This window comes from Centropristis striata, chromosome 15, assembly GCF_030273125.1.
Source record: "Centropristis striata isolate RG_2023a ecotype Rhode Island chromosome 15, C.striata_1.0, whole genome shotgun sequence".
Lineage (NCBI taxonomy): Eukaryota > Metazoa > Chordata > Actinopteri > Perciformes > Serranidae > Centropristis > Centropristis striata.
This window is the reverse complement of record NC_081531.1, coordinates 3,036,473-3,163,499: the sequence shown is the minus strand read 5'-3', so window position 1 is coordinate 3,163,499 and position 127,027 is coordinate 3,036,473. Positions and strand designations below refer to the sequence as shown.

Genomic DNA, 127,027 nt, shown 5'->3' with positions numbered 1-127,027 from the left:
GTGTTCGTCAGGGAGCGAATATATATATTATATATATATTTATATATATATATATGTATTAACAGGAATGTGGCATTGAACCGAATGAAGAGACACACAATGTACTGGAAAGTATAGTTACAGGGACGTAATGGAAACAAGCAGAAACAGAAAGTAGAGAGAAATTCAAGGACTCTCTACTGGACTAGAAGAATAAACAAAACATGCATATAAGGATAAAAACCCTCACTGCGGGGTTCAAAATGTACTCTGTGCTTATAAATGCGTCATATTATCTTTAAAATATACTGCTTGTATCAGTGAAATGAATGTCTTGCAGTCTTGGGTTTACAGTCATGGAAAAAATGATTATTAGAGCATTGTTTTCTCAAATGTATTGTTCATTTTAATGCCTGGTACAACTAAAGGATCATTAATGTAAAATTTAAAAAAGGGGGCCCAGCACAGAACCTTGGAGAACACCCATTGTTAGTGCTTCATACAGTCATGGAAAAATGATTGGATCACCATTGTTTTCTTCAATTTCTTGTTTATTTTAAAGCCTGGTATAACTAAAGGATCATTAATGTAAAAATTTAAAAAAGGGGGGGCCCAGCATAGAACCTTGAGGAACACCCATTGTTAGTGTTTCATACAGTCATGGAAAAAATGATTGGACCACCATTGTTTTCTCTAATTTCTTGTTCATTTTAATGCCTGGTACAACTAAAGGTACATTTGTTTTTCATTTAAATTTTAGACTTTAATTTAAGAGATGGTATCTAGACATTTAACATGGTTTTATTGATGATGATTTTGGTTATTCACAATAAAACCATGGAAAATGTAAAGATTTTTTTTTCTGTCAATTGAGCCAACACAAAGTTTAAAATTACAGATATTATCCTTTAAATACACTGCTTGTAATGAATGCCTTGCAGTCTTGGGTTTATATTAAATCCTAAGATTTTCTTTTCTTTCATGTTTCTGTAGACACGGTTCTGTTTTCACGCTTCTGAATTTTTTCAATTATTAGAAACATGAATTATTAGATATTAGACCACCCTTTTTTTCTTCACATAGCCATGTCCCATTGTTTTCTAGATAATGATGTTGGTTATTATCAATAAAACCCATGGAAAATGTCTAGATATCAGCTCTTAAATTAAACTCTTATCAGCTATTTTTGTTGTTATCATTATATTTGTCCAAACAAATGTACCTTTAGTTGTACCAGGCATTAAAATGAACAAGAAAATGAAGAAAACAATGGTCTAATAATTTTTTTCCACGACTGTATTCATGTGCTTATAAATGTAAAGATATTTTAGACGTCCTCGTCTGTCAGTTGAGCCAACAGAGATATTATCTTTAAAATATTCTGCTTGTGATGAATGGCTTGCAGTCTTGGGTTTATGTTAAATCCAAAGATTTTGTTTTCTTTCATGTTTCTGCAGACACAGTTCTGAATGTTTGCAATTATTAGAAACATTAATAAGTAAGGAACCCAAATCAAAAAAAGATTGTCACAAACTGAGAGCCAATGTTGGAATGTATGAAATACATTTTTTATCTTGTCTTACTTCTACAATTCTACAATGTAATTTAGCAGATGCTTTTATCCAAAGCAACGTACAAATGAGAGTAATACAACACAAGCAAGGATGAAGTTACTTAATCTTATTCTTACTTAATGACCCAACACAACCAGCCTCTTCATGGTTGTTAAGGTGATTTTTAGGAAAATCCTTCCGTATAAATCCTACAACAGCTCCAAAGCTACGATGTGTTATTTGTCTCCTTTGGTCAGGTGTGATAATAAAATAATAATAAACATTGTATTTTCAATGCACATATACCCTCACTGTGTTTTTTTCCCCTATGAATTGGTGGAAGATGTATTTAGATCCTTAATGTAATAATTCACTTAAAAAAAACAACAACACATTGTAAAAAAAACATTTATAGTGATAAAGTATAATTAACAAATGTGCTTTAAGTATCAAAAGTAAGCTAACCTCCTCATAGTGAGTTATATAACGCATTACTGGATTATTATTAACAATGCATTCAAATGTAAATAATGTTTCATCCCAACAGGCATCTGAAATTATTATATCAGTTCCTCTCAGGGTTGTGTGGCCATTTTCATTTAATTTACAATTCTCTCTCTGCACTGTTAAGTTTTGTTTTGCAACAAGATCGGACTTCATTCATTCTTACGAGCGGTGTGGATTTTGGTGACATCACATTACTCCGATCTTAACTTTTATGCAACTCCAATTCGAGCAGGTACAAGATGAGGTAATGAATTATTTTAAAGAACGTATAATATCAGCAACAAGTTCTGCATTCAACCCAAAATTCCAGCAGGGGGCGCTGATGACAGCTGCAGAAGCATTTATGTCCATTCATTTCAGTACAAAATGAGAAAACTTCTCACTTGATTTATTACCCCAGAAATGTTTTTCAGGACAACACTATGGTCTCAATCACGAGTAAAAAATCTTCAAGACAATCTGATGTTAATAGTGTAAATAATGGCCCCATTAAGAAGAAAATAGAAGATAAAGAATCGTATGATTTGGGGCGGGGCTACCTTTGATTGACAGGTCACTAACAAGGCGAGCCGTCATCAGGAGAGAAGCAGGACAATGCGTATCCAGCATTGACATAATAAAGATGATTATATGTATTATGTCTATGGTATCAAACATTTTCCATGGTTTTCTTGATAATGATTTTTGTTATTATCAAGAAAACCATGTTAAATGTCTAGATATCAGCTCTTAAATTAAACTCTTATGAGCTATTTTTGTTGTTATCATTATATTTGTCCAAACAAATGTACCTTTAGTTGTACCAGGCATTAAAATGAACAAGAAAAGGAATGGTCTAATACTTTTTTCCATGACTGTATAGTCGAGTGATGAATATCTCAATGTGTCAAGACTAATAAATGACAATACAGAGACAATAAATGACATCAGAGTGTGTTTGTTGATGATCTAGCTCAGACAGCAGGTGAACTAGTCCATGTGCAGATGGATCGGTGACTTTTCCACATCAATGCCAGCTACGCACTGTTTGTAATTGCTTCACGTTACCTTCCCCAAGTACTGCATGAGCTCCTTACCAACTGATGATACCACATAAATGTAGACTTTCCATAACAAAATTAATCTCTCAAAAGCTGGATGGATTCAAGAAAACATGGATTTGCTCTTCTGTCACAGAGGCATATTGTCCACTTTGATGGTGCATGGGAGGATATCAAATGCCTTCCCGGCTGCCACACTCCAGATGGAAGAAAATAGCCTGTGGTCTATAAAAATGAAGTTAGATGTAAGTACAGCACTCAAATCTCGGGGAGAAAAAAATGCTTTTTCTGAGGCATTTTGTTGTTGTCAATTGGTCTGAGCAACTTGCTGTAATGCAGGTAATGGAGCTACTCTTCTCCTTTCATCTTTGGGGTTTGTGTGTGTGTGTTTGTGTGTGTCAAAGCAAGAGGAAGGCCAGGCTTATGGGAGAAAAGGTGCAACAGCAGGAAAAAGACAGCCGGATAGATGATGGTGGGAAGGAAACATCAAGTCAGAGCACAGAGCAGGGATCGCTACTGGTGTGAGCTGATGGATGGTATTGATTCCAAATCACTAAAAACTATCAGAGTCCTCCTATACACCTGACAACAAAGGGTTTTTTCAACACATTCTGCCTATGTTTACATGTGGCTACACTTAACTCCTTGGCCTTCCACATTTCAGCTGATTTATTTTCCCTTCGGAGGCTGGAGTTGACTCAATTTTAACATGGGAAAAGGCCGAAATATGTCCACCTTTTACACATTTTATGCTAGTTTTAGACAAAAACCTCACATGCAGTAAAATGTCTTATTGTATTTGAATGTTTCTGTATACTGGAGTCCCTAAACAGTCTCTGAATTTCATAAATTGGATATAAATTACACAAGAGGTTGTGTGGCAACCTCCGGCAACCTCCGGGTCTGAGCCGGGAGGCAAACCAGGATTTTTGGTGACATCACATAAATCCGATCTTAACTTTAACGCAACTCCAATTCGAGCAGGTATAAGAAGAGGTAATGAATTATTTTAAAGAACGTATAATATTAGGAACAAGTTCTCCAACATAAATGACAGAAGAGGTCATGTGCCAAGCGGCAACCTCCGGGTCTGAGCCTCAATTCTACCTGAAATTCCAGCAGGGGGCGCTGACGAAGGTTGCAGAAGCATTTGGGTCCATTAATTTCAATCCAAAATGACAAAACTTCTCACTTGATTTATTACCTCAGAAAAATCAATCAATCGCTAGTAAAAAAAAATCTTCTTCAAGACAATTAAGATTAAAGAAGAAGAAAATAGAAGATAAAGAATCGTATGATTTGGGGCGGGGCTACCTTTGATTGACAGGTCACTAACAACGTGAGCCGTCATCAGGAGAGAAGCAGAACAATTCGTATCCACGGCAACGTGTCAATAAAGTTATATATAACGTTATATACATATAAAAAAGGATGTTTACCAGTTTGATTGAAATTGTTAATGTGAGAGGTAAAATTGTGAACGTGAGAGGTATTTTTTGTGAAAAAACTGTATGTGAGAAGTATTTTTGTTAAAGTGAGAGGTAAAATTACGAATTTTAGAGGTAAAATTGTGAATGAGAGAGGTAAAATTATGTATGTGAGAGGTGAAATTGTTAATAAGAGAGGTAAAATTGTGAATTTGAGGTAAAATTGTTAATGTGAGAGGTAAAACTGTTAATGTGAGAAGTGTTTTTTGTGAATTTAATAGTTACAATGGTATAGGAATAGTGTATTTGGTGATAGTCCTTAATATTTACTGCAAATGCTGGTAAAAATAGATTGTTACAAACTTACAAATATCTTTATTTCCTCATCCTCATCAAGTTAAAACAATTTACCTTTATAGGCATAATGAGACTTAATGAGACTTTCTAAACGGTGTGTCAAAGTTTGCTTTTATAAATGAGAAGGAGAGCAGCGAGAGGAGCCGCCTCGTCCTGCACTAACGCCAGTTCAGCCCTCTACTTTCAATCAAAACCATGAAGTCATCACTATTACTTCAGCTTGCCAAGCGTTGGCCATTTCTGTTTTTTCAGCAGATTCCCAAACCACAAAACTGGTGCGTGCTGATTGGCTGGTGGCGGCCTGGCCTGTTGTCTCAGCGCACTCTTTGTTGTAGCGCCGGTTTCTCCCTATTCACCCGTCAAACGCTAGAGCTGTCAGCCTGCTGGAGACCCGCCTGTCTTGGCAAATCATAGGATCTTGTTGTATTTTGTCAGGTAATCCTGTCTTCATAAACATCTTCATAAAAGGGGTTGATTGAGGTAAGATCATATTGAATTTTATCCAGTTAGTGTTATTCTATTCTATTTCTTTTTATTATTAATTTTAGTTTTTGACTTTTTTTTTTCCCCCCATGTGGAGACACAGCTGCCTCTCTGACAGCTCAATGGGGAAACTGTGATCTTATTAAATCTGTTGTGAATATTAATCTTAATGTACACACCAGTTTTTGTCTGCTTTTTATGTTTACTCTATGGTTTATTTATTGCGCAGTTATGATAACATAAAATGACAAAGATAACAAATAATGTAAAGTGCAGAGAGAGGCAGAAAACCCACATGGGCCAATTTAAAGCCTCCACTTAAAAATGTCATAATGTTCATAGTTAAAAGAAAGTAATAACAAACTGATAATAGAAAAAAAAACATATGTATAACATCAACACGTTTTAATGACAATAACAAAAAATAACAATATACAAACTAAAATATGAACATGATATACACTACAGGCCATAAGTTTGGATGCAAGTTTCATTGCTATACTTTGCAATAAAAGTAAATGTGATTATTATGTAAAGAGTCACTTATTAGAACACATTTTGACTATATTTATCAGCTATTTGTTTTTTTATTGCTTAGACTTTGTGTTTCCTTCTTTCCTTAATGTATAAATCTGAACACTTGTTTCTTTACTCTTCATTTTTAGTCATTTCTGTGTTAGTTTGTCAGAGATATGAACACAGTTGAGATATATTGGGATTTTTGTCTCCAAACTCTAAAAAGCCAAAGAGCTAAAGTGAAAAATGCAAACTGTGATTTGTTTTTTGTTTTTTTTTTACTTTTGCACTGAAATTGTGACCTTTCCAAATCTCCTCAAGCCTAAAACTAAGCCCTTCTTTTCTTTTGGTAACATTTATTCACCAATGGTCTGATAACATCAATTTTTACATCAAGGTCAATGAAGGAAAATGGTTCAATTCCATAAAGGTAAAGTCTGATCATGTAGTAAACACATCCAGAAATACACACAATACACACTGGTTTTTAAGAAAGACATTGACAACAGAACATTTAAGTTGCTTCCAAACTTTTGGCCTGTAGTGTAAAAGTGTATTAGTGTGTGAATTAGTATTTTAAAACAGCAGTTAAATGGACTTTTAGACATCTTTTGAAATAATGTATTTATTTATCACATTTTTACCATTTTACCAAATTTTGTTGACCCCCCCATTGTCCATTGCTTCTATGAAGCCGAACTCAATATGACTTTCATGGTTCCCTCTCTTTTTCTTTTGGAGATATTCAGCATTTTCGTCTCCCTGACGCTTCGCCATTTTTCCATTAGCTCTGTGTTTCTGTTGTTAGGTGAGGTTACCGCTAGGTGAGGTTACCGCTAGGTGAGGTTACCACTAGGTGAGGTTACCGCTAGGTGAGGTTACCGCTAGGTGAGGTTACCTCTAGGTGAGGTTACCGCTAGGTGAGGTTACCGCTAGATGAGGTTACCTCTAGGTGAGGTTACCGCTAGGTGAGGTTACCTCTAGGTGAGGTTACCGCTAGGTGAGGTTACCTCTAGGTGAGGTTACCGCTAGGTGAGGTTACCGCTAGATGAGGTTACCTCTAGGTGAGGTTACCGCTAGGTGAGGTTACCTCTAGGTGAGGTTACCGCTAGGTGAGGTTACCTCTAGGTGAGGTTACCTCTAGGTGAGGTTACCGCTAGGTGAGGTTACCTCTGTGTATACTGCAGGAGGGATGTTACTAGGGCTGCAACTAACGATTATTTTAATTATGGATTAATCTGTCGATTATTGAAACAATTAATCGATTAGTTGTTTGATCAATAAAATGTATAAAAATATCAATGAGTGTTTCCCAAACCACAAGATAACGTCATCAAATCTCTTGTTTTGTCCACAAACCAAAGAGATATTCAGTTTATTGTCATAAAGGAACAAAGAAACCAGAATTGTTCATATTGAAGAAGCTGAAAACAGAGAATTTGGACTTATTGTCTTTCGTCAATTATTCAATTATCAAAACCGTTGACGATTAATTTAATAATCGATTATTGTTCGATTAATCGAATAATTGTTGCAGCTCTAGATGTTACACATGTCCTTATTCTCGCGATTTAGCCTATTTTTAATATTTTCTATAGTGTTTTTTCTATTTAAATGAATGAATAAACGTTTAATGTAGCCCTTATTTAGTTGTTTTTGTACCACTAATGAATTAAATGCTGACTCATCTATATTTAACGCATTAGATTTATTACATCCTTTAAAATCAAGAGGGCTTCGCGACCCCCCGTGGATCTTTGGCGCCCCTCTAGGAGGGTCGGGAATCACTGCCATAGAGGGTTAATGGAAATTTTTCATAATCTGAATATACCGTTATAAAGAAAAACACATATTTGAGAGATATTGACGTCATGAACAGTAAGTATCTGAAGGTACAGTTGAGGCATGTGACTCTTAAGGTTCCATGGAAACGAGTGTCTTCAATAAGATACAATGTACATATAAAGAATGACGTATGTGTTTGTGTAACTGTAGAAAAAAAAAAAAGAAACTTTAAAACCAATTCCCCTCTAGAGGCTTAAAATAATGACATATTGAGATGGAGAAATGGATTCTGTTTATCTTGGTGGGTCAATTTTCTCCGATGTTTTAAAAGGAAAATAAGAGATCTGAAGAATTTCTGAGGGAAAAGGTTGAGAGATGTGATTGCATGATTTAGAGGAAACATTCAGCCTCGAGGTCACATCCAAGGCCTCGCTCCACGGCAACACAACATCAACTCGGTTGCTTTTTATCCTGGCTCGGAAGAAAGAGGACTCCTTAGAAATTATCACATTAAACAGGCTGACTGATTATTACATAAAATGATTTATATACCCCACATAATATTGACATTTTGAGTTGTGTTGAATTTAATTGAAAAAAATACCTCTCACATTCACACTTTTACATCGCGCATTCACAATTTCACCTCTCACATTAACAATTTTACCTCTCACATTCACAATTTCACCTCTCACATTAACATTTTTACCTCTCACATTCACAAATTTACCTCTCACATTAACATTTTTACCTCTCACATTCACAAATTCACCTCTCACATTCACAATTTCACCTCTCACATTAACACTTTTACCTCTCACATTCACAATTTTACCTCTCACATTAACATTTTTACCTCTCACATTAACATTTTTACCTCTCACATTCACAAATTTACCTCTCACATTCACAATTTCACCTCTCACATTCACAATTTTACCTCTCACATTCACACTTTTACCTCTCACATTCACAATTTTACATCAAATCGAAATCAAGTCTCAGCTTTCCAGTTATGAGATTCAGACACTGTTTTGTAAATGTGAGAGGTAAAAATGTGAATGTGAGAGGTAAAATTGTTAATGTGAGAGGTAAAAGTGTGAATGTGAGATGTAAAAGTGTGAATGTGAGAGGTGTTTTTTGTGTATGTGAGAGGTAAAAAGTGTGAATGTGAGAGGTAAAATTGTGAATGTGAGAGATAAAAAGTGTGAATGTGAGAGGTAAAATTGTAAATATGAGAAGTAAAATTGTTAATGTGAGAGGTAAAATTGAAAAAATCAACTCGTTTTTTATTATCCTGGCTCGGGACAGAAAATTAGTCCTTAATAAATTATGACATTTAACTGATTAACTGACTGATTATTAGATAAAACGATTAATAAACCCTTCATAATATTGACATTATGAGTTTTGCTCAATCGTGTCATGTGGCGGGCATCGATTGGATATTTTTTTTATAAAAAGTGCTCTGGTTTGGATTAAGGCAGCTGCTGGAAGTTGCCGGAGAGTGAAATGTGATCCTGTTGGAAATAAACAGAGCTCTTCAGTGAATTCACAGAGCTCTTCAGCCACATCCCGTTCAGGCTGCAGACATAACAAGATCCGTCTCTCTATCAGCCTCTAAAAGAAATCCATGACAACTCTCCAATGTGGAAGAGAGGACGGCAGCAGGATGCCGCATTCAGGTGGAACAATGAGCAATAGATGTATCAAGTATCAAAGCATCGCTGGACCCGATAGAGGCTGCATGTGTGTGTGTGTGTGTGTGTGTGTGTGTGTGTGTGTGTGTAAAGCCCATCTTCAGGGATTGATCTCCCAGAGAACAAAGTGGAGCGTACACACACAGGCGACCCTGCAGCTCAATCCACTGGAAATAATATGTTCATTACAACGCAATTACTGACACTTAGACCCTCTTTCCCTGAAGTGTGTGTGTGTGTGTGTGTGTGTGTGTGAGAGAGGAGGGGGCCTCACACTGACCGTTGATGCTAAGTGACCTTATGTTCCTTTGTGTGTGTGTGTGTGTGTGTGTGTGTGTGCAGGATGTACAGCTTTATGGGTGGAGGTTTGTTCTGTGCAGGCGTGGGGAACATCCTCCTGATCGTTTCCACAGCAACCGATTACTGGATGCAGTATCGGCAGTCCAGTAACTACATGCACCAGGGCCTGTGGCGCTACTGTATGCCGGGGAAATGTTTCCCTCACAACGACAGCATCGGTGAGTGACGCCGCCAGGGCGCGTTCATGTTTCCAAAAAGATGGAAATGAGGCTGAGATAAACTTTGGATGTACTGCTAGTTGGACTGAAACTGAAGAAGTCTGAGGAGAAGCAGTGGTGCAAGAAGTACTGAGAGCAGGGGTCTCAAACTCAGATTACCTGACCAAAAAAAGACACAAAATTACTAAAAAAGACACAAAATTATTAAAGAAAGACAAAATTATTTAAAAAATACACCAAATGTCAGAAAAAAAACAAACTTACCTAAAACAGACACAAAATTGTTACAAAAAGACACAAAATTACCAAAAAAAGACACAAAATTATTACAAAATTACCAAAAAAGACATAAAATTATTTAAAAAGACACAAAATTATTAAGAAAAAGACACAAAATTACTAAAACAAAGACACAAAATTACCAAAAAAAGTAATTAAAGGGACCTTCCACACACAACACGGTAAAGTGCCATTCATATTAAACTTTCATATCAAGGTGGGGGCCACAAAATATCGTCACGAGGGCCCTTTAATACTTTTTTTGTGGTAATTTTGTGTGGGGGGGGTTATATTTCTGTCTTTTTTTGGTCATTTTGTGTCTTTTTTTGGTCATTTTGATTCTGCCTCCAGCAGGTAATTTGAGTTTGAGACCCCTGGTGAACAATGTAAAACCCAACTTCTTGTTTCAACTTAAATATTTGAGTGTCGATGCTGTGAAATAATTTTATGTCAAGACAACAAAGACAATGAAGTTAACTCAAATGAATCTTGCTATTTGACTCAATATTTTAACTTAAAATTACTTTTTGCAAAAATCTTTGTTCTAAAAAGGAAAAATTTGTTATAAAAACAAACGAGCAGCATTGGGTTTTACAGTGTACTCTTGTTTAATAACAACAACAACACATGTCTAATAATTCAGCTTCATGGACTTGCTCTGACCTCCATCGTTGACTGTTTATTGACCTTTGACCTCCCTCAGCCCACCTGGACGCCACCCGCGCCCTGATGATCCTCTCCCTGCTGGCCTGCTTCATCGGCATCATCATCGGCATCATGGCCTTCATCCACTACTCCTCCTTCGACAGATTCGACAAAACCTTTGCTGCAGGCATTTTATTTTTCATCTCATGTAAGTTGAACTCAGCATGAATAGTTTAGTATTGAGCTGCAATTAGCACATTAAATGATCAATGAAATGAAATACAGTCATGGAAAAAATGGATAAAACCATTGTTTGCTTCAGTTTCTTGTTCATTTTAATGCCTGGTACAACTAAAGGTACATTAATATAAAAAAAAAATTAAAAAAGGGGGCCCAGCACAGAACCTTGAGGAACACCCATTGTTAGTGCTTCATACAGTCATGGAAAAAATATTAGACCACCTTGTTTTCTTCAGTTTATTGTTCATTTTAATGCCTGGTTCAACTAAAGGTTCACTTGTTTGGACAAATATAATGATAACAACAAAAATAGCTGGAACAATGGAGGAACAAAGGAAACGAAGAAACTGAAGAAGGAGAGGAAGGAAGGAAGGAAGGAAGGAAAGGAAAGAAGGACAAGAAGGAAGGAAAGAAGGAACAAAGGAAACATAGAAACTGAAGAAGGAAAGGAAGGAAGGAAGGAAACGAAGAAACTGAAGAAGGAAGGAAGGAAAGGAAAGAAGGACAAGAAGGAAGGAAGGAAACAAAGAAACTAAAGGAAAGGAAGGAAGGAAGGAAGGAAAGGAAAGAAGGACAAGAAGGAAGGAAAGAAGGAACAAAGGAAACATAGAAACTGAAGAAGGAAAGGAAGGAAGGAAGGAAACGAAGAAACTGAAGAACGAAGGAAGGAAACAAAGAAACTAAAGGAAAGGAAGGAAGGAAGGAAGGAAGGAAGGAAGGAAAGGAAAGAAGGAAGGAACAAAGGAAACTAAAGAAAGAAAGAAACTGAAGAAGGAGAGGAAGGAAGGAAGGAAGGAAGGAAGGAAAGGAAGGAACAAAGGAAACTAAGAAACTAAAGAAGGAAGGAAGGAAGGAAACTAAGAAAATAAAGAAGGAGAGGAAGGAAGGAAGGAAGGAATGTAGGAACGGAAAGAAGGAAAGAAAGAAACTGAAGAAGGAGAGGATTCTCATTTATTGATAATGATTTTGGTTATTATGAATAAAACCATGTTAAATGTCTAGATATCAGCTCTTAAATTAAACTCTTATCAGCTATTTGTGTTGTTATCATTATATTTGTACCTTTAGTTGATCCAGGCATTAAAATAAACAATAAACTGAAGAAAACAAGGTGTTCCAATCATGTTTTTATGACTTTATGTACATAAAAAGAGAAAGTTGTGTGATTTCTCCAGCTGAACTGTGTTTTCGCTCTCAGGCTTCTTAGTGTTCCTAGCGATGGCGGTTTACACCGGCGTGACCATTAACTACTACGGGAAACGCTACGGGAACTGGAGGTTCTCCTGGTCCTACATCATCGGCTGGGTGTCCGTGGTGCTCACCTTTTTTTCAGGTAAACGTGTAAACAAACAAACAAACATTAGGTTTCCTTCATTCAGCAGCTTCCACTCGTCTCTCATTGTTTTCTGCTAAATGTGAAACTTCTTTTAAAGCTCTAACCTTGAGGAAGTTCTTGGGTAAAAATAAAAAACACAGCACTCAGTGAAATGTAGATGAAATCACAAGCTGCAGAAACACATTTTAGGACGTCATGGCGAACAAAATAATACTTTTAGACTCATGATTCCTTTCACATGATCTCATGGAGCCTTTTTCAAAATTCACTGCACATAAAAGTGATCTGTGAGTCCTGCAGCATGCTGCTGCTGCTGCTGCTGCACACGTTTTACTCTTTAAAAAGGGTTTAAACAGCATTCAGATGCTAAAAAACAGGAATGTGCAACTGTTTTGCAAAATTACAAAATAGTAGAATATGATAACTAATATGTAAGTGATGTAAATCAACAAAATAATGATATGCATTGAGTTTTTTGGAGTATTTATTTCATTTGCATGCAATTTAAATGACACAAAATGATCAAAATAGACACAAATTGACCAAAAATACAGGAAAAAATGATTCGACCACCTTGTTTTCTTCAGTTTCTTGTTGATTTATCATCATTTTTCATCATTCAAATGCTAAAAAAAACAGGAATGTGCAAATGTTTACAATATAGTAGAATATGATGACTAATATCTAAGTGATGTAAATCAACAAAATAATGATATGCATTGAGTTTTTTTGGAGTATTTGTTTAATTTGCATGCATTAATTGGATGCCAAATAAACGGCAAACAATCACTGAAAACATTATTGGACCATTGTTTTCTTCAATTTGTTGTTCATTTTAACAAAAAAAGCTCATAAAAGTTTAATTTTAATGACTCAAATTGACAAAAAAATAGAAGTAAAAAAGACCAAAAAAGACAAAAATTGACCAAAATAGATGTAAAAATAACAGAAATTGACCAAAAATAGATGTAAAAATGACCAAAAATGACACAAAAGGACCAAAAATAGATGTAAACATGACACAAATTGACCAAATACGGATGCAAAAATGATCAAAAAAGACTCAAATTGACCAAAATAGATGTAAAAATGACCAAAAATGACATAAAATGACCAAAAATAGATGTAAAAATGACCAAAAATGACATAAAATGACCAAAAATAGATGTAAAAATGAGAATAGCTTTTGTATGTTTCTGGACATAAATTTGTGTCCTAATCGATTTAATTGATGATATGAAAACAAAGCTGCTCCATAGACTTCCATTCAAAAATAAAAATAACTCAATTCAATGCATTTTTTCTTACAATGACACTGAGCATGAAAAGTCAAAAAAATATCCAACTAGACATGACACAAATCACAGATAGTTGTGCATATTGTGCTAAAACAGCTGATTTTGCAGATCCTGCCTGATGACTCAGACCTGTTGTCTTCCTATATTGTTTGCAGGTATATTCTATTTGTGTGCCTACCGGATGCATGAATGCCCTCGGAGCCCAAACTCCCACTAGAACCTCCTCCATCGTCAGAATGAAGCCATGTGTTGAGATCATTAACAGCTGCCTGCAGGTTCTCACCATCCAACAACTACCAGTGATTTCAATAAAAGATTGGGGAGAAGACGAGTCTTATTTTCATTCATAAAGACGCTGTGCAGATGTTAAAAGTCTGTTGATGAACTTATCTGCTACTGGGGTTTTTTTATTGACATACAGTCAGAGAAAGGCTGATTTCTGCTGTTAAATGTGGATAAACAGGATGATTTCTTATGCACAATGAGGGAAAATGTGTCAATCAACAATAACTTGTTTTCCAATTCCACATTTTTGATATTTCTATTTAATTATCTTCTGATATGCCACAAAAAAGTCACAGTGTTTGGTTAAAATATCAAGCAAAAATACTGATATATGCATTTTGGCTAAACCCCTAAAAGTCTCCATGCAACCAATAAATACAGTCATGGAAAAAAATAGTAGACCACCTTTGTTTTAATTGATTGAACTTTGTTTTCACCTTGATTAAAAATCACATTTTATGTTGGAAAAAGGCACAAAATGACCAAAAAGACACAAAATGACTAAAAAAAAGACACAAAATGATCAAAAAAGACACAAAATGACCAAAAAAGACACAAAATGATCAAAAAAGACACAAAATAACTAAAAAAGACACAAAATGACTAAAAAAAGACACAAAATGATCAAAAAAGACACAAAATGACCAAAAAAGACACAAAATGATCAAAAAAGACACAAAATGACTAAAAAAAAGACACAAAATGATCAAAAAAAGACACAAAATGACCAAAAAAGACACAAAATGATCAAAAAAGACACAAAATGACTAAAAAAGACACAAAATGATCAAAAAAGACACAAAATAACTAAAACAAAAGACACAAAATGATCAAAAAAGACACCAAATAACTAAAAAAGACACAACAAAAGAGTTGATGACAGGATCACACACAATCACAAGATCACATTTATATTGGTTTTTCTTTGTTTCTTTTTGGTTCTAAATGTTTTAATAAAGTAAGTCAGTAAGTCAGAATAAAAAATCTGTTATTATTATTATTATCAGGTCATATAGGTGAAAAAAATATACCAACATGGTATTTAAACATGTTTTAAGTGGTGAATACAGGCAGGATGGAAAGGAGTCAGACATGGAGGAAATAGCCCAAAAAGACTCCATAGAGTTAAAAAAATAAAAATAAAAAGTGTGCACGGTGAAAGTGCAAACTCTCAGACATCTGTCACTGCGTTGCGGACTTTTGTTGCTCTTTTTGTTTGGGGCTCGGAGTGTTTTATATGTTGCAGGAGCTGAGCTGTTCAGACTTTTATCTGCAGAAGGAACATTTCAGGTGTTTGCAGCTGCAGGTGAAGCTCCGCTCACTCACAACACCATGCAACATGTGCAACCATCAGCTCCATCTGCGGCTCTTCTCTGTTTCTACTGTTGAGAGTTTGCACACGTTTAGCACGAAAACAAACCAAAACACTCACTGTGAGTGTTTGTGCTGCAAGCTGCACAAAGTCTGGGAGCAGGGAGCATCATCTGCTGCTTATATATATATATATATATATATATATATATATATATATATATATATAGGCCTATTTATTATATATATGAAAATAAAGTTGAATTGGCGCATAATTACGCCAATCTGCAGAGTGCGTTAAAAACGTGGCGTGGCTACATTTCAGAGAAATATTGAAAAAGATGCTATAAAATACCATAAACTGCGATTTGGTTGCACCAAAAAAAGTAATTTTTCAAGTCTATAAACAAAACTAAACGCAGTATTTATATTGAAAACTAATTATATATTAAATAAGCACGATGTTAATCCTGAAACAACACAACACAAAATTATCAAAATTGATGTAAAAATGGCCAAAAATGACGCAAAACGGCCAACATTAGATGTAAAAATGACGCAAAATGACCAAAAATAGATGTAGAACTGACTAAAAAAGAACACAAAATTATCTAAATAGACACAAATTGACCAAAATAGATGTGAAAATGACCAAAAATGACACAAATTGACTAAAATGGATGTAAAAATGACAAAAAAAAAAACCCACAAAATTACCGAAATCGACACAAATTGACTAAAATAGATGTAAAAAAAAAAAAAAAAAATAGACACAAATTGACCAAAAATACAGGAAAAAATGATTAGACCACCTTGTTTTCTTCAGTTTCTTGTTCATTTTAATGCCTGGTTCAACTAAAGATACATTTGTTTGGACAAATATAATGATAACAACAAAAAACAAAACTAACCGCAGTATTTATATCAAAAAAACAATTTCTATATTTAAAAACAGCACAATATCAATCCTGAAAATGTGTCAGACATACTATATGTAGCATGCATTGACATTATTATTAATGATGTAGGGATATTAACTTCCTCTCCTCCATTTATTCCTCTTCTCCGTCTTTAAAACATATTATAAGACGCGCTGCTGCACCAAACGCGCCACTTACCGCAGTGACGCACGGCCTGGCCGGCTCACATCTTTTACTTAATGAAATGGCCTCAGAAAGCCGCTTAGCGCGCCTCGGGAACGGATCCTTAAGGCGATTTCATCACCATTTGTTTCATTTACTTTCTAATTTTCCCCTAAAAGCAACTTGTTATCCTGGCGCGCTGCAGAAAGGAGTGACGCAGCCAGACGCTGCAGGCCTCCACCATCTGCTGCTGCTGCACCTTCACTCTATAACCATAATAATAATAATAATAATAATAAGCATTTATTATGCTTCCAGGATTAACTGTCCGACTGAAACTTCATGGGAACACATTCAGTCATGGAAAAAATGATTATTAGACCATTGTTTTCTTCATTTTCTTGTTCATTTTAATGCCTGGTTCAACTAAAGGTTCATTTGTTTGGACAAATATAATGATAACAACAAAAACAGCTGATAAGAGTTTAATTTAAGAGCTGATATCTAGACATTTAATATGGTTTTATTGATAATGATTTTGGTTATTATCAAGAATGTTTCCATGATTGTAGATGTAAAAATGACCAAAAAATTACTGAAAATGATCAAAATAGACACAAATTGAGCAAAATCGATATAAAAATGCCCCAAAATGACCAAAAAAGACACAAATTGACCAAAATAGATGTCATAATGACACAAACTGACTAAAAATAGATGTAAAAATGATCATAAAAGACACAAAATGACCAAAAATAGATGTGAAAATGACACAAAATGATCAAAAATAGATGTGAAAATGACACAAAATGACCAAAAAAGACACAAATTGACCAAAATAGATGTATAAATGACACAAATTGACTAAAAATAGATGTAAAAATTACCAAAAAAGACACAAAATGACCAAAATAGATGTAAAAAATTACCCGAAATGACATGAAATGACCAAAAATAGATGTACAAATGACCAAAAAGGCACAAATTGACCAGAGTAGATGTAAAGATGACCAAAAATGGCACAAAATGACCAAAAATCAATGTAAAAATGACACAAATTCACCAAAATAGATGTAAAAATAACAAAAAACAGACACAAACTGACAAAAAATAAATGTCAAAATGACACAAAATGACCAAAAAGACACATATTTATAAAAAACTAAATTCAATCAATTTTTCTCACAATGTCACAAGTCAAAATGATCATTAATTATAAATATAAATGACAAAGACCACAGACAGTTTTGCATATTGTGTCAATAAAAAAACACTGAATTAGATCTAAATGACAAAGAAACAGCGAGGAAGGATTGAAAGATGTTTTTAGAAGATCTGGAAGTTATGATTGAACTAATAAACCCTCCAACTATCTGCTCATTAACATTTAGAGGCCGTTTACAACACAAACCTATGCAAACTAAAGCAGCGTCTCTTCCAGCAGCAGCAGCTGATTCCAGCTAATTAATTTGTTCTGCCTCCATCTGATAAATGGATATCCTGTCCTCCAGCCCAAGGATTACAACTTCCGCTCTAACATCTCCCTTAATTGCCTAATAGCATTGCAGCGTGAATTCTGCCTACATTAAGACACTTTCACATTAGCCGAGCTGATTGGAAATGTGATGACAACACCATATCAACAAATTACAGCGCACCGCTTTCTTTCGCAAATGGGCACAGGAGCGGCACTTGTACTCTCCCAGATTTTAATACCGACAATTACAGCCAATTTGGGGGGAATTACTAGACAGACCTGCAGCAGAACAATCCTCCCGTGACACAGGCTTCATTCAAAAACTACTAACACGGAGGGAGAGTGCACCGCGAATCTCCCCACAATTAACTAGACATATATGTGGTTTCATGTTCAAGTTTCAGCTGCAGGAAATCTAAAGTTTGGGGACAAAGTGCTTCATCAGAATGGGGAATTATGTTCTATAGGACGATAGGAAGTTATTCTACAAATACGGATTATCCAGATATTTATATGATAATATCAGCTCCATGGTTATTATAGAAAACATCACAGTGATGTTGTTATTGGAGACTCTGTGAAAAACAACAAAAATAGTTCCAAAAAAAAGTCTCAGTTTAACGTTATAATAGTGAATAGTTTCACGTTATTATGGATGGATGGATGGATGGATGGATGGATGGAAGAAAGATGGATGGATGGATGAAAGATGAATGGATGGATGGATGGATGGATGGATGGATGGATGGAAGAAAGATGGATGGATGGATGATGATGGATGGATGATGGATGGATGGATGGATGCTGGATGGATGGATGGATGGATGGATGGATGGATGGATGGACGGATGGATGGATGGATGGATGGATGGATGCTGGACGGATGGATGGATGGATGGATGGATGGACGGATGGATGGATGGATGGATGGATGGATGCTGGACGGATGGATGGATGGATGGATGGATGGATGGATGAATGGATGGATGGATGCTGGATGGATGGACGGATGGATGGATGGATGGATGGATGGATGGATGGAAAAACATGAAACTATCCCGTTATGACGTCATACTGAGCCTTTTATTTTGTCAGTGTGGCAGCATTATGTTTCCTATGTAGCTTACACGTCTTCAAAAATGTTTGTTTTGACAATGATGACGTATGAAAATCATTCATTTCCAATCCGAAATATATCAATTAAAAGCTACTTTTTTTCTAAAGGATTAAAGTCACTTTGAACTCACCACTAAATCTGCTAAAGAAGAACAATAAAGCATCTTAATGTAGGAACATCTAGGGAGATTATATAAACATATAGTGGCTTGAAATGAATGAGGAGAACAGCAGCACTTTTCAGCACCATGGTGAGCTCCAGAGGGCAACACTACACTGTAAAAAATGTTTTTGTAGCAATGAGGCCAGAAATTCCAGTCTGTCTACCTCTGGCTGCTGTCACTGTTCCGGGACATTCTACAGCGGCAGTTAATTCTGTTGATTGCTCTGCTCTGATTGGTGGACCCCAAAGCCTTTGATCCTTTCATCCATCTCTCACAGAAAGAGAGAACACACACATACACACACATTTTGAGGTTAAAGGTCATAGGTTGCTGCATAAATAAATACTTGTAAAGGAATGCTTGCTGTAGTTGTGCTCCTTGTATATAATATAGTATTATAACATTACTAGTATTAATTGTTTGAAATCTCTGAAGAATCTCATCAAAGTGTACACACACCGGCAGTAGCCCCCGTGGCCCTTTCAGAATTTCCCCAGAGGAAATTTTCTAGTTTTTGTTACTATTCTTTTATTTATCGTAATTAAAAGCGTCTAGTACGGTGCTATTCAATGTTTTATTTTACGCCCTATTTCTGATGCAATTTGAGAGTGTTTTACTGTAATTTCCACAAACATTTTTTACAGTGTAGCTGCAGGCATTTTAAAACGCATCTCCTTTGTATTCATTATGTATAAATCTGAATATTTATAAGTCTTTCACAAGGTCATATATATACAGGCTACAACGCTTTAAACTGTAAAATTCATGTAAATTTCATGTAATATTACAGGAGAAATACCGTCATGTCATAAGGACACAATAAACCCAAAAATAAAGACACTATTCAGTCAAAATTACAGTTTTCCAAAACATATTTACATTTGAATTTACAGTAGAAAACCTACTTATTGTTTTGTTTTTTCTGGCAGTGAAGTTCTGGCAACCACAGCTGCCAGAATTTTATCGTAAATTAAACCTTTTCTTTTTTTACAGTGCACCGTAAAAAAAAACCCCACTCATTGTATTTTTTACGGTGACGTTCTGGCAACCGCAGCTGCCGGGATTTTACCGTAAATTAAACACATTTTTTATTTACAGTGGATTACCTAAAATGACAAATAAAACGCACCTCCTTTGTTTTCATAATGTATAAATCTGAATGGAAATAATTCCTTCATAAGGTCATATATTTATACACCCTCGAACCTGGTTGCTAGGCGACCACGCAAGCATCCCGGTTGGACTTTTTCGTCGCTTTTTTTCCCGCCTGAGCTGATCTTCTAACGCGCCTCAGCCAATCAGAGCGCAGAGCGGGCCCCCTCACCTCGCCCCGCCCCCTCCCAACCCATCCAGCGCGTAAATCAAATTCTGCCGGGTTTTTACCGTAAATTAAACATTTTTTTACAGTGTAATATTCTGTGAGATTACTTAACATGACAAATAAAACGCACCTCTTTTATATTCATAATGTATAAATCTGAATAGAAATAGGCTACAACACTTTTAAACTGTAAAACAAACAACAAAAAACAACAAAAAACCCCACTCATTGTATTTTTTACGGTGAAGTTCTGGCAACCACCGTTAATTAAACAAATTAGTGGATTACCTAAAATGACAAATAAAACGCACCTCCTTTGTTGTCATTATTTATAAATCTAAATATATAACTAAATAACTCTTCCATAAGGTCATATATATTTTGCTACATTTAAACTACAGTAGAAATCCCAACACAAGGCAACATTTTACCGTAAATTAAACAATTATTTTATTTACAGTAATAAAGTAATAAAACGCACCTCTTTGTTTTCATAATGTATGAATCTGAATAAAAATAATTCTTCCATAAGGTCATATATCTCCACACACCCGCGAACCTGGTTGCTAGGCGACCACTCAAGCATCCCGGTTGGACTTTTTCGTCGCCTCAGCCAATCAGAGCGCAGAGCGGGCCCGGTTTTTACCGTAAATTAAACAGATTTTTTTTACAGTGTAATATTCTGTGAGATTACTTAACATGACAAATAAAACGCACCTCTTTTATATTCATAATGTATGAATCTGAATAGAAATACGCTACAACACTTGTTAACTGTAAAACAAACAAAAAAAACAACAAAAAACCCCACTCATTGCATTTTTACAGGCAAGTTCTGGCAACCACAGCTGCCGGGCTTTTACCTTAAATTAAACTTTTTTTTTAATTTACAGTGGATTACCTAAAATGAAAAATAAAACGCACCTCTTTGTTTTCATAATGTATAAATCTGAATAAAAATAATTCTTCCATTAGGTCATATAGGCTATACACCTGTGAACCTGGTTGCTAGGCGACCACTCAAGCGTCGCTTTTTTTGCTACATTTAAACTACAGTAGAAATCCCACCACAAGCCAAAATTTTACCGTATATTAAACAATTATTTTATTTACAGTAATAAAGTAATAAAACGCACTTCTTTGTTTTCATAATGTATAAATCTGAATAAAAATAATCTCCATACACCCGCGAACCTGGTTGCTAGGCGACCACGCAAGCATCCCGGTTGGACTTTTTCGTCGCTTTTTTTCCCGCCTGAGCTGATCTTCTAACGCGCCTCAGCCAATCAGAGCGCAGAGCGGGCCCCCTCACCTCGCCCCGCCCCCTCCCAACCCATCCAGCGCTCTAATTGGCTGCTGCGTAAATCAATTTCCCCCCAATCCGCTGTCTGTCTGAATAAATGTTTGTTGGAGATGCGTCTCTGCCTGACAGATATCTGAGAGATGCTGCAGGCTGGAGGAGAGTCACAGCGGCGGAGCTAAAGCCCGGGAGAGACCTGGAGAGACCTGGAGAGACCTGGAGAGACCTGGAGAGACCTGCAGAGACCTGGAGAGACCTGGAGAGACCTGGAGAGACCTGGAGACTCGGAGAGAGAGAGAGAGAGAGAGAGAGAGAGAGAGAGAGAGAGAGAGCAGCTTTAATAGATGCTGGTGCAGAAAAACCAGCACCACAACAACCTAAACTAGCACCATGAGTATGAACTACGCGTCTGCGGCGCCCACGCAGAGGTCCACGTCGTTCTTCATCGAGGACATTTTATTGCACAAACCCAAGCCGCTGCGGGAGGTGATCCCGTCCCCCTTCTGCAGCTCCCTGGCCTCCAGGATGCCCATCCTGGAGTACGGATACCCGCTGATGCCCACCCCGATCCTGGCGCCGCATCCGCACCACCCTCTGCACAAACCAGAGCACCACCAGTACTTCTTCACCTCCGGTAAGAGCCCCGGCCGGCTGGAGGCCTGGACCCGGAGGACAAGCAGAATTATCTAGAAAGTCTCACCCGGGGATGGGAGAGCTGCAGATTTGCGCATTTAAATTGCAAAAAAGTTGCTTGTGCATGCAGGGAAATATCACAAAATAGGCTATAAAATCCTCTCAGCATCTCAGAGAATAGAGCAAAATTTCAAGGCAGGTTTATTTGTGCAGCAGCTTTCAACAACAGGGTGATTCAAAGTGCTTTACACACATTAAAAGCATTTAAAAGAGATATTTAGGTTTATAAAATGACATTCAGATATGAATATTTCAGACAAAACGAGCAGATAGAATACAGTAGAGTATTTAGTTCGGGGTTTTTTTCTTCTTCAGGATTGAAAATTCAACTTTCCTGCAATAAAAATGTACAATTTATTCTTATTTTTTATCTTAGTGTTTGTCCAAACATTTGTTTAAATGCGATTATTATTGCTTTGACTATTCCATACACACAGTCATTGGAAAAATGATTATTTTCTTCAGCTTCTTGTTCATTTTTACAACTAAAGGTTCATTTGTTTGGACAAATATAATGATAACAACAAAAATAGCTGATAAGAGTTTAATTTCAGAGCTGATATCTAGACATTTAACATGGTTTTATTATTTATGATTTTGGTTATTATCTAGAAAAACATGGAAAATGTCTAGATATCAGCTCTTAAATTAATTATTTGTCCAATCAAATGTACCTTTAGTTGCAGCAGGCATTAAAATGAACGATGAAATGAAGGAAAAAATGGTCTAGTAATTTTTTCCCTGACTGTATTTAGCCTGTTTTTACATTTATCAGACACATTAAGCGTTTCTATTATTAATAATAGTAATATTTTTTTACATGCACGGGGGAAAAGGAAGCATGCATGATCAGTGTTGTTGTGATGCGGTATTTGTATTTAATTGTTTATGATAACTGTGTTTAAAAGTAATTTGTCTCTTTTTATGCTGCTTTCTTGTCCACGTCTCTCTCGGAAAGAGATGTTGTTTCATCTCTATGAGACTTTTACCTGGTTAAATAAAGCATGCATATATATATTCATATATATATATATATATATATATATATATATATATATGAATATATATGAAGCTTTAACGTTTATTTTTGAGAAGTTTTTCTCTCAGTTTTCCTCTGCCAAAGGGACTAAAGATGGAAATTATCCATCGTTATTCATCATCATTATTGGTTATACTTTGCATATTTACATGTATATGTTCATTAATATGTATTGTCCCTGTTTTAACCCTTTATCGGGCGAAGAACTATATTAAGGCCAGGTATGAATAAAAATAAATATGCAGATTTAAGAGATTTAAAGTGACAAATCTGCTCGAAAAAAGTCGCAGATTTACGAGACAAAAGTGGGAAAAAACAATTTTTTTCTCGCAGATTCAACACTTTAAATCTCATAAATCTGCACATTTTTTTCTCCTAGATTTGCCACTTTAATCACTTTTTTTCTAAAAAAAATATTACCCCTCTCCCGGGTCCGTATGTTGTTTTTTTTACACATCCTGACTGTTTGTAATATCCTCCAATATTCTCCAGGGTTGAAATTTTGAATTTGCAAGTATTTCACTGAGTGTTAAATGAATAAAGTGAAACTCTCTAATGACGCTGCTTGTTGTTGTTGTTGTTGTTGTTGTTGTTGTTGTTGTTGTGGTGGTGGTGGTGGTGGAGCAGGGATGCAGATGCCGGCTCTGTTCCAGCACCACGCCGACCTGCCGGGGAAACACTGCCGCCGCCGCAAGGCCCGGACCGTCTTCTCCGACTCGCAGCTCTCCGGCCTGGAGAAGAGGTTCGAGATCCAGCGGTACCTGTCCACCCCGGAGAGGGTGGAGCTGGCCACGGCGCTCAGCCTGTCCGAGACACAGGTACACACACACACACACACACACACACACACACACACACACACTGAAGCTGGAGACGTGATCCAATAAACGCGCACACGACAAAAATGACGTGGTGCCTCGATAAATGTAGTTATTTAGTTTATTGTCATGAAGGAAATATTCACAGTGAAGAAGCTGAAATCAGAGAATGTGGAATTATTGTCTTTAAAAATCCAATTATTCAATTATCAAAATAGGCTAGTTGACGGTTAATTTAATAATCGATTATTGTTCGATTAATCGAATAATTGTTGCAGCTGTAATATATATATTTAAACATATACAATAGAGCATATTCATAGCCTTTATACTGTTTATTATAAGAGAATTGCATTTTTCCCTATAGCCTCAATTGATAATTCTGATAAACGTGTAATAATTACGTTTTATATATAATATTTCAACCGATAAATGTCACTTTGCAGCCGATTAAATATAGCCTGAATTTAATGCGATATATATATATATAAATAATGGGGTAAATGATCAGACCACTCGTGTTTTCTTCAATGTCTTGTTCATTTTAATGCCCACAGGTTCATTTGTTTGGACAAATATAACATTTTCCAACATACAAAATCTGTTCTGTAGCAATTTATACATAAAGTCATGAAAAAATGATTAGACCACGCTTGTTTTCTTCGATTTCTTGTTGATTTTAAAGCCATTTTCCATGGTTTTCTTGATGATTTTGGTTATTATCAATAAAACCATGGAAAATGTCTAGATATCTTTTTTTTTTTTAAATGTCCCGATACTCTCAAAATGTTATTTTTATAGTCTGTTGATCCATGTAGTATTACATTTTTTTCCCGAAATGACATTTCAGAGCTGATATCTAGACATTTTCGATGGTTTCCTTGATAATAATTTTGGTTATTATCAATAAAACCATGTTAAATGTCTAGATATCAGCTCTTAAATTAAACTCTTATCAGCTATTTTTGTTGTTTTCGTTTTATTTGTCCAAACAAATGAACCTTTAGTTGAACCAGGCATTAAAATGAACAAGAAACTGAAGAAAACAATGCTATAATATTTTTTTCCATGACTGTATTTGTGTATTTTTTTACGTATGTGTCCTCATAAGCAATATGCAAGTAATCTTCAATTGACTGTATGCTGTTTATTTGGCATCCAATGAATGCATGTAAATGAAACAAATACTCCAAAAATATCATTGCATATCATTATTTTGTCTATTTAAATCACTTACACATTAGTCATCATATTCTACTATTTTGTAATTTTGCAAAAACAGTTGCACATTGCTGGTTTTTTTAGCATTTGAATGATGAAAAATGATGATAAATGAACAAGAAACTGAAGAAAACAAGGTGGTCGAATCATTTGTTCCTGTATTTTTGGTCAATTTGTGTCTATTTTGATCATTTTGTGTCCTTTTACATCTATTTTTAGTCAATTTGTGTCTTTTTGGGTCATTTTTACATCTATTTTTGGCATTTGAATGCTGTTTATTTCGCTATATTTTGCATCGCTTTGGGGCTATAATGGCCACATTAATGCGTAAATCTATAATATTTGGTTCCCTTTTTGCGCCGCGCCACATTAATGCGTAAATGCGTAAAAATAACTGGTTCCTTTTCGCGCCGCTGCAGGTGAAAACGTGGTTCCAGAACCGGCGGATGAAGCACAAGAAGCAGCTGCGGAAGGCGCAGGACGAGCGGAAGACCCCCGGGGAGCTGGAGCGCTCCGGGGGGAACTCCAGCGAGAGCGAGCTGACGGAGAAGAGCGCGGAGGAGGTGAAACATGGAGGAGGCGGCCTGGAGCCGGACTCCTTCCTGCTGGACGACAACGACGACGACGTGGACATCGAGGAGGACATTTGTTCCCCGGACCATCTACTATAGTAGGCAGCGGCCTGTCTGTCTGTCCGTGTCTCCCTGGAGACACATGTCTCTGTTTATAATACCATATTCATATTATTCATATTATTCATATTATTCATATTTATTCTATCATGACGCGCAGAGAGGCGCGATGGTTTTAACACGCGCCTCTTTCCTCCATGTAGGCTCTCTGTAGGAGAATGTCCGTGTTGTTATGTGTGACGGAACAGAGTTATTATCACCATATTATTATTATTATTATTATTATTATTATTATTATTATTATTATTATTATTATGATATTATCCCTAAAAAGTATTTTCTTTTGACAAAATACAGAATTATCACGCTAATATTATTGTTATTATTATTATTATTATTATTATTATTATAATGAGTCTATTATTATGAGTCTATAATCAATAGCCTATTATAATTCCTAGAAAGTATTTTCTTTTGACAAAACACATAATTATCACGCTATTAATATTATTATTATTATTATTATTCATTATTGTGAATTTTATTATTATTATTATTATTATGTATTAATTATTATTGTTGTTATTATTATTATTATTATTATTATTATTATTATTAATATTACTACACTATTATGAGTCTATTATTATTCCTAAAATGTCTTTTCTTTTGACAAAATACAGAATTATAACGCTATTGTTGTTATTATTATTATTATTATTATTATTATTTTCAATTATTTTTATTTTTATTATTAATATTATTATTATTACACTATTGTGAGTCTATACAGTATTATCACGCTATTATTTTTATTATTATTATTATTATTATTATTATTATTATTATTATTATTATTATTATTATTATGAGTCTATTATTATAAGCCTAATATTATCTTTTATTTTTTAATTTGAAACACATGTCTCTTTATCTTCAGATAGAAAATGCAAATGATAATAATAATAATTTTTATTATTATTAAAAATAATAATAATAATAATAATAATAATAATAATAATGCCCCATCCTTTAGCACTTTTATCCCTATAACTAAAATCCCCATACATTCAGCTTTTTAACCGTTATGTCTTCTTCTTTTTTTAATTGGTCTACTTTTTATATTTCCACATTGTTAAAAGTTTTTGTAAATATTTTTTTGTTTATGTTTTTATTGTCAGAGACTCTTGAGTGGCTGACTTTATATTCATGTCTGTAAATATATTTACTGTATATAGAATATAAATAATGAATGAATCGGTTCTTGGCTTGGTTTATTGTTATAGCCCCTTTTATTAAAGGCCCACTTGATTTCTGCTGTTAACATTTATACATACATAAATAATTTAAACATAAATAAATAAATAAACAGACTTCTGTTGTTATTTATGCTGCACGTGATCGAGTTATTATGGTCAGACGGTTTTCACACACGGAGAAAAAAGAGACCAAACTATTAAAAAATGTTTTTTTTTAATTGCATTTTGCAAACTAAAAACACTCAAAGGTGCAATAATACATCAGTTTCTAACTGAGGTAGAAGCGAAAATCAATAATTCGATGGAAATATCTCAGAACATATCAGGACCTTCAAAATAAAAGTTCCATTTTTCAGAATAAAACGACTATAAAGGATTATCGTGGCACAGATACGATGAGTTCATCTGTAAGCTTTATGATTTATTTTCTGTAATTTATTTTATTGGGTTCAATGTTGCCACTGTTAATAAATTAATATGAATATCTTATATCAATTTTGGCAAAAAAAAAATATATATATAATATTATATAATATACCGAATATAGAAGAAAACATTATATTGAATATAAAATATTTTGAAAATGTATTTTTTTTTTAGAAGCTAATCCAGGCACACAGTCACATAATGTATTTCTTGTGAAAACAATTGTTAATTTTGAACTTATTTTTTATTTTTTCTTTCCTTTTCGATCCTTTCAGTGGTCGCTAAAGTCAGATTGTCATATTTCTACACATTCACATTTGTTTTACTGCTGAGAGAGAATTATCTGTTACAGGGAAAGAATGGATCAAAACCAACAAAATAAAATATTCTATTACAATTTACTGTCAGTGAACGTTCAATATAATTTATATAGTCATGGAGAACAAATATTACACCATTGTTTTCTTCAGTTTATTGTTCATTTTAATACCTGGTGTAGCTAAAGGTACAAATATAATGATAACAACAAAAATAGCTGATAAGAGTTTAATCTAAGAGCTGATATCTAGACATTTAACATGGTTTTATTGATAAAAACCAAAATCATTATCAAGAAAACAATGGACAATTGCTAATTATCAGCTCTTAAATTAAACTCTTATCAGCTATTTTGACTTTGAAGTGTCTCATTCTGCATAATAAACACTTTTACTTTGCGACTTTTTCGTCTATTTCAATGCCGAAAATGTTGAACTTTTACTAAAGTAACATTTTGAATGAGAACTTTTACTTGTAACTAAGTATTTTACATGTTTTAGCTAATTTCAAAACATCTGGATACTTCTTGCACCACTGCTTCTACTCATACTTCTTCAGTTTCAGTCGAATATTATAATAATGATAATAATAATATCGATATCTAGACATTTATATGGGTTTCTTGTTAATGATTTTGGTTTTTATCAATAAAACCATGAAAAATGTCTAGATATCAGCTCTTAATTTAACTCTTATCAGCTATTTTAGCTTTTATTATTATGTTTTAGTTGTACCAGGCATCAAAATGAAAAAGAAATTGAAGAAAACAAGGGTCTAATATTTTTTTCCATGACTGTATTTGTGTAATTTTGCACATATGTATATCCTAATAAGTAATATAGCGGATGCAACAACAAAAAAAACCTTTATGTTGCATCATTTCACAATCAAATAATCCTCAATTAATCTTGTTCAGCAGATGTCCAACAGGATTAAATCCACGTTTCCCCACTTGAGTGTTTCACAGACTGAGACCGCTAATAGAGAGGCACACTGTAAAAAATGTCTGTAGATTTTACGGTGAAAAACGGCGAAACCTTGACAGTAAAAGACGTAAAATGATAAATGAGTTAATTCAGTGAAACACCATAAATTTAAATATCAGCCGAAACAGTATTTTTACTTTTCTTTTTAAAAAACTGTAAAATACTCTGGCACCGTGTTTGTAACAAAAATATACCGTAATATATATACAAGCATCACTGTAATTTTTGCATTTATTTTTTCTAAAAATACTTTTTCTCACTGTTAAATGTACTAAACACCATATCTCTAACAGAAATATACTATACTAATATATTTAATGGTAAAATCTTTAATTTCTGCAGCATTTATTATAAGTATTTTCTTGTCAATTATATGGTGAAACAGTGTTTCTTTTGAGGGAAAAACGTTTTATTTTTTACCATAAAATATGGAATTAAATGGCAATTTAAACGTGAAATGTGAAATCAACATTGCGAATATCTTTTTACCGTAATATTTAAGTCGCACGGCGATTATTACGGTAAAGTTCTGGCAACCAGCTGCCGGTTTTTACCGTAAAAAACAGTTTTTTTACAGTGTGCACTGTAAAAAATGTTTGTAGAAATTACAGTGAAACTCTTTCAAATTGCATCAGAAATAGGGCTAAAAATTAAAAATTGCATATCACCATGATAGACACTTTTACCGTAAATCAGGGAATAAAACAAACTTTTAAACTCTAGAAAACACAGTTTTACTGTAAAAATATATAAAATTTCATGTAAAATTAATGGAGAAATACCATATTGTCAAAAGGACACAATAACCCTAAAAATAAAGAGATTTTTTTATGTCTAAATTACAGTTTTTGCTGATATTTACATTTAAATTTAGAAAAAGGTTGCACCATATTTATTACGGTAAAGTTCTGGCAACAACAGCTGCCGTTTTTTTACCGTAAAAGCAACAGTTTTTTACAGTGTGCACTGAAAAACAGTGTGCACTGTAAAAAATGTTTGTAGAAATTACAGTAAAACACTGTCAAATTGCATGAGAAATAGGGCAAAAAAATTTAAATTGCATATCACCGTAATAGACACTTTTAATGACCGTAAATCGGGGAATAAAACAACTTTTAAATGGTAGAAAACACAGTTTTACTATAAGAAATATAAAATTTTCATGTATAATTAATGGAGAAATACCATATTAGATTAGATTAGATTGCACACAAAATGATTTCCCTTTTAGATGAAGATAAAAAATAAACAATCTAATATAAAAAAGACATTTAACAATATACAATATCCTATATACAACAAAAATAAAGGGACTTTTTGTTAGTCTAAATTACAGTTTTTGCTGATATTTACATTTAAATTTAGAAAAAGTTGCACCATTATTATTACGGTAAAGTTCTGGCAACCACAGCTGCCGTTTTTACCGTAACAACAACTGTTTTTTTTACAATGTGCACTGTAAAAAATGTTTATAGAAATTACAGTAAAACACTGTCAAATTACATGAGAAATAGGGCTAAAAAAATTAAATTGCATATCACCATAATAGACACTTTTAATTACCAGGGAAAATCTATTTTTTTCTGTTTAATTACAGTTTTTGCTGATATTTCCATTTAAATTTACAATAGAAAACCCACTCGCTGTCATTTTACAGTGATGTACTGTAAATTTAATAGATTTTTTACAGTGTGCCCTGTAAAAAATGTTTATAGAAATTACAGTAAAAAACTGTCAAATTGCATGAGAAATAGGGCGTAAAAAATTTAAAATTGCATATCACCATAATAGACAATTTTAAAGGGAACATTTTTTTTCTGTTTAATTACAGTTTTTGCTGATATTTACATTTAAATTTAGAAAAAGTTGCACCATATTTATTACGGTAAAGTTCTGGCAACCACAGCTGTCGGTTTTTTTTACCATAACAACAACTGTTTTTTTTACAATGTGCACTGTAAAAAATGTTTTTAGAAATTACAGTAAAAAACTGTCAAATTACATGAGAAATAGGGCTAAAAAAATTAAATTGCATATCACCATAATAGACAATTTTAATTACAGGGAATTTTTTTTTTCTGTTTAATTACAGTTTTTGCTGATATTTACATTTAAATTTACAATAGAAAACCCACTCACTGTCATTTTACGGTGAAGTTCTTTAAATTAAACAGATTTTTATTTATTTTTTACAGTGTGTGCTCCACAGACTGAGACCAATAAAAGCGTGTTACAACAGCCATCTGATAGATAAATAAACAAATAAATAAACAAATAAAGAGGCATTGTAAGATGAGTCTCTCCTCCTGTCCTGCCTGTTGAGAAGCAATTGCTGTCATCTTGAAAATGTGATTGTGATTGACAGGCAGCGAGGTGGAAACACCCCTCCCCCCACACACACACACACACCCCTCCCCCCCGCGGTGAACAGGCCATGCAGAAGGTGATCAATTAAAAGATTAAGCGGTTTGCAACACATGGACGCATCTGCATTTGGAGCTAATAGCGCGGCCATCAGCTCATTTTCAGGAGGCCTGCCGCCTACTGAAAGCCTCCTTCTCACATCAAAGCCTGCAGGAGCCCAGTGGAAGCAGAAAGGGATGCTAATTCAGCCCCTTCATGTATAGCGGCAAAAGACTTCTTCAATTAACTGGATTTCAATGGCGGAAAATGGGTAGGTGGGACCTAAAAAAGATGCAAAGAGACTCGGGCAGGCAGCATTTCTCATTAAATTAAAAAGGGGCTCTGTGGTTTGTTTGCAGCCACGCATCTGAGGACTTAACACTAAAAACACAGAGCTTCAAAGAGAGCATGATGGGTTAAATAGAGACTATAATCTAATTAAAATATTGCACAGAGGTAAATAGTGCTTTGATAATGATCTGAGGGTTCAATTAGTAAAATGAGCTGCTCAAGAGTGTTTTGTGTTTTGGGGGAGGAGTTACTGTTTACAATATGGCTACAGAACGCAGCAGCACCGGGAGCACATCAGGCCAGCTTCAAAGTGTCAGATTTTTTTATTTCAGCAATGTTTTCTAGAAGAAAATCAGAGACGCAACACAGAGTGTGTGGCTGTAATCTACAGGTGGATCTCGGTGAATTAGAATATTATATGAAAGTTTATTTATGTCAGTAATGTTTGTTTTTAACCAGCAAGAAGCCAGGCTGACAGGAAATTATGGATTTACTTACTTTTTCCAGAAAAAAACCCTATAAAATAGTTGTAAATTGACAAAGAAATCAGGACGAGACTGTCCTTTTTTTTCCAAAATAAAAGCCCCACAGAGTACAGGTGCATCTCAATAAATTAGAATATCATAGATCATAGAAAAGTTTATTTATGTTAGTAATTTACCTGATATTGTCCGTTTAAACCAGCAAGAAGCCAACAAGAAAAGACAAAGACTGGCCTCTTTTCAAAATAAAAGCCCCAAAGAGTACAGGTGCATCTCAATACATTAGAATATCATAGAAAAGTTTATTTATGCCAGTAATTCACCGGATATTGTCTGTTTTTAGGCAACAAGAAGGCAGCAAGAAAAGACAGACTGTCCTTTTTTCAAAATAAAAGCCCCACAGAGTACAAGTGCATCTCAATAAATTAGAATATTATAGAAAAATGTATTTATGTCAGTAATCCAGCAACAAGCCAGGCTGACAGGAAATTATGGATTTATTTACTTTTTCTAGATAAAAACCCTATAAAACAGCTGCATCGTCAAGGAAATCAGGACGAGCCTGTCCTTTTTTCAAAATAAAAGCACCACAGAGTACAGGTACATTTCAATGAATTAGAATATCATAGAAACGTTCATTTATGTCAGTGATTCACCTGATATTGTCTGTTTTTAACCAACAAGAAGCCAGCAAGAAAAGACAAAGACTGTCTTTTTTTCAAAATAAAAGCCCCACAGAGTACAGGTACATCTCAATGAATTAGAATATTATAGAAAAGTTTATTTATGTCAGTAATGTTTGTTTTTAACCAGCAAGAAGCCAGGCTGACAGGAAATTATGGATTTACTTACTTTTTCCAGATAAAAACCCTATAAAACAGCTGTATCGTCAAGGAAATCAGGACGAGACTGTCCTTTTTTCAAAATAAAAGCCCCACAGAGTACTGGTGCAGCTCAATAAATTAGAATATCATAGAAAAGTTTATTTATGTCAGTATTCCATGTGATAGTGTCTGTTAAAACCAGCAACAAGCCAGGCTGACAGGAAATTATGGATTTACTTACTTTTTTTTTTTAGAAAAAAAGCTCGATAAAATAGCTGTATCTTCACAAGGAAATCAGGACTAGACTGTCCTTTTTTTCAAAATAAAAGCCCCACAGAGTACAGGTACATCTCAATAAATTAGAATATCATAGAAACGTTTATTCATGTTAGTAATTCGCCTGATATTGTCTGTTTTTAGGCAACAAGAAGCCAGCAAGGAAAGACAAAGACTGTCCTTTTTTCAAAATAAAAGCCCCACAGAGTACAAGTGCATCTCAATAAATTAGAATATCATAGAAAAGTTTATTTATGTCAGTATTTCATGTGATAATGTCTGTTAAAACCAGCAAGAAGCCAGGCTGACAGGAAATTATGGATTTGCTTATTTTTTCAGAAAAACAACCTATAAAACAGCTGTATCTTCATGACGAGACTGTCCTTATTTCAAAATAAAAGCACCACAGAGTACAAGTGCATCTCAATAAATTAGAATATCATAGAAAAGTATATTTATGTCAGTAATTCTATTAAGAAAGGTGGAAATAACACATTATATAGATCCATTACACACAGAATGAAACATTTAATGTCTTAATTTATTTAATTTCTTCTAATTATAATAGAGAGAAGCAAGGCTTGGGGTGATGCGATATTTTCTGTTAAAACCAGCAAAAAGCTGGGCTGATCGGGCCACAGGAAATTATGGATTTACTTACGTTTTCCAGGGGGGAAAAAGCCCTATAAAATAGCTTTATCTTCACAAGGAAATCAGGAAAAGTCTGTCCCTTTTTCAAAATAAAAGCCCCACAGAGTACAGGTACATCTGAATTAATTAGAATATCATAGAAAAGTTTATTTATGCCAGTAATTCACTTGATATATAAGATATATAATAAGAACATTTTGAGAGTATTGGGACATTTAAAAATTGTACGACTTTTTCACAAAAAATACACAATATTAACAGTAACGAAGAAGCTAGCTAAGGCTACCAACATCTCAGAGAGTATCTCTTTCTATCTTTTTGTTATTATTTGGGAACATGTGGCAGAACGTATGAGGTAATGAATGTGGCGAGTTCAGTGAGACAGCACGTCCGGTTTCCTCCCACAGTCCAGAAACATGCAGCTGAGGTTACAATGGGTTTCCCGTAGGAGTGAATGAGAGCATGTATGGTTGATCGTCTCTATGTGTCAGCCCTGTGATAGACTGGTGACTATCTGAGTTTTGATAATCAGTTAAAGATGATGAGATAATGATGAATTAATGTTGTTTTCTACATCTTGGAATATAAATCTTTATTGGAAGGGTTCCATGGACTTTTTTTTAATATAAATTACACCTTGCCTCAGACAGCACGTACTTTTCTAAGCAGTGCCACGGCATGTTTTTCTTCTTCATGACGTTTTCTGAGTATTTCCAGCGAGGACAGTTCGGAGACGTCTGAACCCCCCGAGTAAGAAGCAGGTTCAGAGAGGCCTTCCGACTGGTGTCTCTGTCTCTGTACAGCAGGTTTGGCTATGGTCTTGGCGTATTCCAAGGCCTAAGATTGAAACAGAGAGAGAAATCCACGTGTTAATGTATAATTACTGCATACAAGCTGCAGGAGAAAACAGCAGTGGTCCTCCAAAAATATCAGTAAACATTCTTCCAGGCTGACTGTCAGTTCATACACTCTCAGAAATAAGGTACAGTACGAGTCCTTTTTGGTCCCCCGAGGTACAATCTACACTAATGTACCCCCTAGAGCCAATTATTGGACCTTAAGGTAACTATATCTACCTTTTTGAGGGCCCAAAAGGTACATATATGTACCCAAGTGGTAAAAGGTACATATATGTACCCAAGTGGTAAAAGGTACATATATGTACCCAAGTGGCAAAAGGTACATATGTGTACCCAAGTGGCAAAAGGTACATATGTGTACCCAAGTGGCAAAAGGTACATATGTGTAACCAAGTGGCAAAAGGTACACATATGTACCCAAGTGGTAAAAGGTACACATATGTACCCAAGTGGTAAAAGGTACAGATATGTACCCAAGTGGTAAAAGGGACATATATGTACCCAAGTGGTAAAAGGTACATATATGTACCCAAGTGGTAAAAGGGCCATATGTGTACCCAAGTGGCAAAAGGTACATATGTGTAACCAAGTGGCAAAAGGTACACATATGTACCCAAGCGGTAAAAGGTACAGATATGTACCCAAGTGGTAAAAGGTACAGATATGTACCCAAGTGGTAAAAGGGACATATATGTACCCAAGTGGTAAAAGGTACATATATGTACCCAAGTTGTAAAAGGGACATATGTGTACCCAAGTGGCAAAAGGTACATATGTACCTATATTTGTAGCCAAGTGGCAAAAGGTACATATGTGTACCCAAGTGGCAAAAGGTACATATGAGTACCCAAGTGGTAAAAGGTACAAATATGTACCCAAGTGGTAAAAGGTACAAATATGTACCCAAGTGGCAAAAGGTACATATATGTACCCAAGTGGTAAAAGGGACATATGTGTACCCAAGTGGCAAAAGGTACATATGTACCTATATTTGTAGCCGAGTGGCAAAAGGTACATATGTGTACCCAAATGGCAAAAGGTACATATGTGTAGCCAAGTGGTAAATGGTACATATATGTACCAAAGTAGCAAAAGGTACACATATGTACCCAAGTGGCAAAAGGTACATATGAGTACCCAAATGGCAAAAGGTACATATGTGTAGCCAAGTGGTAAAAGGTACATATATGTACCAAAGTAGCAAAAGGTACACATATGTACCCAAGTGGCAAATGGTACATATATGTACCAAAGTGGTAAAAGGTACATATATGTACCCAAGTGGTAAAAGGTACATATATGTACCCTTTCTTCTACATACTGGGGTACAATAGACACTCTATGTTAGGCTCTACAAATGGCAGTAGCCTAAATAATAATATGTTTAAATTATTATACTTTCTTCAGTTGTTGCTATACTTTTTAAATGTGAAGGTTTCACTGTTTCCTTAAGTATTCAGTTTAACTTCTAAACCATTTTTTGAGAAGCCTTGAAATAAGATATTTTTTTGTGAGCGGATTTGCAGGTATGAAAAATTACTAATCATCTAGTCAATATTTCCTGTTAAGATATTCACACACGGCCAATAGTGTGAAGTTGCGTTTCAAAAAATGAAGCGTTGTTTTAACATAAACCTTATCCTATACCGTCCTACTAATCAATCACTCCTACAGGATCCTGACTTAAAGTAAACACTGCATTATTAAAGATACTAATAAAGAGCACCATGCTCAATGTTTGTTTTTTGGTTTTAATTTATAGTTTTACACATGATAAATACTTGTCACATTACCAGTTGGTGGCTATATAACATATAAATAATGAACGTAAAACATTTTTTATGAGGTAATAAATCAAGTGAGAAGTTTTCTCATTTTGTATTGAAATGGATGGACCCAAATGCTTCTGCAGCCACCATCAGCACCCCCTGCTGGATTTCATGGAATAATGCAGTTTAAGGCACTTCCTGGTTTGCCTCCTGCTCAGACCAGGAGGTTGCCACTTAAACAAAAGGGCTGTAACTTAAACAGGACTCCTAATAAGTAGCTTATAGAAGGTTGACCACCAAGATTAGCTGATTGGTGGAATTATTTCATTTTATTCCTGATAGGGACCACACACACACACACACACACCTTCATCCTGGGAACTTTCTTGTCGTTGCCGTCCGGCTCCTTGGTCAGTAGAAAAGGAATCCTACTTGTGTTTAATTTCTGCTTGTGGATGACATTTGAACACAGCTTCTGTTTCATTTTCTCCACCTGAAGATGGTGAAAGAGTGACAATGAGAGAGAGAGAGAGAGAGAGAGAGAGAGAGAGAGATAGAAGCATGTTATAAAGGGGATCTAATTAACTGAGCCATTTCTCCCTTAAGGCCCTTCTCATTGTGCCACCTCCCAGCAGAGACTCTCCATGTAGCTTCAAAAAACAAACAGCCATCCATTGAGTTTGTTATCAACATTCACACTTAAGCCGTGTTTCCTTTAGGGTTAGGGTTAAGGTTAGGGTTAGTGGCCTCCGGGAAAGTCTCAGGCCACGCCTTCTCATGTATCCGCTCACTCAGTGTGTCTCCACTACGAAAAAACCAACCCAAAAATACAATTTAAAGTCTGAGAAATCACCAACTGCAGTCCAAAATCCAACATAGTACCAACCTCCAAAAACCAAGAGCCGTATAACCTAATTATATTAATCAAAACCACAAAATCTGAACAGTTTCCGTACAATTCCTGCTAATATAACACTGACTACTTACTGTGTTTTCAGTGGCGGTGTGGTCGGGACCGAAACCTTCAAGATCTAGATTCGTCTTCAACTTCTTGTAGTCTCTCAAACTGGATTCCTGAAAGAAAACGACAGAGAGAAACTTTTGATGACTTCATTGGCCTTTATTGAACTCAAATCCATTTTCTACGGCTGTCAAAATTGCACCATGGCCCAAACAATACATTCTTGACTGCAATTTAGATCAATTTTGTTACGTCTCATTGGGTTTAAATGGTGCATTAAGGGAAAACAAAAGTGTGTCTGTAACTAACATTAAATCCTGTGCATGTACTGAATATGGAGACAAAGATAAAAATAACAAAACTGACAAGATGCCATTCCTTGGTACTGACTAAATCTGGACAAATGGAGCAAAGTGACCTTATGTGCATCTATTTTAAGGGTTCTTGACATCACATGATTCATGTGAGGGGTAACTTCCTGTTTTTATATTTCATTTTTATAAAGGACCACAGGAAATTATGGATTTACTTATTTTTTTCAGAAATAAAGCCCTGTAAAATAGCTGAATCTTCACAAGGAAATCAGCACGAGACTGTCTTTTTTTTTTTCAAAATAAAAGCCCTACAGAGGACCTGTATCCTAATATGAGGCTCAGGAAGAGGCCTGTTTATTTTCAAAATAAAATCCCCCAATGGTCACTGTATTGAAACTAGAGATTGACATATTTTTTCAAAGTAAACCATAACTGTATCTTAATATTAAGCATGGGATAAAGCTTGTTTTTCAAACTAAAAGCCCCTAACTGTCACTGTATGTTAACAGAGACTTAGGGACTGAACTCATATTTTCAGAATAAAAGCCCCAGAAAGGCCCTGCGTCTTCACAGAAAGCTTTGGGTGTATAAATGTTTCCTCACAGGAAGCTCAGGGTTTTTAAACTTTTTTTAAAAAGCTTTTTTTTTTCAAGTCTTCCCATTTATTCTTTCAGCAGATATCCCCCACATGTTCCCCAACGATTTCTACGATTTCACCTTCTTTGTACACATGTACATGTACATGTAAGCCAGCATTGTGTAGAAAACTTTTAGGCTTTTAACAAACCTTAAAATATTCAACTTTTTAAAACGTTATTCAACTTTTAGAGCCAGCTCTGCAGTCTAACACCAGCGTCTCAGCATCCAGCTGTCACAGCACCGTTTCTACACAAGTTTCCTGCTCTAGTTGTAGTTGTAAAGTGCTATTATTGTTTTGTTTTGCATCTCAGTCTCTCTCTCCCTCTCAACTCTCTTCTCTCTCATATCCAACGTATTGTAATTTTATTATGTTGGTTTCCCTGGACGAACAAATGTGATATACAGTCATGGAAAAAATGATTAGACCACCCTTAAAATGTCTAGCTGATATCTAGACATTTTCCAGGGTTTTCTTGATTATGCATATATCACATCTGTAGGTCCCCAGTTGCGCTCCCTGAGGTTCTCCCACTGCCACACCTCTCGCCCTCTGAGGCAAGTTTGTGATTTTGGGTGCTATATAAATCAAATTGGTATGATACTGAAGTACATTTACAACAGGGGTCTCAAACTCAAATTACCTGGGGGCCGCTGGAGGCGATATCAAAATGACCAAAAAAAGACACAACATTTTTTTTTTTTTTAAAAAGACACAAAATACTAAATTACTTAAAAGACACAAAAATGACCAAAAAAGACACAAAATGACCAAAAAAGACACAAAATGACAGAAAGAAAACTAAATTACTTAAAAAAGAAACAAAATGACCAAAAAAAAGACACCAAATTATTTTAAAAAGACACAAAATGACCCATAAAAGACACAAAATGACCAAAATAATAAACAAAATTGCTAAAAGACAAAAAAAATTTTTTTAATTACCAAAACAAGACACAAAATTATAAAAAAAATACACAAATTTACAAAAAAGACACAAAATTATTAAAAAATACAAAAAATTATTAAAAAAGACACAAAATTACTAAAAAAAGACACAAAATTACCAAAAAGACACAAATTTATTAAAAAAGACCAAAAATTATTTAAAAAGACAAAAAATTACAAAAAAAACCTAAATTACCTAAAAGACACAACATTATTTAAAAAAGACACAAAATGACCCAAAATAATACATAAAATTACTAATAAAAAGACACAATTATATAAAAAATACACAAAAGTACAAAAAAAAAAAGGACACAGAATTACCAAAAAAGACACCAAATTATTAAACAAGACAAAAAATTATTAAAAAAGACACAAAATTATTTTAAAAAGACACAAAATTACCCAAAAAAGTAATTAAAGGGACCTTCCACACACAACACGGTAAAGAGCCATTCATATAAAACTCACATTAAACTTTCATATCAAGGTGGGGGCCACAAAATATCATCAAGAGGGCCACAATTGGCCCGCAGGCCGCCAGTTTGAGACCCATGGTTTATGTGTATGTACTGCAAAAAAGGCGTCTCTAAAAACCAGATAAAACAGTAAATCTGAGGGAAATGATCTTGCTGCATGGACAGATCATTTACCTTGACAATATTTCTTAAATTAAGATTATTAAAGCTAGAAATAAACATGTTGAACTCTTAAAGTGTGTGTGTGTGTGTGTGTGTCCCAGAGAAAGGGGAGCTAATCTTTCCAGATTTCTTACTGGCTGCTCTTCAGAAGGAGGATTTCAGTGTGTTTCAGCCGTTGGGCCTGGACTCAACAGGAGCCTTTTATTCAGCTCCTCTCCCTCCCTCTACAACCACTAAGTCACACTCATCTGCTTCATGCCGGCCACTAGGCAGCTACACTGCTTTACAAATTGAGCCTGTAATCTGGTCAGGCATGAGAGCTGACATGGTGGGAAAGATGGGGCGTCAAGGGGCGAGCCGTGTTGGACACCGCGGGATGAATATGTGAAGGCTCCAGTATGATACAAGTCTAAGCACTTAATCAGACTTCACAGCCTCTCTGGCCTCCACTTCACCCAACTGTTGGTTGATGTAACAAAAGATATGATTCACACAGAAAATAAACATGCAACACCCAATCTGTCCAGGTTTATGTCCCTGTTTCTGCCTGTTGTTGGGGACATTTCTTGTTTTGTAGTCAGTTTAGTTAGTTTCACCATATACAGTCATGGGGGAAATTATAAGACCACCTTGTTTTCTTCAGTTTGTTGTTCATTTTAATGCCTGGTACAAATAAAGGTATATTTGTTTGGACAAATATAATGATAACAACAAAAATAGCTGATAAGAGTTTAATTTAAGAGCTGATATCTAGACATTTAACATGGTTTTATTGATGATGATTTTGGTCAATGAAACCATGGAAAATGTCTAGATATCAGCTCTTAAATTAATTATTTGTCCAAACACTGGTCCATTTGTGTCTATTTTACATCTATTTTGGTCAATTTGTGTCTATTTAGATAATTATAGTCTTTTTTTGGTAATTTTTACATCTATTTTGGTCCATTTGTGTCATTTTTACATCTATTTTTGGTCAATTTGTGCCATCTTTACATCTATTTTGGTCAATTTGTGTCTATTTCGATAATTCTGTGTTGTTTTTTGATCATTTTTGCATCTATTTTTGGTCCTTCTGGTTCATTTTTGGCCATTTGTACATCTGTCTTTGGTCAATTTGTGTAATTTTACATCTAATTTGGTCAATTTTTTAATATATATAAATATAATTATCATTATATTTGTCCAAACAAATGTACCTTTAGTTGTACCAGGCATTAAAATAAACCATAAATTGAAGAAAACAAGGATGCACTAATATTTCTTCCATGACTGTAGACTTAATGAGTACAGCTAGAGGTGTTTTTGAGGCCGTCACCTGTATTTAAATATACCATGCACTTGTCTAATCTATCTCAGCTTGGCAAACCAACAAACAGGACGAAAAACGTCCAAATCATTAAATGCAAATAGGCATCTGAAGTGACCTGCACCTCACAGACTCTCTCCCTCTAATCACCTTATCCCCTAACACATGTTTAAATGGCTTTTCAGAGCCTGCAGCTCTGTGTTTTTTATAGTCATCATCTTATAGCAATTAAGTGTAGCTTAGCGGAGCTAGACAATTAACCTGATGTTTTGTGCCCTGAGTCACCAGAACACTCCTGCTGGATTAGCTGTCCCTGCATGGAGACAGCTGAGGGGATTATGGGGACTTCAAAGGGGCATTTATTTGTGTAACCTCTCGTGTTGGTGGGGGATTAAAGGGGAATGCCACTCAATTGAAGAATTCATGTGTCACTTTTGTTAGGTGCTACTGCGTAATGAGTTTCTTATTTTTCTTACTGGAAAGCAATTATTCAGTGTGTTGAGTTTCGTGGCCCTTAAACTCTGTTTAACACAGTTTAAGAATGAATGCGTTTCAAACAACTGATAGCTTGGAGTTGTTTTTTGTGTTGTTTTCTATTTTTGTGACATCCAGGATTAGATAGCATGAGTACTGATGCTGATGAAAGACACAAAATGATAGAAAAAATACTAAATTATTTAAAAAAGACACAAAATGACCAAAAAAGACACAAAATGACCCAAAAAAGACACAAAATGACCAAAATAAGACACAAAATTACAAAAAAAGACGCAATTATTTAAAAAAGAAACAAAATTACAAAAAAAAGACACAAAAATACTTTAAAAAAGACACAAGATTGACCAAAAAAAGACACAGAATTATTAAAAAAAGACACAAAATTATAAAAAAGACGCACAATTACCAAAAAAAAGACACAAAATTACCTAACATCCCGGATTGGATACCATGTGTACCGATGCTGATGAAATACAAATGTAGCTGTTCTTAAAACCTGTATCAACACTAAGTTCATATCTACGGTGGCCCTGAGAGCTCACAGCACTGCACTTTAAGAAAATACATGCAAATACACAAAACACAAGCAAACTGAGAAAACAACTTTATCAATTTGACAACACAAGCGCAGCATTTAGAAAAAGCGCTGCAAATAGACCACAACACAACAGAAGTGTTTTCAGAGGACACTTAAAAGTGATGCACACGTCTGGACACGCTTGTGATATTATCACGTTATTTCAAGATAATAATAATTTCATGTTATAACGTTATCGGCTGATCATAGCATGCTAACATTGACGGCCGATCAATAGCGTGTTAGCATTAGCGGCCGATCGATAGCGTGTTAGCGTTAGCGGGCGATCGATAGACTGCTAGCGTTAGCGGCCGATCGATAGCGTGTTAGCGTTAGCGGCCGATCGATAGCGTGTTAGCGTTAGCGTGCTAGCAAGACCAAGACCAACTCGGTGCCGTTGAGAGAGACCAACTAAAACGTGTATCATTCATTTATTTGATTTGTTTAACTGCAATGTGATTGATACGGGCTAGCGGGCTAACGCTATATATCACGTTATAACATTAAATTATCATTATCTTGAAATAACGTGATAATATCAAGCGTGTCCAGACGTGTGCATCACTTTTAAGTGTCCTCTGGAAACACTTCTGTTGTGTTGTGGTCTTTGCAGCGTTTTCTAAATGCTGCTCTTGTGTTGTCAAATTGATTAAAAGTTTTCTCAGTTTGCTTGTGTTTTGTGTATTTGCATGTGTTTTGTTAAGCTGCAGCTCTGTGAGCTCTCAGGGCCACCGTAGATTTCCCTCCTTTTAGGATACGTATGAGACACCAACCTTGTACGTGACTCTCTCCTTCAGCTGCTTCTGTCTCTCCATGTGGACCAGGTATCCGTCAGAGCTGCTTCTGTGGACGGGGCAGCTTGTGTTCACACCAGAGATCAGCTCAGGCTGTTTTCCTGTTGGTGACTGCTTTATAGGGGGCAGAACTGTGGAGGAGCCCGAGCCCAGTGGCAAAGTGGTTGTGGGTGTCCTGGGTAGGTTTTGTGACAAGGTCTGGTCCTCCCTTTCACAGGGTAACGGCCACTTTATAGCCCTGGAAAACAGAAAAGGTCAGGCTTCTAAGACGATCTGGAAAACAGCGTAATTACAACCTCAGCGTCCATCATGTGACGCCATTGGGCCCAAAGCAGGAACTAACATTGGGAAAGAGACGTCTTATATCGTTTTATACTGTATATTGCATATGTCTATGTACTTGTTGATCCTCTTATGGTGTATCAGAGTAATCTTTTTGCCCCTGTGCTAGTATTTTATATATACCACATGTGTGTTGTTATTTTCATTATTTAAGAGCTGATATCTAGCCATTTAACATGGTTTTCTTGATAATAACCAAAATCATTATCAAGACCACAGAATTATCGAAAAACACTCAAATTGACCAAAGTAGATGTAAAAATGACCAAAAACTGACACAAAATTATCGAGCTAGGAAAAAATTATTAGACCACCTTGTTTTCTTCAGTTTCTTGTTCATTTTAATTTAAGAGCTGATATCTAGACATTTAACATGGTTTTCTTGATAATGATTTTGGTAAATATTAATAAAACCATGGAAAATGTTTAGATATCACCTCTAAATTAAACTCTTATCAGCTATTTTTGTTGTTATCATTATATTTGTCCAAACAAATGTCCCTTTAGTTGTACCAGGCATTAAAATGAGAAAGAAATTAGAGAAAACAATGGTGGTCTAATCATTTTTTCACGATGAAGCACTAACAAAGGGTGTTCCTCAAGGTTCTGTGCTGGGCCCCCTTTTTTTCCTTCCATTTTACATTAATGATCCTTTTGTTGTACTGTTTTGTTGCATTAAAATGAACAAGAAATTGAAGAAAACAATGGTCTAATTTTTTTTTTGCTTTCTAAAATGTCCCCAACAACAGGCAAAAAGGCAAACATATTTTATGTGTGTATCATATCTTTTGTTTTGTTTTGTTGTTGTTTTGGTCTAATAATTTCTTCCATGACTGTATGTTGGTTATCTCACCTTTGTCTGTGGCTTCTCTCCAGGTTTCGCTGGTGAAGACGTTTTGCCCCTTCCAGAAACATCTTGGAGGACTTTTTTATATTTGTTGGTTGACATTCAGGGGACAAAACCAGATCAACTTGTGATTCAGGGCTCCAACGAGGACAACCATGAAGGGACGATAAACTGAAGATGCTGTCTGGGCTCTTCTGTCCAAACAAGGGGAGGAGGTGGGCTAAAGGGTGGAGGTTGATGTTGAGGTGGATGGAGGAGAGTGGAGGTTTCTTCTGATAATCTGTCTGAGGAACAGCAGCTGGTAGAGAGATCACACTGTCTCCACTCTCTCTTGTTTCTGTCTCTTTCTTCTGGGCTTTCCTCCCTCCGCTGATCTGGCTGACCTGACGGGGTTAGAGGAGAGTTAGTAGTTTGAGAGGAGCATTTTTTCATCAGATGACCAAAATGACCCAAAAAAGACACAAAATGACCAAACAAAGACACAAATTACCTAAAAAGACACACAATTATTACAAAAAGACACAAAATGACCCAAAACATACACAAAATGACAAAAAAAATACTCAAAATGACAGAAAAAAAACCTAAATTACTTAAGAAGACACAAAATTATTACAAAAGACACACAATTACAAAAAATAGACAAAATGACAGAAAAAAACCTAAATTACTTTAAAAAGACACAAAATTACCTAAAAAGACACAAAATTATTACAAAAAGACACAAAATGAACAAAAAAAGACACAAAATAACTAAAATAAAGACACAAAATGACAGAAAAAAAAATAACTTACTTAAAAAGACACAAAATTATTACAAAAACAAAAAAATATTGCAAAAAGACACACAATTACCAAAAAAGGCACAAAATTATTAAAGAAAGACACAAAATGACAAAAAAATACACAAAAAGACTTAATTACTTAAAAAAGACACAGAATTACAAAAAAAAGACACAAAATTATTTTTTAGAAGACACAAAATTACTAAAAAAAAGACACTAAATTATTAAAAAAGACAATTTTTTTTTTTTAAAAGATACGAAATTAACCAATAAATAATTTAAAAAAATAACCAAATTGACCAAAATAGGCGTAAAAATGACCAAAAATGACACAAAATTATCGAAATAGACACAAATTGACCAAAACTACAGGAAAAAATGATTACACCACCGTTGTTTTCCTCAATTTCTTGTTCCTGGTACAACTAAGGGTACATTTGTTTGGAAAAATATAATGATAACAACTAAAAATAGCTGATAAGAGTCATCAGAGTTATTCTGTCTTGATGATATTTAGAGACTTCTGTGACTTTTTTCTGCGTTTCTGTGACATATGCAAACATGCAGCGTCTACCTTCACCAGCACAAAGCATCAAGTCCAAATCTACCAATTCACACATAAAAAAGACAACAAGAGACAAACACGGCTTGTAAATAAGAGGAACAATCCTCTCCCAAGTGTAAAAGGGGCCGGAGCTCTTCTTTGCATGATCTCACCAAATTATATAGCAGGAGCTCCATAAGCGAGAGTCTCCTGCATCTAATGCTGCTGATTTAGCAAACATCAGCTTTGCCCATTCCACTGGGAAAATATTTATTCTCATTTGCTTGGCAGCATCAAGGTGGCTTCTCAAGTGCTCAAAATAATAATGCTTCCCCCCAATCCGCTCTTATTTCTCTCTCCGGCTCCACTCTTTTTATTTTTTCAGATCATCTCTGGCAGCAGCAGCAGCACTGCTTGTCTCCACATTCCCTAAAGTCAATTAGAAGCCAAGATGCTAGTGTCCCCACGGTGCAGCTGCGTGGTGGGCCCAAACTGGATTTCACTAGATGTTACAAAATACAGTTTGGGCTGGTATGTCAACCAATGAGAAGAACACCAGTGTCCAACCATGAACTCTAGTCTCTTCAGCTCTGAGTCTGAACCGTCCTCCTGACTTCCATCGCTGGATATTTTGTGTCTTTTTGTGTCTTTTTTTTTTTAGTAATTTTGCGTCTGTTTTAGTCACTTTGTGTCTTCTTCTGTGTTTTTTTGGTCATTTTGTCTTCTCATTTTGTGTCTTTTTTTGGTCGTTTTGTGTCTTTTTGTGTCTTTTTTAGTCATTTTGTGTCTTTTTTGGTCATTTTGAGTATATTTGTGTCTTTTTTAGTTATTTTGTGTCTTTTTTTATCATTTTGTGTCTTTTTTTGTCATTTTGTGTCTTTTTGTTTCTTTTTCTGGTCATTATGTGTCTTTTTTTGGTCGTTTTGTGTCTTTTTTAGTCATTTTGTGTCTTTTTTGGTCATTTTGTGTCTTTTTTTGTCATTTTGTCCTTTTTTGTGTCATTTTGTGTCTTATTTTTGTTATTTTGTGTCTTTTTTTAGTCATTTTGTGTCTTTTTTTGTCACTTTGTCTTTTTTGTGTCATTTTGTGTCTTATTTTAGTTCTTTTGTTTCTTTTTTTTAGTTATTTTGTGTCTTTTTTAGTCATTTTGTCTTTTTTTTGGTCATTTTGTGTCTTTTTTAGTCCTTTAGTCCAACATAAAATGTGATTTAGAATCTTTTTTTTTAACTTTCAAAACACTATCATGCTCAATAAAGAATTTTAAATGTGTCAAATGTGACCAAAGGTGTCAAATCTAACATATAAGAGGGTTCCATCCAGTTCTATCATTTGATACTAAATCTATTTGAGCTTGTCTCCAGTTTTACTTGGTATATCATCATCAAACTGAAACTGGCCTCATGGAGTTTACAGCCAGAACTTTAGAGGTAAATGTACAGTAGGGCTCCACGCTGCTTTGTTTTCTAGTCTGATGGAGTCAACAAGTCTGGATTATTTGGAGCTCCAGGACACTCCACAGGGTTAAAACTATATTTTTTCTGTCAGTGTAAACTGGGAACTGAAGCGTTTACTGAAGCCATTAAAACCCTTCACAATAAAAGCCCCTCATAGTATCAATACTGCATCCATCACTATCAATGCTAGTCCTAATGGACCACATCATATTAAATCAATTTACTGCTTCAGTTTTTTTTCCTAATGTAGCCGTTTGTGACATGGGAATATGTTGAGTTAATGCTGTAATGAAAATCATTGAGTTGGGTCCAGGACTCCCCTCGGTGACAGAGGAGCGTCTGTGGTGGTCGATGGCATCGACGGGCTGAAGACTTTTTCACTCAATGCCTCCGATTCTGTCACTTTGAATAGGTGAAGGTCACCAGGAGTGAGTGGATCCACTAGTAACAGAGCCATCAATACGTGTGTTTGTGATTAGGGCTGAGATGTTGATAATATGCTGAGAAGAATTCAGGGCACTGCTGGAGAAACCACCTAAACATTATGGAATATGGAAGCTATGATCCTTTATAGCTCTATTGCAGGGCTCTTAAACTCTAATTACCTGGGGGCCGCTGGGGGCAGTATCAAAATGACCAAATTATTTTTTTAAAAGACACAAAATTACTGAAAAAACACTAAATTGCTTAAAAAAGACACAAAATGACCACAAAATACACAGAATTACCAAAAAAGACACAAAATTATTTTTTTAAAAGACACAAAATTACCAAAAGAGACACAAAGTGACAGAAAAAAAACAAAATTACTTAAAAAAGAAACAAAATGAGCAACAAAAGACACAAAATTATTTTAAAAAGACACAAAATGACCCAAAAAAGACACAAGATTACTAAAAAAAGACACAAAATTATTTAAAAAAGACACAAAATTATTCAGATCATAAACATTGTGATCGTGAATTAACCAGCATCACTAACTGTGTACAGAGTGTCTGGTGCTTGTTGTAAACAAACAGACATCGCTAAGTGAACACCTCCTGCAGCAGCAGCACATACACACTGTACTGCTACAGAGCTAACTGTTAGCCTGTTAGCACATACACACTGTACTGCTACAGAGCTAACTGTTAGCCTGTTAGCACATACACACTGTACTGCTACAGAGCTAACTGTTAGCCTGTTAGCACATACACACTGTACTGCTACAGAGCTAACTATTAGCCTGTTAGCACATACATACTGTACTGCTACAGAGCTAACTGTTAGCCTGTTAGCAATTTGCAGACTGGACGCTAAGGGGTTAACATCCCCTCTGGCTCTGCAGCTGGGAGAGACTGCTGCAGGAGGACTGTGCCGCTTCGACTCCTTCCTCCTTCTTAACGAAGAAGAAGAGTAAGAAGGAGTCTCCAAAAGTCTCCAATAACAACAGAAAAAGTCGTTGGATTTGTCAAAGTCGCTAAATATAGCAACGAAGTAGCTAAGTTGGCAACACTGCTTCGCCGGCTTTTACAAATGGCGTTTGTTGTTGTTTATTGTTTTATTTGGATCCCGAGCTATTCTTCCTGGGGTCCGACATATAATATACAGTACATACAACTTAAATTAAAACAAACTTAAATAATTACCAATGGGAATAGTGAAGAAAAAAGAAACAAAACAAAAGAAAAAAAGAAAAGAAAAGAAAAGAAAAGAACATCATAAATAAAACCAAGAATATAAAAGATAGCAAATCTTCGTTGTGGCGTTGTTTGGAGTGGCTAATCCAGATGGTGTGAAAAGTAGTTATGAAGCTAAGGCTCTCTCCCTTTCAACATTATTAGCCAGAAAGCTAATTTTACAGTCTTGGAAATCTGAAAGGGCTCCTACATTTGAAATGTGGTTGAGAGAGCTGGGAAATATATTACACTTGGAGAAAATCAGGTATATCATATCTGCTAAAGAGGATGTCTTTTTTTAAAATCTGGCAACCTTTTCTTGATTTAATGTCTAATAACTAAATTAGTGCTATTCTATTGCTGTGCCATTTATGTTATACCCTTGTTTTGTTTGTCTCATGTCAAAAACTCTGTCAAAAAAAAAAAAAAAAACATGTATTGTTCTGTGTAGCTCCACCAACTATCTCTAATTTGTATATATTTTTCTGTTATGAAAACAATAAAAATAAATACACAAAAAAATCTTCGTTGTGGCGTATAGTGCTACGTCACATCCTGCTTAGCGTTCTATCCAATCAGCAACCAGGCTTTTTCAGGGGAGAAAAACGGCCATGCTCTTCTACAGAGACTAAAAAAGTCCTGACAAAAGTCCGCTCCGGATGGCTCATATTCAAATTAGGGGCGTTTCGGCGAGTGAGACCCGCCTCATTCTGGGTATATTGGGCGGTAGTGGAAACAGCCCTACTGTGGTCTTGGTGTTGAGGGTTTAGGTGGTCTTGACTCCAACAGTGCAGCCGTTTCCAGCCCAGCAGCCTGTGTGGGTGACTGCTATATGTCCAGTGTACACACAGACACTATTCTGCCTGCCGCTGCCTTTGTCACCCATTATAAACATCCCAATCAGTTGGGGCAAATGATCCAGCCCGTATTGCGTTTTGAGCATGGTAAGCTGTGTAATATCTTTTTTACTAAATTGGGAAGGCTCGTAATTGCTTCTCTGCGAGACGGTGTCACAACAAAGTCTGACAATTGGAGCAAGCTGTATTAGCTGCTATACCCGGGAAACATCTGCTTTTCTCAATGAAGACTTCAAAGGGGGCTGTGGATCTTGAATTGCATTTAGCCGCTATTGTGGCCGGCCCAGGTAATCTTGATTAGGTGTTTAGACTGAGGCAGGGTATACAGTGGCAGAGAGCTCCCCAGAGCTTTGGTCTAAAGCTATTAAAAGATTGTACATTATGTTGCCCTGGCTTTGAAGTAAGGGCCTGAAAGAGGAGTAGGGACTCTAAGGGGTGAGTGCAATAGCAGAAGATTGATCTGCTACTTCTGTCTTTATCAAAGGAGGCCCGAGCCCCGTGAAACCAATCATCGCTGCCGCCACTCTGCCACTTGGCCGAGCTAAACATTTGCTGCATTAGGAGATTGTGTGCATTTAATAACATGTCTAATTATCACAAGTTGCCTTCAGATGGCTGCACTCTGCAAATGACTAAATGGGCTGTTTTAAAGGGCCGGTAACAACTGACTTGTCTGGACTCGTATTGATTTTGTGGAACTGATGCGATTTGTTTATGGAGCGTTGTGATGTTTTGGCTCGGGACGAGGAAGGAAAGGAAAGGAAAGGAGGAACCGTCTGGGATTCCTCATTATTAAAAGTTCTGACGTTGATACAAAAATGTCTCAGTGAAGGTAAATTATATATTTATATATTTACACTATTGTTTTAATGCATACAATGGCACTAAGTTGATGGTGCAGTGAATGAATGACACTATGTCATGGACAAGATATGGACATACTTTTCAGAGGCCAACATTTCCATATTACATATTAAACTTTTTAAAATTGGTCTTTTGTAATTTTTAGTCATTTTGTGTGTTTTTGTGTGTTTTTTAGTTATTTTGTGTCTTTTTTAGTCATTTTGTGTCTTTTTTTAGTCATTTTGTGTTTTTTTTTAGTTATTTTGTGTCTTTTTTTTTTGGTCTTTTTGTGTCTTCTTCTGTGTTTTTTTTGGTCATTTTGAGTCTAAGATACAGCCTGAATATACTAAGTGCTGAGATGATGAGAATGTATCTTGTTATTTACTATTTATTATGCTTTTTTTTATGAGTCCAGTACGTGAGTGCATTGAATTTCGTTGTATTTCTGTGCAATGACAAATAAATCTAATCTAAATATAACACAATTAACACCATGTAGAGTGATTTTATGTTGATTTTATGTTGGGTTTTTTTGTTTTTATTTGTATACATGCATATTTTATTTTGTGCCGGCAGTACATTTTACATTTTATTTTATTTATTGTTATCCTATTTTTTATTTATTTTATCTTATTGCATTTTACTGTTCTATTGTTTACTACATCTCTTTGTATTGTGTTATTTGTTTATTTATTGTTTGTGCAGCACTTTGGAAACCTTGTGTTTGCTATAATTGTTCTATATAAATAAAGTGGATTGGATTGGATTATCATGTTACTTCTTTGATCCTTAATGTTTCATTTAGTATGTGCCAAGGTCATAATAGTTTTGGATTTTTCATTAGTCTTAGTTTTAATTTCATTGTGATTTTTTGTTTTCAAATTCGGTTACTTTTAATTAGTTTTACAGCAGGGGTCTTAAACTCAAATTACCTGGAGGCCGCTGGAGGCAGTATCAAAATGACCAAAAAAAGACACAAAATGACTAAAAAAAGACACAAAATTACAAAAAAAAAAAGACATAAAATGGCAGGAAAAAAACTAAATTACTTATTTAAAAAAGACACAAAATGACCAAAAAGACACAAAATTAAATTTATTTTTTTTTTTTTAAAAGACACAAAATGACAATAAAAAAAATAAATTACTTTAAAAAAAGATACAAAATGACCAAAAAAAGACACAAAATTATTAGAAAAAGACAAAATGTCTTTTTTTGGTCATTTTGTGTCTTTTTTTTTGGTCATTTTGTGTCTTTTTTTAGTCATTTTGTGTCTTTGTAAGTTATTTTGTGTCTTTTTTTTGTCATTTTGTGTCTAAGATACAGCCTCAACCAAGTATTGAGTCATATAGATGGTCATACTTTTCAGAGGCCAACATTTACATATTACATATTAAACTTTTTAAAATTGGTCTTTTGTAATTCTCTCAAACCTGTAATTGTCTTTTGAGATATTCATTAAATGTGATACAAATTGCATGTTTATTGAGTCTCGGCGTGCTTTTTCTCAGCCACCATGTTAATCTCAACATCTATCATGTTTTGAGTCTATTCCTGAAATGACTTACGACTGGCTCCTTTAAGTGGATGCATTATACAGTTGTGGTAACATATCTAAGACATTGTGTGTCTTTTTTAGTCATTTTGGGCCTTTTTTAGTCATTTTGTGTCTTTTTTTTTGGTCATTTTGTGTATTTTTTTAGTCATTTTGTGTCTTTGTAAGTTATTTTGTGTCTTTTTTTAGTAATTTTGTGTCTTTTTAAGTTATTTTGTGTCTTTTTTTAGTAATTTTGTGTCTTTTTTTAGTAATTTTGTGTCTTTTTAAGTTATTTTGTGTCTTTTTTTAGTAATTTTGTGTCTTTTTTTAGTAATTTTGTGTCTTTTTTTAGTCATTTTGTGTCTTTTTTTAGTCATTGTGTGTCTTCTTTTAGTAATTTTGTGTCTTTTTTTAGTCATTTTGTGTCTTTTTTTTGTCATTGTGTGTCTTCTTTTAGTAATTTTGTGTCTTTTTTTGTCATTTTGGGTCTTTATAAGTCATTTTGTGTCTTTTATTTTGGTCATTTTGTGTCTTTATAAGTCATTTTGTGTCTTTTTTTTGGTCATTTTGTGTCTTTTTGTGTCTTTTTTAGTTATTTTGTGTCCTTTTTTTTTGATCATTGTTTGTCTTCTTCTGTGTTTTTTTGGTCATTTTGTCTTCTGAGCCTCATATTAAGATACAGCTCCAACCAAGTATTGAGTCAATTAATTAATTCTCTCAAACCTGTAATTGTCTTTTGAGACACTGAATGTTAGATATTCATTAAATGTGATACAAATTGCATGTTTATTGAGTCTCGGCGTGCTTTTTCTCAGTCACCATGTTAATCTCAACATCTATCATGTTTTGAGTCTATTCCTAAAATGACTTACGACTGGCTCCTTTAAGTGGATGCATTATACAGTTGTGGTAACATATCTAATCCTACGATAAAACAGGAAATAGACGACATGCAAATGAGTGCCCTTTCTTTTGTGCCCTATGTCCCCCATTAAGTAAGACAAGTCTTCGGGGAGACAGGCCAATGGAAAACTAATAAGCGAATTCAGAGGGAAATGACAAAACCCAAGGGTTCCAGAGAGGGAAAGGCTCTGGCTCTGTTTACCGTAGCACAAAGCTAACGGCTCTTGACTATGTAAATGGTGATGATATGAGACATTGTAGAGGGCCGGGGCTCAGATGGTTGGGGGTATTATAGTCAGCAAACAGTCTTGTGGCCCAGCAAATGGGGAATACGGGCCATCCCGACCAATTAGGCCAATGTGCCAGGTGCAGCGATGTCTAAGAGCCTATTGGTAACCATGCGTCTCTGATGTTGTTGTTGTTGTACAGATCAATTCATAATAAGCACTGCATAGCCAGACATGGCCCTTTTCACATAGTGGAGAAGAAGGCAGATGAAAACAGCGATGCCCCTCTAGCAAATTAATTTTCCAGACTGGGTCAGGGGGAAAAACATCATAGGATATTCTCTTAGTTGTCTGAGATAACAATAAAAGCATATACATACCAATGATTCTACTTGGTTCGTACAGAAGGGAATAAAAAACAAAGATGCAAACAATACTGCCCAATAATAACGTCTTAAGCAGGGGTCTCAAACTCTAATTACCTGGAGGCAGTATCAAAATGACCAAAAAAAGACAAAAATTACTAAAAAAAAAACGACACAAAATGACAGAAAAAACTAAATTACTTAAAAAAGACACAAAATGACCAAAAAAAGACACAAACTACTAAATAACGACACAAAATGATATAAAAAACCTAAATTACTTAAAAAAGACACAAAATGACCAAAAAAGACACAAATTACTAAATAACGACACAGAATGATAGAAAAAACCTAAATTACTTAAAAAAGACACAAAATGACAAAAAAGACACAAATTACAAAAAAACGACACAAAATGACAGAAAAAAAATAAATTACTTAAAAAAGACATAAAATGACCAAAAAAGACACAGATTTACCAAAAAAGACTCAAAATTATTTTAAAAAGGACACAAAATTACCAAAAAAAGACACAGAATTACCAAAAAAAGACAAAATTACCAAAAAAAGACGCAGAATTACCAAAAAAGACACAAAATTATTAAAAACAGACACAAAATGACACAAAAAAAGACAAAATCACCAAAAAAGACAAAAAATTACTAAAAAAACACCCAAAATTGTTTAAAAAAGACACAAAATTACGAAAACAAGCAACAAGTTTACCAAAAAAAGCCTTCCACCTTCCACACACAACACGGTAAAGTGCCATTCATATAAAACTCACATTAAACTTTCATATCAAGGTGGGGGCCACAAAATATCGTCACGAGGGCCACAATTGGCCCGTGGGCCGCCAGTTTGAGACCCCTGGTCTCAAGGATCTGAATCATCTTTTCCACAGTGAATCTCCTGCACTAAGCCACTTTTCTGAAACTTAATACAGATTTCTGGCAGAATAGCACAAACAGGCCCCATGACCTGTTTATAACATCTCAGTACTGTTAGTGAATGTATCCAGGGTTCAATAGATTCACTCACTGTAAGACATACTACCATACTACCATCACTACTGCTTTGCTACTATTACAAAAGCTATATTTACCGTCTAAAATACACAACAAATACCAAATACCTCAGTCATAACTACAGCCAGAAGCTGCCTTGTTCCTTTCCAAATCTAACAACCTGTATTGTAAAAGAAATTGTTTTAAATTTGGGTATTTCCTGCAGTCTGACCCCAGTTAAACATAATCTCAACCCTGTGGAGTGTCCTGGAGCTCCAAATAATCCAGACTTGTTGCCTCCATCAGACTAGAAAACAAAGCAGCGTGGAGCCCTACTGTAAATTTACCTCTAAAGTTCTGGCTGTAAACTCCATGAGGCCAGTTTCAGTTTGATGATGATATACCAAGTAAAACTGGAGACAAGCTCAAATAGATTTAGTATCAAATGATAGAACTGGATGGAACCCTCTTATATGTTAGATTTGACACCTTTGGTCACATTTGGAACATTTACAATTCTTTATTGAGCATGATAGTGTTTTGAAAGTAAAAAAAGATTCAAAATCACATTTTATGTTGGACTAAATGACTAAAAAGACAGAAAAAGACCAAAAAGACACACAAAATGACCAAAAAGACCATAAAAGACATAAAATGAGGAGACAGAATGACCAAAATAAACACAGAGGACACAAAATAACTAAAAAAGACACAACAACGGACACAAAATGACCAAAAAAGACACAAAATGGCAAAAAAAAGACACGAAATGACCAAAAAGACACAAAATGACCAAATAAAGACACAAAATGACCAAAAAAAGACACAACATAACTAAAAAAGACACAACAACAGACACAAAATGACCAAAAAAGACAAAAAATGACGAAAAGACATGAAAAGGATTGAAAAGGATAGCCCTATAAGACTCCATAGAGTTAAACCTAATCTTAAGACCTGCAGGCGTAACAATGGCTGAGCAGCCCAGGAGTCATTACCAATGTTAGTGCAGCTCCTGCTGTCTGCTTCTGTAACTGCAACCTGTTCCACCAGAGGTCCTGTCTAACTAACAGAGGCCATTACAGACAGCGCTCTGTGTCTGAGAGTCTGATATCACATTGCAAATATCCAAAAGACGTACTCACCTGATGGACACTAGGAGGCGTGTCCTGCTTCCCAGCATGCACCCTGACGTAGGAGCCGCCTTTGGTTGCGTTGCGGCCCAGCGTTATTTTGTTGCGTTCTACTATGTCCTCATTCGGTCTGTCTAGCTTTTTGTTCAATAAAACCTTGGGACATGTGGATGTGCTCATTTGCTGTACTTGCTGAACTTGCTGTATTTGCTGTGCTTGCTGTACTTGCTGCACTTTCTGCACGTGCTGTATTTGCTGTACTTGCTGTGCTTGCTTTACTTGCTGTATTTGCTGTGCTTGCTGTACTTGCTGTATTTGCTGTGCTTGCTGTATTTGCTGTACTTGCTGTTCCTGCAGGTAGTAGCTCTGGAAGTCTTTAATGTACATAGTGTGTAAATCCTCGGTCAGCTCATGGAACCGAGCGTTGTCGGAGATATTTTTAGTCTTCTTTCCGAATCCTTTCCGCAAACTTTTGTTAAAGTTTTTATTGACAGTGCAGGACGGCTGTGATTGGCCGGTCTCTGGTGGTCTAGATGCTGGTGAGCTGGTCTGACCGTCCTGTGGGTGGAGGCAGTACGGCTGGTGGGACTCACTGGCGGCCATACGAGGACTCGTCATGGCAGCTGGACTCGTGTCAACGATGTATCTGTATCCTCCTCTTAGAACCAGTCTTTGTCCGTCACCATGACACTGACTTGGTTTCTTGTTGGGGTCTTGGTAGAACTCGCCAACAGAAGAGCGTGGACTCTGGTTGAAGTAGGCGGCGCCCCGTAGGGTGGTCCTCCAGTTGGGGTCATAGCGGAGACCAGAGTAGGCGTCATCAGGGAGCAGCTGGCTGCAGGTTAAAGAAACACAATGGTGATTGTTAGAAATAATCTGTGGTTCTGTTTCTGGAGTCCATGAAAGCGCCGGAGCACGACACCTCATGACGTTGAAACGTAGAAACGTTCAGCAGCATGGAGCTGCTGTCAGCTGAACTCTAAAGTTTTGGCTTTTCCATCTCACATTAACCCTCTAGAGTCATTTTGTTTCTTTTTAAAGTAATTTAGGGTCATATTGTGTCTTTATTAAAATAATTTTGTCTTTTTTAGTAATTCTTTGTATTTTTTGGTCATTTTGTGTCTTTTTTTAGTAATCTTGTGTCTTTTTTTGGTCATTTTGTGTATTTTTTGGTCATTTTGTGTCTTTTTTAAAGTAATTTAGTTCTTTTCTGTCATTTTGTGTCCTTTTTGTAATTTTGTGTCTTTTTAAAGTAATTTAGTGTTTTTTTCAGTCATTTTCTGGTAATTTTGTGTCGTTTTTGGTCATTTTGTGTCTTTTTTTACAGTAATTTTGTGTCTTTTTTGTCATTTTGTGTCTTTTTTAAGTAATTTAGGTTTATTTTCTGTCATTTTGTGTCTTGTTTTTAGTAATTTTGTGTCTTTTTTGGTCATTTTGATACTCCCTCCAGCGGCCCCCAGGTAATTTGAGTTTGAGACCCCTGCATTACAGTAATGAAATTGTGAATCAAAAATATGTTTAAAAACATAGAAAACACAAAACAATGAATTATGCCTCATTATGACTATATTGTCCATTCATATAAAAGTGAAATATAGTTTAATAAAGTATGTCCTTATAATCCTCTCAGACAGAACTTAGTCTGGCTCCATGAGGATCTGTGGGTCCGTTTCCAGACGACATTGTTTCAGAGGGAAATGACTGTGACACGTTGTAACAAAAGGCTTCATTTTATTGTGGCGAGGCAGCGAAACACACTCATCATCTCCTCATCTATTTTTAAGATGATCTAAAAATCTATTTATTCATTTTTTGGTCATTATGTGTCTTTTTTTTAGTAATTTTGTGTCTTTTTTTGGTCATTTTGTGTCTTTTTTTAAAGTAATTTTGTGTCTTTTTTGTAATTTTGTGTCTTTTTTAAGTAAATTTAAATTTAGTTTTTTTCTGTCATTTTGTGTCTTTTTTTGTAATTTTGTGTCTTTTTTTGGTCATTTTGTGTCTTTTTAAAGTAATTTAGTGTTTTTTCAGTCATTTTCTGGTAATTTTGTGTCGTTTTTGGTCATTTTGTGTCTTTTTTTACAATAATTTTGTGTCTTTTTTTGTCATTTTGTGTCTTTTTTAAGTAATTTAGGGTTTTTTCCTGTCATTTTGTGTCTTGTTTTTAGTAATTTTGTGTCTTTTTTTGGTCATTTTGATACTGCCTCCAGCGGCCCCCAGGTAATTTGAGTTTGAGACCCCTGCATTACAGTAAATCAAAAATATGTTTAAAAACATAGAAAATATTATTTTAACACAAAACATTATGCCTTATATGTACCTCATTATGAAATATAGTTTAATAAAGTATGTCCTTATAATCCTCCCAGACAGAACTTAGTCTGGCTCCATGAGGATCTGTGGGTCCGTTCCCAGACGACATTGTTTCAGAGTAAAATGACTGTGACACGTTGTAACAAAAGGCTTCATTTTATTGTGGCGAGGCAGCGAAACACACTCATCATCTCCTCATACGAGCCTTTTCACACGCTGCTGCATAGTTTACAAACCCAACGGGCGTTTCTCATTCAGCCAAAAGATTCCTATTCAAACAACTCCATTCTTCCCTCTTATCTGTATTTTACACCAACCTGACGTGAAATATTGTAAAAAGGATATTCAACTATAGGCTTTTTTCTCTTTTTTTTTTCCAATCTCCCATTCAGTGTTTGGATAATATTTGACGGGCTTTTGTATTCCAGGTGTGTGTATGTGGTGTGGCAGATATGAGGCTGTGGTGTTTCTGCTGTCTGTAATGCATTCTCCAACTTGTTTGAGTCCGAGTCATTAGAGAGACATCCCTTAGCCTTTTGGCCTCATCCAAGTGAAGGGCCCTACACCTAGCAACCCAACATAACAGCAGCAGAATTATGCTCCCTCGTCCTCCCGGTAAGCACAACAAAGAGGCCCTCTGCTATTTATTTTAATGAGATCTTTTCATCACCATCAGAAAGAGTATTCTAGCCCTGCAATTTTAGAGCCATTTCATAAGCTGAAAATTGCCGTTTGTGAGCCATTCCCCCGCTAGTAGCTCTCAAATACGCTCTCATTAGTGGGCCTGGAGGTGAAAATATGAAAATTATCTATAAATACAGGCACATAATCCCCCTCATCTGTTTCAGTATCAGGAGTGTGATGAGGCCCGGCTCTCTCTGTCTGAGGACGTCCTTCTAATAATGGATCTAATGCCTCTTGTTCCTCTGACCTCCAAGTTAAACTCCTGCAACTAGTTGCACGTCTCGTCGTGTTCAACATGTGATCTTTACTGTGTGGAGCAATGCATCGAGGAAACCTTTAACATTAAATGATCTCACTCCAACACAAAGTCCTCACCTGTTCCTCTGAGCAGGAGACGGCCCAGTTCTCACTTTATCTTCACTTTATTACAAAACCGAAGGTCCCTTTAATTACTTTTTTTGGTAATTTTGTGTCTTTTTTAAATCATTTTGTGTCTTTTTTGGTAATTTTGTGTCTTTTTTTGGTAATTTTGTGTCTTTTTTGGTGATTTTGTGTCTTTTTTTAGTCATTTTGTGTCTTTTTAGTCATTTTATGTCTTTTTTTGGTCATTTTCTCATTTTTTTTGTAATTTTGTGTCTTTTTTTGTAATTTTGTGTCTTTTTTTGGTCATTTTGTATCTTTTTTGTAATTTTGTGTCTTTTTTTGGTCATTTTGTATCTTTTTTGGTGATTTTGTGTCTTTTTTAGTCATTTTGTGTCTTTTTAGTCATTTTATATCTTTTTTTTGGTCATTTTCTCTTTTTAGTCATTTTGTGTCTTTTTTTAGTCATTTTGTGTCTTTTTTTTAGTCATTTTAAAGTAATTTAGTTCTTTTCTGTCATTTTGTGTCCTTTTTGTAATTTTGTGTCTTTTTTTAGTAATCTTGCGTCTAGTTATATTCAACATGTGATCTTTATTGTGTGGAGCAATGCATGCAAACCTTTAAAATTAAATTATCTTGTGCCTTTTTTGGTCATTTTGTCATTTTTTTAGTCATTGTGAGTCTTTTTTTTGGTCATTTTGTGTCTTTTTTAAATAATTTTGTGTCTTTTTTGGTCATTTTATGTCTTTTTTAAGTAATTTTGTGTCTTTTTTTAGTAATTTTGTGTCTTTTTTTAGTAATTTTGTGTCTTTTTTCGTAATTCAGTGTCTTTATTTGGTCATTTTGTTTCTTTTTTAAGTAATTTAGTTTTTTTCTGTCATTTTGTGTATGTTTTGATCATTCTGTGTCTTTTTTGGGTAATTTTGTGTCTTTTTAAAGTAATTTAGTCATTTTGTGTCTTTTTTGATCCTTTAGTCCAACATAAAATGTGATTTTGAATCTTTTTTTACAGGTAATGTGAGTTTGTGAGACCCCTGCTTTAGACTGTCTAGGTTATAAAGGGTCAAACAAAATATGCATTCAATGCTGTTGGATTATTGCTACGAGCTGCATCATGTTCATGAGAATCACCCTGATCTGTGCGGGTTAATGAGAGGAAAATGGAGAATGCCCTCTCTCTATTTTGGAGGGAAATGGCAATCAGAGCGTGTGTGTGAGCAGTAAAGAGAAAAGAGTGAAAACAGCAGAACGAGTGGACAAACAGATGTGGCGTTGTTGTCACCGTGTGCGACTACCGCTGCTCCTCCAACACACAAAGACACGTCTCCATTTTGTGTCTTTTTTAAATAATTTTGTGTCTTTTTTTTAATAATTTTGTGTCTTTTTTAGTAATTTTGTGTCTTTTTTCGTAATTCAGTGTCTTTATTTTGTCATTTTGTTTCTTTTTTAAGCAATTTAGTTTTTTTGGGTCATTTTGTGTCTTTTTTTGTAATTTTGTGTCTTTTTTTTGGTTATTTTGTGTATTTTTTTGGTCATTTTGTGTCTTTTTTGGTAATTTTGTGTCTTTTTCAAGTAATTGAGTTTTTTCTGTCATTCTGTGTCTTTTTTGGGTCATTTTGTGTCTTTTTTTGGTCATTTTGTGTCTTTTTTTGGTCATTTTGTGTATTTTTTTGGTCATTTTGTGTCTTTTTAAAGTAATTTAGTCATTTTCTGTCATTTTGTGTCTTTTTTGCAACATGATCTCACAGAAATCCGTGAAATAGCCACGGATTTTGCTTAACTCAAAATCCGTGGAATAGCCACGGATTCGCTCAAATTTCCGTGAAACTGACACGGATTTCGCTACAATGAAAGTTAATGACATAGTCATATCCCGTGGCTATTCCAACATACAAAGTGATTATGTACATTCACTGAGTGAATATTTAGAAAATAAAACATATATTTCTCGCTAGAAATGTGATCAAAATCCATTTTTATGCAGAAACTAAGTCAAAATATAGATTTTTCACTAAAAATGAGAGAACTGTCCGCCATGTTTTTTGTTCTGACCGCTGGGACCTTGAAAGTCACGTGACTTGGAATAAACCAATAGCCACGGGATATGACTGTCATTAACTTGCATTGTAGCGAAATCCGTGTCAGTTTCACGGAAATTTGAGCGATTCCGTGGCTATTCCACGGATTTTGAGTTAAGCGAAATCCGTGGCTATTTCACAGATTTCTGTGAGACCAGGTTGCTTTTTTGATCCTTTAGTCCAACATAAAATGTGATTTTGAATCTTTTTTTACAGGTAATGTGAGTTTGTGAGACCCCTGCTTTAGACTGTCTAGGTTATAAAGGGTCAAACAAAATATGCATTCAATGCTGTTGGATTATTGCTACGAGCTGCATCATGTTCATGAGAATCACCCTGATCTGTGCGGGTTAATGAGAGGAAAATGGAGAATGCCCTCTCTCTATTTTGGAGGGAAATGGCAATCAGAGCGTGTGTGTGTGAGCAGTAAAGAGAAAAGAGTGAAAACAGCAGAACGAGTGGACAAACAGATGTGGCGTTGTTGTCACCGTGTGCGACTACCGCTGCTCCTCCAACACACAAAGACACGTCTCCTTTTTGTGTCTTTTTTAAATAATTTTGTGTCTTTTTTAGTAATTTTGTGTCTTTTTTCGTAATTCAGTGTCTTTATTTTGTCATTTTGGTTTTTTTTTTAAGTAATTTTGTTTTTTTGGGTCATTTTGTGTCTTTTTTTGGGTCATTTTGTGTCTTTTTTTTAGTAATTGTGTGTCTTTTTAAAGTAATTTAGTCATTTTCTGTCATTTTGTGTCTTTTTTGATCCTTTAGTCCAACATAAAATGTGATTTTGAATCTTTTTTTACAGGTAATGTGAGTTTGAGACCCCTGCTTTAGACTGTCTAGGTTATAAAGGGTCAAACAAAATATGCATTCAATGCTCCTCCAACACACAAAGACTCGTCTCCATTTTGTGTCTTTTTTTAAATAATTTTGTGTCTTTTTTAGTAATTTTGTGTCTTTTTTCGTAATTCAGTGTCTTTATTTTGTCATTTTGGTTTTTTTTTTTAAGTAATTTTGTTTTTTTGGGTCATTTTGTGTCTTTTTTTGGGTCATTTTGTGTCTTTTTTTTGTAATTTTGTGTATTTTTTTGGTCATTTTGTGTCTTTTTTGGGTCATTTTGTGTATTTTTTTTTAGTAATTTTGTGTCTTTTTTTGGTCATTTTGTGTCTTTTTTCGTAATTTTGTGTCTTTTTTCGTAATTCAGTGTCTTTATTTTGTCATTTTGTTTCTTTTTTAAGTAATTTAGTTTTTTTGGGTCATTTTGTGTCTTTTTTTGTAATTTTGTGTATTTTTTTGGTCATTTTGTGTCTTTTTTCTGTCATTTTGTGTCTTTTTTTTGTAATTTTGTGTATTTTTTTTTGGTCTTTTTGTGTCTTTTTTGGGTCATTTTGTGTCTTTTTTTTTTGTAATTTTGTGTCTTTTTTTGGTCATTTTGTGTCTTTTTTCGTAATTTTGTGTCTTTTTTCGTAATTCAGTGTCTTTATTTTGTCATTTTGTTTCTTTTTTAAGTAATTTTGTTTTTTTGGATCATTTTGTGTCTTTTTTTGGGTCATTTTGTGTCTTTTTTTTGTAATTTTGTGTATTTTTTTTGGTCATTTTGTGTCTTTTTTGGTCATTTTGTGTCTTTTTAAAGTAATTGAGTTTTTTCTGTCATTCTGTGTCTTTTTTGGGTCATTTTGTGTCTTTTTTTTTTGTAATTTTGTGTCTTTTTTTGGTCATTTTGTGTCTTTTTTCGTAATTTTGTGTCTTTTTTCGTAATTCAGTGTCTTTATTTTGTCATTTTGTTTCTTTTTTAAGTAATTTAGTTTTTTTGGGTCATTTTGTGTCTTTTTTTTTGTAATTTTGTGTATTTTTTTGGTCATTTTGTGCCTTTTTTGGTCATTTTGTGTCTTTTTAAAGTAATTGAGTTTTTTCTGTCATTCTGTGTCTTTTTTGGTTAATTTTGTGTCTTTTTTTTAGTCATTTTGTGTCTTTTTTTGGTCATTTTGTGTCTTTTTTTTAGTCATTTTGTGTCTTTTTTTGGTCATTTTGTGTCTTTTTTGGTCATTTTGTGTCTTTTTAAAGTAATTTAGTCATTTTCTGTCATTTTGTGTCTTTTTTGATCCTTTAGTCCAACATAAAATGTGATTTTGAATCTTTTTTTACAGGTAATGTGAGTTGGAGACCCCTGCTTTAGACTGTCTAGGTTATAAAGGGTCAAACAAAATATGCATTCAATGCTGTTGGATTATTGCTACGAGCTGCATCATGTTCATGAGAATCACCCTGATCTGTGCGGGTTAATGAGAGGAAAATGGAGAATGCCCTCTCTCCATTTTGGAGGGAAATGGCAATCAGAGCGTGTGTGTGTGAGCAGTAAAGAGAAAAGAGTGAAAACAGCAGAACGAGTGGACAAACAGATGTGGCGTTGTTGTCACCGTGTGCGACTACCGCTGCTCCTCCAACACACAAAGACACGTCTCCATTTTGTGTCTTTTTAAAATAATTTTGTGTCATTTTTAAAATAATTTTGTGTCTTTTTTTAAATAATTTTGTGTCTTTTTTAGTAATTTTGTGTCTTTTTTCGTAATTCAGTGTCTTTATTTTGTCATTTTGTTTCTTTTTTAAGTAATTTAGTTTGTTTGGGTCATTTTGTGTCTTTTTTTGTAATTTTTGTGTCTTTTTTTGGTTATTTTGTTTATTTTTTTTTTTGTCATTTTGTGTCTTTTTTGGTCATTTTGTGTCTTTTTTGGTCATTTTGTGTCTTTTTAAAGTAATTGAGTTTTTTCTGTCATTCTGTGTCTTTTTTTGGGTCATTTTGTGTCTTTTTTTAGTAATTTTGTGTATTTTTTTGGTCATTCTGTGTCTTTTTTGGGGTCATTTTGTGTCTTTTTAAAGTAATTTAGTCATTTTCTGTCATTTTGTGTCTTTTTTGATCCTTTAGTCCAACATAAAATGTGATTTTGAATCTTTTTTTACAGGTAATGTGAGTTGGAGACCCCTGCTTTAGACTGTCTAGGTTATAAAGGGTCAAACAAAATATGCATTCAATGCTGTTGGATTATTGCTACGAGCTGCATCATGTTCATGAGAATCACCCTGATCTGTGCGGGTTAATGAGAGGAAAATGGAGAATGCCCTCTCTCCATTTTGGAGGGAAATGGCAATCAGAGCGTGTGTGTGTGAGCAGTAAAGAGAAAAGAGTGAAAACAGCAGAACGAGTGGACAAACAGATGTGGCGTTGTTGTCACCGTGTGCGACTACCGCTGCTCCTCCAACACACAAAGACACGTCTCCTTTTTGTGTCTTTTTTAAATAATTTTGTGTCTTTTTTTAAATAATTTTGTGTCTTTTTTTAGTAATTTTGTGTCTTTTTTTGTAATTCAGTGTCTTTATTTTGTCATTTTGTTTCTTTTTTAAGTAATATTGTTTTTTTGGGTCATTTTGTGTCTTTTTTTTGGGGTCATTTTGTGTCTTTTTTTGGTTATTTTGTGTATTTTTTTTTGTAATTTTGTGTATTTTTTTTGGTCATTTTGTGTCTTTTTTGGTCATTTTGTGTCTTTTTAAAGTAATTGAGTTTTTTCTGTCATTCTGTGTCTTTTTTGGGTCATTTTGTGTCTTTTTTTTTTTAGTAATTTTGTGTCTTTTTTTGGTCATTTTGTGTCTTTTTTCGTAATTTTGTGTCTTTTTTCGTAATTCAGTGTCTTTATTTTGTCATTTTGTTTCTTTTTTAAGTAATTTAGTTTTTTTGGGTCATTTTGTGTCTTTTTTTGTAATTTTGTGTATTTTTTTGGTCATTTTGTGTCTTTTTTGGTCATTTTGTGTCTTTTTAAAGTAATTGAGTTTTTTCTGTCATTCTGTGTCTTTTTTGGGTCATTTTGTGTCTTTTTTTTAGTAATTTTGTGTATTTTTTTGGTCATTCTGTGTCTTTTTTTGGGTCATTTTGGTCACTCAGGTAATGTGAGTTGGAGACCCCTGCTTTAGACTGTCTAGGTTATAAAGGGTCAAACAAAATATGCATTCAGTGTCTTTATTTTGTCATTTTGTTTCTTTTTTAAGTAATATTGTTTTTTTGGGTCATTTTGTGTCTTTTTTTGGGGTCATTTTGTGTCTTTTTTTGGTTATTTTGTGTATTTTTTTTGTAATTTTGTGTATTTTTTTTGGTCATTTTGTGTCTTTTTTGGTCATTTTGTGTCTTTTTAAAGTAATTGAGTTTTTTCTGTCATTCTGTGTCTTTTTTGGGTCATTTTGTGTCTTTTCAACGCCACAAACAGATGTGGCGTTGTTGTCACCGTGTGCGACTACCGCTGCTCCTCCAACACACAAAGACTCGTCTCCATTTTGTGTCTTTTTTAAATAATTTTGTGTCTTTTTTTAAATAATTTTGTGTCTTTTTTTAGTAATTTTGTGTCTTTTTTCGTAATTCAGTGTCTTTATTTTGTCATTTTGTTTCTTTTTTAAGCAATTTAGTTTTTTTGGGTCATTTTGTGTCTTTTTTTGTAATTTTGTGTCTTTTTTTTGGTTATTTTGTGTATTTTTTTGGTCATTTTGTGTCTTTTTTGGACATTTTGTGTCTTTTTAAAGTAATTGAGTTTTTTCTGTCATTCTGTGTCTTTTTTGGGTCATTTTGTGTCTTTTTTTTTGTAATTTTGTGTCTTTTTTTGGTCATTTTGTGTCTTTTTAAAGTAATTTAGTCATTTTCTGTCATTTTGTGTCTTTTTTGATCCTTTAGTCCAACATAAAATGTGATTTTGAATCTTTTTTTACAGGTAATGTGAGTTTGAGACCCCTGCTTTAGACTGTCTAGGTTATAAAGGGTCAAACAAAATATGCATTCAATGCTGTTGGATTATTGCTACGAGCTGCAGGAGAATCACCCTGGTGGGCATCAATGTGAGCGGGTTAATGAGAGGAAAATGGAGAATGCCCTCTCTCTATTTTGGAGGGAAATGGCAATCAGAGCGTGTGTGTGTGAGCAGTAAAGAGAAAAGAGTGAAAACAGCAGAACGAGTGGACAAACAGATGTGGCGTTGTTGTCACCGTGTGCGACTACCGCTGCTCCTCCAACACACAAAGACTCGTCTCCTTTTCACCAACAATGGGGCTGGGAAACGGGCTGTGGATGACCACTTCTTGTGTTCCAGCACAACAAAACAAAAATCTCATTTAGCTCAAATGAAAGCTGTTAATGTGAAAGCACCTGAATGAGGTGATTGTGGCTGCAGTGCACCATGGGAGCCTGCATCTCATTAAACCACTGACACCACTTCATTGTGGAGTGATGAATGAGGCTATTTACCTTTTATCATCCACGTCCTGTTTCTAAAGTAAAAGCTTTGATTGCCGCTGCGCCGTGTTCCATCTAAGCAGCACTATTATCTGCTTAATTTCTATTAATTTGTCGCAGTAGACGGTTAGAGCGGCGGTCAAGTTCAATAGGCAGATTAAAACGAGGTCGGGGGAACACCTCGCCATGGAGAACATCTCAAACTATCTCACATCTTTACACAATAAACACGGAGTAAACAAGTTCAGAATGTGGCCAAAACACAACATATTCACCAACGGAGCATGGAAATTGTTTTCTTTTTCTCTTTTTTCTTTTTCAGTCTGAAGCAGTTGTGTTACTAGAATGAAACGCTGCCATCTAGTGGACAAATAGCTCATATACAGTCATGGAAATACATTATTACACCTTTGTTTTCTTCAGTTTATTGTTCATTTAATTCATTTGTTTGGACAAATATAATGATAATAACAAAAATATCTGATAAGAGTTTAATTTTAGAGCTGATATCTAGACATTTAACATGGTTTTATTGATAATGATTGTGGTTTTTATCAATAAAACCATGTTAAATGTCTAGATATCAGCTCTTAAATTAAACTCTTATCAGCTGTTTTTGTTGTTATCATTATATTTTATACAAAGGAAACAAGGAGACTAAAGAAGGAGAGGAAGGAAGGAAGGAAAGGAAAGGAAAGAAGGACAAGAAGGAAGGAAGGAAGAAAGGAAGGAAGAACAAGAAGGAAGGAACAAAGGAAATGAAAAAACTGAAGGAAGGAAGGAAGGAAGGAAGGAAATGAAAAAAACTGAAGGAAGGAAGGAAACGAAGAAACTAAAGAAGGAGAGCAAGGAAGGAAGGAAAGGAAAGAAGGACAAGAAGGACAAGAAGGAAGGAAGGAACAAAGGAAATGAAGAAACTGAAGGAAGGAAGGAAGGAAGGAAGGAAGGATACGAAGAAACTAAAGAAGGAGAGCAAGGAAGGAAGGAAGGAAAGGAAAGAAGGACGAGAAGGAAGGAAGGAAGGAACAATGGAAACATAGAAACTGAAGAAGGAAAGGAAGGAAGGAAGGAAGGAGAGGATTCTCATTTCTTGATAATGATTTTGGTTATAATCAATAAAACCATGTTAAATGTCTAGATATCAGCTCTGAAATTATCAGATATTTTTGTTCTTATCGTTATATTTGTACCTTTAGTTGAACCAGGCATTAAAATAAACAATAAACTGAAGAAAACAATGGTGGTATAATCATTTCTTCCATGACTGTATGTGTTTCTATTGTGCCTATCTATAAGATACATTAAACATGGAGAAATCAACATGCGCAGCTGATTTAGCTTCATTATTTTATGGATGTTTAAGTGCTTACCAAATATTTACGCGATATAAGTTATGTATAATTCCTGCAGATCTTCTGCTGCTGATGAGAACATTATCAGTGTGTTTCTGCATCGTCCTGCTGTTGCAGCTGTTTGTCAGCAGGAGGCGCTAAACAACCTCCATCTCTTTATGATCCTCTTATTAATATTATTTAGAGGTTTTAAGAGGAACAACAAACAGGAGCATCTCAATAAATTACAATATCATAGAAAAGTTTATTTATGTCACAGTTATTCAATTCATAAAGGTGAAATAAGACATTATATGGATCAATTACACACAGAATGAAACATTTCATGTCTTCATTTATTGAATTTCTTCTAATAATGATGATTATGGTTTACATTTAATGTAAAGACCTAAAATTCAGTCTCGAACTGTGTGTGAAAAGTCCATGTCCAGTAGTTCAAACAGCCCCAACTAAGTATTGAGTCATATAGATGGACAACATTTACATATTAAACTTTTTAAAATTGATCTTTTGTAATATTACAATTTTAAGATAAAAAAAAATCACAATTTTGAGATTAAAAACAATTGAAATTTTGAGATAAAAAGTCAGAATTTTGAGATAAAATCACAAGATAAAAGTTCAAAATTATGAGATAAAAAAAGTCAAAATTATGAGATAAAATGTCATCATTTTGGGATAAAAAGTAATTATAAGATGGACATACTTTTCAGAGGACAACATTTACATATTAAACATATATTAGACATACTTTTTAAAATTGGTCTTTTGTGATATAACATTTTTTGGGACACTGAATTTTAGGTCTTCATTAAATGTAAGCCATAATCATTATAATTAGTAATTCATTTTTGGTCAATTTGTGTATTTTTTTGGTCATTTTTACATCTATTTTGGTCCTTTTGTGTCCTTTTTGGTCATTTTTACATGTATCTTTGGTCAATTTGTGTCTATTTCGATAATTTTGTGTCATTTTTGGTTATTTTTACATCTATTTCTGGTCAATGTGTGTCCTTTTTTGTCATTTTTATATCTATTTTGGTTCAATTTGTGTCTATTTTGATAATTTTCTGTCATTTTTTTTGGCCATTTTTACATCTACAGTCATGGAAAAAGCACTAAAAAAATTAACTTTTATGAGCTATTTTTGTTGTTATCATTATATTTGTCCAAACAAATGTACCTTTAGTTGTACCAGACATTAAAATGAACAAGAAACTGAAGAAAACAAGGTGGTCTAATATTTTTTCCTGACTGTCTGTTGAAGAGAAAGTGAGTACCTCACCTTGTTTCTTCTCTTTCATCCGTCTGTGTATCCAGATATTCAGTGTGTAACAGGGTGGGGTTCCTCAGGGCACCAGGCTGGGCTGATACATCCAGACTGTCATAAACATGCAGATCTTCATCTTCATCTTCTTCATCTCCCCTCTGGAAGCTGTGAGCGTTCTCCTTCTGAGGCAGTGTGTCGTACTCCAGAGAGTTTGTGTCCTGATGGATGGACAGAGCTGCTCGTCTTAGAGAAGGATTCTTTTCTTCTTCTGTCTGCAGTAATAGAGACAACTTTTCATGTCTGAGTCCTTCCTCCATGTTTAGTCTGTGTTGTAGGTGGACAGTCTGACCTCCTGTGAGGTTTTCAGGATTGAAACAAAAACAACAGCAGGCTGTGAAATTGTAAGTTTTTTTCTTGTAAATTTGTGAGTTTTTTCTCTTAAAATTGTGATTTTTTTCTCGTAAATTTGTGAGTTTTTTTCTCTCATAAATTTGTGAGTTTTTTCTTGTAAATTTGTGAGTTTTTTCGCGTAAATTTGTGAGTTTTTTTTCTTGTAAATTTGTGATTTTTTTTTCTCTTAAAATTGTGAGTTTTTTTTCTCATAAATTTGTGAGTTTTTTCTTGTAAATTTGTGAGTTTTTACTCATAAAATTGTGAGTTTTTTTCTTGTAAATTTGTGATTATTTTTCTTGTAAATTTGTGTGATTTTTTCTTGTAAATTTGTGAGTTTTTTCTCTTAAAATTGTGATTTTTTTCTCGTAAATTTGTGAGTTTTTTTCTCTCATAAATTTGTGAGTTTTTTCTTGTAAATTTGTGAGTTTTTTCGCGTAAATTTGTGAGTTTTTTTTCTCATAAATTTGTGAGTTTTTTCTTGTAAATTTGTGAGTTTTTACTCATAAAATTGTGAGTTTTTTCTTGTAAATTTGTGATTATTTTTCTTGTAAATTTGTGTGATTTTTTCTTGTAAATTTGTGAGTTTTTTCTCTTAAAATTGTGATTTTTTTTCTCGTAAATTTGTGAGTTTTTTTCTCTCATAAATTTGTGAGTTTTTTTTCTTGTAAATTTGTGAGTTTTTTCGCGTAAATTTGTGAGTTTTTTTTCTTGTAAATTTGTGAATTTTTTCTCTTAAAATTGTGAGTTTTTTTTCTCATAAATTTGTGAGTTTTTTCTTGTAAATTTGTGAGTTTTTTCTTGTAAATTTGTGAGTTTTTCCTCATAAAATTGTGAGTTTTTTCTTGTAAATTTGTGATTATTTTTCTTGTAAATTTGTGTGATTTTTCTTGTAAATTTGTGAGTTTTTTCTCTTAAAATTGAGAGTTTTTTCTTGTAAATTTGTGATTTTTTTTCTCGTAAATTTGTGAGTTTTTTCTCATAAAATTGTGAGTTTTTTCTTGTAAATTTGTGATTATTTTTCTTGTAAATTTGTGTTTTTTTCTTGTAAATTTGTGAGTTTTTTCCTGTAAATTTGTGAGTTTTTTCTTGTAAAATTGTGAGTTTTTTTCTCGTAAATTTGTGAGTTTTTTCTCATAAAATTGTGAGTTTTTTTCTTGTAAATTTGTGATTATTTTTCTTGTAAATTTGTGAGTTTTTTCTCTTAAAATTGTGAGGGTTTTTTTCTCATAAATTTGTTAGTTTTTTCTTGTAAATTTGTGAGTTTTTTCTTGTAAAATTGTGAGTTTTTTTCTTGTAAATTTGTGATTATTTTTCTTGTAAATTTGTGATTATTTTTCTTGTAAATTTGTGATTTTTTTTCTCTTAAAATTGTGAGTTTTTTTTCTCATAAATTTGTGAGTTTTTTCTTGTAAATTTGTGATTATTTTTCTTGTAAATTTGTGAGTTTTTTTTCTTGTAAATTTGTGATTTTTTTTCTCTTAAAATTGTGAGTTTTTTTTCTCATAAATTTGTGAGTTTTTTCTTGTAAATTTGTGTGATTTTTACTTGTAAATTTGTGAGTTTTTACTCATAAAATTGTGAGTTTTTTCTTGTAAATTTGTGATTATTTTTCTTGTAAATTTGTGTTTTTTTCTTGTAAATTTGTGAGTTTTTTCCTGTAAATTTGTGAGTTTTTTCTTGTAAAATTGTGAGTTTTTTTCTCGTAAATTTGTGAGTTTTTTCTCATAAAATTGTGAGTTTTTTCTTGTAAATTTGTGATTATTTTTCTTGTAAATTTGTGAGTTTTTTCTCTTAAAATTGTGAGGGTTTTTTTTCTCATAAATTTGTTAGTTTTTTCTTGTAAATTTGTGAGTTTTTTCTTGTAAAATTGTGAGTTTTTTTCTTGTAAATTTGTGATTATTTTTCTTGTAAATTTGTGAGTTTTTTTCTCTTAAAATTGTGAGTTTTTTTTCTCATAAATTTGTGAGTTTTTTCTTGTAAATTTGTGATTATTTTTCTTGTAAATTTGTGAGTTTTTTTTCTCATAAATTTGTGAGTTTTTTCTTGTAAATTTGTGAGTTTTTACTCATAAAATTGTGAGTTTTTTCTTGTAAATTTGTGATTATTTTTCTTGTAAATTTGTGTGATTTTTTCTTGTAAATTTGTGAGTTTTTTCTCTTAAAATTGTGATTTTTTTCTCGTAAATTTGTGAGTTTTTTTCTCTCATAAATTTGTGAGTTTTTTCTTGTAAATTTGTGAGTTTTTTCGCGTAAATTTGTGAGTTTTTTTTCTTGTAAATTTGTGATTTTTTTCTCTTAAAATTGTGAGGTTTTTTTCTCATAAATTTGTGAGTTTTTTCTTGTAAATTTGTGAGTTTTTTCTTGTAAATTTGTGAGTTTTTCCTCATAAAATTGTGAGTTTTTTCTTGTAAATTTGTGATTATTTTTCTTGTAAATTTGTGTGATTTTTCTTGTAAATTTGTGAGTTTTTTTCTCGTAAATTTGTGAGTTTTTTCTCATAAAATTGTGAGTTTTTTCTTGTAAATTTGTGATTATTTTTCTTGTAAATTTGTGTTTTTTTCTTGTAAATTTGTGAGTTTTTTCCTGTAAATTTGTGAGTTTTTTCTTGTAAAATTGTGAGTTTTTTTCTCGTAAATTTGTAGTTTTTTCTCATAAAATTGTGAGTTTTTTCTTGTAAATTTGTGATTATTTTTCTTGTAAATTTGTGAGTTTTTTCTCTTAAAATTGTGAGGGTTTTTTTCTCATAAATTTGTTAGTTTTTTCTTGTAAATTTGTGAGTTTTTTCTTGTAAAATTGTGAGTTTTTTTCTTGTAAATTTGTGAGTTTTTTCTCGTAAATTTGTGAGTTTTTTCTCATAAAATTGTGAGTTTTTTCTTGTAAATTTGTGATTATTTTTCTTGTAAATTTGTGAGTTTTTTTTCTTGTAAATTTGTGATTTTTTTTCTCTTAAAATTGTGAGTTTTTTTTCTCATAAATTTGTGAGTTTTTTCTTGTAAATTTGTGTGATTTTTACTTGTAAATTTGTGAGTTTTTACTCATAAAATTGTGAGTTTTTTCTTGTAAATTTGTGATTATTTTTCTTGTAAATTTGTGTTTTTTTCTTGTAAATTTGTGAGTTTTTTCCTGTAAATTTGTGAGTTTTTTCTTGTAAAATTGTGAGTTTTTTTCTCGTAAATTTGTGAGTTTTTTCTCATAAAATTGTGAGTTTTTTCTTGTAAATTTGTGATTATTTTTCTTGTAAATTTGTGAGTTTTTTCTCTTAAAATTGTGAGGGTTTTTTTTCTCATAAATTTGTTAGTTTTTTCTTGTAAATTTGTGAGTTTTTTCTTGTAAAATTGTGAGTTTTTTTCTTGTAAATTTGTGATTATTTTTCTTGTAAATTTGTGAGTTTTTTTCTCTTAAAATTGTGAGTTTTTTTTCTCATAAATTTGTGAGTTTTTTCTTGTAAATTTGTGATTATTTTTCTTGTAAATTTGTGAGTTTTTTTTTCTCATAAATTTGTGAGTTTTTTCTTGTAAATTTGTGAGTTTTTACTCATAAAATTGTGAGTTTTTTCTTGTAAATTTGTGATTATTTTTCTTGTAAATTTGTGTGATTTTTTCTTGTAAATTTGTGAGTTTTTTCTCTTAAAATTGTGATTTTTTTCTCGTAAATTTGTGAGTTTTTTTCTCTCATAAATTTGTGAGTTTTTTCTTGTAAATTTGTGAGTTTTTTCGCGTAAATTTGTGAGTTTTTTTTCTTGTAAATTTGTGATTTTTTTCTCTTAAAATTGTGAGGTTTTTTTCTCATAAATTTGTGAGTTTTTTCTTGTAAATTTGTGAGTTTTTTCTTGTAAATTTGTGAGTTTTTCCTCATAAAATTGTGAGTTTTTTCTTGTAAATTTGTGATTATTTTTCTTGTAAATTTGTGTGATTTTTCTTGTAAATTTGTGAGTTTTTTTCTCGTAAATTTGTGAGTTTTTTCTCATAAAATTGTGAGTTTTTTCTTGTAAATTTGTGATTATTTTTCTTGTAAATTTGTGTTTTTTTCTTGTAAATTTGTGAGTTTTTTCCTGTAAATTTGTGAGTTTTTTCTTGTAAAATTGTGAGTTTTTTTCTCGTAAATTTGTAGTTTTTTCTCATAAAATTGTGAGTTTTTTCTTGTAAATTTGTGATTATTTTTCTTGTAAATTTGTGAGTTTTTTCTCTTAAAATTGTGAGGGTTTTTTTCTCATAAATTTGTTAGTTTTTTCTTGTAAATTTGTGAGTTTTTTCTTGTAAAATTGTGAGTTTTTTTCTTGTAAATTTGTGAGTTTTTTCTCGTAAATTTGTGAGTTTTTTCTCATAAAATTGTGAGTTTTTTCTTGTAAATTTGTGATTATTTTTCTTGTAAATTTGTGATTATTTTTCTTGTAAATTTGTGATTTTTTTCTTGTAAATTTGTGAGTTTTTTCTCTTAAAATTGTGAGTTTTTTCTTGTAAATTTGTGATTTTTTTCTCGTAAATTTGTGAGTTTTTTCTTGTAAATTTGTGAGTTTTTTCTTGTAAATTTGTGAGTTTTTTTCTCGTAAATTTGTGAGTTTTTTCTTGTAAATTTGTGAGTTTTTTCTTGTAAATTTGTGAGATTTTTCTCGTAAATTTGTGATCGCCTATAAGGTTTTCAGGATTGAAACAAAAAGAACAGCAGGCTGTAAAAGGAGCAGAGATTTGGTCTGTTTTTTCCTACACCAATAGTTTTAAACTCCCCAACCAGAGACTCAGAGAGGAAAATAACAACTACGGCTAACAGAAAAGTTTAGTGTTTATTTAGCAAGGTGTGCTGAGTCTAAAACTAGTTCTCTGTTTCACAAAGGTAGCTCTTTTTTAAAGATGCTAGTTACTGCAGGGCTAACCTGGTTGGATCTGTTTGTGTTTCATAACTGAACAAGATAAAAAGAAGTGTTGATCAGCTCCTTTTAAAATAGCGTCACTCTGAGGTCAAGACTGACTACAGTCATGGGAAAAATGATTAGACCACTTGTTTTCTTCAGTTTCTTGTTCATTTTAATGTCTGGTACAACTAAAGGTACATTTGTTTGGACGAATATGATGATAACAACAAAAATAGCTGATAAGAGTTTAATTTAAGAGCTGATATCTAGACATTTAACATGTTTTTTGTAAATTTGTGAATTTTTTTTTCGTAAATTTGTGGGGATTTTCTCTGAAGTTTACCACTTAAATCTTGGAGATTATTCAAGTTTTTTCTTGTAAACTTGTGATTTTTTTCTTGTAAATTTGTGAGTTTTTTCTTGTAAATTTGTGAGTTTTGTCTCGTAAATATGTGAGGTTTTTTTTCTTGTAAATTTGTGGGGATTTTCTCTGAAGTTTACCACTTACATCTGAGAAAAAAATCAAGTTTTCCTTGTAAATTTGTGATTTTTTTCTCGTAAATTTGTGAGTTTTGTCTCGTAAATATGTGAGTTTTTTTCTTGTAAATTTGTGGGGATTTTCTCTGAAGTTTGCCACTTAAATCTTGGAGAATATTCAAGTTTTTTCTTGTAAATTTGTGAGTTTTTTTCTCGTCAATTTGTGAGGGTTTTTTTTCTTGTGAATTTGTGAGTTTTTCTCACAACATTTTCGTTTCATTGTGTTATCAAGACAAGTGTCCTGCACTTTGTCTTAACTGATCTTGTTAATAACTAAAATCATCATCAATAAAACCATGTTAAATGTCCAGATAACAGCTCTTAAATTAAACTCTTATCAGCTATTTTTGTTGTTATCATTATATTTGTCCAAACAAATGAACCTTTAGTTGTAACAGGCATTAAAATGAACAAGAAATTGAAGAAACAAGGGTGGTCTAATCATTTCTTCCTGTATTTTTGGTCAATTTGTGTCTATTTAGATAATTTTGTGGGTTTTTTTTGTCATTTTTACATCTGTTTTTTGTCAATTTGTGTCTTTTTTGCATTTATTTTTGGTCATTTTGTGTCTTTTTTACATCTATTTTGGTCAATTTGTGTCTATTTCAATAATTTTGTGTCGTTTTTGGTCATTTTTACATCTGTTTTTTGTCAATTTGTGTCCTTTTTACATCTATTTTGGTCAATTTGTGTCTTTTTTACATCTATTTTGGTCAATTTGTGTCTATTTCAATAATTTTGTGTCGTTTTTGGTCATTTTTACATCTGTTTTTTGTCAATTTGTGTCTTTTTTACATCTATTTTGGTCAATTTGTGTCTTTTTTGCATCTATTTTTGGTCATTTTGTGTCTTTTTTACATCTATTTTGGTCAATTTGGGTCTATTTCAATAATTTTGTGTCGTTTTTGGTCATTTTTACATCTGTTTTTTGTCAATTTGTGTCTTTTTTGCATCTATTTTGGTCAATTTGTGTCTATTTCAATAATTTTGTGTCGTTTTTGGTCATTTTTACATCTGTTTTTTGTCAATTTGTGTCCTTTTTACATCTATTTTGGTCAATTTGTGTCTTTTTTACATCTATTTTGGTCAATTTGTGTCTATTTCAATAATTTTGTGTCGTTTTTGGTCATTTTTACATCTGTTTTTTGTCAATTTGTGTCTTTTTTACATCTATTTTGGTCAATTTGTGTCTTTTTTGCATCTATTTTTGGTCATTTTGTGTATTTTTTACATCTATTTTGGTCAATTTGTGTCTATTTTGATAATTTTGTGGGTTTTTTGGTCATTTTTACATCTATTTTGGTCAATTTGTGTCTATTTTGATAATTTTGTGGGTTTTTTGGTCATTTTTACATCTATTTTTTGTCATTTTGTGTATTTTTCACATCTATTTTGGTCAAGTTGTGTCGATTTCAATAATTTTGTGTCGTTTTTGGTCATTTTTACATCTGTTTTTTGTCAATTTGTGTCTTTTTTACATCTATTTTGGTCATTTTGTGTCTTTTTTACATCTATTTTGGTCAATTTGTGTCTATTTCAATAATTTTGTGTCGTTTTTGGTCATTTTTACATCTGTTTTTTGTCAGTTTGTGTCTTTTTTACATCTATTTTGGTCAATTTGTGTCTATTTTGATAATTTTGTGGGTTTTTTGGTCATTTTTACATCTATTTTTTGTCATTTTGTGTATTTTTTACATCTATTTTGGTCAAGTTGTGTCTATTTCAATAATTTTGTGTCGTTTTTGGTCATTTTTACATCTGTTTTTTGTCAGTTTGTGTCTTTTTTACATCTATTTTGGTCAATTTGTGTCTATTTTGATAATTTTGTGGGTTTTTTGGTCATTTTTACATCTATTTTTTGTCATTTTGTGTATTTTTTACATCTATTTTGGTCAAGTTGTGTCTATTTCAATAATTTTGTGTCGTTTTTGGTCATTTTTACATCTGTTTTTTGTCAATTTGTGTCTTTTTTACATCTATTTTGGTCAATTTGTGTCTTTTTTGCATCTTTTTTTGGTCATTTTGTGTCTTTTTTACATCTATTTTGGTCAATTTGTGTCTATTTCAATTATTTTGTGTCGTTTTTGGTCATTTTTACATCTGTTTTTTGTCAGTTTGTGTCTTTTTTACATCTATTTTGGTCAATTTGTGTCTATTTTGATAATTTTGTGGGTTTTTTGGTCATTTTTACATCTATTTTGGTCAATTTGTGTCTATTTTGATAATTTTGTGGGTTTTTTGGTCATTTTTACATCTATTTTTTGTCATTTTGTGTATTTTTTACATCTATTTTGGTCAAGTTGTGTCTATTTCAATAATTTTGTGTCGTTTTTGGTCATTTTTACATCTGTTTTTTGTCAATTTGTGTCTTTTTTACATCTATTTTGGTCATTTTGTGTATTTTTTACATCTATTTTGGTCAATTTGTGTCTATTTCAATAATTTTGTGTCGTTTTTGGTCATTTTTACATCTGTTTTTTGTCAGTTTGTGTCTTTTTTACATCTATTTTGGTCAATTTGTGTCTATTTTGATAATTTTGTGGGTTTTTTGGTCATTTTTACATCTATTTTTTGTCATTTTGTGTATTTTTTACATCTATTTTGGTCAAGTTGTGTCTATTTCAATAATTTTGTGTCGTTTTTGGTCATTTTTACATCTGTTTTTTGTCAATTTGTGTCTTTTTTACTTTGTTATCATTATATTTGTCCAAACAAATGAACCTTTAGTTGTACCAGACATTGAAGAAAACAAGGTGATCTAATGATGTTTTCCATGACTGTAGCTGGTTATTGTGATATCTGTTACAGATGCTAATAAATATAACAGCTCGTTTGGTGACGTCATTCCACTTCAGCAAGATTTTTTTGTTTTTCCCTTAAAAAAAACGAACTGTTATCGAGTTAAACATGACAACAACTTTCTCTCCTCCCAAACAGACTTCATGAATTCCGCATATAGTTTATTAAAACAATAACTGCGTGGTAAAACTGATTAGCAATAGATGTCAACAGTCTGTTTAGCTCGCTTATATTTTATACAAATGAGACTAAAGACGGAGAGGAAGGAAGGAAGGAAGGAAAGGAAAGAAGGACAAGAAGGAAGGAAGGAAGGACAAGAAGGAAGGAACAAAGGAAATGAAAAAACTGAAGGAAGGAAGGAAATGCAGAAACTGAAGGAAGGAAGGAAGGAAGGAAACGAAGAAACTAAAGAAGTTGAGCAAGGAAGGAAAGGAAAGAAGGACGGGAAGGAAGGAAGGAAGGAAGGAAGGAAATGCAGAAACTGAAGGAAGGAAGGAAGGAAGGAAACGAAGAAACTAAAGAAGGAGAGCAAGGAAGGAAAGGAAAGAAGGACGAGAAGGAAGGAAGGAAGGAAGGAAGGAAAGGAAAGAAGGACAAGAAGGAAGGAAGGAAGGACAAGAAGGAAGGAACAAAGGAAATGAAAAAACTGAAGGAAGGAAGGAAGGAAGGAAATGCAGAAACTGAAGGAAGGAAGGAAGGAAGGAAACGAAGAAACTAAAGAAGGAGAGCAAGGAAGGAAAGGAAAGAAGGACGAGAAGGAAGGAAGGAAGGAAGGAAGGAAAGGAAAGAAGGACAAGAAGGAAGGAAGGAAGGACAAGAAGGAAGGAACAAAGGAAATGAAAAAACTGAAGGAAGGAAGGAAGGAAGGAAATGCAGAAACTGAAGGAAGGAAGGAAGGAAGGAAACGAAGAAACTAAAGAAGGAGAGCAAGGAAGGAAAGGAAAGAAGGACGAGAAGGAAGGAAGGAAGGAAGGAAGGAAAGGAAAGAAGGACAAGAAGGAAGGAAGGAAGGAACAAAGGAAACATAGAAACTGAAGAAGGAAAGAAAGGGAGGAAGGAAGGAAACGAAGAAACTAAAGAAGGAGAGCAAGGAAGGAAAGGAAAGAAGGATGAGAAGGAAGGAAGGAAGGAAGGAAAGGAAAGAAGGACAAGAAGGAAGGAAGGAAGGAACAAAGGAAACATAGAAACTGAAGAAGGAAAGAAAGGGAGGAAGGAAGGAAGGAAGGAAAGAAGGACAAGAAGGAAGGAAGGAACAAAGGAAACATAGAAACTGAAGAAGGAGAGCAAGGAAGGAAAGGAAAGAAGGAAAGAAAGGGAGGAAGGAAGGAAGGAAAGAAGGACAAGAAGGAAGGGAGGAACAAAGGATTGAGGATTCTCATTTCTTGATAATGATTTTGGTTATAATCAATAAAACCATGTTAAATGTCCAGATATCAGCTCTTAAATAAACAAACAAAATCGTAAAAAAACAAACTGTTATCTAGTTAAACATGACAACAACTTCCTCTCCTCCCATACTGACTTCATGAATTCCGCATAGCAGCTATGGACTAAACTCCAGTTCAGACAACATATAAAACTATAATTAATGTCTGTGAGTATAAATATGTCCGCTGACTGTTACTATGTGTCCAGGAACAATGATAAAACAGAGATATTTCCTGTTTATTAAGTATTTAAAGTGAAAAGTCATGAAGTCAGCTCAGCTACTCACCATGTCAGTCCGCAGCACCGTTACCATAGCAACAACCACGCAACCGTGCTGCCTTCAAGTGCAGCTCGTTAAAGATCCAACTGTTTCACTGCCTGTTTAGTCCCGAGGATATTACATTTATATGCTTAAATATACATTAAAAATATCTGTTGTACACATTGTGTTATCAAGATAAATGTCCTGCACTTAGTATTAGTCGAGATATATTCTGTCCTACCAAGTCTAACTACATTTTTGGGCGAAATTCAGTTATAATAAAACATTTAAGTCCTTGATGTCTGTTTGTGTGACAAAGTTAATTAAGTTAATTTACAACAGTCTGATATATATATATATATATATATATATATATATATATATATATATATATATATATGTAATATATATATGTAATATATATGAATTTAAACATAAAACCAAATCAGACTGCAGTAAGTATACTTACAATGGTAATATATTGATATATTGAATCTTTGGTGTGTAGCCTTGTATTTCTTCACTGTGTTGAATAGTGAAGACAAGAATAATATACATTTTATTTTAATTTAATGGGGAAATAATTATCTAGATAGTGATGAAGTTAAAAAAAAGTTAGATAAAATTATATTAAGACTAAAATATAACATTACTTTATGATATTAAGTCTAAGATACACAACTCTTTGAATACTTTTAAACACACTTATAACTAAATAAATTGATATACTAAATCAATTTGAAAATGTTTCTTCACTGAAAACAAAATCTAAAAGCTGAAAGAAGACCACAACATTGTTGTTGCTGTTTGCATTACTTTCAGAACATTTTACAGCAAGTACAGTAACTATATTTATGTGGTCAAAGGTCAAATAAATGGTCATGATTTTTTAGCATAAAAATGACATAATAAATGTAGAAATAAGTGTCATATCACTTACCTACATATAATCCAATTGGCTGGCCAGTTAAAGGGCAGTAATATAAAAAAATTAAAAAAAGAATGTGAGGCTCACGGGCAGTCTGTTTCTTTTAAGTATGTGTACGATTTACGAGGAGCACCTGAATGCACCATGAAGGGTTGATGCTGGTTTTAAATGGCGGTGAAACGGTGAAACTACAACTTCCGGGTGAGTCCCGTGATGTCACAGAGACATAAAACATTTAACCCTAAACTAGCCAGCTGCTTGTTTCATTTCTGTCCGTCAGAAACATTAACAGCTGCTTTATTAACCCTTTGATACACAACATGGTCTAAGGTGACCACACGAAGTTTTTATATCCTATTTCTTTGCTATAAATTAATTTATTCAGTATCCCAGGTTTTCTTCAATATCATACAGCTTAATTTTTTGTTTTCATTACTTTTTGAATAAAATGCTATGCTTCTAATGCACAAGGCCATTTTTGACTTGTGCGTGTAAACTTGATGTAATAAAAATAAATTATTCTTCACAAAAAGGACATTTCACTATAATTTTAGTTTTGTAACTACAAAATAGTTTGTTAGTTTTATTTCAGTCAACGAAAATGTTTTATTGATTCTAGTTTTCGTTAACTATAATAACCTTGCTTTGGACTTTATCATTTTTACTACTTTCCACCGGATTGCATTATTTTGACTATATTCAGCATAGAGGAAAAACATGTGATTTATACACACAAGCATGTACTGCTTGAAATAAATAAATTAGATCTTGAATCACAATGACAAAAAAAGATTTACACCGCTGTGATTGGATGGTGGCATCCTGACAGAAATATGGCTTATAAAGGTTTAAGATATTCCAAAATCAATTAGTGTTTGATATCAAACATCAGGGCAGATGTAGGCAAAATCAGTACAATGAAAGTAGAATGATTTTTTTATAGCTTGCTTTTAGGAGCATATTTTATGCACCAAGCAGTACAGCAAGTGTGCATGAAATTTGAAAAGGCCCCGAGGGTTTAAGCAGTACACATGTACAGTTATAAGTTACAAAATTGGGCAAAACTTCTGTTTTGGCTGCAACCAGTCACCTTAAATCTTTAGTTTTCCTTTAAATAAGTCCGTCTTAATGTTTCCACTCTTTCAGCAGTTCACAAAGCTTTGGAAACAATACTGAAGTTACAATTTTAATAAAAAGCTCCCAAGCAACAGCAATTTAAAGTAGTGCATCTATTATAAAAGTGTGTAAACAAAGAAACACATTTAACCATATAAATAAGAGCTCAGTGAAAAGGTCAGACAGGACTGAGGGGGTTAAGACTTTTTATTGTTAAGGTAGTGACACCTTCGTATACAAAAAAACTCTAGCAGACATGTTCACTGACAGATCAATTGTACCAACCAAAAGTTGTTCCCAGTTTAGTGTCTCAAACCATGCAATAAGTGATCCCTGAACCCAGATTTTATTTAAATGACACTCTTCAGCGTGTGCTGTAAGAGGGTTCCTCTCTTAGAAAACATCTCAGATGTGGCAGCTGAAGGGTTAACGTTTAGTCGACCTCCTCGATGGTTGGCCCGGAGGATCCTCCTCCAGGAGCAGCTCCTCCTGCTCCAGGGAAGCCACCAGGCATACCCTCAGGCATCCCACCAGGCATGCCTCCAGCACTCTGGTACAGTTTGGTGATGATGGGGTTACACACCTTCTCCAGCTCCTTCTGCTGATGCTCGTATTCATCCCTCTCGGCCGTCTGCAGGACCACAATATGTTAGTTTTGGAGCAAAAGACACGATAGACACGATGAAAACTACGACACAATATATGAATGGACCAAAAGACTTTTACAAAGTTCATACATTTTTTGAGCGGTCAAATTCAAGCACTTTCAAGGTCCGTTTTCAAGCTTTTCCAGGACCTTTTAACGGTTGAAAGTTGCATGTTTTAGATGAGTACTTGCATACTAAGAGTAATTTCACTCAACCATACCGACAGCAATGGTTTTACACTTTTAACAACCAAAAGTAGTTTGTAAATCACATGTTCAATGAAAAAAATATAAAAAATTGAATATTGAGATAAGCAATCAGATTGCATGAGAAATGCAGTAAGAATTTCAAGCACTTTATCCAAAATCCAAGCACTTTTAAAACCTTGAAAATACAACATGAAAATGTAATAATTTTCAAGGATTTCTAGCACACATACGAACCCTGCTTCTAACAGAGTTGCACATGCATTTTGAAATGTTTTATTATAACTCTTCACATGCATGATGTAAGCATGATTACAAAGAAGATCCCAGAGGGATTTAGAGACTCCGTATGGAGTGACATATTTCCGACCGGCGTGTTATCGCTTAGCAACAGTTTCGACCGTGATCACATAAGTGACAAATTAAACACGGGACATGCAACTGTGACCGCTGTTGCTGCCTCCTTTTACTGACCTCATAGGTCATAAATAGAAGTTTTGATAGCTCACAAATCTAATAAGAGTGATTTTTAAGGCAACGTGAAATCTCAGACTTTAATCTCCTCCGACAGAGATAGTTACCTGGTTCTTGTCCAGCCAGCTGATGACCTCGTTGCACTTGTCCAGAATCTTCTGCTTGTCGTCGTCGCTGATCTTGCCAGCGAGCTTCTCGTCCTCCACCGTGGACTTCATGTTGAAGGCGTAGGACTCCAGGCCGTTCTTGGAGGACACTTTGTCCCGCTGCACGTCGTCTTCAGCCTTGTACTTCTCGGCTTCCTGGACCATCCTCTCGATGTCCTCCTTGCTCAGACGCCCTGGGGACACAACGCAGATAGTCTTTAAAACTAAATCCTTCAGAACGTTTGAGATCATGTTTCAGTTGGTCTAGAGAAGACCGACTCACCCTTGTCGTTGGTGATGGTGATCTTGTTCTCCTTGCCGGTGCTCTTGTCCACAGCGGAGACGTTCATGATGCCGTTGGCGTCGATGTCGAACGTGACCTCGATCTGGGGAACGCCGCGGGGGGCGGGGGGGATACCGGTCAGCTCAAACTTCCCCAGCAGGTTGTTGTCTCTGGTCATGGCACGCTCTCCTTCATAGACCTGGTGGAGGTGGACAAGTCACAGTTATCACACTATGGACACACTGCTACTGGATCTCAATCAGGACGAGGAGGTCAGGGCCTTAGAAAGGTTACAGTTAACGAGAACTAACGAAATAACAAAAACTAGAATTGAAAAAACGTTTGTTAACTGAAATGAAAATAAAAATGAGTTTTTCAAAAACGATAACTGAAACTGTATTGTGTGGTTACAAAATTTACTAAAATTATAGTGAAAATGTCCTTAGTTTTCGTCTTAGTTGACTTTTTTCCTCATATGTAATCCTTTTGGTTGATATGAAATCTATTTCATCTATCTGGTTTTATGACTAAATAAACTTATTGGGGCTGAAATGGATAATTAAAAGGTAAAAGGAAACATTTGTGACCTTATTGAATCTGGCACCCAACAAATACCCCATTACAAAAAAACTAACACTAAAAATAAAAACTAAGCATTTTCCCAAAAAATTTAAAATTAAAACTAGCAAACTCACTCTAAAAACTCATTAAAACTAACTGAATTTGAAATTAAAAAATCACAACTAAACTACAACTAAAATTATAACCGTGGGCTGTATTTTGTCTTGAACCCTGTGGTGGCACCTATGAATGGCAGATTTTTTTTTTTCCTAATAATTTATAATAATTTGTGCTGTGTTTACCTGGATGAGCACACCAGGCTGGTTGTCGGAGTAGGTGGTGAAGGTCTGAGTCTGCTTGGTGGGAATGGTGGTGTTTCTCTTGATGAGGACGGTCATGACGCCTCCAGCGGTCTCGATACCCAGAGACAGAGGGGTGACGTCCAGGAGCAGCAGGTCCTGCACATTCTCTGACTTATCACCAGACAAGATGGCCGCCTGGACAGCTGCAAAACAAGCACAAGATAGAAAATAAGACTACTTTAAAAAGATACTTTAGTTTAGGTCAGTGACCTCCAGCTGGGTGATTCACATGAAACCAGTCCAAGTTCTGTCTGAAGATTATAAGGACATACTTTATTAAACTAAATATATTTCACTTTTATATGAAAGAACACTATAGCCATAATGAGGCACAATTTATTGTTAAAATATTTTCTATATTTTTAATTCACAATTTCATTACTGTAATGCATCCAGATAAAAATGTCATGGTTTTATATATTTTAATACACAATAATATTTAATACGCTTTATAAAAATAAATATACTTTTGTTTAAAAATTTATAATTTAACAGAATATAATCAAATATAATGGTTTTTAACAATGTATAAGGAACAAAATCTGAATGAAAATTGATGAAAAATGGTTAAATGTTACGGTGATGATAGAATTGTTTGCTTTAAAAGTGTATATTTTAATAAAATACATGTTTGTGATACCAGCTACCCTTGAAGACATTTAAGTGCTTGCCAAAGAAAGAAAAAAAAAACCTTTTGTTGTTGTTTTTTTTGTGTTACGGTAATCAATTTAGCTAAGTGTCTAAAAAAAGTCAGAAAGATACCTTAAAATTCTTCTAAAAGATTATAAATTCATATGACAGTGACTTTAGAGTGTATAGGTTATAAAGGGTCAAAGAAAACATGTATTGAATGCTCTTGGGTTTTTGCTATGAGCTGCAGCATGTGGCTCCAACACTTACCAGCTCCATAAGCCACAGCTTCATCTGGGTTGATGCTCTTGTTGAGCTCCTTCCCGTTGAAGAAGTCCTGGAGCAGCTTCTGGATTTTGGGGATACGGGTGGAGCCTCCGACCAACACGATGTCGTGGATCTGCCCTTTGTCCATCTTGGCGTCACGCAGCGACTTCTCCACGGGGTCCAAGGTGCCGCGGAAAAGGTCAGCGTTGAGCTCCTCGAAGCGAGCCCTGGTGATGGAGGTGTAGAAGTCGACGCCCTCGTACAGCGAGTCGATCTCGATGCTGGCCTGGGTGCTGGAAGACAGCGTGCGCTTCGCCCTCTCGCAGGCGGTGCGCAGGCGACGCACGGCCCTCTTGTTGTCGCTGATGTCCTTCTTGTATTTACGCTTGAACTCTGCGATGAAGTGGTTGACCATGCGGTTGTCGAAGTCTTCCCCACCCAGATGTGTGTCTCCAGCGGTGGACTTGACCTCAAAGATGCCGTCTTCGATGGTCAGGATGGACACGTCGAAGGTGCCGCCGCCGAGGTCAAAGATGAGGACGTTCCTCTCAGAGCCAACCTGGAATTAAATTAGTCTTAATTAGGGCTGAAATCAAATTTTAATCGTGATCACAATTTTGGCCTCCACGATTAAATTAACCTGATCGTCGGCAATATTGCCATTTTTAAAATGCGTCTCTCCTGCAAATCTAATCAACACTTTCTACACCAGTAGTCCACCAACCACCAGGGGGCGGGGCCGTTTTTCTCCCCTGAAAAAAGCTGGTTACTGATTGGATAGAACACTAAGCAGGATGTGACGTAGTACTCCACGCCACAACACGCGCCATTTGTAAAAGCCGGCGAAGCAGTGTTGCCAACTTAGTGACTTTGTTGCTATATTTAGTGACTTTTCAGACCCCCTTGGAGACTATTTTTCAAAAAAGCGACTGGCGACAAATCCAGAGACTTTTTCTGGTGTTTTTGGAGACTTTTACATTAAGAGTAAGAAAGACTGAAATCAGCACAGTCCTCCTGCAGCAGTCTCTACCAGCTGCAGAGCCAGAGGGGATGTTAACCCCTTAGTGTCCAGTCTGCAAATTGCTAACAGGCTAACAGTTAGCTCTGTGGCAGTACAGTGTGTATGTGCTAACAGGCTAACCGTTAGCTCTGTAGCAGTACAGTGTGTATGTGCTAACAGGCTAACAGTTAGCTCTGTAGCAGTACAGTGTGTATGTGCTAACAGGCTAACAGTTAGCTCTGTAGCAGTACAGTGTGTATGTGCTAACAGGCTAACAGTTAGCTCTGTAGCAGTATAGTGTATATGTGCTAACAGGCTAACAGTTAGCTCTGTAGCAGTACAGTGTGTATGTGCTAACAGGCTAACAGTTAGCTCTGTAGCAGTACAGTGTATATGTGCTAACAGGCTAACAGTTAGCTCTGTAGCAGTACAGTGTGTATGTGCTGCTGCTGCAGGAGGTGTTCACTTAGTGATGTCTGTTTGTTTACAACAAGCACCAGACACTAAAAACTGTTCCTGTTTGTTTAAAAGTAGTGCAACAAAAATACAGATGTTTTCCCTAACATGATGAATAATCATGATGAATAATCATGATTAATAATCGTGATTATCATTTTGGCCATAATCGTGCAGCCCTAGTGTTACTATTTTCTAACATGACTCACTTATGAGTTACTGAACTACATCCTTGATGGAAAATTTGAGTCGTTGGATTTTTTTTTACCTTCTTGTCCAACCCGTAGGCGATGGCAGCAGCAGTTGGCTCGTTGATGATTCGCAGAACGTTAAGACCAGAAATGGTGCCGGCATCCTTAGTGGCCTGACGCTGGGAGTCATTGAAGTAGGCAGGTACCGTAATTACAGCATTGTTGACAGTCTAAAAAGGAAAAAGCCAAACATTAGAATCATTTACATTAAAGTAGGCTGTTTTTTTATTTTGAGCTTTGCCAGATGACGTACTTTTCCGAGGTAGGCTTCAGCAATCTCCTTCATCTTTGTCAGCACCATAGACGAGACCTCCTCTGGGTAGAAGGACTTTGTCTCGCCTTTGTACTCAACTTCGACCTTTGGGCGAGTGTTATCATTGACCACATTAAACGGCCAGTGCTTCATGTCTGACTGCACAACTAGGTCGTCAAACCTGCGACCAATCAGGCGTTTGGCATCTGCAAGAGAGTTTTTAAATATTAAAACCAAAAGTAATCTACTTTTTTTTAATGTGAGCTTCTATTAAAATCACTCAGACATCCAAAGAGTTAGGCCATCATTTAATTAAAAGAAAGGTAATTCTTACCAAAAACTGTGTTGGTGGGGTTCATGGCGACCTGATTTTTGGCGGCATCTCCGATCAGCCTCTCAGAATCGGTGAAGGCCACGTAGCTGGGTGTGGTCCTGTTGCCCTGGTCGTTGGCAATAATTTCAACTTTGCCATGCTGGAACACACCAACACAGGAGTAGGTGGTCCCAAGATCGATACCGACCGCTGGTCCCTTAGACATGTTGCCTACAGGAAAAAGGAGACGAGTTAATTTGTGCCACTCAATTACAAGTATAATATAAAAAGGAACAATATTAATTGACATTAATAAGGCTGTGATATGTTGATTAACCATTCAATAAGTTGATGGTCAGCATTTTATTCAAAATTTATGCATTCTGCATCTCCAAAGCTACATGTAACACAATGCACACCTTGTTTTGTCAATTGCTGCAGTACAGATTGCAGAAAGTTAAATTGCTGAAGTATAGATAAGGCCACAACAATAAAATATAAAGACAGAGAGGGAATGCAGCCTTGTTATTGTCTATTGTAATACACCACCCCTGAAATCTAAAATACTCTCCCTTGTTAGTCATGAAACACCAAGATATATTGACAGAAATACAGGAAAACCCAGGGGATTTAACAAAATATTCTCCTATGAATCATCCAGAGCTAATCTATCTGTGTGCAACTCACTTTCTACATGAGTGCAGCAGGAAAAGAAGCAGGAACATTTTGCATCCATATCATTCATTTATCACAGTAAGATAAGATATGACTATTTATACTGCAGTGAGGAAATGTAGTTGTCACAGCAGCTCAAGATAAAAGGCACGGATATACAAAACAGAATATAAAAGACATGCATTCCATTTATTATCAACATTTGTTTTTCAGAAAGTACTTTGCATTTTGCAGCTATTGCACATTGGAGAAAATATATTTTAGCATGTTAAGTAGTATGAACATCAATGAATATATTGAAATATATGCAGAGATAACCACAGTATAGTATATATGACATAATATAGTAATAAAAAAAATACAGAAGGCCTATAAGGGCCTAATGTGGTCAGATGTAAGTGCAAATAAACCAGTAAAGTGATCTATCAGAACACTCATGTCCTATTTGTTATTTAAATACATTTATTCATTGATGTTCATACCACTATATCCAACAACTTATTTAACCTATTTAACATGCTAAAATAGATTTTCTCCAATGTGCAGTATCTCTACAATGCAAAGTACTCTCAGGACAACAATCAATAATACATCTTAATAGATAGATAGATAGATAGATAGATAGATAGATAAACTTTATTTATCCCAAGCTGGGAAATTACAGTGTAGCAGCAGCATTACACACAGAGACAATAACACAATTAAGTAAAAAGAACCTAGGCATACTTCAAGCAATAAAATATAAAAATACAATAAAATATAAAGTGTCTAAAGAAGGAGTAGAATAGAATTCCAGTGCAGAATAAATATGAATACACAGTATAAAAATGTTGGTGCTATGAAACAAATAAGGTGCAATGAACAGTGTGCATAAAAAAACACATAAAAAAATAATGCCAAATGCAGAAATGCATCTTTATAATGTGTATAGAATGTATGTGTTATTTTTTTAATTACTCTGTTCTTATATCTATGAGTCTGAAAAAAAAACAATCGCTGTAGAACGGCGAAGAAGGTTAACAGCGCCGGAAGTGGCAGCCGGTGTTCCGGTTTAACTGGTGACCGGTTTAACTGATGACAGGTAGAGCAGTTAACGACAAAAAGGGGAATACGTGACTGCTCTCTTTTCTAGTCTAATCTAGTTATTTTAATTACGAAGTTAAACGTTATCTCTGAAAAATCTACACATAAAAAGGTTAGGAGTGTTTCTAAAAAAGCCGCACTGACTCATTTCGCTGAAGGGAACCAGTTCAACCATAACACCGGTGCAACATGGCGCCAGTTAAAGTGACGTCACAATGACACATCAAGTTTACTGCAGACAACCAGAGTTCAGACGACCGGAAGCTGGCCTTAAGCAACTTCTATGCGTCACACAAGAAATAAAAACCTATTCATTATATATTTTTTAAACTTGAATCACTATAATCATAACAAAAAGCTAAACGGAACTGTGTGGTAGCCTGCACGTCTACATAAAATAAGGCGCTTGACGAAATAAAATACATTTACTCTGAAAAAAAAAAAAAAAAAGATCAACCGGAAGTGTGTGTACCTCGTGGCTAACTTCACAGCGACCGTTTGTTCTGGAACATTCTAGAACAATCCCTACCCCCCTCCTCCCCTCTCCCCTCCCCATGTGGCTCTAACGGCCAATCAACGGTCGTTAAGTGCTTCTGATTACAGCCGTTAGAGACGTTAAATCAGAATAAAGCAAATATATCGTTTAAACGCAGCACCAATGGTTTAAAAAACGGTACATTTCGAACTGATTGAGCAAAAACCCTGAGGCTAATCAACCTAATTACCAAAACCACGACGGCGTGAGGGGGTTTAAAACGGATTATTTGTCGCTAAATCCAACGGTAACTTACCGAATAGTTGTGTAAAGAGAGGATGAGAGGTGCTCTGGGTCGGTGGGTGGAGGGCGGACTGCGGCAGGGCTGACTTCTCCTTGCCGGCTCGAGAAGGGAAAGGGAGGCTTCCACTGTGACGGGAGGCTTATATATGACCGGCGAGGCAGCCAATCAGACGTCGAGTCTCTGAGGACAGACTCAGAGTCCACCAATGACGCTCGACTTCAGTGACGCAATAGGCGGGTCAAGGCTTACTTCCTGTTTTTTTGTCTCTATTTCATAATCATTGAGGAAGACCGCATGGTACAAGAGGGAGGGATGGAGGGATGGACGGATGGATGGAAGGGGGGGGGGGGGGGGGGGGGGTAGATAGATAGATAGATAGATAGATAGATAGATAGATAGATAGATAGATAGATAGATAGATGAATGGATGGATGGTTGGATAGATGGATGGATGGATGATAGATAGATAGATAGATAGATAGATAGATAGATAGATAGATGGTTGGATGGTTGGATGAATGGATGGATGGTTGGATAGATAGATAGATAGATAGATAGATAGATAGATAGATAGATAGATAGATAGATAGATAGATGGTTGGTTGGATGAATGGATGGATGGTTGGATAGATAGATAGATAGATAGATAGATAGATAGATAGATAGATAGATAGATAGATAGATAGATAGATAGATAGATAGATAGATAGATAGATAGATAGATAGATAGATAGATAGATGGATGGATGGATGGATGGATAAATAGATTGATAGATAGATAGATAGATAGATAGATAGATAGATAGATAGATAGATAGATGGTTGGTTGGATGAATGGATGGATGGTTGGATAGATAGATAGATAGATAGATAGATAGATAGATAGATAGATAGATAGATAGATAGATAGATGAATGGATGGATGGTTGGATAGATGGATGGATGGATGATAGATAGATAGATAGATAGATAGATAGATAGATAGATAGATAGATAGATAGATAGATGGTTGGATGAATGGATGGATGGTTGGATAGATAGATAGATAGATAGATAGATAGATAGATAGATCCATCATATTCTAATGAATCATATATATATATATATAAATATGTGTGTGTGTGTGTGTGTGTGTGTGTGTGTGTGTGTGTGTGTGTGTGTGTGTATGTATATATATTCTCCTTCATTATTGGTTTCTTATTTTTCATGAGTTTTGTTCATGCTTGTTCTGTTAAAGCACTATGTAAAATCTTGACCTGAAATGTAACTAAAGCTGTCAGCTAAATGTAATGGAGTAAAAAGTATAATATTTTTTTACCTCAGAATGTAGTGTATAAAGTTATATAGAATGGGAATACTCAAGTAACAAACAAGTACCTCAAAATTGTACCTAAGTGCAGTACTTGAGTGACTGTGCTTAATTACTTTCCACCATTGCATCACATCAGTGTTCTTCTAATTCCAGATTTGGACTGGTAAGAAGAGCGACTGCCAGCTGGATGTAGCTGACTGACTCCACCAGCCGGCAGCAGAGCAACGTAAAACACCGCAGAAGAAGGAAAGATGAAGAAGAAGAAGAGCGCATCTCATCCATAGACTGTTTAAGCTCTTCATTTCTAGGCTATATATTATATTTATCTTCTGATTCACCATTTAGTTTAAAATATGTGTTAACTGTTGGTCTGAACAACTAGAGGACCACAAACATCTTTCTACATTTATAATAAATGAAAAGAAATCTATTTTTTCCCCCTTTAATGATCTGTTTTTTCCTCAGTTAAGAGAAAAATATCTGGTATACAACAGACACCATCATCATATTCTGGGATATTAAGTAATGAATTCGTAACCAGGATATATACAGATGCAAATATTACATGATATAAACCATGGGTCTCAAACTTGCGGCCCGCGGGCCAATTGTGGCCCTCATGACAATATTTTGTGGCCCTCACCTTGATATGAAAGTTTAATGTGAGTTTTATATGAATGGCTCTTTACCGTGTTGTGTGTGGAAGGTCCCTTTAGTTACTTTTTTTCTGTCATTTTGTGTCTTTTTTGGTCATTTTGTGTCTTTTTCTAATAATTTTGTGTCTTTTTCTAATTTTTTGTCTTTTTAAAGTAATTTAGAGTTTTTTCAGTCATTTTGTGTCTTTTTTGGTCATTTTGTGTCTTTTTTTAGTAGTTTTGTGTCTTTTTTTAGTCATTTTGTGTCTTTTTTTGGTCATGTTGATCCTGCCTCCAGCGTCCCCCAGGTAATCTGAGTTTGAGAGCCCTGATATAAACACATTTTGTTGCCTCTGAGCAGAACATGGTTGACAGTAATAGAGAATGCAGGTGTTTGTTCAACAGGCCACTGGCTCCACAGAGAACACTTTATTATTATTATATCAGTAGAGTTTATGTGTGCAGACACTAACAGCTGACTGGAAGCTGATCCAGTTGTTATCTGAAACCGTCATCGATCCATTCCACACCTCAGACTGAAGGATGTCTCATGTGTCTGGTCTGTGAACTGTGACACGTTCAGGGACGGTGGAGAAAAAAGGACAAAGTGCTGCTCGAATCAGCAGCAAAAACATCTTCATGGGAGAAAAAAAAGAAGTAGAATTTGTGAGTTTGTTTCTCTTTTTCATTTGAAATGTTTTTGTTTGTTTTGTCCAAATTGTGATTTCCATGATCTATTATTTCATTCACAGAAGCTCATATAATGACACTAATTAAGTACAGTCATAGAATAAATACAATATACACATTTATAGTATACTATTGCACATTTTTTTGGGTGGGAATATTATATTGATTCATGGCCGCCAAGTATGGACATTAAGTGTTCCGGCAGCCGTATCTTTGCCGTTTTTGTTTTGTCCGGAGGCCGAACTGGAGATACTGGAGATACTGGTATCATATGAAACTAGAAGATCTAAAGTATCTATAGGCACCATGTGCGTCAGAATATCGTGAAAAAGAAACAAAATGACCAAAAGGACACAAAAGGACAAAAAAAGAGACAAAATAACCCAAAAACCCTAAAATGACAAAAAAAAGGGTTAAAATATACAAAAAAGATCTTAAAAGACACAAAATGACCAAAACGACAAAAAAAGACAAATATGACCAAAAGGACAAAAAAAGAGTCACAAAATGACCAAAAAGACACAAAAGGACCAAAAACAGACAAAATGACCAATACGACAAAAAATGACGACAAAAAAAGAAACATAATAACCCAAAAACCCTAAAATAACAAAAAAAGAGTTCAAATATACAAAAAAGACCGAAAATGCCACAAACAGACACTATATAACCACTAAAAAACTTAAATGAACCAAAATGGGCTTTAAATATACAATACATTGTTTAGCAAAACTCACCATATCGCAAAATTTAAGAGCTGATATCTAGACATTTTCCATGGTTTTCTTGATAAAGATTTTGGTTTTTATCAATAAAACCATGTTAAATGTCCAGATATCAGCCCTTAAATTAAACTCTTATCAGCTAACTTTGTTGTTATCATTATATTTGTCCAAACAAATGAACCTTTAGTTGAACCAGGCATTAAATTAACAAGAAATTGAAGATTGGCTTGCTACGTTTTTGCAAATTTCAGTGCAAAATGCAATATACACATTTATAGTATAATATCGCAATTTTTTTGGGTGGGAATATTATATTGATTCATGGCCGCCAAGTATGGACATTAAGTGTTCCGGCAGCCGTATTTTTGCCGTTTTTGTTTTGTCCGGAGGCCGAACTGGAGATACTAGAGATACTGGAGATACTGGTATGATATGAAACTAGAAGATCTAAAGTATCTATAGGCACCATGTGCGTCAGAATATCGTGAAAAAGAAACAAAATGACCAAAAGGACACAAAAGGACAAAAAAAGAGACAAAATAACCCAAAAACCCTAAAATGACAAAATTGTTAAAAATGGTTAAAATATACAAAAAAGACCTTAAATGCCACAAAATGACCAAAAGGACAAAAAAAGACACAAAATGACCAAAAAGACACAAAAGGACCAAAAAGAGACAAAATGACCAAAACGACAAAAAATGACGACAAAAAAGAAACATAATAACCCAAAAACCCTAAAATAACAAAAAGAGTTCAAATATACAAAAAAATACAGAAAATGCCACAAACAGACACTATATAACCACTAAAACACTTAAATGAACCAAAATGGGCTTTAAAAATACAATACATTGTTTAGCAAAACTCACCATATCGCAAAATTTAAGAGCTGATATCTAGACATTTTCCATGGTTTTCTTGATAAAGATTTTGGTTTTTATCAATAAAACCATGTTAAATGTCTAGATATCAGCTCTTAAATTAAACTCTTATCAGCTAACTTTGTTGTTATTATTATATTTGTCCAAACAAATGAACCTTTAGTTGTAGCAGACATTAAATTAACAAGAAATTGAAGATTGGCTTGCCACGTTTTTGCAAATTCCAGTGGGTGAATGGGTGAAAGTATTACCCAGAGAGTCCATTAGAGGGCTCTGTTTATCTCACTTTACATGACATTACCAGCTCCATGGGGTTGGCCAAAGTTATTATATTTTTCCTAAAAACACTCATCACTCATTCATGTTTAAAGAAAGTACTCCACGGTGTTCTAGAAAAATATAATTTATTGGTGAATGTCAACACAAAATGTAAAAAAAAATATTTCACAGTAAAATACAATACTGTATGACAGTGAGCACATTACTTTCAGTAAGAATCTTACTTTATCTTTCAAGCTAATCATCTTCATCTGTGAGCTATAATGGTGCTAATGATGCTAAATGCTAAAGCTCCGTCTCCTTTATGTTGCAGGCGGCTGCAGGCTGTCCCGGGGTCAAAGGTCGAGGAGGCTGCTCTTCTTCTTCTCTCCTCTCTAGTGCTGGCGTCCAAGCTGTGCCGATCACTTTTGGCTGTTCCACGTCGTACTGTGTGAACGCTGTTTGGGAGAGCCCTGTGAGAGAAAAAATATCATATTATAATCAGCAGAAACAGGTAACTGTTCATATATTTCAGGTAGAATCAAAAGGTCTTAGTTTGATGAATTGAACTCGTCATTTCTGTCTTTTTTTGGAAGCTGTAATCAGTCAGTAAACACACTTTAATATTAAGAATAATCTGCTCACCTCTTCGTCCTTGTGCGTTCTTCTCTTCCTGGCTGGATTTAGATTTACTGCTCTCCTCTGATGGATCAGGGTCTTCATTCTCTGCAACAATTTAAACATGAATACATTTATTAAAACAAAGTGCACATTTGCAGTGTAGATGTAACTACACGGCTACGTTCTCCCTGCAGGCCTTGATGTTCAAATCAGATTTTTTTGCGCAGATTAGATTTTTTTGTTTGGCTGTTGACATTATATTTTAAACGTGGCCTATATCAGACTGCTCACTGTCCTGAACTGACAGTGCAGAAGAGCAACATTTTTAACTTTGCGTTATAAGAATGGTGTAGGGGAGAAAGGAGTAAATGTGGTCACTTAGGCCCCGTTCACACGAGGACGGTCTGAACAGAAGACACAAACATGGCGTCTCGTCTTCACTTTTTATTCCTCGTTTAGACGAGCGTTTTCGGGAGGAAATCTGCTGCATACGGTGACGCAAAAGTGTGTGAAATTGTATTGTATGCAGCCAGGCGGCATCACTTAAAGCCATAAGAGCATCTTTGGGCATGCAGAAGTTTTCACGCCACACATTTTCATCAGCTACTCCTTCCACAAAGTTCTCCTCCATCACTAGATCTCCCAGGTCTCGTTCACAGCCGTCTGGCTCCTCCCACCAGTTGGTGCATCCAGAATGTGATGGAGGTAATTCCAGATCCTTCTCTGTTCACTAATACTATCTGTACATATCCTGGACATTTGGTGGAAAGACTCCTGTAAGTTTATTAGAGCTGCCAGAGCAGCTTGAAGGTCCCACCATGGAAATAATCCCACGTTTCTTTATTTCCTGTCCTGGAGCATGTATGTGACGTAAACACATACGTGACGTGAGCAGATCAGATCAGAGTTTTGTGTCTTGTCAGTGTAGACGACACGCTACGGAGGAGAGGATTCAACTTTTACACTTTGGAGGGTGGTTTCAGATTTGTGCGTCTTTAAGCCCCAAAAACGCCGTCACCGTCTAAACGAAAGGCACTTCCGATAAAATATTTTGTCGTTTTCACCCGCGAGCGTCCTGGTGTAAACGGGGCCTTAAGCAGTAAATGTGCAGTGCTAGTTATAAAGTAATAAAGTATGCAGCTTCTCCAGACCAAGTTGAGCTCCCTTTTTATTGCTTTCTGTTGTTAAAAGTGAAGGGGTTAACCCTGGAGGCTCTCTGACCACAGTGGGGAGCTCTGGAGGGACCGAAAAGTCAGATGAAATGCGACACAACCGTTCAGACTGAGGTCGCTTTGGAAAACATCAGATGTGTATCTGATTCAGGACCACATATGAAAGTGGCCTGGATCTGATTTGTGCTGTTCAGACTCCAGTTTAATCGAGATATGCTTAAAATTAGATTTTGGCCTCTAATAGGACTTCTGTCCTTGTCCCAGTTTACAGGCACCTGAGAAAACGGAATAACTGACGGGAGTGTGTCCTCCTCCTCAACACTAGGTGGCGATATGCTTCGTTTCAGTGGGTTAATATGACGCCCTTTTCCAGTTGACCTATTACATCATAATAAACAAGTGGAGAAAGGCGGGAAACCGGCATCTTCGACCAACAAGAACAACAAGATGGATGGTGGTGTTGAGGCGCCGGGCTACAACAGAAGTCTGTCTTTGGTTCGACACTTTGTTCCGTTGCTACTGACCGGCTACTGCCACCGGCTTTCTTGAATGTTTTTGTTCCGGGGTCATACGCCAGCACGGGGGTGGAGCATGTGGAGCTAATCGAAAATCCTATTCCAGTCTTATCATCTGGGTGTTGGAGAACTCCGTCATTAGTCGGACTAGCACGTTTAGATGCACTTCAGTTGTCCAGTTATAGTCAGATTAAGACAATAATTAATTTTTTACAAGTGTCATGTAAACGGGGCGGCTGTGGCTCAGTTGGTAGAGCGGTCACCTACTGGTCGGAAGGTTGCTGGTTCGATCCCCGACCATGGTAGCCTACTTGTTGAAGTATCCTTGAGCAAGATACTGAAGCCAAAATTGCTCCCGATGCTGCGTTCATCAGTGTGAGAATGAATTCCCAGTGGTGGCAGGTGGCACCATTTAGGGTAGTCTCTGCCACCAGTATGAATGTGTGGGTGAACGGGAGAATGAGCGCAGTCTGTAGTGTAAAGCTCTTTGGATAAAAGCTCTATATATACACTAACGGTCAAAAGTTTTAGAACACCCCAATTTTTTCCATTTTTTATTGAAATTCAAGCAGTTCAAGTCAAATGAACAGCTTGAAAGGGTCCAAAGGTAAGTGGTGAACTGTCAGAGGTAAATAAAAAAAGGTAAGCTTAACCAAAACTGGAAAATAATGTACATTTCAGAATTATACAAGTAGGCCTTTTTCAGGGAACAAGAAATGGGTTAACAACTTAACTCTATGGAGTCTTGGGCTATTTTGTCCATTTTTGAATTCTTTTCATGTCTTTTTTTAGTCATTTTGTGTCTTTTGGTGTCTTTTTTTTGTCATTTTGTGTCTTTTTTTAGTCATTTTGTGTCTTTTGGAGTCTTTTTTTTTGTCATTTTGTGTCTTTTTTTAGTCATTTTGTGTCTTTTGGTGTCTTTTTTTGGTCATTTTGTGTCTTGTTTTAGTCCTTTAGTTCAACATAAAGTGGGATTTTGAATCTTTTTTTGTTTTCAAAACACTATCATGCTCAATAAAGAATTTTAAATGTTGCAAATGTGCATTCATTTCAGAGTACACTGAGACATTAAACTGCATCATTTTCAATTAAATTCTGGAAAAGTTGGTGTGTTCTAAAACTTTTGACCAGTAGTGTAAGTAAGTGCACTCCATTTCCCATTAAACGTACTATGACGAGTGTCTTAAAAAAAATCACATATGAGCAAAAAACATCTGATTTGGTCTCATTTGCCTGCAGACTGAATGTAACCTATGAGAAGTTTTGCAGAGAAAATGTAAACATCGGGTCAGCGTACCTCTTTTCCAGGCGAGGTGTGCTCTCCTCAGCATGATGGTGAAAAAGATCACGATCACTAGAAGTCCAAAGATGAGACACGTGACCAGGAAGACCAGTAAGGAGGAACTTCCCTCTGCTGCTGTCTGCATGTCTGACACATCCACGCTGCCTGAGAAACCACAGAGTGACGGGTCAGTTCAGCCAATAATCAATTATTTATATACCAGAGCCATAATAAACCAGTAAACCATGCACTGACACCATTAACATTGAGGCTCTACCTGTTGTGTTGCGCTCAGTGCTGTTAAAGGAAGTGGTTTCTGTTTCCTCAGAGACAAACGGCCGGCCTTAACGAGAGAAGAGAGATTCAATAATTAACCACTCAGAATCACTTCTATATGCAATAAAACATACAATCACAAAATGATCGAAGTAGACACAAATTGACCAAAATAGATGTAAAAAAGACACAAATTGACCAAAAATAGATGCAAAAAAGACACAAATTGAACAAAAATAGATGTGAAAATGACCAAAAACGACACAAAATTATTGAAATAGACACAAATTGACCAAAATAGATGTAAAAAAGACACACATTGACAAAAAATAGATGTAAAAATGACCAAAAAACCCACAAAATTATCAAAATAGACACAAATTGACCAAAATAGATGTAAAAAAGACACAAAATGACAAAAAACAGATGTAAAAATGACCAAAAAACCCACAAAATTATCAAAATAGACACAAATTGACCAAATTAGATGTAAAAAAGACACAAATTGACAAAAAACAGATGTAAAAATGACCAAAAACGACACAAAATTATTGAAATAGACACAAATTGACCAAAATAGATGTAAAAAATACACAAAATGACAAAAAACAGATGTAAAAATGACCAAAAAACCCACAAAATTATCAAAATAGACACAAATTGACCAAAATAGATGTAAAAAAGACACAAATTGACCAAAATAGATGTAAAAAAGACACAAATTGACAAAAAACAGATGTAAAAATGATCAAAAAAGGACACAAAATTATCGAAATAGACACAAATTGACCAAAAATACAGGAATAAATTATTAGACCACCCTTGTTTTCTTCAATTTGTTGTTCATTTTAATGCCTGGTACAACTAAATATACCTTTGTTTGGACAGATATAATGATAACAACAATAATATCTCATAAGAGTTTAATTTAAGAGCTGATATCTAGACATTTAACATGGTTTTATTGATGATGATTTGGGTTATTATCAATAAAACCATGTTAAATGTCTAGATATCAGCTCTTAAATTAAACTCTTATCAGCTATTTTCGTTGTTATCATTATATCTGTAATTATATTATCATTATAATGTACCTTTAGTTGTACCAGACATTACATTTAACTTAATTCAACTGAATTGAAGAACAAAAAAGGAGAAGAAGAAGAAGAAGAAGAAGAAGAAGAAGAAGAAGAAGAAGAAGAAGAAGAAAAAGAAGAAGAAGAAGAAAAAGGCTGCCGTTTCATTGAATTTAGGTCAAAAAAACCCACTGATCTAGGTTTCGGTCAAAACATTTCCTAGTAAGGCTTTATAGAAGACAGTTGAAACAGTAATATTTACTTATTATTATATATGATATCATGATTTTGGTTATAATCAATAAAACCATGTTAAATGTCTAGATATCAGCTCTTAAATTCAACTCTTATCAGCTATTTTTGTTGTTATCATTATATTTGTCCGAACAAATGAACCTTTAGTTGTACCAGGCATTAAAATGAACAAATGCAATGAAGAAAACAATGGTGGTCTAATCATTTTTTCCTGTATTTTTGGTCAATTTGTGTCTATTTCGATAATTTTGTGTCATTTTTGGTCATTTTTACATCTATTTTTTTGTCAATTTGAGTCATTTTTACATCTATTTTGGTCAATTTGTATCTTTTTTGGTCCTTTTTTAAATCTATTTTTTGTCAATTTCAGTCTTTTTTGGTCATTTTTACATCTATTTTTGGTCAATTTGTGTCATTTTTAGATCTATTTTGGTCAATTTGTGTCTATTTAGATAATTATGTGTCTTTTTTTGGTAATTTTTACATCTATTTATGGTCAATTTGTGTCATTTTTACATCTAATTTGGTCAATTTGTTGATATATATTGTATATAATATATATTTGTCCAAACAAATGAACCTTTAGTTGTACCAGGCACTAAAATGAACAATAAATTAAAGAAAACAAGGAGGTCTAATAATCAGATGAATCCTACCTGTCGTGCTTGTTGTATTACTGCTGCTGGTGTTTCTGCTCTCAGTTGATTCTGACGAGGTTGTCGAGTCATCTGCAAGAAAAAAAGAGACAATTCTGATGAATACGCCGATTGAAAAAAGTTTTTCAGTTTTTTGTCGCATGAAGACGGACAAATGAGTAAGTGAATGTTATGTAAGAAGCTGGAAACTGTAACGTTCTGTCTGACCTCTGATTAAAAGGTCTAAATGTCTTTAACTCGCTAAACCAGGAGGCTGGAGGCAGTATCACAATGACCAAAAAAACACACAGAATGACCAAAAAATACACAAAATGACCCAAAAAAAGACACTAACTTACTAAAAAAGACACAAAATTATTTTAAAAAGACACAAAATGACCCAAAAAAGACACAAAATTACCCAAAAAGAAACAAAATTACTAAAAAAAACACAAAATTATTTTTAAAAAGTCACAAAATGACCAAAAAAGACATAAAATGACACAAAAAAGACACAAAATTACAAAAAAAAAGACACAAAATTATTTAAAAAAAAGACACAAAATGACCAAAAAAAGACACAAAATGACAGAAAAAAACTAAATTACTTAAAAAAGAAACAAAATAACAAAAAAAGACAGAAAATTATTAAAAAGACACAAAATTATTTAAAAGAGACACAAAATGACACAAAAAAGACACAAAATAATAGAAAAAAAACTAAATTACTTAAAAAAGAAACAAAATGACCAAAAAAGACGCAAAATTATTAAAAAGACACAAAATAATTTAAAAGAGACACAAAATGACACAAAAAAGACACAAAATGACACAAAAAAGACACAAAATGACAGAAAAAAAGACCTAAATTACTTATAAAAGAAACAAAATGACCAAAAAAAGACAGAAAATTATTAAAAAGACACACAATTATTGAAAAGACACAAAATTATTTAAAAGAGACTCAAAATGACACAAAATGACACAAAAAAGACACAAAATGACAGAAAAAAAAACTAAATTACTTAAAAAAGAAACAAAATGACCAAAAAAAGACAGAAAATTATTAAAAAGACACAAAATTACCATATATTTATTTTTTTCTTGGAATGTTTGTTCTGCACGAAAACAAATCCTCTTAACAGACTTTAAATGTCAACGTCTTGGCTTAAAAGCTGCATTCCTTATTTATTTATTTACTTATTTATTTATATATTTATGTATTGCTCTGTAGCTTTAATGCATGTTGGCTGTATGAAGCAGATTGTGAGTCTGAGGGGTGAAAACAGGTCGCTGAGCTGTCACACTGAGTTCAGATGTTCAGATGTTCAGATGTTCAGATGTTCAGATGTTCAGATGTTCAGATGAGTTTAGTTGAGTTTAGTTGAGTGTTTGTCTCGGCGCTCGCTGTGTTTCCTGTGACGGAAGTCTTAAAATACAGAGTGAAACTTGTGAAACTTGTGAGGACGGAGCTGTGAAACCCCACGCAGCTGAAAACCTCTCAGAGACACACACACATCATCAATGATCTGATACTACAGCTCTAAAAACACACACTTCTCAAACTGGCGGCCCGCGGGCCAATTGTGGCCCTCGTTTTAATATTTTGTGGCCCCCACCTTGATATGAAAGTTTAATGTGAGTTTTATATGAATGGCACTTTACTGTGTTGTGTGTGGAAGGTCCCTTTAATTACTTTTTTTTTGTAATTTTGTGTCTTTTTTGGTAATTTTGTGTCTTTTTTTGGTAATTTTGTGTCTTTTTTGGCAATTTTGTGTCTTTTTTTGGTAATTTTGTGTCTTTTATAGGGCTATTTTGTCAATTTTTTAATTCCTTTTCATGTCTTTCCATGTCTTTTTTGGTCATTTGTGTCTTTTTGTGTCTTTTTATGGTAATTTTGTGTCTGTTGTTGTGTCTTTTTTAGTTATTTTGTGTCTTTTTTTGGTAATTTTGTGTCTTTTTTTGGTAATTTTGTGTCGTTTTTTGGTAATTTTGTGTCTTTTTTGGTAATTTTGTCTTTTTTAAATAACTGTGTATCTTTTTTAATAATTTTGTGTCTTTTTTAGTAGTTTTATGTCTTTTTTTGGTCATTTTGTGTCTTTTTTGGCAATTTTGTGTCTTTTTTTTGGTCATTTTGTGTCTTTTTTTGGTAATTTTGTGTCTTTTATAGGGCTATTTTGTCAATTTTTTAATTCCTTTTCATGTCTTTCCGTGTCTTTTTCGGTCATTTGTGTCTTTTTGTGTCTTTCTTGGTCATTTTGTGTCTTTTTTAGTTATTCTGTCTTTTTTTGGTAATTTTGTGTCTTTTATAGGGCTATTTTGTGTCTGTTGTTGTGTCTTTTTTAGTTATTTTGTGTCTTTTTTGGTAATTTTGTGTCTTTTTTAAATAACTGTGTATCTTTTTTAATAATTTTGTGTCATTTTTAGTAGTTTTATGTCTTTTTTTGGTCATTTTGTGTCTTTTTTGGGACATTTTGTGTCTTTTTTGGTCATTTTGTGTCTTTTTTGGGTCATTTTGTGTCTTTTTTAAAAATAATTTTGTGTCTTTTTTTGTCATTTTGTGTCTTTTTTTGGTAATTTTGTGTCTGTTGTTGTGTCTTTTTTAGTTATTCTGTGTCTTTTTTTTGTAATTTTGTGTCTTTATTAGTAGTTTTATGTCTTTTTTTGGTCATTTTGTGTCTTTTTTGGGTCATTTTGTGTCTTTTTTGGTCATTTTGTGTCTTTCTTTGGTCATCTTGATGCTGCCTCCAGCGGCCCCCAGGTCATTAGAGTTTGAGACCCCTGGTTCATGTGATGTGGTGTGAAATAGAGACAGTTTATTCACCAGTGGTGCTGTGATGGGAGCCAGTGTCCAGAGGAAGTGTGGTGGTGGTCTGGAGGGGGGGAGGGGGAGGGGCTGATGACCTCTGAGGGTCCACTGGAGCTGGACTGATGCTGGTTGTGAGTCTGGACTCGTCCCCTGCTGTGAAGAAGGGGATTTATGTTATTAATAAGAAGGGACAGCGTCAGAGAAACACACTCATGTATTTCCCCTTTCAACGGCAGCAACACATTTGCAGAAAGAGGAAGTTGGACGTGTTTTTAGTCTGGTCAAGTGTCTCAGAGAGTCATGGAGGAATTATAAAGTAAAATCCCTGCGCAGTGCTTTCCCTCATCTGTGACGACACACTGCACTATCACTGTTCCTCAAATATCTGCAGGAATAAAAGCAGAAGTTCTTTAAAGTAAACACGTTTGGGTTGATGTGAAAGCCAGTTTGACTGATTTCTCTCCTGGTGAACCGTTGATTCATGTCAGAGATTATTACAGAACACAAAGAGCAGAAAAGAGTTTCATTTAAGATACATTTGACATGGTTTTATTGACAATGGTTTTGGTTATTATCAATAAAACCATGTTAAATGTCTAGATATCAGCTCTTAAATTAAACTCTTATCAGCTATTTTTGTTGTTATCATTATATTTGTCCAAACAAATGTACCTTTAGTTGTAGCAGACATTAAAATGAACAAGAAATTGAAGAAAACAAGGGTGGTCTAATCATTTTTTCCTGTATTTTTGGTCAATTTGTGTCTATTTTGATAATTTTCTGTCCTTTTTTGGTCATTTGTACATCTATTTTGGTCAATTTGTGTCTCTTTTATATGTATTTTGGTCAATTTGTGTCCATTTTGATCATCTTGTGTCATTTTTTGGTCATTTGTACATCTATTTTTTGTAATTTTGTGTCTTTTTTAGTCATTTTTACATCGACGGACATGGAGACATACACAGTAAATTGTAATGGAAGATTTTATTTTGTTGATTTTTGATCCATTCAAAATTATCTCTTGGCAGTAACAACATTGAATGTGTAAAAATATGACTTTTTTTCGACCACCACCGATCTTTAAAGAAAAAAAAAAAAAAAAGTTTTTTAATTTTTTTAATGGCCACTTTTGTTTCAATGATTGTGTGCATGAATAATTGTTTTAACTACATTTTCAAAATATGTTTAATTTCTAATATAATGTATTCCTCTATACTTGGTATATTAGATTTTTTGGGCGAAAAAATGAATTTTTTTTTTAGGTCAAACAGATATGCCCTGCTTATCCTGCTGCCCCTGCGACCCGGCCCCGGATAAGCGGACGAGAATGGATGGATGGATGAATTTATTAACAATGTTGATTTATTTGTCCAAACAAATGTAACTTTTTTTATTGGTACCAGGCATTAAAAAAGAACAAGAAACTGAAAAAAACAAGGGTCTAATAACTTTTCCCATGTCTGTATTTTGAGATAATAGAAGAATACTCACTGTCTCGTCCAATCTTCATGAAGTCCATCAGAGGTTGTGAATGCAGAGCTGGATGGCGAACGAGACATTTCACAGTGACTCTGTTCTCCACTGACTGAAGACGTAAAATATTCATCGACTCATATTTATTTCCTTCATGATGGACTTGGGTATGAGCTGTGGGAAAGAACAGGTCTGGTAAGTTTCCATTCCTGGGAATCTTTGTTGACAAAATAAATAAAAACAAATAAATAAATCTATTGGTACGCTGAAAAAAAAGATTTTTTTGGCCCTGTAATTATTATTTCAATCATTGATATAAATTCTACCAAAAAATACAAATTCAGTTACTTTAAAACAGCAGTTTTTCATGGAGATCATGGGTGTCTAACTTGCGGCCCGTGGGCCAATTGTGGCCCTCGTGATGATATTTTGTGGCCCCCATCTTGATATGAAAGTTTAATGTGAGTTTTATATGAATGGCACTTTACCGTGTTGTGTGTGGAAGGTCCCTTTAATTACTTTTTTGGTAATTTTGTGTCTTTTTAAAATAATTTTGTGTCTTTTTAAAATAATTTTGTGTCTTTTTTTTTAGTAATTTTGTGTCTTTTTTGGGTCATTTTGCGTCTTATTTTAATAATTTTGTGTCTTTTTTAAATATGTTTGTGTCTTTTTAGTAATTTTGTGTCTTTTTGGGTCATTTTGCGTCTTTTTAATAATTTTGTGTCTTTTTTAATAATGTTGTGTCTATTTTGGTAATTCTGTGTCTTTTTTGTAGTTTTGTGTCTTTTTTAAATAATTTTGTGTCTCCTTTAGTAATAAAAGTAAAGGACACAAAATTATTTTTTTTAAAAAGACAAAAAATGACCCATAAAAAGACACAAAATGACCCAAAAAAGACCAAAATGACAAAAAAAAAAAACCTAAATTACTTAAAAAAGAAACAAAATGACCAAAAAAAGACAGAGCTGCTATTTTTTTGTTTGCACACGACACAAAACTTTTGGATGAAATGAAACTTAAAGGTCACAATGATTATTTCAGTCCTGACATTATCAGAAAACAGATCCATGTCGTGTTTCTACGGCTCCTTTTGGTTCACTTCTTCATTACAATGAGGCTTTTGCCAATTGTTCTAACTTCACATCTGCACTTTTTTTTTTTTTTTTTTTTACAAACTTACCAAACATTTCAGGTCCTTGATCCAATTTCCAGAAGATCTGAGGAGGATGGTGGTTTCCTTCTGCAGAACATTTTATGGCAAACTGTCCATCATGTTTTGTCATTTCCATTTTGGGATGTCCTTTAAAGTAGAGAAAACATCAGAAGAATCAGAATCACAATCACCTTTATTGTCATTGCACAGAGTAACAAGTACTAGGACAACAAAATCAGCCATCAACCCGTCCAAACATATACATAACATACATACAATATGAAAGAGGGGTGGACAGGACAGGGAACATTATGACATTATTATAAAATGCTCAACCAATCATTTATAGCGGGGCAGATTAGCAAAACAATTGTGCATTTAATGACTAAAGCATGAAAGTTTCATCATATAATCTACATATCCAAACGTTGTATTTTAAACATGACCTCAGTATTGCATTTTTCCATTTTTCACCCCATCACTCTTCATTATGACCATGTTTATCTTTGTCAAAATTGCAACTTTGTTCTAATAAAGATACTTTTGCTGCCTCGGCCATAATCCTGTAACAAAATTTAGTTTTAAGCCTCAATTTGGCTCAGTTTGGGAAATTTACCCTACAAGTATATGGGTATTTTTTCTAGGTTTAAAGGTAGAGACTTGGACTTGTTACATGGAATTTTATGACTGTCAATGGTTGGACCTCATCAAGTCAAGTCAGTCAAGTCAGTGCTTCTATTCTATTACAATATTAAATATGTATATTAAAGAAGAATTAAAAAATAGATTTCTGTAGAAGTTCTGTGCAGCCAATGTGTAATAAGAGCACGTAAATAAAACATAATTGATGTTTACCACTTTTATGTCTGCAAAAAACCCCACAAAATCTAAATTTAACAGTCTGAAATTTGTTACCAAGGGTTGAATCTGAAACCTACGGTGGCCCAGAGAGCTCACAGCGCTGCAACTTAATAAAACACATGCAAATACACAAAACACATGCAAATTGAGAAAACATCTTCATCAATTTGACAACACGAGCAAAACATTTAGAAAACGCTGCAAAGACCACAACACAACAGAAGTGTTTCCAGAGGACACTTAAAAGTGATGCACACGTCTGGACACGCTAGTGATGTTATCACGTTATTTCAAGATTATGATAATTTAATGTTATAACATGATATATAGCGTTAGCCCGCTAGCCCCTATCAATCACATTGCAGTTAAACAAATCAAATAAATTAATGATACATGTTTTAGTTGGTCTCTCTCAACGGCACCAAGTTGGTTTTGGTCTTGCTAGCCCGCTAACGCTAGCACGCTATGGATCGACCGCTAATGCTAACAAGCTATTGATCGGCCGCTAACACGCTATCGATCAGCCGCTAGCGCTAACACGCTAACGATCGGCCGCTAACGTTAGCATGCTATGATCAGTCGATTACGTTATAAAATGAAAATATAATTATCTTGAAATAACGTGATAATATCACAAGAGTGTCCAGACGTGTGTATCACTTTTAAGTGTCCTCTGGAAACACTTCTGTTGCACGTTTTCTAAATGTTGCTTGTGTTGTCAAATTGATGAAGATGTTTTCTCAGTTTGTTTGTGTTTTGTGTATTTGCATGTGTTTTCTTACGCTGCAGCGCTGTGATCTCTCAGGGCCACCGTAGAAATGCCTCCACGTCTGAAAATAAACCTCTTGGTCTATAGAAACCATAGAGAAAGTTTCATACTTTAGTCATAAAATGAACAACATCGTCCATATAAGAGCTGATCCGCTCCACTAATAGAGTCACAGTGAAAGTCAGAGCTTCGGTAGTAAACATCCTCCATATTATAATCTGTTCTCCTCACCTAACACCGTCACCTCCACTGTCCTCTCCGTGGTTTGGTGGTCGTACTGACTGCAGGTGTAGTTGCCTCCGTCCTTAAAGGTGACGTTTGAAATGCTGATGGAGAACTCAAACTCAGAAAACTTGTCGATACTGTAGCGTTTGTCCTTTAAAGCTGAGGGGAGAGGACATGAAAATATAGGTTTTAATAGAAATGATTGCCCAAACACCAGACGACTTCTGTCGCTGCTGTTTGTTGGATGTTTAATTTACCTTGCTGGCGATTGAAGAACATAACAAACCCTCCAGGGTTCTTCCAGTCCACGTGGGTTCTGTGAGCATTAGTGAGTGGGCAGCTGAGGTTGACTGTCTGACCTTTAAACACGGTCACACGCTGCCACGCCGCAACTGAAACTGCAATGAAACAAATAGGAACATCAGTTTCACTGAAAAGTCACAGTGGTATTTCCACTGTATTCAGATCCTTTACTGCAGTAAAAGTACTAATACCACTCGGTGAAATGACTCCACTACAAGTAAAAGTCCTGCATTCAAAACTTACTGAAGTACGAAAGTATCAAAAGTAAAAATACTCATTGTGCAGAATGGACCCACTCAGATTGTTTTATATATTCTAAATATAATATTAGATTATTTGTGTTTAAGCATAATAATGTTCCTTTAAGGATAACTGACACAAAATTACAACAACAAAAAAACAAAAAAACAGAAAAAATTAAATTATTAAAAAAGACACAAAATTATTTTAAAAAGACTCAAAATGACACATAAAATACACAAAATAACCAAAAAAGACACAAAATGACAGAAAAAAACGAAATGACTTAAAAAAAGAAACAAAATGACCAAAAAATGACACAGAATTACAAAAAAGACATAAAATTATTTTTAAAAAGATGCAAAACGACGCAAAAAAGACACAAAATTATTTTAAAAAGACACAAAATTACCAAAAAAGACAAAAATTAACAATATGACACAATTATTTAAAAAAGACACACAATTACTAAAACAGACACAAAATGACAAAAAAGACACAAAATTACAAAAAAAACCTAAATTACTTAAAAAAGAAACAAAATGACACAAAATTACCTAAAAAAGTAATTAAAGGGACCTTCCACACACAACACAGTAAAGTACCATCCATATAAAACTCACATTAAACTTTCATATCAAGGTGGGGGCCACAAAATATCGTCACGAGGGCCACAATTGGCCCGCAGGCCGCAAGTTTGAGACCCCTGATCTAGAGCAGGGGTCTCAAACTCACACTTTACCGTGTTGTGTGTCGAAGGTCCCTTTAATTACTTCTTTTGGTAATTTTGTGTCTTTTTAAAATAACTTTGTGTCTTTTTTTTAGTAATTTTGTGTCTTTTTTTAGTAATTTTGTGTCTTTTTTTAGTCATTTTGTGTCTTTTTTTGGTCATTTTGATACTGCCTCCAGCGGCCCCAGGGTAATTAGACTCTGAGACCCCTGCACTAGGGTGATACCAAATGTTATCTACAAAAACAGAAGATGTCGGCCTCACTGCTTCTATACGAGTAAGATTGAGAGCCGTGGGCTAGGACCTGAGGGTCGGGGGCTGAGGTTGGATACATATTTAACGGTTCAGGTGCGAGGAAAGAGTCTGACAGGAAACAAAGAGTGTGAATCAACCCTCAGTCACACACACACACACACACACACACACACACACACACACACACACACGACACGAGTGTATTTGTGCTGTGACAGGAAGTGATGTGGTCAGTCCTTTCAGGCTGAAAGAGAAAGTAAAGGCAGCTGTGGGCTGCTGATGGGGGCTCTGGGTGGTTTTTTCCTCTCTGAGTGAGAATGACGAGGCGAGTGGAAAACCCAGATGAACTGTGAGGACGGTGGGCTCAGAGACCCACAGGACAAGGACACTTCACATGAGTGGGACCTTTGACTCAACGTCCGACAACCAATGTGTGAAAAACAAGAGACGATTACTGTAAAATTTGGTGTATAAGTCCCACTTTTTTTCCATCTAAAACGTTGGGTGCAGGTTATACATCGGTGCAACCTCTAGACCAGGGGTCTCCTACTCTAATGACCCTGGGGCCGCTGGAGGCAGGATCAAAATGACCAAAAAAAGACACAAAATTACTAAAAAAAAGACACAAAATTACTAAAAAAAGACACAAAATGACAGAAAAAAACTAAATTACTTAAAAAAGACACAAAATGACCAAAAAAGACACAAAATGACCAAAAAAATACACAAAATTACTTAAAAAAAGACACAAAATGACCAAAAAAGACACAAAATGACCAAAAAAGACACAAAATTAGTTTTAGAAGTCACAAAATTATTAAAAAAGACACAGAATTATTTTTAAAAAAGAGACAAAATTACAAAAAAAGACACGGAATTACCAAAAAACAATAACAAAATTACCAAAAAAAGACACAAAATTATTTTTAAAAAGTCACAAAATTACCAAAAACAGTAATTAAAGGGACCTTCCACACACAACACGGTAAAGTGCCATTCATATAAAACTCACATTAAACTTTCATATCAAGGTGGGGGCCACAAAATATCGTCACGAGGGCCACAACTGGCCCACGGGCCGCCAGTTTGGGACCCCTGCTATAGACCAAAGTAAATGCTGATATAATAAATTTGTACATCAGAGCCTGAAGTTTTACTCTGGCTTATTAAAAATCCCAAATTTTGCATTTACAGTTATTCAGTCATCGAAAAAATGATTAGACCACCATTTTTTTCTTCAATTTCTTGTTCATTTTAACGCCTGGTACAGCTAAAGGTACATTTGTAGCTAAAATATCTGATAAGAGTTTAATTTAAGAGCTGATATCTAGACATTCAACATGGTTTTATTGATAATGACTGTGGTTATTATCAATAAAACCATGTTAAATGTCTAGATATCAGCTCTTAAATTAAACTAATTTTCCCAATAAACCGTCAACTTTTGCAGTATAATGAATTTCCCAGTTAAAATAAAGGTTAAATGTTATTTAGAGGGGGTTAGTTTAACAATAAGCATGTTATAATAAATCATGAGCAAAGTCATCACTTCCAGAAGATTTATCTGCCGTTTAAAAAGAACAAATTCATCGTCTCAGTCTGTCATTATCTCCTCTTCATAACAACACAGCAACAGGTGGACAGTAAAGTAAAGATAGTAGAGTATATATAGAGTATAGAGCAGCCATTCTCAACCTTGGGGTCCCGACCCCAATTGGGGTCGCAAGATGATTTCTGGGGGTCGCCAAATCATTTTGGAAAAAATATAAATGCACAAAATGTATATTAAATGACATAATTTCAGACAGGGAGATGCTTTAGTTGTTGTCTGCTTCATTATTTGTCCAAAAATGTGTCGTATCAACTGAGTTTTGTGTTTTCTGAACTGTACGTGTAAGATTCTGTTCAGTGAAAAAAAAAAGTGTTTAGTCTAAAAACCAGATAAAAACAGTAAATCTGAGGGAAATGATCTTGCTGCATGGACAGATAATTTACCTTGACAAGATTTATTAAATTAGGATTATTAAATCTAGAAATAAGCATGTTGAACACTTAAAATAAGAAATTAACTCTTGAAACACGATGGGGCGGAAAACATGCATGATAAATTGGGGGTCGCGGCTCAAAAAGGTTGAGAACTACTGATATAGAGGAGTGTATATAAAGATAGTAGAGTATATATAGAGTATAAAGGAGTGTACACTGTAAAAAATGTTTGTAGAAATAACAGTAAAACTCTGTCAAATACATCAGAAATAGGGTGTAAAATGAAAAATTGTATATCACCGTATTAGACACTTTTAATTACCGTAAATCAAAGAATAGCGCAAAACTTTTACTTTTTCTGTCATAAACTGGAAGAAACGCACAGTTTTGCTGTAAAAATATAAAATTTTCATGCAAAATTTATGGAGAAATACCATGATGTGTGAATGAATGACACAATTACCCTAAAAAATATTAGATTATTCTAATAATAAGATTATTCAGACTAAATTACAGTTTTTGCTGATATTTACATTTAAATTTAGAATAGAAAATCCACTCACTGTAATTTTTACGGTGAAGTTCTGGCAACCACAGCTGCCGGTATTTTACCGTAAATTAAACAGATTATTTTTTACAGTGTACATACAGAAGTAAAGGACCATCGACTGTATATAAAGAAGTAAAGGAGTATAAAGAAGTAAAGGAGTATAAAGGAGTAAAGGAGTGAATATAAAGGAGTAAAGGAGTGAATATAAAGGAGTAAAGGAGTGAATATAAAGGAGTAAAGGAGTGAATATAAAGAAGTAAAGGAGTGAATATAAAGGAGTAGAGGAGTGAATATAAAGGAGTAAAGGAGTATAAAGGAGTAGAGGACTGACCGTGCAGGAGGACGAGCAGGACGCTCAGCTGCTTCAGCTCCATGTCTGTCAACAATCTGTCTTGAACTCTGCAGCGTTTCTTCCTCTCTCTCTATTTGTTCTCCACTGGGGGACCTTCCGTGACATCACAGCTGTGGTTTCCACTCACCGACTGGTTTCACTCTATTTAAGGTGCTTCTACAGTAAAAGTACAGTGTAGGATCGTTTATATTACTTCCTGTTTCTAAAAGTGAGTTTGCTCTGTGCTGTTGTATAAACTAATTGGCTCACAGACCAAAGTGAAGCTCGTATAGAAGCAGTGAGGCCGACAGCTTCTGTTTTTGTAGATAACATTTGGTATTACCCTATAGCAGGGGTCTCAAAGTCTAATTACCTGCTGGAGGCAGTATCAAAATGACCAAAAAAAGACACAAAATTACTTAAAAAAGACACAAAATGACAGAAAAAAAACTAAATTACTTAAAGAAGACACAAAATTATTAAAAAATTACAAAAAATTACCAAAAAAGACACAAAATTACCCAAAAAGTAATTAAAGGGACCTTCCACACACAACACGGTAAATTACCATTCATATAAAACTCACATTAAACTTTCATATCAAGGTGGGGGCCACAAAATATCGTCACGAGGGCCACAACTGGCCCGCGGGCCGCCAGTTTGAGACCCCTGATCTAGAGCAGGGGTCTCAAATTCACACTTTACTGTGTTGTGTGTGGAAGGTCCCTTTAATTACTTTTTTTGGGTAATTTTTGGGGGTTTTGTGTCTTTTTTAATGATTAAGTGTCTTTTTTTAAATAATTTTGTGTCTTTTTTAGCAATTTTGTGTCTGTTTTTGGTCATTTTGTCTCTTTTTTAAACCATTTTGACTTTTTTCTCATTTTGCATCTTTTTCTTAATAATTTTGTGTCTTTTTTTAGTAATTTTGTGTCTTTTTTTGGTCGTTTAGATACTGCCTCCAGCGGCCCCAGGTAATTAGAGTTTGAGACCCCTGGTGTAGAGGGAGCTCATGGGAATCAAAGTGTTATTACCTGGCAGGAAATGTCATGGAAAAAAATATTAGACCACCTTGTTTTCTTCAGTTTCTTGTTCATTTTAATGTCTGGTTCAACTAAAGGTACATTTGTTTGGACAAATATAATGATAACAACAAAAATAGCTGATAAGAGTTTAATTTAAGAGCTGATATCTAGACATTTAACATGGTTTTCTTAAAAATAACCAAAATCAGTCAGCCAGTCCTCCATCACACGTACATAACTCCCATCCTCCCTCCACTTTAAGTAATTTGGGTTTTTTCTGTCATTTTGTGTCTTTTTTAAAATAATTTTGTGACTTTTTTAAATAATTTGTGATTTTTTTAAATAATTTGTGTCTTTTTTTTTTTTTTTAGCAATTTTGTGTCTTTTTTTGGGCCATTTTGTGTCTTTTTTAAAATCATTTTGTCTTTTTTGTTAAAAAAGACACAAAATGACCCAAAAAAGAGACAAAATGGTGTCTTTTTTTGGTCATTTTGTCTCTTTTTTTAAATCATTTAGTCTTTTTTCTCATTTTGTGACTTTTTCTTAATAATTTTGTGTCTTTTTTTCGTCATTTTGTGTCTTTTTTAAAGTAATTTTGTATCTTTTTTTGGTCATTTTTTTACTGCCTCCAGGGGCCTCCGGGCAATTTGAGTTTGAGATTCCTGGTTTAAACTGTCTTCTATAACGCCTTAATAGGAAATGTTTTGACCTAAACCGAGATCAGTGGCTGCCTGTGTATTTTAGAGTCCATTTTAAGATTCTTTTATTTGTTTTTAAATCTTTAAATGGTCTCACCCCGTCTTACCTCTCTGAGCTCCTCCTCTCTGCTCCTGGAGGTACAGAGGTCTAAACTGAAGTTCAGAGGGGACAGATCTTTCTCTGTTGCAGCCCCCAAGTTGTGGAATGAGCTACCTTTGCACATCAGACAAGCCTCCTCACTGTCCATTTTTAAAACTCATATTAAAACCTATTTTTATTCCTTGGGTTTCAACCACGCAGGAGACTCTGTTCTTGTTTTAGTGTTTTATGGTTTTCTTTTATTTATTGTTTTATTTTTATTTTTCATTTCTAAAAAGCAATTAAACTATTTATTTAGTGTGTATTCCTGTTTTATTAGGGCCACGGGGCAATCGCACCGAGCACTGGTCCCCTACAGCAATAGCTGCCCCGAGCACTACTGTTATACTGTGGATTTCTTCTTCTTCCTCTTCCGGACGCAATTTCGTCCCGCTACTAGTCCTACAACTTGAAGAGTTGCAGGACAAATTATATATCAAAATGTCTGGTTTGATCGGGATCGGTGTGCTATTACTTTTCTCTACAGAATACGAATTTTTCGGGACGTAATTTTGCATTGAAATGAATGGGACGGCCGACAAAAAATGAGCGAAAAAGAACAATAATTGTAGATTTTTAAACGTCTACTTCTCAGGCATAATTTCACCTAGAGACTCCATTTAAACTTTAAACAGTAGACACAAGTCTTGTGTATCGGTGTATTAATCCACGTTTCGATAGGTCATATAGTTTTTTATCAATCCCTGTTCAATGACCATGATCATTTTTGGAGAAATTCTGAGATTATAATGGGTGTGTATTGCACGGAATGTTCGTGTCACAGTGTGTGACATCATCGCCAGAGTGTAGAGGGAGAGAAAAAACTGTCAAAAAATAAATTTGAAAACTGCGCTCCAGGCCGCAAATTCCACTCTACAGAAATAATTTATACATAGAAACGTAGGAAAATTAGTCTTCTCCCTCACAATCCTCTGGTAAAGCTGTCAGAGTTATAGTTTGGGCGTAGGACGCACAGATGATCCACCAACACGCACCAACAGCCTCAATGGCTCCCATATTAAAAACGCAGGAAGATTTCTGAAAAAGGGAGATGTAACAGTTTTTTTAGATCGCTCTAACAAAGCTATTTTTTCATTTTTCTTAAAAAAAACATTTGTAGACGTTCAGGAAGAACTCAGGACGCTCAAAGTGAAGTCGGATCAATGATAGGTATTATGGTTTTGCCAAAAATGCTTTCTGTTCGAGGCCAGAAATTCCAGTCTTTCCACCTCTGTGTCGGGACATTGGCAGTTGGTGGCAGTTAATTCTGTTGATTGCTTTGATCTGATTGCCTTTGCGTTAGCACACACACACACACACACACACACACACACACACACACACACACACACACACAGGTAAGTTTATGCGATTTTCGTTACACACACACACACAAATGTCTCCTCCAGATACACGTTTCACACACACACACACACATTTTGAGGTTAAAGGTCATAGGTTGCTGTATAAATAAATACTTGTAAAGGAATGCTTGTTGTAGTTGTGCTCCTTGTATATAATATTGTATCAGAACATTACTAGTATTAATTGTTATAAATCTCTGAAGAATCTCATCATAGTGTACACACACCGGCAGTAGCCCCCGTGGCCCTTTCACAATTTCCCCAGAGGAAATGTTCTAGTTTATTTTATTGTTTCTTGTTTGCTTGTTTATGTACAGCACTTTGTTGCGGCTGTGGTTGTTTTTAAAGTGCTTTACAAATAAAGTTGAGTTGAGTTATAGCCAGATTTATTTCTGAGGATCACAGAGTTATCATTTCCTTTAAAGACAAACATTAAGCAGTGACTAAAGTCTTCCTGTTCGTTTGTAGTTTAGTGTTCAACACTATAGTGACACCTGCTGACCTACTGGTGACATGACCAAGATAAAATAAATACAAGATAATCTCTTTTTTTTAAAATAGTATAAGTATTCTTTGGATTAAAAAAAAAGATCATAGTTCCATTGCTATACTTAACAACAAAATAAATGTGATTATTATATAAAGATTCACTTATTAGAACACATTGTTACTCTAATTATCAGCTCTTTGGGTTTTTATTGCTTAGACTTTGTGTTTCCTTCTTTCCTTAATGTATAAATCTGAACTCTTGTTTCTTTACTCAGCTGCTTCAGTTCGATCCATTTCTGAAGTAGTTAGTCAGAGATATGAACACAATTTTGTGTCTTTTTAAAATAATTGTGTCTTTTTTAAAGTCATTTTGTGTCTTATTTGGTAATTGTGTTTCGTCTTTGAGTAATTTAGGTTTTTTCTGTCATTTTGTGTCTTTTTAAAAATCATTTTGTGACTTTTTAGGTAATTCTGTGTATTTTTTGGTCATTTTGTGTCTTTTTTCTGTATTTTTGTGTCTTTTTGTCATTTTGTGCCTTTTTTGGTCATTTGGTGTCTTTAAGTAATTTAGTTTTTTTCTGTAATTTTGTGTCTTTTTTTGGTCATTTTTTTACTGCCTCCAGATAATTTGAGTTTGAGACTGCTGATATAAACTGTCTTCTATGAAGCCTTAATAGGAAATGTTTTGACCTAAACCTAGATCAGTGTTTTTTTTTAGCCTCAATTCAATTAAACTGCAGCCTTTTTTTCTCTCTTCTTTTTTACAACCAAAAGCTCATATGAGTCATTGGGTTATTATTATTATTATTGGTGGTTTCAGCAGGTGCAAGTGATGTCGATCAGCCACTAAACAACCTGCGACTGACAACATTAACCACATAGTTAAACAGTAATTATTACATTTAGCTACGAGGACACGATAACCTGTTTATGTCAACACTGCTGTGAGACAAACTGCCTTTAACATGGTGAACACGGCACATTTAGGGACTTCTGGCTTAACAAGTGGCACACTAACAACTGTAAAACTGTGCAAGAGAGTTTTTTGAAAATGTAGAAGTTCCCTCTCATCTGCACACTAAATCCTTCTTGTATCGTGCTCAAATTTCTGTTTGTTACACTTAATTCTGCCTTCTTCAAATTGGCTGCTATTGCCACATTTTGTGAATGATGGAATGTCGTTTACAGCAGTTGGAACTGTGCATTTAATTTTTAATCATAAAATGATTTGTTAAGTTTATTCCTGATGAACAGGATTGCTGGATGGTTGGTAGCGTTAATGATTTCACCTCTGATATGATGTTTTAATAACCGTTTAGTGCCTTAAAAAGCACCAGATGGATTCATTACTCGATTCTTTCTGGGTCAAAACTCAGCAGCTCCAGGGTCTGAGCCCTGTGGAGCCCCTGTGGAGCTCTGGAGACCCCTAGTGGGGGTCCAGACCCCCAGATTGGGAACCAGTGGCCTGTATGGATGGAATAAATCGGCTTTATCAAACACCAGATCTGTTAGAGATTTACATTTTTTATGCAGCGCCATAATTAAACTTAATGTTAACCTTAATGTTGATGTGGCCCACTGATGAACAAGAAAATGTAAAAAAAATGGCGCTCGATATCACAAAGGTTGCTGACCCCTGTTCTACAGTCATGGAAAAAAAATATTAGACCATTGTTTTCTTCAATTTCTTGTTCATTTTAATGTCTGGTACAATTAAAGGTTCATTTGTTTGGACAAATATAATGATAACAACAAAAATACTTGATAAGAGTTTAATTTAAAAGCTGATATCTAGACATTTAACATGGTTTTATTCATAATAACCAAACTCATTTTTCAATAAAAACATGTTAAATGTCTAGATATCAGCTCTAAAATTAAACTCTTATCAGATATTTTTGTTGTTATCATTTTATTTGTCCAAAATGTTTTACCTTTAGTTGTACCAGGTATTAAAATGAACAAGAAAATGAAGAAAACAATGGTATTCTAATCATTTTTCCATGACTGTAGTTACATTAAATGGGAATACTCAAGGTACGACATCATCAAAATTGGACTTAAGTAAAGTACTTCTTGTGGCCTCTACAAACAAATCAAAAACTCTGTTAATTCCAAATGTTTGACTCTAAATTTCCCTTTTCAACCACAGATGAAGTTTCTCTATTATGATCATGTTGTAATAATAAAAGTAAACATCACCTCATCCACAGAAACAACAGCCACCAAAACACACAACTAGAAAACATATAATCAGAGAGCAGGTTTCTAACTACAAACCATTAAAAAAGCTCATGGTGACAACAACCATGCGCGTGTCTCGCGGCTCCAGGAGTTCCCGGATGACAACATGAAACATTCACACTGGCTGTTTGTCTCCAACACATTTATTTCACCGTGACAAACAAACACAACCATTTTTAACGATTGGTAGCAGCATCGCGGGACCAAAACAAAAGCCCCTTCCTTCAGACTGAACCACATGAATGACGGTCCCCCCTGCAGCCCAGACCCCCTGCACCAGCCCAGACCCCCAGCCTCCATTTCCCAGGACTGTGGCAGTCTATGGATGGTCCGTTTCCGATGAGAAGCGGGTGAATGTTTTCCTTGTAGAAACACCAACAGACACTGTCCCCCTACTGGAGAGGTGCTTTAAAAACGAACACTTATATGAAAAAAGTGGCCGAGTGGCTCCGAGGCGGACCCTGTGCGCCATGAGAACCCGGGCCTTCTGAGTCTTTTATTTGCTCTTTGCCGGTTTCTCGGTCTTCTTGGGCAGGAGGACCGCCTGGATGTTGGGCAGCACGCCTCCCTGCGCGATGGTGACTCCTCCCAGCAGCTTGTTCAGCTCCTCGTCGTTGCGCACGGCCAGCTGGAGGTGCCGCGGGATGATCCTGGTCTTCTTGTTGTCCCGGGCGGCGTTTCCAGCCAGCTCCAGGATCTCAGCGGTCAGGTACTCCAGCACCGCGGCCAGGTACACCGGAGCTCCGGCGCCCACGCGCTCCGCATAGTTGCCTTTACGCAGCAGCCTGTGGACCCGACCCACCGGGAACTGGAGGCCGGCCCGGGAGGAGCGGGACTTGGCCTTTGCTCGGGCTTTTCCTCCGGTTTTCCCTCTGCCAGACATGGCGGCGTGTGGATGAGAGAGTCAGACGCGCGGCGGAGCGGCGGACGGTTGAAGCGCTGAGGCCTTTACGTAATGTCTTTGTGCGTAAAGGATTATAAACCGCAAAGGCTCCTCTGATTGGTCAGGTCAGCCTGGAACGGACGGACCAATGGCTTCTGGTCATGAGGAAACGCCGGTGAAGGACGCACCAATCACAGAGGAGGGATGGCACATGCTCATTTGCATAGAGATGCTATTTATACCAGAGTGGGGCGGCGAGAGAGAGAGAGGTGTGTGTGTGATCACAGTGATCGGTTTAATATCAGCAGTCTAGAGATGGTGTGAATTTTTTGGCCTTTTTTCCCCCCAAAACTTTATTTATAGTTTTTTCAAAAAGGAATACACAATGAAAACAACAATAGACAGTCATAATACCCCTCCTTCTCATAACCAACAGTCATCTCGAGTTAATAAAAAATAATAAAAAAAAAACACAAAAATAATAAATAATGAAATTAATATATATATATATATATATATATATATATATATATATATGTGTGTGTGTGTGTGTATATATATATATAATATCAAAAAATAATAAATAAAAATGGGAAGAGAAAAATAGTCAAAAAATAATAATAATAATAAAAAATAATATATATAACTAAATATAATAAGAATATTAAAAAATATATAACTAAAAATAATACATAAAAATGGGGAGAAAAAAATAGTAAAAATAATAATAAAATACATTTAACTAAATAAATAATAATACACATATAACTAAATGTAATAAAAATATATAACTAAAAATAATAAATAAAAATGGGGGAAACAATAGTAAAAAAATAAAAATAATAATTAAAAAAATTAAGTTCAATTTTTAAGCACATTCGCAGAACCAATGCACCAAACACTCCACATTTATAAGTCCAGGTTAGTGGTCATCCACCTGTGGATTTGACTCTCCCTGCTGCTCCCACAGTCTCTTTCTGCTGAAACCTAATAAACATCAGCAGAGTGGAAATGTGTCTCTGAGATGAGGCGTGTTACAGGTTTGGGGAGTTTGAAAATGGAGCAGCTGGTGTTACGTATCACTTGTGAAAAGAAGGTAAAATTAGCTGAATGAAGTTATCATTTTCTTGCAAGGGCATTCCTGGAGAAAGACAGAATATTGTAAATGTACATCTGAATTTGGATGAGAAAAAATTTATTATTAAAGCCTAAAAAAATAAATCTCAGAGATGAAACTTTATAAAGGATTATAGATCACAGCAGCCATTTATTGTTAAAATCATCAGTATTATAGGAAATGTTCTCGATTATCTCCAAAAGAAAATACCAAATAAATCATCACACAAGTAAATTGGGACAAATATAAAGAAACCGACAATTTGTGAAATAATTAAAGACATTTATTAAATTAATGGCAAACATTTTATGTTATTTCATCATACATTTTCACAACAATATTACTTTGTTAGATATCATTTTATTTAATTAAAAATTATTTTTTATTAAAAAATGTAAAAGCCTGGCTTTATTTCATGACGGCATTGTTCCCAGTGAAACTTTAATTTATAAACCAAAAAATGTGAAGGAACCGAATATCTGATCTCATCATAAAGAATATGTTCAATCTAATCTTATTAATATTATCAATGAAATGTCAGAAAATAGTGAAAAATCTCTGTTATAAACCCCCACAGCACACACACATGAATTCAAAAGTCTTGGATAATAATAATAATAATAAACCAACAAGTTTAAATATGAGTAAATATAAGTTTATGACCATATATGACTGTGAAAATCATTAAATATTCATATTTGAAAAGCCAGAACTGTTTGGCATGTTTTGATGCGAAATATTAACTCAAATGAAGAAAGATGTTTTTACTCATGAAAGTAGATTTGAATGATTCAACACAACATTAAAGTTTAAAGGTGTATTTTCACTGGAGTTGATTCCAGTCAGATCTCATTTATATTATCTTACCTATAAAATGTGAAAAATAATAAAACATTACCTGTTATAGATTCCCACAGCCCGAACAGATCAATTCAAATGTCTTGTTTTAATAAACAGACAGTCTCTCTATGTTTAAATATCAGTAAATATAAGTTTATGACCAATAAAAGCATTAAATCTTTAAACTGGAGAAGCTGGAACCAACAGAGAGACTTTTTTTTTGAGCTTCTAAAATGATTATTTGATTATAAAAACAGCTGCAAGGAGTCGATTAATCAGCTAATTGTTGCAGCTCTATTCTCACACATCACACAAAGACTCTGACCCCTTTTCCACCAGAGCCGGTTTCAGGCCGGTGCCCAATTGAAAACAGTTCTTTGATTTTCCACCGCCAAAGAACCAGTTCCCAGCCGGGAAAACTGGTTCCACTATGGCACCAACTGTTTGCTGGTCTTGAACTGTGAACTGCTTATATCAGGGGCTGGGGGCGGGGCTGGGGGCGGGGCTGGGGGCGGGGCTATCTGACCAACAAGACCAACTCGGCCCGTTGAGAGAGACCAACTAAAACGTGTTTCATTCAATTATTTGATTTGTTTAACTGCAATGTGATTGATACGGGCCAGCTAGCATGCTAACATTAACAGGCAATCGCTAGCATGCTAACCTTAGCGTGCTAGCAAGACCACGACCAACTCGGTGCCGTTGAGAACGACCAACTAAAACGTGTATCATTCATTTATTTGATCTGTTTAACTGCAATGTGATTGATACGGGCGAGCTAGCGTGCTAACGTTAGCTTACAACAAAGTCCAACATTAACATGTTACGTTCACTGTTAATAAGAGTGTATTCGGCGTCCATATTGATTAGGGATGGGCATCGATTTTCGAATATTCTAATAGTCATTAAATCATAAAAAAATCAAATAGTTCATCATATCTGGAAGGAAAAAAAGTTGTATTACTGGTGCCTTCCACACGGAGGTAGCGTAGCATTTGATGATACAGTGTGGCGGCTAGATGCCAAACTGTAGAAGAAGAAACAAACCGAGGACAGGGTTTTCCACGACGGGACAAGTTAGTTAGCCCCCAGAGGGATTTAGAGACTCTGGAGGTGACGTTTGGTTTTCACCGTCGTTAACTGTGCACAACGTCAGCAGCTGAAAGCAGCATGGCTAACTATGCACAGAGTCTCCGCTGATCATAAACATAGTGATTGTGAATTAACCGGCATCGCTAACTGTGCACAGTGGAAGGGTGGGTGGGTGGGCTGGGGGAATATTAATCGATTAGCACCCCACAAATATCGAATAGTACGTGAACAGAGACGTAATGACCAGGCTCTCTGTGGAAAAGAAAACAGGTTCAGAGCTGGTTCACAAGTGGAACCAACTGTGAACCAGCACTAGCACCGGCTCCAAACGCTCCTGAAACTGCTTTGGTCCTAAAGGGGTATCTGAGTAAAGAAACACACTTTTCTGATTCACAGCAAATCTAAATTAAAGCTCCACCTTTCTGGTCTTCTTCTTCTCCTTGTGGAAGGCTTTTCCATCTGCCTGCTTCCTAAAGCTCAGTGTGACGTCGTCATTCACCCCCTGGGCCTTCAGCTTCTGTTTGAACTGAGAAACATTATTACTCACACAGAGAGATTACATTCTGCATTCTTCTTTACATTTCATCCTCTGGAAGCTCTTTTTCACACTTTGTTTCCTCACATGATAGTTTGTGACTTTCCCTGTTTCTTCTCCTGTAAACGCTCGGGCTTTTCTCACATTGCTGGATTGTATTTGGACATTATTAAACTTTATTATTTGAAATGTATCTTTATCTGTTTCCTCCTCAGACTGTTTCTTTTACTGCTTTAATGTGAAATCACTCTCTGAGGGTCAATAAAGTTTCACCTTGATGCTTCCAACAGTCATTTGTTTACTCAGTTTTTGCATAAACTTTGAATAAAAAGCAGATTTACCTGCTTCAGCATTGCCTCCATCACAGCAGGGTCGTTGGGGTCCACAGAGCTCCTCAGCCTCAGTCTGAACACTTGCTTTGAAGGGACTTTAAAAACATAATCAAACATGATCAGTTGAGAGATTTCTGCTTGGATAATAATCAGCATCCTGTTGATATAAAGTGTCATCAGTTAGTTTTGTCCTGCCTGTGGTCAGTTTAGAGCTATACTGCAGGCCGCCACCAGGGGGCGTTCAGGGCTTTATCAGTCAGTTAGAAGCAGTTACTTCCTCCATCTGTTGATATTCTCACATTGAAGTCAACACAAACTGATTATCTGCAGTTGGTCACACTGCACGCTAACACCAGCATCCTGAGTGTTCACATTTAGTGTCATTTGATGCTAAAGTAAACCTAAATCTGATATAGATAGTGTTTGAATCAGGGGTTACCACTCACCTGGACCGTAGCAGATGAATGGATACATCTGGTCACAGAGCACATCCATCCATCTTCCAGAGGACCCGAAAACAACTGCTGCACAAGCCTCCGCCCCCGCGTTGTTATTAGGTTCCCCTGACAGCCAGTGGCTGAACGAGGAGTTACTTCCATCGGACCACTTCCAGGAGTCTCTGAAAAGGCCGATCCAGACTCTTTTTCCTTCTGGAACCAGCTCCTGGACCTTCTGGTTCTCTGTCAGGTCTCTCACACTGGCCAGGTCTGTGTGGTGTTCTCTGCAGTAGCTCTGGGCCTCAGTCCAGGTCATGGAGTCGTTAATGAAGACAAAAGTCACATTCAGCCCTGAAAATAGATCCAGAGAAGAGCTGTGCAGAGGCAACATAACACACAACATAGATGCAAACTTTATATTTGAGTTTCTCTGCGTCTGAATATTTTTCTCAGCAGTTTGATGTTTCTTAATGAATGTCAGCATGAAGCTGAAGTCACTGTGGAGCTGTGTGCATATCAACTCCTTTTCTTGCAGCCCTGTTGACTGAGACAGTGACGAGGGATAAAGCTGTTAATGATGGAGCTCTTTATAGAAACCTGCAGCTTCTCACAGTGAACTTCCAGCCGGCACTGTGGAAAATTTCCTGTGTTGTGCCAGTACCAAAAATAAAAACGTCCAGCTGAACTTAATGACTACAGACCAGTAGCCCTCACTTCTCACTTCATGAAGACCTTGGAGCGGCTGATTCTACGCCTACTGAGAGCTGAAGTCAAAGACAAACTCGACCCCCTGCAGTTTGCATACAAACATCACATCGGAGTGAAACTGGTGCTTATGTGAGAATCATGTTCTTTGATTTTTCAAGCGCATTCAACACCATTCAACCCAACATACTTAAAAACAAGCTGACAGAGATGAGAGTGGATCTTTCCTTCATCTCCTGGATCACGGATTACCTGACAGGAAGACCACAGTATGTCAGGTTGGGGAACTGTGTTTCTGGGACATTAATGAGCAGCACAGGGGCTCCACAAGGCAATGTTCTGGCTCCACTCCTGTTCACACTGTACACAGCGGACTTCAAATACAACTCTGAGTCCTGCCACATCCAGAAGTACTCAGACGACACTGCTATTGTGGCGTGTATCAGGAATGGACAGGAATCAGAATATAGGGATCTGATAAAAGCCTTCAGTGACTGGAGTCACAAGAACTATCTCCTACTGAACACCTCAAAGACTAAGAAAATGATCATAGATTTCCGCAGACTCAAGCCCCCTCTTCAGCCAGTGAATACCTGTGGGGTGGACATGGAGGTGGTGCCAAGTTCTAAGTATCTAGGTGTATACCTGGATAATAAGTTGAACTGGTCCCTAAACTGAGACGCTCTCTACAAAAAGGAAGCTCAGATCTCTGGACATCTGTAGTAAGATGCTGCAGATGTTTTATCAGTCTGTGGTGGTAGTGTGTTGTTTTATGCTGCAGTCTGCTGGACAGACTGGTCTAAAGAGCTGGTTCTGTGGTTGGAGCCAGGTTGGATCCACTGGAGGAGGTGGTGGAGACATCCACTGTCAACATGTTCGAGGCCATCCTGAAATACCCAGACCATCTGCTACACAAAACCTTTATGGACCAACAAAAAAAGAGCAGTGGACGGCTCCTCTCTCTCTGTTACCAGACTAACTGAATTTACCCTTGGGGATGAATAAAGTAATTTTGATTTGATTGGTTTGATTTGAAATGAAGGCAGGACTCAACAAGCTCAACTGGTCTGTTTTACCTTCACTGCTTAATATTCTCACCTCTCACATCACAGCAGACCGCCTTATAGTTGTATGTGCAGCTGCTATCGTGCCATCGTCCATATGAAGTCATCCCTGTGCAGTGTTGATCACTTCCTGCATTGTCTGGTTGTCCAAGATCCCATCGTCTGAACTCCTCCTCTCCGTGTTTGTAGAAACTTGTGTCTGACAGTGACCACCTCCAGCTGTTCACGTCATCGTACAGCCCGATCCAGGTGTCCTGAAACACATATTTGCATTAATAATAATATTCATGTGTCCATATGAACAGTGAAACAGGTTCTGCTTCCTGTAATAATTCCTGCTGTTAATACTGGATGTTAAGACATTTCTAACAATACACATTCAATGGGGAACTAAATCCCTCGTCTTCGTTCAGTGGGAAAAAAAGACTTTAAAGTTTCTCTGAATTATCACGGCTCGGATTGTAAAACTTTAAAACAGGGGTCTCAAACTCAAATTACCTGGGGGCTGCTGGAGGCAGTATCAAAATGACCCAAAAAAACCCCACAAAATTACTTAAAAAAGACACAAAATGACTGAAAAAACACTAAATTACTTTAAAAAGACACAAAATGACAAAAAAGACACAAAATGGCCAAAAAAATACACACAATTATAAAAAAGACACAAAATTACTAAAAAAAGACACAAAATGACCCAAGAAAGGCACAAAATTATCTAAAAAGACACAAAATTATTTTAAAAAGACACAAAATTACAAAAAAGACACAGAATTACCAAAAAAGACAAAATTATTTAAAAAGACACATAATTACTAAAAAAAGACAAAATTATTTAAAAAGACAAAAAATTACTAAAAAAAGACAATTATTTTAAAAGACACAAAATTACTACAAAAGACAAAATTTTTTTTTTTTTTTAAAACACAAAATTATTTAAAAAGACAGAAAAAATTACCAAAAAAAGAGGCAAAATTATTTAAAAAGACACAAAATTATTTTTAAAGACACAAAATTACCAAAAACAGTAAATAAAGGGACCTTACAGAGGAAACTCCTGCTGTTTCTGCCATTCTGTTCAGGGTCTCCACATCCTCCATGCTGTCTATAGTGGCCAGGTCTGTGTATTTCTCTCTGCAGTAACTTTGTGCTTCAGTAAAAGTCTTCGGGTCAGAAATTAAATGGTACGGACGTTCAGAACACAGGCCTGTAGAGACACACATGAATACTGGTCACATTTTTGCTATAAAGAACTTTTTATACATGTTCACTTTGTAACTTTACATTTGAATGGATTCAGATGTGTCGTTGTGTGTAATTGTAATAGACGCTGTAGCAAAGAGGAATAACGTCATGGGAGAGATGAAAAGTCAGTAAAAATCTTCCTAAATATGTTTCGAACTGCAAATGCATGCCTTCTGTCACAATTCCAACTCTCCTCCTTTATCCGGCCTCGGGACCGGCAAAGGTGACCTAAAAGAGTCACTGACTGGAAGACAGCCAGCAGTGACTTTGCACATGCGTGATTCATTTGCACACTAGACGCGGAGGAGTTAACATGTCCTGCTGACTGCAGCTGGAAGTGACTGCTGCAGGTCTGTGTGTGCTTTAGGATGAGGGAGGGGCCGCCAGCAGCACCCACTGCTCAATAACAAGAGAAGAACGAGTCAAGGTGTGCTTTGGGCATGAAAAGTTTGAAAAACACTGATATAATATAGAATATAATATATTTTAATATAGCTGCACACTGTTTCACACTGAAAGATTGTTCTTTTTACCTATTCTGCATTTAACCCTCGAGGCTCCTTAGGGACCAAACGTGTACATTCAGCTAATTTTATGTTTTTGAATCTCAATATATCGGGTCAGTTTAATGGCTAATTGTATGAAACTTGGCCAGGGTTTGTTTTTTGTTATAATTTTAAAAATTCCAAAATTCCTCATGCAGAGCTAAATCACATACAGTTTCAATGGTTCTCTTTCCTTGCAAAATGCATGGCAATGAAAAAGCTGAACACTGTAAAAATGTTCTTGGTGTGTTGGGATTAATATAAAGGAGTTATCAATTACTGACCTAGTCAAGGCTGTAATCACCTCACCCCAAATATTCCACTTTGCACCTTATTTGAGAAAATAAGGGGTTCTTATGACAAAAAGGGCATAAAAACATAAAAGATGAAAAAAAA

At 34.9% G+C, this 127,027-nt stretch overlaps 7 protein-coding genes and 1 long non-coding RNA gene across 8 annotated transcripts; 3 read left to right on the top strand and 5 right to left on the bottom strand.

The window, feature by feature from the left end:
* Positions 1–5,323: 5,323 nt before the first annotated feature.
* Positions 5,324–13,913, top strand: lim2.1 (lens intrinsic membrane protein 2.1). Its single transcript, XM_059352003.1, has 5 exons — positions 5,324–5,343; positions 9,690–9,865; positions 10,848–10,997; positions 12,228–12,362; positions 13,819–13,913. Exons 2-5 carry the CDS (start codon positions 9,691–9,693, stop codon positions 13,878–13,880), a joined length of 522 nt encoding a protein of 173 aa, XP_059207986.1. The 5' UTR covers positions 5,324–5,343; position 9,690; the 3' UTR covers positions 13,881–13,913.
* Positions 13,914–22,041: 8,128 nt separating this feature from the next.
* bsx (brain-specific homeobox) lies at positions 22,042–26,420 on the top strand. Its single transcript, XM_059352270.1, has 3 exons — positions 22,042–22,353; positions 24,079–24,269; positions 25,910–26,420. The coding sequence occupies exons 1-3, from the start codon at positions 22,110–22,112 to the stop codon at positions 26,159–26,161; spliced, it is 687 nt and encodes a 228-aa protein (XP_059208253.1). The 5' UTR covers positions 22,042–22,109; the 3' UTR covers positions 26,162–26,420.
* A 7,205-nt stretch (positions 26,421–33,625) lies between these two features.
* Positions 33,626–69,554, bottom strand: jhy (junctional cadherin complex regulator). Its single transcript, XM_059352100.1, has 7 exons — positions 69,181–69,554; positions 55,861–56,683; positions 44,542–44,918; positions 43,326–43,584; positions 37,655–37,741; positions 37,035–37,160; positions 33,626–34,875 (listed from the first exon to the last, which is right to left on the bottom strand). Exons 1-7 carry the CDS (start codon positions 69,480–69,482, stop codon positions 34,681–34,683), a joined length of 2,169 nt encoding a protein of 722 aa, XP_059208083.1. The 5' UTR covers positions 69,483–69,554; the 3' UTR covers positions 33,626–34,680.
* Positions 69,555–81,665: 12,111 nt separating this feature from the next.
* Positions 81,666–90,003, bottom strand: hspa8 (heat shock protein 8). Its single transcript, XM_059351028.1, has 9 exons — positions 89,875–90,003; positions 87,347–87,556; positions 87,013–87,218; positions 86,777–86,929; positions 85,056–85,611; positions 84,096–84,298; positions 83,233–83,431; positions 82,911–83,143; positions 81,666–82,107 (listed from the first exon to the last, which is right to left on the bottom strand). The coding sequence occupies exons 2-9, from the start codon at positions 87,549–87,551 to the stop codon at positions 81,910–81,912; spliced, it is 1,953 nt and encodes a 650-aa protein (XP_059207011.1). The 5' UTR covers positions 87,552–87,556; positions 89,875–90,003; the 3' UTR covers positions 81,666–81,909.
* Positions 90,004–90,025: 22 nt separating this feature from the next.
* On the top strand, positions 90,026–91,603 carry LOC131986192 (uncharacterized). The gene is made up of 2 exons (XR_009395683.1): positions 90,026–90,159; positions 91,328–91,603. It is a non-coding gene; the product is annotated as an uncharacterized LOC131986192 (long non-coding RNA).
* A 3,069-nt stretch (positions 91,604–94,672) lies between these two features.
* On the bottom strand, positions 94,673–111,926 carry LOC131986959 (cytotoxic and regulatory T-cell molecule). The gene is made up of 11 exons (XM_059352099.1): positions 111,884–111,926; positions 107,746–107,886; positions 107,495–107,647; positions 105,661–105,780; positions 104,457–104,654; positions 103,023–103,160; positions 100,220–100,291; positions 98,234–98,299; positions 97,972–98,121; positions 95,012–95,092; positions 94,673–94,839 (listed from the first exon to the last, which is right to left on the bottom strand). The coding sequence occupies exons 1-11, from the start codon at positions 111,924–111,926 to the stop codon at positions 94,673–94,675; spliced, it is 1,329 nt and encodes a 442-aa protein (XP_059208082.1).
* Positions 111,927–117,489: 5,563 nt separating this feature from the next.
* Positions 117,490–119,044, bottom strand: LOC131986842 (histone H2A). Its single transcript, XM_059351974.1, has one exon. The coding sequence runs from the start codon at positions 118,720–118,722 to the stop codon at positions 118,336–118,338; it is 387 nt and encodes a 128-aa protein (XP_059207957.1). The 5' UTR covers positions 118,723–119,044; the 3' UTR covers positions 117,490–118,335.
* A 3,885-nt stretch (positions 119,045–122,929) lies between these two features.
* Positions 122,930–124,970, bottom strand: LOC131986839 (C-type lectin 1-like). The gene is made up of 2 exons (XM_059351973.1): positions 124,879–124,970; positions 122,930–123,426 (listed from the first exon to the last, which is right to left on the bottom strand). Exons 1-2 carry the CDS (start codon positions 124,949–124,951, stop codon positions 123,074–123,076), a joined length of 426 nt encoding a protein of 141 aa, XP_059207956.1. The 5' UTR covers positions 124,952–124,970; the 3' UTR covers positions 122,930–123,073.
* Positions 124,971–127,027: the final 2,057 nt, after the last annotated feature.

What these genes read in the sequence shown, in the direction of transcription:
- LOC131986839 (XM_059351973.1), bottom strand. Translation starts at nt 124,951, where the DNA reads ATGACTTCATATGGACGATGGCACGATAGCAGCTGCACATACAACTAT. An exon ending in GGTCTGCTGTGATGTGAGAG is followed by an intron (nt 123,427 to 124,878) that starts GTGAGAATATTA and finishes ATCTATTTTCAG; the next exon opens with GGCTGAATGTGACTTTTGTC.
- hspa8 (XM_059351028.1), bottom strand. Translation starts at nt 87,551, where the DNA reads ATGTCTAAGGGACCAGCGGTCGGTATCGATCTTGGGACCACCTACTCC. An exon ending in CTGAAGCCTACCTCGGAAAA is followed by an intron (nt 86,930 to 87,012) that starts GTACGTCATCTG and finishes TTTCCTTTTTAG; the next exon opens with ACTGTCAACAATGCTGTAAT. An exon ending in AGCCTGGTGTGCTCATCCAG is followed by an intron (nt 83,432 to 84,095) that starts GTAAACACAGCA and finishes CACCTCCACCAG; the next exon opens with GTCTATGAAGGAGAGCGTGC.
- LOC131986959 (XM_059352099.1), bottom strand. Translation starts at nt 111,926, where the DNA reads ATGGAGCTGAAGCAGCTGAGCGTCCTGCTCGTCCTCCTGCACG. An exon ending in CCTGCTCGTCCTCCTGCACG is followed by an intron (nt 107,887 to 111,883) that starts GTCAGTCCTCTA and finishes GTTTCATTGCAG; the next exon opens with TTTCAGTTGCGGCGTGGCAG. An exon ending in AGTGGAGGTGACGGTGTTAG is followed by an intron (nt 105,781 to 107,494) that starts GTGAGGAGAACA and finishes TCTACTTTAAAG; the next exon opens with GACATCCCAAAATGGAAATG.
- bsx (XM_059352270.1), top strand. Translation starts at nt 22,110, where the DNA reads ATGAGTATGAACTACGCGTCTGCGGCGCCCACGCAGAGGTCCACGTCG. An exon ending in CCAGTACTTCTTCACCTCCG is followed by an intron (nt 22,354 to 24,078) that starts GTAAGAGCCCCG and finishes GTGGTGGAGCAG; the next exon opens with GGATGCAGATGCCGGCTCTG. An exon ending in TCAGCCTGTCCGAGACACAG is followed by an intron (nt 24,270 to 25,909) that starts GTACACACACAC and finishes GCGCCGCTGCAG; the next exon opens with GTGAAAACGTGGTTCCAGAA.
- lim2.1 (XM_059352003.1), top strand. Translation starts at nt 9,691, where the DNA reads ATGTACAGCTTTATGGGTGGAGGTTTGTTCTGTGCAGGCGTGGGGAAC. An exon ending in CCCTCACAACGACAGCATCG is followed by an intron (nt 9,866 to 10,847) that starts GTGAGTGACGCC and finishes GACCTCCCTCAG; the next exon opens with CCCACCTGGACGCCACCCGC. An exon ending in GGTGCTCACCTTTTTTTCAG is followed by an intron (nt 12,363 to 13,818) that starts GTAAACGTGTAA and finishes TATTGTTTGCAG; the next exon opens with GTATATTCTATTTGTGTGCC.
- LOC131986842 (XM_059351974.1), bottom strand. Translation starts at nt 118,722, where the DNA reads ATGTCTGGCAGAGGGAAAACCGGAGGAAAAGCCCGAGCAAAGGCCAAG.
- jhy (XM_059352100.1), bottom strand. Translation starts at nt 69,482, where the DNA reads ATGGAGGAAGGACTCAGACATGAAAAGTTGTCTCTATTACTGCAGACA. An exon ending in CGCCTCCTAGTGTCCATCAG is followed by an intron (nt 44,919 to 55,860) that starts GTGAGTACGTCT and finishes TAACCCCGTCAG; the next exon opens with GTCAGCCAGATCAGCGGAGG. An exon ending in AGAAAGTTCCCAGGATGAAG is followed by an intron (nt 34,876 to 37,034) that starts GTGTGTGTGTGT and finishes TTTCAATCTTAG; the next exon opens with GCCTTGGAATACGCCAAGAC.